Source organism: Hydra vulgaris, chromosome 02, assembly GCF_038396675.1.
Source record: "Hydra vulgaris chromosome 02, alternate assembly HydraT2T_AEP".
NCBI lineage: Eukaryota > Metazoa > Cnidaria > Hydrozoa > Anthoathecata > Hydridae > Hydra > Hydra vulgaris.
The window spans coordinates 70,639,180-70,763,088 of NC_088921.1; the positions used below are offsets into that span (position 1 = coordinate 70,639,180).

The 123,909-nt window shown below is 28.4% G+C and overlaps 4 protein-coding genes and 1 long non-coding RNA gene across 6 annotated transcripts; 2 read left to right on the plus strand and 3 right to left on the minus strand.

The window, feature by feature from the left end:
- Positions 1-17,051: 17,051 nt before the first annotated feature.
- On the minus strand, positions 17,052-57,073 carry LOC124812786 (uncharacterized). The gene is made up of 3 exons (XM_065791842.1): positions 56,854-57,073; positions 38,797-38,885; positions 17,052-18,463 (listed from the first exon to the last, which is right to left on the minus strand). The coding sequence occupies exons 2-3, from the start codon at positions 38,849-38,851 to the stop codon at positions 17,187-17,189; spliced, it is 1,332 nt and encodes a 443-aa protein (XP_065647914.1). The 5' UTR covers positions 38,852-38,885; positions 56,854-57,073; the 3' UTR covers positions 17,052-17,186.
- Positions 57,074-72,863: 15,790 nt separating this feature from the next.
- On the plus strand, positions 72,864-84,761 carry LOC105844167 (uncharacterized). Its single transcript, XM_065791843.1, has 3 exons — positions 72,864-73,079; positions 83,576-83,687; positions 83,767-84,761. Exons 1-3 carry the CDS (start codon positions 72,871-72,873, stop codon positions 84,535-84,537), a joined length of 1,092 nt encoding a protein of 363 aa, XP_065647915.1. The 5' UTR covers positions 72,864-72,870; the 3' UTR covers positions 84,538-84,761.
- On the minus strand, positions 74,345-76,340 carry LOC136076600 (uncharacterized). Its single transcript, XR_010636416.1, has 2 exons — positions 76,177-76,340; positions 74,345-74,577 (listed from the first exon to the last, which is right to left on the minus strand). It is a non-coding gene; the product is annotated as an uncharacterized LOC136076600 (long non-coding RNA).
- A 5,280-nt stretch (positions 84,762-90,041) lies between the features above and the next one.
- LOC100204600 (lysoplasmalogenase TMEM86A) lies at positions 90,042-101,048 on the minus strand. 2 transcript variants are annotated; one of them, XM_065791845.1, is made up of 3 exons: positions 101,025-101,048; positions 100,201-100,308; positions 90,042-90,982 (listed from the first exon to the last, which is right to left on the minus strand). In XM_065791845.1, exons 2-3 carry the CDS (start codon positions 100,240-100,242, stop codon positions 90,290-90,292), a joined length of 735 nt encoding a protein of 244 aa, XP_065647917.1. In that variant the 5' UTR covers positions 100,243-100,308; positions 101,025-101,048; the 3' UTR covers positions 90,042-90,289. The 2 variants fall into 2 exon arrangements, with proteins under 2 accessions (XP_065647917.1, XP_065647916.1); XM_065791844.1 differs by lacking the exon at positions 101,025-101,048 and adding an exon at positions 100,861-101,018.
- An 8,067-nt stretch (positions 101,049-109,115) lies between these two features.
- On the plus strand, positions 109,116-110,240 carry LOC136076275 (tigger transposable element-derived protein 4-like). Its single transcript, XM_065789749.1, has one exon. It carries the CDS (start codon positions 109,116-109,118, stop codon positions 110,238-110,240), a length of 1,125 nt encoding a protein of 374 aa, XP_065645821.1.
- Positions 110,241-123,909: the final 13,669 nt, after the last annotated feature.

Genomic DNA, 123,909 nt, shown 5'->3' on the forward strand with positions numbered 1-123,909 from the left:
GATAACAGTAAATGGACAACAACAACGAAGTTTTTGTGGAAGCACTTGTAGTTGACTTGATTATTTGACAACTTGATTATTGTTTCTTGATGGGTATGAATGGAATAGTGGCTCTTGGTGGGGTATTCATATCTGCAACTCGTGATATCTGTTTTATAGGAAAAAACGAATCATATTTTCTTGGACCAAGAAGTGTTATGCCAAAAGATATCAGCACTTTAAATATAATAACTCGGAATTTCACAGCTTCATTTAAGAAAAAAAATCGAGAATGGATAATTGCGTGAAAATGAATAATTATTCTCAACCTGAAACTTGTGTATAAGATTGCTGAATACAGTATCCATATTGGTATAAAACACGATTACGAAAAAAAAATTGATGGGTGGAAAGAGAAAAAATGGCTGCAAAAGTACGCTTGTTGGTTATAAAAAGATGACACAACACTTATGAATATGTCCGAACCTGATGCAGTAATTAAAGGACTAAATATGGGCCTTAACTGGAAAATGCAAACTTTGCATATCTGTACTGATTTGAAAGCGGTATTCCATTGGGTTACCGACATACTCACTGGAAGATCTAGATTGAGGACAAAAGCTTTAAACTAAATGCTGATAAGAAGAAGACTATTTAATTGGCTTAAAGAAAACATTGTACTTCGCTTGTAAAATCGACCCGTCAGTAAGCAAGAAAAAAGTAAAACAAGTGGTTGAGAAATGCATAGCCGTTCAATCAAATCAGTGCATGTGTTATTCAAGAATTAAACTTCTGGGAGCACCTAAAATAACTACAAAAAAAAAGCTGAAGATAGTTATAAGTCTTCAACTGCACCTTTAAATAAGTTATATCAATACGAAATTTGAGTAAGAGGAATTGATAACAATAAGAATGCACATAATCCTTGTAAGAAGATAACCAATAAATTTAAACTTGGCAATAAAGTATGGGTTAAACCCATGGATAACCAATGCAACTCTCAATTCAAGATTACAATTACATGGATAATCTCGGAGCAAATGGTAGAAGTGGACAAAATATGTCGACATGTACGAGACCTAAGACAAGCAAGAGTTGACAACCATTAGAATTAAGATCTTTGAAGAGTAAAGTAACAATGATTTGAATGAGGATTCAGAAGATAATGAAGAACTATACGTTGCACTGCTCGGAGATGAAACAAACAAGACGCCAATGTTGCGAATATGCATGCAGGAAAGAAGGGCCCCAAAGCGTTATTGTCCGTGAGACGAAGTGGTCGTTATCACCAAGTAGAAGTGTAAAGTGTATTATATTTAATGATTGTTTTAAAGCTAACAATCAATTAGCGTTAATTGTAAATAATTGTATATGTATAAACGTTTATAATATAAAGACATTATTTTAAATATCAAGAGAATTAGTTTGTACATAAACTATGTTAAATTGCATTAAGATACATAAAGCGAACTTTTAAATTTCTTTTTAATTTGAAACAACAATATTAATAAAAAAAAACTTTAATTTGCAATAGAGCCCCTAATATTACAAATAGGCCCCCCTAAATTCACTAAGTCCCTCCCCCTCCCCAATTAAGGTATATGGGGTTAGGGTACTCATTCGCACAAAATATTTTGAATTATTGCGCCAACTTTTAAGTTGAGGCTTAGACTAAAAAAAAAAGTAATATGTACCAAGTATTTTTAAAAAATATAAAAGTTTAAAAAAATCCTTTTTTACCGTCTTTTTTAAAGATTAAGGATTTTATTTAATAGAAATGTATGTGTCTAAATAAAAAAATTTAATCATCTTATTTGAACCAATTAATTATTTTTAAACGACACTATTAAGAAAACTTCTTTTCGCATTGTTTCTCAGCCAGCACAAACACGTCTTTTAGACGTCATTTAGCATCTAAAATGTTAACACCTTTTAGATGTCTAAATTTCAGAAAGTGGTGAACTAACAGTGCCGATAAACAACATTTTCATAGATATCATGATTGAACTTCAAGAAATTTGGAAAAGAGCTCATTTACCATTTAAGTCGAGTATTTCATTGCAGGTTTTAATGAATGCGAAAGTGTGTTGAAGAAGGAAAAGAAGTGCCCCGAAAAGAAACAAGAGCAGTTTTTTGAATCCATGAACCAACTCTTTGACATATCTCAACTTGCAACGTGGAAGAAGGACTGGGAGTTTTTACTGAACCAACGTAAGTATCCACAGATAATTTTATGCATTATTTCAACAATGTTGAATATTGCGTTTACTTAAGGTAATTCATGTCATTTAACGTTAGTATTTGACATCATGATAATTTGATGTCATTTAACGTTACTATTTGACGTCATCGTAGTTTAATGCCATATAACGTTAGTATTTGACGTCATGGTAATTTGATGTCATTTAACGTTAGTATTTGACGTTATGCTAATTTGATGTCATTTAACATATTGTTTATCTCAATAGTTGGTTCAATGATTGGTTGCAAAACAAATTTTGCGCAGCGAGAGAAGAACAAGTCTAATTTTAATGAACGCCTTGAAAACAGAGTCAACGCCCACAGCATAGTAAAAAAACAGCTCAAACTGATAAAGAAATATAAGAAAAGTTGAGCAAAGTCCAGATGAGTTCAGCAGATCAGAAGTCGAAGATTTTACTCTCTTTGTCAACTGTTGCTACTGATCCTACACCGTTAACAAAATCATTTACTGTCTCCTTTTGATTATGCCTCAGCGTAAGAAATCAAATGACTGTTGAAGCAAAAGTCAAATCACGCAATCATCACTTCACCGTAACCCAAGGGTAGAATGAGAAAAAAAGATGCCCAAATAAAGAAAAAAATTCAGGAGAAGCGCCCTCTTCATTCATGCGGACACTAGGATTTGAAACTTCTTTCGTCACTTTCTAGTAAATGAACCATTAATTTTGCTCACTGTTTTAAGTTTTTGGAAATGCAAATATAGAAAAATACTTAAATATTTGAAAATAAAATTTTTTTGTATGTGGGAAAGAACGAAGAGCATGTTGCTACTCTGGCGAGTAGTTGGGTCACAAAGAATGCAAACAAAAAAAGCATCCCTGTAATCACCAACTCTCAGCGTGGTCACGCGGAAAAAGATGCCTTCATAAAGTGTTATTTTAACTTTCACCACCATTTTTACGAACTGCATATTCGTCACGTCTTGGATGCAGTTAATGGAAATCATAACGAACTTATCGAGTCAAGTTTGAAAATTTTACAAGACGTTTGGGATTCTATTTCTCTTGAGCCGACAGATGTAATGGAATTTGAGTGGCTTGAAGACAACCTATTCATCGCTAGGCAACACTTGTCTGGAACTGGGTTGGTAAGTCACTTGAGGAGTATATCTATCCGTGGACCAATTATTGAGAAATAATTGAAGTGACAGCTCATTATCTTGAAGGTGACTAGCCAAATGGTAAAATACTTAGCTTCAAAAAACTCGGTGCGTATCATCGTGCAAGATTTATGTATAATGGGCTTTACATCTTGAAACTTGTCATGTCGGATTAACAGATTAAAACGCTTGACCATGATTTGCGTTACAAACTAAAAATAATGGCAAATCTTATTGCTAAAAGCAAAAGCATTTTTACAAAGTTGCATCTCAGTTATTTCACTAAAGTTTGATTGTCAGTACATTGCCGATAAGCAGTGGTACCGTAATACAGACAATACACCTTTTGCAACAGACACCTTTGGTATTCAACAGAAGAGTTAGTTGTATTTGCGATGTTTGATGAGGATATTTTGTCTATGAACGATCTACTATCGCATTAAAGTTGTATGACAACCAATGAAGAGAAGAAATAAAGCTTGGAAAACCGTCTTTCCCGAACTTCGTTGGCTCAGTTTGTTTCTTTAATTGATCCACGTTCCTGGCTACTATTAAACCTAATCAATCAAGGAACTGGAAAAAGATCAAAGTTTACAACTATGTGCAACTGGGCAGTACTTAATGTTGTAAATTACTGTCCAGTTGTGAATGACTGTGCCGAAAGAGGTGTAAAACTTATTTAAGGCTACGAAACCAAAGTTAAGGTTAAGCGTAGCTTCAACTATCACTTGAAATAGTGGAGAACTTTTTCAAACGGGCTTCTCCTAAAGGGCGAAAAGAAAATTTATTAAAAATTCTATTGTTCTTTATTGAACAGTGCAACTTTAATGGACCTTTAATGGATATTTAATGGACAAATTTATGGATCCAATAAACTTACAATAACAGAAATTGAATTGCTTAAAACCACTTGACTATTTAATTCGGGGAACCCTTAAATTGATTTTTTTTATGTCGAATTTTTTAAACAACTTAAATATGATAGTATATAATACTGTATGGAAATTTGAAGTCGTTGTGGAATACATTTAATAATGTTTTAAGCAAATATCTTCAAAAAAGACCGTAAAAAAGGTTTTATAAGCTTTCTGTTAAAAGAGTAACCCTAAAATTATTATACGTTTAAAAAATACTTAGTTCATTTTTTTTTTCTTAGTCTAAACCTTAATTTAAGTTGGCTTGACAATTCTAAAATTTTGCGGAAAGGGGACACCCTAGTATGGGGCAGCCTTGTATCAATTACTAGATCTTCTTGACTCTACTCATAGATTTTTGCTTTTGCCTCTTTGATAAATTCACAACTACATTTCATTTGATAAATTCACAATTCCATTTCTACAACTTATTTTTTTTTTTTTTGATTTGGAGGGAAGGATTCTTCTTTTCCTTCAATTCTTCCTTCCCTCCAAATCAAAATAGAAACAAAATATATAAATAAAAATGAAAAAAATTGCATTTTGAAATAAAAAAGGTAATTAATCTATAGTTTAAAATTTTTTGGTTAACCTACCTAGATCCAATGGCAGATTGATGTTTAGCGTCGTGGAGGAGGAGGGGGGGGGGCAATAGGGGTTAGAGAAACGAGTAGGGGACGACAAGGGTTAGGGGTGGCACATTAACCCCTAGAAACATTTTTTCCAAGAATCGTACTTGTGATAAATATATTATATTGATGCTTTTATGTGCCTTTTATTATAATTATTCAGTATGTCTAAGAAACAAATTAAATTTTACTAAGTTTACTTTGGTTAAAAACTATTGTTAAAAAAAAAAACATTTAACATTATTGCAATAGTTTAGTTATTTTAAAATATATTCATACTATAGATATTACTGACAGCAAGCGTTAAGATCGAAATTTACTTTCCTGCTAGTTAGTAGAACTTTTTTTTTTGTGCAAGATTTTATTTCCAGCGGGTACAAAACTTTTGTTAGAAGTCTTAAGAACATCATATGGACTTGTGACGTATGCATGGCGATGTATAGAGCCTGTGCCCGTTGGGTTGAAGCAAAATGATTTGTTGATAGTTCAAATTCAATGATTTCAGCAATCTCACATTCGATTAAAACTGATTTCAACCCAAAAAAATATTCTTCTTTTATTGTTGATCACAGGTAATCTTTGATCTTTAGTCTACTAAAACTTCTCTTATCTCTTTCTCTATTAAAAATGGAGCTAAAAGCATCTATTTCTCTATTCTTTTATTTTCAATGGATTTACATGTCTTTAATTTGTAATTCAGACGTCAATGCTGGAAATATTGATGCATCACATCAAAGCAAAGCCGGCGCGAGTAGGCTTTCTCCGAATGGATAGGGGGTGCCATATATTTTGCCAAAAACCTTTTTAACACATAAAAACAAATCTAAATTGCTCCACAATGTTGAAATAGTTAGTTTAAAATTTTTTGTATTTCTCCTTTAAAAAAAAAGATGTTGACCGTTTGCAAAGTCATTGTAGTTTTATGAACATCTGTCACTATACAGTTACAGTAGTTTTGATATACCAAACTATGTTAAAAATCTATTGACTGCGTACATTATGACTTTAAGAAATATTTTCTTTAAATAAAACGTCTACGCTTTGTTTTCTTCCGTAAATGATGCAAATTAGTATAGCAGGTATGTAAGCATTGGTTTGTTGTTATCTAGGTCTTTTTCCGTTTACAATAAACGCAGAACTTTGTTATGAGCAACTTATATTTTAGGAGCGCCAGTTAAACGGCTTAAGGGAGAGCGAGGAGGGGGGCAGCCAGCTCCTTCCCCCACGCTCTATGCTGAATCCACTACTGCCTTGATCAATTGGCTATTTCAAATTATTAATTTAATAAAAGTTATATTAAAATAAAAAAAGTAATTCATTGTCTAATTCTTAATTGAGTAGATTTAGGACAATGTGTTTCATTTGGCGATCTTACTTCGCATTGCTGATTATACCCGTTTACTATCTATATGGTGAAGCTGCAGTCACTTCATCTATTATAGTAATGGAGAAATAACTCTTAAAGTATTAATTATAAAAATCTTCCACTGCAACAAGTCAAACAGAAATCATGTTTATAAATTGCTTATCAATGAATAATAAATTTAATACTTATAGTAAAATATTTTAAGTAAGAGGATTTCCAAAAAACTATGTTAAACTTGCAGTTTTTAATTGTTCTGATACTCTTGTGTAAACTATGACATTTTAGTGCTCTTATGGCAAGAAAATGTTTAAACTCATTAACGTGTTGGATGAAAATTAAATAAGCATGAAAAATAACGCCTTGATACATGGGAGATACTTGAGCAATACATTGTTGTAATGTTGTATTGACAAAAAAAATAACCAAATTCTTTAAAATCACCTTCGACGACTTTATAATACACCTTACTCATAGATAAAACAAATTTTAACCGCTATTTAATCATGTTTCAAATAATTAAAAACTTTCAGACTTTAATTTTGAATTGTATGAAGTGACAACTTAGCTCATTAGGATTTTTTTAATTCACTGGATTACATATATGGTTTTTGAAATCAGCAATTACCATTAAAAGTATTTGGTCAAAGTTATATTTTGACATTAGGCTGTAGATATGAATATTTTCTTATGTCGTGGCGTCACATTCAGACTATAACCAAATAAATCAACCATTACCCCAAATATAAACTCAACAAATTATTAAACTTTTTTTTTTTTTATAAATTTATCTAAATAAGGAGATAATAAAAAGGAGATAATAAATAAGGAGAATAAAATTAATGACGAGATAATAAATAGAGCAAACATTTATAAGAATATAGACAAAACTTTAAAACTTATTTTAAAAGAACTTTTACATATATAATAAACTAATCTTTTAATTAACTGAATAAGTATTATAATTATATTTCGTAATTTCGTATTTATTTGGTTTATAGAGAAATAAATCAATATTATATATATTATATATAATATTATGTAAATGAAACTAGCAACATAATGCATAATGAGAAATTTATAAAAACTCCACATAAAATAAGATCAGTTGAACAATAAAAGCAAATTTCTAACTCAAAAAATGCTTTAAGAAGTAACTAAAAACAAGAATATTTAAAATGCTATAAGAAGTAACTAAAAACAAGTATACTTATTAACTAACTAAAGACAAGAATACGAGTATTCTTGTTTTTAATTAGTCAATACTCTTATCTACAGTAAAACTTTGTAAGTCACTTGTTTAGATGAAAATGTCACTATTCTTGATTAGAACAACAAGTTGACTTGATATATATATATTTATATATATATATATATATATATATATATATATATATATATATATATATATATATATATATATATATATATATATATATATATATATACATATATATATATATATATATATATATATATATATATATATATATATATATATATATATATATATATATATATATATATATATATATTCCCCGTCCCCGGCTAAAAATGAGACTTTTGCAAACCCGACCCCAGCAAAATTAAAAAATTTAGCAGGGCTTGATAGCCAGGCTAGAAAAATTTATAATACTTTATATATTATAACTTTACATTACTTACTTACATTTAATATTTATTAAATACTATCATATATTTATATATATTTTAAACTCTAATTTACCTTTAACAAGATTGCAAGCAACTACTATTATGTTATGAATTACTTTAAAATAGAGAATAAGTTAAAATACTAGGAAACAGTTAACTGAAGTCTTAAAAAGTTATAGATTTTATTAAAAAAACATAAAGATGGGTAAGAGTTATAAGTTTTTTTGATAAGCAAGGAAAAACATCTGGATTAATAAAGTTTTTTATAGCATGAAGGAACAGATACAGTAAAAGGATGCAACTTGTTGATCAAGAAGCCAAGGAAGAATGAGTATTGGTTTATTGTAATAGGGATGATAGGTCGTTTGAGCATTGACCAAGATAAAGATGTAGAAAAAAGAAAGAAATGCAACCTTACAACAATCGGAGAGTGGCTTAAGCTTGGCAGATAAAGCAAGTTACATTATACAATGTTCTTTTAGACTTTGTCTGAGAGTAACAGGGTTGTTATTCGTCAATATAGGAATAGCAACAATATTGAAATACTTTTTTGAAGTAAATAAAAAAGTTTTGATGTCGAACAAAAAATACGGATTTTAAGTCCAGAATTTAAATCCTTAAGCCACTGCAAGCCTTAGGCTGTTACAGAAGAGAGATCAGATTAAAAATCGGCTGCTTGTTCTAAGCAATCAAAAATGAAGATTTATTTTCAAGACAAGAGTATAAATTTGAGTTGTCAGCAAATAAAGCCACTTTAGATGTAGAACTTTCATGAAGATTGTTATTGTAGATAAAAAACAAGACAGGAGCAAAGATAGAACCTTATGGTACCCTTAAAGTTACTTAGAATAAAGAAGAGGGTAAGCATTCAAGAATAACTTTAATATTGCAGTTTGAAAGAAATAATTTAATATTCTCAAAACCTTTATATAAAGAAACTAATAACAATAACCTCAAAACCTTTATATAAAGAAACTAATAACAGAGTAAAGACTAGTTGTAGGATAGTTGGAAAGGTCAAAGTGTTTTCTAGACTCGTGAATTAGAAAATATAAATCAAATATAAAATATTAGACTTACTTTAGTTAATGTTGAATTCTAACTAAAAGTCTCTAGAACCTTACATCTGAGATAAGATACAAGATTTAGTAAACTGAGAATAACAGAGCTTAACATCTGGCAGTACCTTTTTACATTGGCTTCTTGGAAAAATGGAAGGGCAATTGTTCTTAAGGGAGATGTTCTTGTAAAAAAGGTTTAAAAAATGAATAATTTTTAATAAAGCAACTGCTCAAGATGGGGAAAAATGTAGAGTAGAATGAGGCATGACTTAAATTTGAAGGAATAAAAGAAGAGTTAAAGCTTCTAAACTTTTATTGCAGAAGGAACAAAAGATTCCAAGATGCGCTATATACATACATAATATGGATATAAACATATATGTTTGCTATTTATTTAGATGCAGGCATAAAATATCGTATCATATTTATATAAACTTTAGTATTTATATGGTATATTTTTTGCCGAAACAGAAGATGATCAGATGGATTTGTGGTATGATTCTAGCAAGACAAAAAAAAAAGGCATAATCTAAGAGAGATTAGAAAATAACATTGTATCGAACAACGTTTGTTACAAAAGATTAAAGTGATTTAGGTATCAGTATGTAGAGAGGTAGCCGCTCCAGAAGAAAGTAGTAGTGGTATAAGTAGAAAATTTGAAGAGAGTGCCTTACATATTGCATGAATGAGCTGTAGTTTAGAAATGAAAATGCTCTTGATTGTTTATATTAGAGAAACCACATAAAAAAGGAAGACTAAAGGCTAATGATGATGATAATGATAATGATGATGATCATATTCATGATGATGGTAATGATGATTATGATGATCATATTGATCATAATGATGTTTATATATGCATATGTATACAAAGTATAACATGAATTTTGAATTCTAGAGAAGATATTTATATGTATATATATATATATATATATATATATATATATATATATATATATATATATATATATATATATATATATATATATATATATATATATATATATATATATATATATATATATATATATATATACACATACATGTATATATATATATACATTAGGGATATGACAATTTTTAAAGACCCTACTCCATGTTATTTTTTGTGGAGTTTTAATGCAAAGATCAAGAATAATCCAATGGCAAGTGTCAACATTAAAAAAATGTCACCCCCTTATTCAAATTTATGAAAATATTTAAAATTATACATTGTACAAAATGGATTTTTTTAATCAGAAATACAAACATACAGGTTTTAGTGTTCATTTGTCAAAATAAATTTAATGTTAACTTTTTCAATGCTTTTGCACAATGGAAGTAAATCCTGCAAAACTTTAATTGCACGTTCAGCACAAATGTTTGACCTTTGAGTTGGGATTGGAGTCGGCTCAACCGACCAAAAAGTCCTTAAAGTCTTCATTGCTTTTGAGTGATCTTTGCAAACGGCTGCCAAATTATTGTAGTTATCCTGATTATAAACCTGACCAGAAAACCAAATGTCACTCCACGTGCCACTAATAAAGTCACATGATGACTGACCTTTGGCTGACTGTCGAAATTCTGGAAGTAAAATATAAGCTAGCAAAGCATAGATTGCTCGGCTATTCTATCTTGCATTGCTTATATTTGGAAAAGTTCTGAAATTTACTTTAGGGAAGCATCCTGTTTTCTTAAACTGTCTGTAATAAGTGATCAAGTGATGAAGGAAAGCCATATCATCTCTCCAAAAAATTTCTTCTTCTTCCTTCAGAGCATCTCCAGAATTGTCAAAAGATGCTTTCAGTTGCTGGTACTCTTCTGTTATTCTGCTAATGAACCAATAATTGAGATTAGGCGAGGTTGTTGCTGCTTCAAAATAATCATTCATCACATGTTTTAGTAATGTATCAAGAGCATGATACTGGCATCCAATATAAAGAGGTTTGTCTAATCCAAGCTTAACAAAATGCTTCTGTAATAGTGTGACTACCCCAACAGATTTTCCTGTATTTGCAGAGCTTGTATCAGAAATTATTAACTTAATTGCAGGCCATAGCTTATATTCATCAAGCACAGTTTTTATTCCATTGAATATTGTTTCACCTTTTCCATTGATCAGTGCAAGAACTGCTAGTTTAACTGCTCTATTTTCATTTTTTAGAACTACAACCTGGTACTCTGTATTCTTTATGTGCTTCCCATCAAAGTGCAAGCTCCAGTTTTTGGTTCTTAGAGTTTCAATAAAATGTTCTTTTAATTTTTCTCCTGCTTTCATTGTAGCTTTGTAAACACCACTTTGACTTGGAGTTGGAATAGAAATTCCATCTTTTGCAAGAGTTTTGCAGACTGTGTGTGCCTTTCTTGATCTCAGTTTTGCTTTTGTCACTAAATTTATTGCATAATCAGTTTTTTATCTTTTACATGTTGTTGGAGCCTCTGAATCTTGAGAACCACTGTCAGAATCTTGTTTTTCTTCTTCAGTGATAAAATGTTCTTCATCTTCACTGCTTAAATCATCCTTAGTATCTTGACTGACTTTTTGCTTACTCAACTTTAGTTTTCTAGGATGAACTTCTTGTGTATCTTAAATTGTGGTGCAGTAGCCAGCACTACCATTTGTTGACATCTGAAGATTATAGAAGGCTTTATCTTCCTGGCACAACCATTTTCCATTTTCATCAGTTACGTTGAACAAGTTGGTAAAGTCTTGCGTCCCTAGTTTTCTCCTGTCTTTTTCATACTTGTTTATTCCTTTCTCAATTTTTCTTTCCACTGTAGATTTGCCTTTTTGAATTGGAATATTCAGTTTTTTCCATAAGATTTTTACTTCTTTGACTACTATCACAACTCTCTCCTGTCTACTTTTCACATTTGCAGCCAAACACTTAAATCTGTCCATTATATGCTGTTCTGTTGGCATTTTGTTCATTTGATCAAGATTGTCACAATCTTTGCATACTTTCTTGAAATCTTGGCTGTTTCAAACCTCACCAAATTTGATTCCCATAGTTTCTTATTCAAATCTGAAGGAAGACTATTTTTAGACGTCTTGACTATAGTCTTGTCGAATTATAATTTGATTATAAATTTAATTATCTACAATCAAACAAATCTTATGAGTTTAGGTTATCAAAAGAAGTTTATAAAATATCAAAAGTCAAGTGATGGTAACAAATATAATATATAATATGAAAGATTATGTAATAAGAATGCATACATTTAGCAAAATCACACCAGCAATTAACTGAAGCTGTGATACCTTAAAATGTACTGTATCTAACAAATGATACACTATGAGTCATAAAAAAACAAGCCACTGAACTTATTGCAATAACTTTGCTCATTGTGAACCGATTTTAAAAATGGTGTCTTCTTCAAGTAGAGAACAAGAACAATACTTGACTAATATAAAATATTACTTTTTTAAGTTCTTTTTTATTGTCTCAACCTAGAATTTTTAAACTAATTTTAACTTCTGTATAAGAAATCAGACAATTTTTCTGTTGTTTAAGTTTGGAGTGTTCGTATACAGTCAGTTTTTAGAATTGGGTCGCCATCTGACGAACGTTTTTCTGCAATTCAATTCTTAACAAAACCTGAAATATTGTTAGGCATCAGACCAAATTTGACAAAGTTATGGTAGAAAGTTCAGTGGCATGTTTTTTTATGACTGATAGTGTAGATGGGAGAAAACAGTTTTCAGCTTAGGGGGGTGAACTTTTTTAAGATTTAACACTTTCAAATGGTATTTCCAGTTTTAAAAAGTAATTTCTCCACTCATAGTGGCATGGGAAACCAAAAATTGCCAAAAAAAGTTTTTAGTCATACCTTTAATATACATGCATACATATATATATATATATATATATATATATATATATATATATATATATATATATATATATATATATATATATATATATATATATATATATATATATATATATATATATATATATATAAATATATATATATATATGTATATATATATATATATATATATATATATATATATATATATATATATATATATATATATATATATATATATATATATTATTTTGAAACATCAAGTTTTAAGATACGTTGACTATCGTCAACGTATCTTAAAAATGATTTTAGATTAAGTGCAGGATTTTTTGTCAAAGCCATTTTAATTGCATTATTTTCATGGAATTGTAGAAAAGATTCTGCGAGAACAACCATGAAAGAAAGTCCGATTGGTCCTGAGTTTTCCATTACGTGAATCTCATTGTTCCAATGAAAATAACATTGATATAAGCAAAGTTCTATGAGTTGCTTTATTTCAGGTATACTTAGTTTTGTTAAGTTTTTATATGATAAATTGTTACTTAATTGTTCTAAAAGTATAACGGTGGCTTCTTTTAACGGAATTGACGGGTACAAATTTACAACATCATAAGACACTTGAATATCATTGTTGGCGACATTCCAATTTTCAGCTTTTTTTATAAAGTCAAAAGAGTTTTTTAATCGTGTCGGATTTTCATTTAAGACTGGTTGTATTAAATGAAAATCCACCAAACCACAGAATATCAGTATTCTTAACTAAGAATTCTGATATTCTGTGGTTTGGTGTGCCAATGGTAGAGATAATTATTCTCATAGGGTACGATTTTTCTGGTTTATGAGCTTTTATTACCCCATACATTCGAGGTGGGATAGGATCACTTGGATATATTTTTTCGTATTCCTCTTTAGAAAAACGCTGTTTTTTATTTAGTTTTGAAAGAAATCTTCTAATTTTTGCCGCGTAACTGGCAGTAGGGTCTTCACTAATAATTTTTGTCGGACCAATTTGTTCACGGATTTTTTCTAAAACTTTAGAATGTTCAATTCTTACAAAACCTGTTCCTTTGTCAAACGGGTATATAGCAATGGTTTGATCGTTTTTAATTTCTCTAAAAGATATCCTCTGTTCTTTTGTCAGATTGTTATTTATTTTTTTCTCCGTTTTTAGTATTCTTAAAACATTTTTCCTTAAATTTTGTGCGTTTTCTACTTTGTTGTTGTATTCTAATTTTAACGCAGAAGACTCTGTTGTTGTTATAATATCCATGTATGGTATCGACTTTAAAGATGGTACAAAATTTGGACCAAGGTTTACAAAATCATTGTGACTTATGGAAATATCGGTATCGCAAAGGTTTAAAACTGCGTCCTTTTTATATTTTGTTGTTTTTCTCGCAATATCTTTTCCATTTGCATGTTCACTTTGAAGTATGTTAAACTTTTTTATTAATCGTTCTTTTGATTTAATAAACATGCTTTCCCTTGATTTTTCAGTAATTTGTTCTAATTTAATATAGTCTTCTTCATTAAGTATACATTTAAGAAAGTTTTGAAGTTTTTTAACATCATTCATAAAATTAAAGAATCGTTTCTTTGAATCATTTTTTATGCAAATTAAGAGTTCAAATCTAAAACGAAAAATTATACCTACTGCTCTTTTACTTTTTATTGGAGAGTTTATTCGTAACGATTTTGGAATAAATTTATGTTTTTCTTGATATAACCATTACAAATAACACACTAGGAAAATATGAGTACAAAGTATTTCGAAAAGAGGCAATCACTAACATTCAAATTAAACCGCATTCAAATCACGATCCAAATATTTAAACAGCTATATTTAAAGGTTTTCTCCAAAGAGCTTACTCCATCTGTAGTAAACATCATTTGCAAAACGAAATAAATTTTTTAATTGACATGTTTATTGAAAATGGGTACGATGAAAAGCTATTGAGGAATATTACACACCAATTCCATCAAAAAAGACAAAATAAAAACAAAATTCCATCAGAATGCAACAATCTTCCTGTAGTGTCTTTACCTTGGGTACCAGGCCTTTCACCAAAACTTCGAAAAATATTCCGGAAAGCAGGGTACAGAGCAGTATTTAAATCAAACCCAAATTTAAGATCTTTATTAACATCAAAATACAAAACAAAACTACCAAGTAACAGCCAACCTGGAACGTATATAATAAAATGCAACTGCTCCAAAGTTTACATAGGTGAAACAAAAATGCAGGTAAGTACGCGGATGCATCAACATCAGAAGAGCATTAATGAAAACAAGCCTAATCAATCTGCATTAGCATTTCATAAAACCTTTTGCAAAGAAAATATTATTTGGGAAAAAACAAGAACGTTAAAGGTAGAAAAATAAAAAGTTTGAAAGAAAAATTAGAGAGGCGTTAGAAATACAAAACAACATGTGCTCTGCGCGAAACGGCGGAGTTAACCTTGATGAAGGCCAATATGTCAAAACTATGTTTTGGACGCCATTTTTAAAATTTAAAAATCAAAAGAAGCCATTCAACCGCTGACGTCAATAGTAACAATTTTATATAAACTATAACGATTAAAAATTATTGTAATATTTTACAAGCTGATGATGCTGGTATCTATAACCCAGCGAAAATTTCTTATATAATAATATTATTTGTATTGAGAGAAACTGTATTTCTTGATGTTTTAAAATAATATATAATATACTCTCATACAAGATGTCATCTTTCAAATATATATTTATATATATATATATATATATATTTATATATATATATATATATATATATATATATATATATATATATATATATATATATATATATATATATATATATATATATATATATATATATATATATATATATATATATATATATATATATATATATATCTGGAGGAGGTTTGTTTTATAATATTACATTATTTAAAAACTAAAATTCCTATTGGAACTAAACATCTCATTCTTTTCAGTGATATCAAAACAGAAATTTTTGTATAGTGAAGCTCATGATAAATATTTGTGATAGAGGAGTATTCAAAACTATTTGTTGCTTTCCAGCTCACTCATCCGTACCCAGTGATTGAGATTTTGGCTGCATTAAAAGTGTTGTTCGAAGAGTTGACAGAATTTACACACCAAATCAGTATGCTGAGATCATTCTTAAATCAAGCACGTAAAAGGCGCCTTGAGATGGTTGAAAAAATGGGAGAATTTCAAAAGATAACAGGATACCTACTAAAGCATCCAACTTCAAATAATTCTATTACAAAAAAAATGACCAACAAAAAATGGTTAGTAAGGACTTTTTTGACGGTTTTATCTCCGCTATGTTCACACTTAAAAAATATTCATCAGTTTCGGAGCTTCCAAAAATGTTGTCCACCTGTCCAGCATGTCTATCTAAAGTGTATGACGAGAAGTAGAATAAAATCTCAAACAATAGGCTTTACTCAAATGAATAAACAATCATTTCTTTATCTTGTGTGCCTTATTTGTATGATATTTCAATTTTTATTTAATTTTTAATAAATTTAAATATGAAGATACTTTTTATTTATTTACAACCAACAACTGCTTTTCAAAATCAATATTATTAATGATATTATTAATAATGTTAATAATGATATTATTAATAATACTAATAATGTTGATTTTGAAAAGCATTTGTTTGTTGTAAATAAAAAAGCATTATCTTCATATTTAAATTTATTAAAAGTTAAACAAAATATTTAAATATCAGTCAAATTAGGCAAAAAAAAGTTTTGACTATAATATTATAATATTATTTAATGCAGAAACCCTTTAAGTGCAAAAATTTTAAAAATGTTTTCGAAAAATAAAAATTTCAAATTGACGCCAAGCATTTTTTTTTTTCCCAATTCAAATTTTTTTCCCAATCCAAAACCTCTTATTTTAAAATTTGTAAGATTTCTTAGTTTTCTAAAAATTGCAAAAAGCGCATTAAACGGGTTTCTGAAATAATTCACCCATTTCTAGGAAACCATAACCATTTCTACGGTATAGTTTATATAATTAAAAAAAAGGCTTTTCTACTAAAAAACATTTTAAACAAAGTTCTTTCTGTTAAATTTAAGAAATAGAATCTAATATATAAAGTTCAAAAAAGTTTGATATATAAAAGTTTATACGTGAAAATTTATAATTATATATTTATATATATTTTTTCTATTTTATTTAAAAATATTTCTATTTTATAAAATAATATTATTTCTACATAATATGTAGTTTATTATATTTTGAAATCAGTTCAAATGTAAATACGTAAATTATATAAAAAAAATCTCACAAGCAATAATCGGAAAACATTGACGGGCTTAAGCAATAGCATCTGAAAGAGACAATATGACAGTATAACCCTTAATGTATTCATGATAATTATTGTGCTTTGATTTTTGCTTTGAAAAACTATACTTTGCTTCTTCTTCTTTTTTCTTCTTCGCTTTTTTCAAAACCAACATCTGAGTCCATTATATCATCATAAATTGGTGGGTTTTCGTATTCTGTAGCTTCTTCGTTGTTTAACATACCTAACTCACGGTTAGAATAAAACTGATCTCCTGCAATCTGGTCACCAGGGCTAATCAAATTATTAAACCTATTATTAAGCATTTCTTCTTCTTCGTCGTCTTTTTCTTGTTCGTTAAAAGAGTTAAAGAACAAGTTTTCACCAAATTTACGGCGCTTTGCAGTGACAAATCCATCTTCAATATCTTTTAGTTCATCGTTATTTTCATCTTCATCAACAACAGAAAAATCATGGTTATGAGATTCTGCGTACCTCTCAATAAGCGATAATATTGGATCGAAATCCCTTTGTTCATCATTGTCATCGTCAAGTTCAATGACAAAATCTTTACGCTGACGTTGCTTATCTAAATGACGTTGCTTTTCTATTATTTTTGAATTATTTTCCAGTTTATTTGACTTTACAGATAATAAAATTGTTTTTCGGTTTTTATCTTTGTTACTAGTTTTGATTGTTATACCCGAATTGGTGACTTTTTTATTAGTTATATATTTTGGTTTGTTAATCTTTCTCATTGGAATATTTTTTATTTCATTTAACTCTATGTCTTTTTTTGATTTTATCAAAGTTCTATTGTTTTTTAATAACCCTGATAATTTTTTTTGTAACCCAGGTGAAGTGTGTTGTTTACGCAAAACTTCTTTAAGTTTATGTCTGATTTGCTGTTCAATTTTTTGCCTGCTTAAATGAGAAATAACATTAGGATCTATTTTAGCGAATGCATTAGAGTTAACCCGTGTAAGGTTTATGACACTCTTAAAAGATTTGTTAGAGGCTTTATTTGAAATAAAACTATTTTTTGAGTACACAGATAACTTAAGCAGCTCAGCGCCTAAATCTCCTGTAACACCATTTGTTGGATAAGAGGGTGTCATCGCCTCTCGGAATATTTCTCTAGCTAATAAGTCTTTTCTTGGGTCACCTTTGGAATCAAAAATCTTGTGCAAAATAAAAGATTTTGTTGCCGAAGTCAAAGTTTTTTTTTTAAGAACATTTTTTAACTCGGCTGCAGCACGGTGTATCAAACTCATGTGAATAACATATTTATTGCGTAATTTAAACTTGTGGTTTTCTTTTTTAAAGGTGCTATTGGTATTGATTGCTGAATGTTTAATTCTATTGCTTCTTTTCAAAGGTACTTTGTGAAAGCTGCTAGCTAAAATTTAGGAAAAAAAAGATTATTTCTTTATTACATATTTGATTGCGAAACAAATCCTCACTTAACAGATGCTTTCTAATCTAATTTTTTTTCTTGTTTTTATGACGAAATAGTTATGAAATACATTTGCAATAAAAAAAATTAAGAAATTGATTTAAAAAGAATTTCAATGAACTTAAAAACTTTAAAGAATTAAAAAAACGAAGAAAATTAAAAAGATCTAGTCGACAAAAACTGTTGAAAAAACCATGACAAATAAAATACGAGCGAATCAAAAAAATATTTTTATAAAAAGACGCCAATTAAAATGATACTTTTAAATAAAAACTAATGAAAAAAAAAAATTAATTAAAATTAACATAAAACTTTTTAGACTAAAGTAACTTTTTTTTAAATTTCTTTTTTTTTTTTATCACTGGCACACATATTACAATGCTATCTTTACAGTTATATTATTACAATCTATATAAAGCTAAAAAAAGACAGCTTGTCTTAATATCATGCCTTGTTGTAAAATAAAAAAAGATAAAATAAAAATTTATACCTTCTAATATTTAAACCAAAATATGAAATTAATTATTTTAAAAAGAAAAATCTAAAAAAATGTATAACTTAAAACGTTTACAATTTGAATACGTGATAAAATAGTTTTTTTATAATTAAAAAAGAATTTTAGAAGATTAAGAACATTTAAAAGATTTTTTTTTTTTTAAAGCAAAATTTAAACAAACAAAAGCAACAACATATAATCATAAAATATTTTTTTAGATACTTACACAAAATAATCTTTTTTTAAAAAAAAAAGAGAAAGAGTGTATGCATTATTTAAATTCCGAAAGTTTCTTTTAAATAGCTTTATAATTATAGATAGATCTTGTGTTTTTCATACTTTCATCAAGAATCGAATTCCCTGACATTATTCCCTTCCCTGGCATATTTCGCGCCATTGATAAGGAAGGAGACGTAAACTTCCTTATTAAATTAGTTTGTAATTTATAATATTTCGCATAAATAAAATGTATGTGAAATAATACAAATTACAAAGTAATTAATAATTTTCTTGAGTTCGCTGCAAAATTTTCAAAATATTGTGTTGCAACTTACCCTGTTCACTGCAATTGCACTGCATCTGCAACTTGTTTAAGAGTGGTGTAAGTTGCAACATTTTAACTTTATTTTTACGATTGCGGGATAAGTTTTATATTATATCTATCAATGTTAAATTAATTAATGCCACTATGACTTATTTCATTAACTTTTAATTTTTTTTATAAACTTAGTTTTATAAAAAGTATTTCAACTAGCCCTAGTTTGCCAACTTTTTTTTTTAGATTTGCCGTTAAAGAATAGCCCCAGACTCCCCAATATACAATCCATTGCAAAGTTAGCCTTTACCAAGGTGCTAAGGCCAAGGTTGCTTCTCTTTATCGTGCTTGCTATTATCTTACTCTTGATTCCATTTTCTCCCTCTACAGATCTCTTATTTGTCCCTGTATGGAACATAGTTATCATTCCTGGGCTGGTTCTTCTAAAGATGCTCTTTCTCTTCTAGACAAGGTGCAAAAACGCATCGTAAACGTACCCAGTGAAAAATAAAACCGCGTCCCACATGGGTTCCGCGTGGGTTCCGTGTGGGATTGATGGGATTTATGTGGGACGGATTTTCCCATGTGGTATCCGTATGGAAATTTGTCACCTTAAACCCATGTGGGTAATCCCACATGGGTTACATGTGGGAAACATATGGTATTTACACACATGGGAAATCCCACGTGGGTTTCCTGTGGGATTTGCATGGGAATTAATTTAAAAGCTGGAAACTAAAAAAAAAATTTTAAATCGACATTGCATTGCGTTACGTTTATATTGTGTGAAAATATTTTATATTAATAAAGAGAATGGCAAGCAAGTGTGTAAGTACCACGAATAATTTTTATCTTTCTTTATAGAAATAAGATTAAGATTTGTGCAAATAGACGTATTATTTGGAGGATAATATAATAGTTATTTGAATATAGATCTTGAGTAAATTATTTGCAAACAATTAACTGATGTAAGTTGAAATGTTGTCAAAAAACAAATCTTGGATGCATGGGACACTGCAGTGTCCCACAAAGAAATGCAGGTTTGAAAGTCAAAGAATTCCCAATTTTCTTTATTAAAAAAAAGAAAAAAATAGGATGGAGATGGGTTTCTGTAACTTTTTTTATGCTCCAAAACTTTTAACTTTAGATAAAATAAGGTCCTTAAGACTTAAGGGACTTACGAACTACATTGAGGAACAAAAACAGGATATTTACAGAAACTTTTCAATTTTTAATCTGGAGTACCACAGTGTTATTGAGAATAAAGCCTCTGGGTCCAGTTTTCAAAGTAATATGATCTAAGTAATGTTTAAATAAAATAATATGCCTTAAAATGCATATAGTTATACATATAACTCCTGATAGTTAACTATATGTATAACTAGTTATACATATAGTTATTATTAATATATAAAATATACATAAACTTATTTTTTAAGGTTATGCTTGAACAAATTAGTACCAATTCAAATTCAAGATTTAGTGAAAGTTCAAGTTAATGTTCTTATTTATTCATTGTTTTTGTTAATTTTATATTTATTTGTTCAAATTTATCAGTTAGTACTATATTTTACTACAGTAAGAATGTTTATCATTGTTGAACGTGATTTTATTAGTAACTTAATTTTATTTTCAACATATTTTGACAACACCCTTTATATTTTAAATGATGACAGCTTTACTTTTCTATTGATGTTAAATTTATTACGTTTCAATAACTCAAATTGAATCTTAACTGAATTATTGTAAGCTTTGTAGGGGTTTGTTGTATATCAAATAGTGTTGTAAATAAAGTAAAAATAATATATATATATATATATATATATATATATATATATATATATATATATACATATATAATATATATATATATATATATATATATATATATATATATATACATATATATATATATATATATATATATATATATATATATATATATATATATATATATATATATATATATAAATATAACATTAAAACAATAAAATTGATACAAAATTTCACTTTAAAACGAATACCATTAACATTGTGATGATAACAGCATTAGGAAACTAGTATTTATGTATTATTATTACTATAAAATACTATAAAAATATATGTAATACTATAAAAAAATAGTTTTTTAATTCATTCTATAAAATGGAGACTGACAACTGATGATTAATGGAAATTATAAAAATCATGTATTATTACTAAATACTATATTAATGCTAGTCTACAAAGTTAAAATTAATTTAGAGCATTGTTATTAGTTCTTTTGCGATTCGCACTTCCACTTCTGTCTCTCAAATTTATAAAATAGGTGGTCAAAGCTTGCTCAATAGGTAGGTTCTCAGCATAACAATGCTTTTTTCTTACACTTTCTAAAGAGAAATATGGCAAATTGATTACTTATTTTACTTAAATTGTAGGGTTATCTATGCATAATGATGTCAGATGATGACCCGGTTTATTGAACAACTTCACCCTTTATCAAACTCAGTCAATTTTTTGCCATCTCCCATTGAAAATGATGTCAGTTTTTGTTATCGTATTATGATGGTATATCTGAATTGTTAATATAATATAAAAAATGCATATACCATCAATTTTTTTCTGGTTCAATTATACATTTATTCTCAACAGTACTAAAAGTAAAAAAAAAACAACATAAATTGTTCTTTCAGATAAGCAAGCTAATTTCTGAATTTAAATTGTTTTTCCTATGATCCTCTACAGTTTTAAGCAACAAAAGCAAGAAGTTTTTAGACCACATTGTTGGTGTAAATACCTCTAAAACCTGCTCATAGCTAGCATAAATTGTTTTACTTTTTTTTTAAATAAAATATTTTACTTTTTTTTTTAATTCAATTTTTTAATTGACATTATTTTGGTCTCAACATCCCCTCCCCACTGTCAATTATTGTTAAACTCACACTGCCCCTCTATCTACTGACATCATTTATGGATGATCCCATAGCCTAAATACTATATATATATATATATATATATATATATATATATATATATATTATTTTTACTTTATTTACAACACCATTTGATATACAACAAACCCTTACAAAGCTTACAATAATTCAGTTAAAATTCAATCTGAGTTATTGAAACGTAATAAATTTAACATCAATAGAAAAGTAAAGCTGTCATCATTTAAAATGTAAAGGGTGTTGTCAAAGTATGTTGATAGTAAAATTAAGTTACTAATAAAATCACGTTCAACAATGATGAATATTCTTACTGTGGTAAGAATTAGTACTAGTTAACAAATTTGAACAAATAGATTTAAAATAGTAAAAAAACAATGAACAAATAACTTGAACTTGAACTAAATCTAGAATTTGAATTAATTGGATCTAATTTGTTCAAGTATAACCTTAAAAAATAAGTTTGTATAATAAATTTTATGTATAACTAGTTATACATATAGTTAACTATCAGGAGTTATATGTATAACTGCATGCATTTTAAAGCATTTTATTTAATTTATATAATACTTTAGATCATATTACTTTAAATACTGGACCCAGAGACTTTATTCCCAAATACACTGTGGTACTCCAGATTAAAAGTTTCTGTAAATATCCTGTTTTTGTTCCTCAATGTACTTCTTTAGTCCCTTAAGTTTTATGAACCTTATTATATATAAAGTTAAAAGTTTTGGAACCTAAAAAAAGTTACAGAAACCTCTCTATCTCCCCCCTATTTTAATTTTTTTTTTTTAATAAAAAAAATTTGACTTTCAAACCTGCATTTCTTTGTGGGACATTGCAGTGTCCCATGCATGCATGCTTGGTTTTTGACAATATTAGAACTTGCAACAGTCAATTGTTTGCAGATAATATACTCAAGAACTATATTCAAATATCATATGAACATGTTAGAGAATGTTCATATGATATTTGAACATCACAAATTTAATAATATTGTTGTGATATGTTATATAAATAATTCCATAATAGATTATGATATGAAAATAAGATAGGATATGAAGGCAATGATCAAAGAATAAATTTACTTATAGAAATTTAGATGTTTGTTTATCAGTTTCAGAATATTATATTATGTGTGACCGCGGCCTTCTATAATAACAAGCCTTGACATCGCGCAACAAAGTTGTTAAACTGAAGGCCAATTCCTAATACTGTGTTTACATTTTGTTCTATTAACATTAGACGAAAGTTTGTGTTCGCGCTTTTTTAATAAATCTTTAAAATGTGATTGGTTTATAAATTAAATAGCCCAACATCAAGACGATAACGTTGAAAGGTTCAAGGCGTTAACATTGTAAGGTAATAATATTGTCAAACTAACGATAAGTTTTTTTAATAATTAAAATGCCTTAAAAATGCCTTTAAAATGCTGTGTATCTCTTTGCAAGTCGAACTATCTCAACTACAACAAAAATATCAATTTATACAACTACAATATCAATTACAACTACAACAAAAATATCAATACTCAACTACGACAAAAATATCAATTTATAAATTCCCGAAGAATCTAGAGGAGAGAAAAAGATGTAGTGAAGCTATCCCAAGAACTGGTTTTATTGTTACAGACTATACAGCATTATGTCAACTGCATTGGCCAAATGAAGCACCTTTTGAAAGCAAATATGGGAAGCAACGACCTTTAAACCCACCATCTGTTTTTAAAATATTCCGCCTAGTTGTTTAGCCACACCAGCAAGTAAAGTTAGAAAAAATGTAACTTCAAGCGGTTTTCGAAACATTTTACCAGATGAGTTAAATGATTTTCTAAAAGAGGATGAACTTATATTTGACAATATTCAATCTTTGTTAAGTGATAATAACAATGTTATTGTTTTCCAGCTTAATAAAAAAAGTTTGCACATACAATCAAAAATGTACAAACTTGGTGTTCCATTATTTATTTTAGTAATTTTCAATGATTATTCATTTGTAGCTAACCATAATGGCACAATTTGTAATATTTCATATTTAGCTGTAAACAAATTAAAGTTAATAAAAACAAAATCAGCTTTATTTGAAGCAGTTAGATTTTTGAAAAATAAAGAAAGTTCGCTTCAGTCAAATATTCTATTCGAACACCTTAATGCTATGAGAAAAGTTAATGTTGGTGAAGTTTTATATACTTCAGATATTATATGTAGAGCATATGAGTATTTTGCTATGCGATGAAGTTTATATGATTGTTTGTGTATTGACTACAAGTTGCCAAGTATAAGGACTTTAACCCTGTTGAGATATATTGATAAAACTTTTTTTTTGCTTGAATCAACTTTTGTTGGTGTTTTTTATTGTTGGTGATTTTTATTGTTACCATTTTTAGCAAAAAAAATTAAAAATACAGTTATCTTTCTAATATATAGATATATACTTTGTTATGGTTCTGCTTGTTATTGATACTATTTAATATTACATAAATATTCTTAATGAAATTTGAAATACGAAAAATATGATTATCTTTTAACAACTTTTTGGTTTTCTTTTTATATTTCCGTCTTTACTAGAGATTATTATTAGAAAACATAGACTGCCATTACACCCTACCTAATATAAAAATATATCAATATAAGTAAATGTGAAAGTTTAATCGGCCTTCAGTTTTTACGGTATTTTGCGCGATGTCAAGGCCTGTTATTATAGAAGTCTACATCATTGAAAAAGTAGGTTTTTACATTTTTGTTTTTGTTTTTTTGTTTAACTACTTATCCTTATTGATCACGTTTTTTCAGGATTCTCCTCAGGGGTTCAAGCTCATTACGCATAATATGTGTTCAATTACGCATAATACGTTAGTCATTGTAAGTAATAAATTAGGAAATAATTATTTGTGAAATATTGTAGTCATTAATGACTTCAAACTGGCTAATAATTAAAATTGCTCGACTAATAAGGTTCCTTATTAAAATTAGTTTTTAGTAAAAAAAAATTAGTTTATTTTATTTAAAAAGCAACTTTATGAAAAGCAAAGAAGTTAAATTTTTTGAGTTTTATGGTGTTGTCAAAAGTAAAATGTACTCCATGCTACTCCATGTACAGAAATTTTATAAGTTTTAGATGCTTTAATATGCATAAATGTTTGGGACGAACAAAATTGTTTGAAAACTTGTTAAAAAATTTATATTGAAAAGGCTTTAATTATTTAATAATTATTTTAACGTAATTAAAACATTTGATAAAATCAGAGAGAAGTAATGTCTTAGTAATGTCTATACACTCATCAAAATTAGTTTACTGTCCATAACTTTAGTAACATGTAACTTTTATTAAAGGAAACATGGTGTCATTTTCAGCAAGGCTGCAAGCAACCACTATTAAAGTTGGAAGTTACTGGGAGAAAAAAAAGTTTTTAATGTAAGATAACGATTTACAGACAACTTAAAAGATTGCAAATGATGTGAATCAAGAAAACAAGATAAAGGAAGCAAATTCCAAAGAACTGATGATTGAGAAAAAAAACTAGACGAATATGAATTTTTAGCAAACAAGAGCAAGTCCAACTATGGTTACAATGCATTTTTGCACATTGTCTAAAAGAGAAAGGGCATTATTTGAAGATCCGCTCCAGAAATGGCATTAAAATTCAGTGCAAGGACAAATTTGAAATTCCATACAAGAATTTGAGCAGAAGTGAGATCCTTTTCCCGCTCAAATGCTCTTACCAAGACAAGAATAAATGGTAGTATTATCAGCGAACAATGCTATATTAGGTGCAGAAATTTCTGGGAGATCGTTAATGTAAATTAAAAAACGTATAGGGCCAATGCAAGAATCTTGAGGAACTCTTGAAGTTACAGGAAAAAAAAATGGAGAAGACCAGTATGCCTCATTTTTTCAAAAGCTTTAGAAATGTGGAGAGTGATAGCCTTAGCCACTTCAAATCTACCTAACACATGATAAAACCTATCGGTTGCTACCGTTAACAAATTAGCAGCAGAACGGGAAGATCGAAATCCATATTGATGATCATAAAGTAAGTTAACTAAAGACTCAAAAACTTTGCTTATGATAGAAAGAACACTTATGGGGCAATGTTCAGATCGCTCTCCAAAATTTTAGAAAACAGGGATAACAGATGCCGCTTTCCAGCAGGCTTGAAAACGAAGCTCTGATAAGCATTTGTTAAATAGTTTTAAAAGTATAGACAACAGCTCCGGAGAACACTTCTGCAAAACTATAAAATATGTTATTTGGACCACATTAGTTTTGTCCAGTAAAAGTGAATTCTGGCCCACTGTGCGTGAGCGAGGAAAAAAAAATTGAGAATACAGAAACGAAAAAATCTCCGAAAAATTTAGCAATTATTTTGTAAATATTACCCTAAACCTAGAGTCACAAATAAGCAGTTCGAACAAATTATTTAACAACTGTTAAACTGACCGAACTAGTATATTTTGTGAAAATAAAATCAAGTTATATAAATTCTAAAAAGAAAAATAAATCAATAAAAAATGTATATGTATTAAGGCATTGATGAAAATTCCAGCAATGTAGTAATAGACATATTATCCGTTATAAAAACTTTTTAAAATTCACATACAATAAGAAGGAGTTCTACCAGACAAATTAAAAAATGAGAAAATTTAACCAATATTTAAAAGGTAGACCTCGATTATAAATATTGATTCTTCCAGAGAATCCAAGCTATATCTAACAGAAAATAAAATTTTAAAGTGAATGTCAATAACAAATAGTGAATAACAAGTCAGTCAACGGAGCATGAAATCTTAAACTTTATGAACAACATCAGCTAATATTTAGTCTTTATTGATCTTTTAAAAGCTTTCAATACTGTCAATCATAAAGTTCTATTCGAAAAAATTTAAAAAAGTTGTACAAATGACCAAACTATTAAATGGTTCACAAGTTATTTAAGTAATAGGCAATAATGTGTCATACTTGACGGTATCACTAATTCAATGCTATTAAAAAGAAAATGTGGTGTCCCACAGAGATCAATTCTTGCCTTTTTGTTATTCCTTTTAAATATTAATAATCTTTCTAAAACCAACGCTAGTCTTGATTGTATAATGTTGATGGTACTAATCTGGTTTATTTATCAACTTCTATGATGACCATTTTTTGAGTCAATTTTGGGTCAAAAAGGTCATCGATAAATAAAAGGAATAAAACAAAAAAAGATAAAAAATTTTATTTCAATCAAAGCAACAAAAACTTCTATCAATTTTTTCCTCACTAAGCATCGATTATAAAAAAGTTGAAAGAATCCAAAAAATTAAATTTTTTGGAGTGATTAACGAATAAGATGTTTCATGGTCATAAACGCCATCAACTCTCAAATATCTAAAAAAACTTATTACACTATCTTGTTAATTCTTTTGAAATAAAAGTATTATACCTTTTTATGATGGTGGTGTAAAAAAAATAGTAATTAATATGTAGTGAATATATATTTAAAAAAAAAAAAAAAACTCTAAAAAAGATCGTATTAAAAGAGTTTTTATTCGCTTTGAAAAAAATCTTTGTTTTGAATTAACTAAAAAGAACACAAGAAATGCAGTTATTTGTTAAAAGATTTAAGTTTATGGCAAATGTTTAATGATCAAATATTTGTCAAAATCAAAAAAAAATTATATTTTAAATAAACATTGTTTCGAGTGATTCAAGCTAACTTTTAGTTAGTTCTTATTCATTTTATTTATCTCTGAAGTTTTTGCAGAAAATATTTCATTCTTTATTTTAGAAAATCAATAACTTGTATTTGTAAATGACGAATATTTAGAGCATCAACCCTAACAAAGCTCATAATCGTAAAAGAGTGTTCAATATTAAAAAGATATTTCAAATAGAGCGATATATATATATATATATATATATATATATATATATATATATATATATATATATATATATATATATATATATATATATATATATATATATATATATATATATATATATATATATATATATATATATATATATATATATATATATATATATATATATATATATAGATATATACATAGATGGACAACAAATGGAAAAAATTAAAAAGCACTTTGTGAAAATTTTTAAAAATAATCATCTTCTTATACCCATCAGCTGTAATTTTAAAATTGTTAATTAACTGGACTTAACGTTAAATCTTAATGACAATTCTTTCCAACCTTACTGCAAGATTGGTAATTCCATCAGTTATATAAATGCTGACTCTAAACCACCCTCCATACTAAAAAGTCTTCCTCAATCTATCGAACTAAGATTGTCAACCAATTCTTCTAACGAAAATATTTTTAAACAATCCATTTCTCCTTATCAAGATGCATTAATTAAATCAGATTTTATCTGCAAATTTGTTTACTATTCAAATAAAAAACCAATCCCATTTAAAAATCACAAGCGAAACATAATCTGGTACAACCCTTCTTTCAGTACCAATGTTGCAACAAAAGTAGGCACTCGTTTTTTGAACATGGTAGACCTACACTAAGACATTTAATCAAAATACCATTAAAATAAGCTACTCATGTATGCCAAACATCAAGTCCATCATTAGTTCACTCAATCACAAGATATTATATAGTCAAGGTAAAGATGAGGTAAAAACATGCAACTATGTCAACATATCTATCTGCCCCATGAACAGAATGAACAGAAAAAAGAATTTGCCGATGAAAGAAAATACCGGATGAACAAACCAGAGATGCAGGCTCAAGTCTCGTTAATGAAGTTAGACAAAAACAATACGAAGTTGTGGATAGGCTGGAAGCAGAAATTGTGAACCAATCATCTAATTTGCAAAAACTTGAGAAAATTTTTTCTTTCTTAAAAACTGCAGTATGGCTGAGTGGGGAAAATAATGAACTCATCAAGCGCCAGATTGAGCATATATACAAAACTTACGATGAGCTAAATCCATCGGAAATATTAATTAAGGTGAATTGTCTTCGAGGTTATATGACAGTGTTCCAAACAAACACCAAGAATGATCCGCAAGAGTTAAAGAATTTGAGTGCTTTAGAAGTCTTGTCTTGGATTCTAAAACGGCACTTGCAAAAAAGTGTACCTAATCTTTTTGTGGCCATTAGAATCTTTTTAACAATAGCTGTATCAGTAGCTAGTTGTGAAAGAGCTTCTCAAAGCTAAAATTGATAAAAAGCTATTTTAAACTAAATTGATAAAAACCAATTAACTACAAAAGCTAACGATGAGACAAGAACCCTTATCTAACTTGGCCATTTTATCTGTTGAACATAAAATTTCTTCCAAAATTAACTTTAATAAAAGTGTTGACAATTTTGCATCACTGAAAGCTAAAAAAGGAAAAATGCGTTAACTCTTAGTCATTTCAGCGGTGCCTTACAATTTAAATAGATGTACGTCTTAAACAGTATTTTTTCATTAATTTGCAGATCAATAACTATCTTGCAAGTATGATAGCTTCGTATAATCATATGTTGAATTATTTGATAAATACCTCAATATCTGAAAGTATCTGTAAATATACAAGAGAAATATAATTACAGTAAAGCACAACATTGTATTTTCTTTTATTTACGCGTTTATATAAATATATATATATATATATATATATATATATATATATATATATATATATATATATATATATATATATATATATATATATATATATTGTAGTCTTTTTGTGAATATTTCTTGTTAAAGAGTGCTCAATACCAAAGTAGAGCAATATATAGTAAAAAAACTAAATAATTATAACACTCGATTTATTTAAAACATTACTCCGAGTTTGTTTACTCCGAGTTGTTACAAATCTGATGATCGCTATTTGCGTGAAACTCGGAGTAATGTTTTAAATAAATCGAGTGTTATAATTATTTAGTTTTTTTACTATATATATATATATATATATATATATATATATATATATATATATATATATATATATATATATATATATATATATATATATATATATTGTATGTTATATATTATTGCAAAACACAAGGCTTACTGGCACCGGATCTAAACATACAAGAAAAGCTCCCTTATGGGATTAAATGGGAGCAATGTTCATTTTTGACTCCGGGCGCGAAATTCCTCGCTACGCCACTGGGCATGAAACTTGAAGAACCATAGAAAAAGTTGTTTTTTCTTCGTTAATATACGATGAAAAAAATAGAACAATGCAGTTTGAATAAAAATAGAATATATATATATATATATATATATATATATATATATATATATATATATATATATATATATATATATATATATATATATAATGAAAAAAATAGAACAATGCAATTTGAATAAAATATAAAAAAAGTTTGATGAAAAATATGTTGACCTTTTTTAATCTCAGCAGCCGCATAAATTATCAAAAATTGTTTGATAATTTATGCGATTTATGAAACTTATCAAAAATTACATTTAGATTGTTTTTTTGAACAAAAGATACCTGCAAAAACCGTTAAAAAAAATGTCTATCGTCGGTAACAAAGCCATAAAGGATCGTCCATAAATTACGCAACGCAAAACTTTTTAAAAAAATTGAAGTTGAAGATCATTTTTTCTTTTGCGCAGCGATTTTCATTGAACTTATTGAACTAATTTGAGTTTTGGTTTAATTAAAGATCTGCGACTTTTGATCTTATTTGTTTTTGTTAATTAGTTAAATATAGCGCTGGGTAATTTATGGACAATTCCTAAGTTTAAAAATATTTTTTTAACTTTAGTTTCTAATCATTCTGAGTAATATAGGTTTTATTACCTACCGGATAAATACATTGATTATTTTTAAAGGTAATATATAAATAATAATAAATCATAAAAATAATAATTAATCCAAATAAAAACCCAATAAAGTATTTGAAAAAATTAAATTTTTCTTCTTTTGCAGATTAAAAAATTATTCATCAGAAAGATTTTAAGTAAAAGTGGTAAGAATATGAGTTAAAATGATCGGATAGAGAAATCCAAACAAATTTGCTCATCCAATCAAAATAATGGTTGTTAAAATTAACGGGTTTTTTTTTCTCTTCTATTTCTTTAATAATAATTTTAATGATGATGAGCCTGAAATTTTGGCTGCTTTGAAGTTGGAAGTTGAAAGTTCAACATCCTGACATTGTAAAAAATTTTATTTTTGAAGTTAAAAATTGACATAGCATTGTTCTACTGGGTGATTAGTCGCATAAGACCTCCGTTTTAAAAAATTAGTTAATTGAATGGATAATAGACTATATTTTTAGGAGTAAAAGATAATGCGAATGCAATACTAATTAAACTTGAAATTTCATGAAATGTTATGGGTTTACCTAAATTGTTTACCATAAAAGCATTTGTAGCATAATTATAAAATATTTTAAATGGTTTAAAATACTTTAAATGGTTGCAGTGAGGTAGTAATGTCATAATAACAACCTCTTTTTGTTTTTCTAGATCAATTGTCCTTATAAACAGGTGTGTCTCGTATAAACAGGTGTGTCTCGTATAAACAGGTGTGTCTCGTATAAACAGGTGTGTCTCGTATAAACAAGTGTGTCTCGTATAAACAGGTGTGTCTCGTATAAACAGGTGTGTCTCGTATAAACAGGTGTGTCTCGTATAAACAGGTGTGTCTCGTATAAACAGGTGTGTCTCGTATAAACAGGTGTGTCTCGTATAAACAGGTGTATCTCGTGATTGTTTAATATCAATAAGAGAGTTTGCTAATCTGAACACTTTGTTAATGTAAAAAAGTTTTGCGTAAATAAATAAAAACTATCAGATGCCATCCAACATGTCACATGGCTGTTTCAACTATTGCTAAAGAAGTACCATTGAGTCTGTAAAATGCATTCCAGAAAATAAACATTTGAAGGAATAACTTAAATATTTCCTACTTTTTATACTATACAATAACCTGTCTTATCAGATGTCATTAAAACTAAAATTTAATTTTTTAATAATTTCTTACAGATTTTTTTAAAAACTCTGCGACATTTTTTTTATTAAAACCTTTAACGTGTGAAAAACTGGATGCTTCTGATCTATGTTAAGAAAGATCTTTACATCTATTGATAAAACCGTGCAACCCATCTTCTCCAACTTTTTCCGTGATTGTGAAATAGTTTTTTTATTATGTTCAGCAAATTCAAAAGCTGATTTTTTTAACTGAGTGCGAGTAAAACCATATTGTATCCTTGAAGCCTTTACTTAAAAATCTTTTAACAATTTATCTTCTTTAAAACTTGTCGTAAAACGTAAAAGCTTGTCGACTTTAATAGTTTGGAGCTTATTTTATTTCATCAAGATTGATTAGCTTTTTTCACATACCGTCGCACAGTGACTCAAAACAACAACAAAATGGTAATAAACCCCTCACAACTTTTCTATAAATTAAGTGCCCTTTTTTAAATAATATTAAATTGCAATAATTTTTTATTTCAAAAGAATAAATAATTTTTTAATAAAACTTTTATTTTGTATTTTATAGTAAAAAGAAGTGAAAAAATTTGATATTGTTTTCAAAGAAACCTGAAAAATGTGAGATTTTTATTTAACTAAAATAGAGTAGTTTTAATTTAAATAAAAGTGTATATTTATTTTGATAATCTTTTGGCTCTATATATTTCAAATTTACTAAAAAGAAAAAAAAAGTCTGATTTCTTTGTTTAAATTTAAAGACTTTTTTAAAAAAAAGGCAGCAAGTAATTGTATTTTTTTGGTTTAGGTGTCAGCTGAAAAAATGTTCCACCAAGTTCCTAAAATATATATATTTTCTAGTTAATTAACAATTCTACTTTTAAAATATAAAGGGATTATTGCGGGCTCCCGCGGTAATGGAAGTTATTAAAGAAATACAAATGTTGTTAAACACAAAAAACGTTTTCCGCCATTTCTGATAGTATTCTGTTATAATCAAAACAAATGAAAATGGCGGGAAACTTAAATTTTAATTTTTTGCTTGTATTACTTGTTCTAATATAGTTTTTGAATCATAAATATTAAATAAAGTTTTTAAAAACGTACTTCTGTCATTATATACTATTTAAAAGTTTGTTAAAATATTTATTGACAATTTTAAAGAACGATTTATTATTCGAAAAGTACATCATGTTTAAAAAAGCTTTACTGAACAACTTTATTATTTCCTGTAATATAAAGTTAACTTAGTAATATCGTGTTTTTACAGGATGTAACAATGTGACAATTGATAAAGCCATAACAAAATAAAATTTTAAACAGTGTAAAGTACAAAAATATATTATGTAATTTAAAATGTTTCTGATATATTAGTTTTATTATATTGATGGTTCTTGAAAACAATAACAATGAAAAGATTAGATCTTATCCCAAATATACGTGAATTAGGAGTCGATAATTAAGATAATGGAAGGATTTACTTAATGAAATACAAAATACTGAAGAAATTCGCAAAGAAAACTTAAATAAAGTAAAGGTTGCTTTAGTTATATTTATTTCAAAGGTGAAGAAAAAACTAAAACAATGTGGACGAAATTACGATACATTTATACAAAAAGAAAATCGTTGGCTTCATAGAAATCTTATGAACAATAATAAATAGCCATTTTGGTTCTGGAAGGCCCCATAAACGATGGAGTGTTTTTGAAGAGCGAAGCAAAAGAAAAAAATAAAATAAAAGAACTAGTCATTGAACATCATGAAGCTCTATTTTCAGCTTCTGCAAAAAGTGAAAATGTTGCTGGAGAAAAAAAAAAGCCTCTATTTAAAAAAATAATATTTCTAATGTTTTAGAGAGTTTAGAAAAAGTTTATGAAACTTTGGATAAAACCTTTCCCATTAATATGAGTGTAGAGGAGGCTCTTGCGTCAAAAATGAACACTGATCTCAGCGATAAACAATATCAAATGGTCAAAAACTCAGCTCTTGTACACAATGTACATATTTATCCTACCTTGAACAATATTTTTGAAAATATTTGGAGTTTTATATGGCAAAATTGGTTTTGATGGAGCATCAAGCCAAAGTATTTATAAACAGAAATAAGAGACAAGCAACACAAGTATAGAACTTAAAAGTGAAGAAAATCTTTTTAGTACAGCTTTTGTGCCTCTATTGCTCAAAGTAGAAGATGACGAAATTTGGAAAAATGGAAATCCTTTAAGTTGTCACTTTTGTTGACATCTTCATCTACAATATAAAAAAGAGAGTCCAATTTTATCCAGAGAAGAAGAATCAGATCTAAAAAATCAAATAAATACTTTTGATATTGCAGGAAGAAAGATGACCTTTAATATCAGCTATTGAGTTGATCTTACAATGTTTGATAATAGTAGTAAACGCACTTACAGAGATAAAATCCACTCAATCCTACAATGTGCGCAATGCAAAACCCTGGATATAATGCTTGGAATTTATTCTTCATTTGAGTTATAAAATTGAAATTAAAAAGTATAAGCCAAAAACAATTGAGGAAAAATTATCTGTAGACTTAAAAAAAAGAGATTCAGGTACTCTTCAGAGAACGGTTAAGGCTATATGTTGACATGCCTAAAACTGGATCTGGAAATACCAATGATGGCAATACTGCAAGAAGAGCATTTAAAAATAGTTAAGTTTTTTCTGAAATTACTAAAGTTGGTTGTGATATAATTGAAAGATTGCATAATATTATCATAACCATATCTTGTGGATATCCTATTAATATCAATGAATTAGATTTATAGTGCACTGAAACAGCTAAACGTATAGTGAGTTTGTACGACTGGTATGTTATGCCTCCTACTGTACATAAACTACTACTGCATAGTTCTTCTATATCACATAAATTACCTTTGCCTATCGGGGTATATTTGGAAGATGCATCGGAGAGTTTAAATAAACAGATAAGAATTTCTAGACTTCAAATTTCTTCTAATTTTTGCCGTTTTTTGATCGTCCTGAGTCACTGTGCGTCGTAAACTTTTAAATTAGCGATTGACCGAAATTCCTTTTCGGTATCAGTTTCGGTCAAAATTTCAATTTGAATCGATAACTAATTTTTGATTTCCATACTTTTAATGAATTTAGTAAAAAGTAAATTTCGTTTGACATACCAAAACATACCGAAAACTTTGTATGATTTTGAACTTTTATGTATTTAAAAAAGTAGTTATTTTTAATGATTTCCACTAAATATTTTACTATTTCTAAATGAAATTTTAAGCCCATTGTTCACAAATTACTTAACTTTTTAATTAGCAAGTAGCGTGTTTCCTTATCTGGGTAGCTTAGTAGGATAGCTCAGCGTCAAATGAGTTGTTAAAACCCGGGCTGTTTTCGATCCGTATTCGAATTCAGTCGCCGCCAACTCAGCGCTTGAGTAGTGCTTCGGTACGCAAAAATGTCGGTCAATAATGGACGCCACTTTAGATTAGCCTTTAAGACTATTTGTGGATGTCCCAATGCTGAGCCAAAAATGTAAATAACTATATAATTGTATAATATATTGGATATAAGAGCGATGATATTGACAGTGCCGCCATATATGTAAACATTAATCTCTTTGCAGATGACACATTAGTCTATAACGTAACAATTATGAAGAATCAATGATATAATTGAATAATGAATTTTATTTTCGAACATTATACTTTGCCGTTAAAGAAATGTTATAACCTACATAAATTTACAAATAAAATTAATGGCCGGAGCAAGAAGAAGACATTATTTTTGACTTATCACCGAGTACCAAGTTTCAATATATATTTTTTACAAATTTTCTCCGAGAGGATAAAGTATAAACTAAGAAATAAGATAGTTGTTATCAAAAGTATTAACATGAAAATAAGATCGTCTTAATTATTAGGTAAATGAATAGATAAAACAAAAAATAAACAAGCAAAACAAAAAAATAATGAAGATTTATGTAATTAAATTTAAGATTAACTTAAATTAATTACAGTTTTTTAGTTGATGTAGTGTTTTAGATGATTTTATTTTATTGATCTGTTTTAAAAGAAACACTTAATTGGAAGTACTCAGTGTCTTGTTTATTGAAAATGGATTGAAACTAAATGCGAGTAAGTCAATTAGTATGTTGACTACAAGTTTCAAGGTAAAATATTTAAGTATCACTGAAAAACATCCTAAGATATGTGTCAAGCTTGAAAATGAAGTAGTTAAACTCAGTGAATGTATAAAATACCAGGGCATTAAAATTGACTGCCATTAATTTTTCTGAACACATTTGGTATAGTGCAGCCAAAATTGGCAAGATGTTCACAAATACTAATGATATGTTAACTAGATTAAACTAGCCATCTGCAAATGAAAGTTCAATTAAAAACTCAAATAAAAATCCAAATAAAAGTATTTTCAACTATACACAGTACTATTCAACTACAGAAAATGTCTTTTTTATTTTTTCATATAAAAACTATAAAGTACACAATTATTTCACAAGAAATAATTGTGTACTTTATAGTTTTTATACAAAATAATTATTACTTAAAAAACAAGTACAAGAAAAGCGGATAAAGGTCTATCTTTTACAATAGGATAAAATTGTACAACAAATTACCAACTGAATTTAAATCTCTTAACGGGAGGGAATTTAAGAACTGATTCGCGAAGCTTTTAAAAGAAAAAGAATATTGATAAAAAAGACATGAAACATTCTGAACTTCTTTTGAACGTTTAAGGGACATCTTTTTTAGGTCACGTGCCTCCTGGGCTGTAATGGAAAAACTAAAGGAAATACCAATAATCAGAATAATAAATTGAACTTTTTAAACTCTCTACCATGATCTTTATAAAAAAATTTTAGCCCACTGAAAACAAAAACTGCTCTGAAAAAGTTGGTAATTAAAATTTTTTTGTAATTTCAACTATAAATAGAGATGGCGGATATGTAAACACACAAACCTGATTACGATGAACAAATTCCTTTGAAAAAACTCATCTTTATTACTGTGGTTCTCAATTCACTGCGTCGAATTCCAGCCCAATATTATATGAGAGTTAACTAATTTCCGTATCCGCTTAGCGCATACGGAAAAAAGTAAAGTATGCATAAAAAAGTAAATATAAAAAGTATATATAGAAAAATAATATATAAACATATAAATATATAAATATATAAATATATAAATATATAAATATATAAATATATAAATATATAAATATATAAATATATAAATATATAAATATATAAATATATAAATATATAAATATATAAATATATAAATATATAAATATATAAATATATAAATATATAAATATATAAATATATAAATATATAAATATATAAATATATAAATATATAAATATATAAAATATATAAATATATAAATATATATAGAAAAAGTAAAGTATACATAAAAGTTTAATTTCTAAATAAATTTCAGTTAATTTCTTTTTATTAAAGTTAGGGTGCTAACTAATAAACTTGAAATTTAGGATGCTGACAAATAAACTTTAAATTTGTTTAATTTCATATTAATGTAAAAAAAAATATTTTTCTGTATACTTTTTCTTATACTATTACATGTTTAAGAATGTAAAAAGCAAATTATAAATATTTAAATTTTGAATAATTTTAAAAATTTTTTTTAATGAAATATATGTATTTAATCTAAGTAAATAAATCCGCCGTTTATTTTGAAAGTGGCTTAAATCACTTTGTTATTAAATAGAGATTTTTAAAGGTTTGTGTTTTCACATATTTTCACATACTTCTTTTCAAAATATCTCAATAATTTTCAACACAATTGGTTTAATTTATTTCACAAGAAATACCGTTACATTGTATTCATTGAAATCAATAACTTGATTTTTTTTTTTGAAAAGGTGCTACATATATATAAATAAACGTCTCAAATATTATTTCTTTTTTTTGTCTTAGCATATATTAGGCATCAGTGACGGATCCAGGGGGAGAGGGTTTCACATCCCCTCCCCTACCAGAATCTAAAAGTCCGAAAACTTCTTAGAAATGGAGGACCATTTTTTTTTTAGGAGTCGCAAATTTGATACATAATACAAAAATATTTAAACCCTTTTCCAAAAAAAATTCTTAGATCCGTCACTGTTAAGCTTGTATTATAATAAATACTCGCAAGATACAAAGCAAAGAAAGATTTTACTTCATCAGCTTTTTTCACAATTTTTTTATTAACTTTTTTTACAAATCAATTTTTTTAATGAAAAAATTTTTCAATAAAAATATAGTTACTATAATAGTTATGATTGCTTACTGAATGGTTAAATGAAATTTTGCCTTATCATATGTTACAACTAATTATGAATAAATAAATGTATTAATAATAAACAACAAAAAACAAAACAAAAAAAATACCTTTTGTTGTCAACATTACTATCATTATTGAAATAAGTAAAACGTTTTTCCGCATATCCGACAATTTTTTTACAAGTTGCTTGCATTATCTGTGAAACATAGATATACATTAAAACAGAGAATATACATTTGAAAAACGTTGTTCTACTGAATTATATTTTAGTTGATTATTGAACTCTCTTATTAAAAAAAATTCATTCTGTACTGAAAGCGATAGACAGATAGTTGTATCAAATATGTTTTTCAAAAACAAACACGTTGATTTATACCTACTTTAATCCTAACCATAATAGTTTTAGAGGTTAACGTCCTAAATAGCTCTAAATAAAATCTTTCGTAAAAGATCTCATTTTTCAACCGGCTATAATGTGCCCGGGAATCTAGATTTCCTAGTCAAAATGCGGGAAGTTTATTTTAAAAAGAACAATTAATTAAAAAAAAATAATTCATAAATTGAATAATTTTTTCTAAGATTTTCTTATTTACTTGCTTTAATTTTTTGATAAGTCCAAACGTGTTAGAATGTTTCATTTTATAGCATAAGAGAAAAAAAATGAGAAATGGAACTTTAAAAATAAATTACTAGTAAATTTGAAAATTTTTTTTTTTAGAAAAACAGTTGTCGTAAAAATTGTTAAACATTGTAAAAAAAATTTAATTTAAAAAATTTAAAAAAAAATATTTTAATCATAGTAATAATAATATTTTCCAAAACATAAAAAAAAATTCGAATTATTAGAAATTATAAGAAATGTCGGTGAAGCAAGTTGAAAATTGGAAAAAAATCATGGAACTTAAAGCAGTCTCAAATACTATTAAAATTTTATCTTTTGTTTCAAGGGTTACAAAAAGATATAAAAAAACAATAAATAGGTGGTAAATAAGAACTGTTGTTCTTTTGAAAAAGATCCTTGACTGTTTCCAATATTATGGTAAGAAAGTGAAGAGATTCAATTGGATTGGGGATATACGTACCTATCATTTTGTTGAGAAACCAGGCATTAATCCTTTGATCATTCTATTACATGCTTTCACATAATAGAATGATTTTCTTCACCCTTTCATCTTTCTCTTTGTACTTTATTGTTCTCCTTTTACTCAAGTCTTCACTCTTTTAGATGTAATCTCTGATCAAATTGACTTGTTATTAGTAACTTTAATACTAATCACACTGAAAAACTTGGCTTAAACAACTGACCATGCTGGCGCTAAAGCCTGTAACTTCTGAATTTCTCAAACTCATACTTAGATAGTTAACTTTGTGGCTCGTTTTCTAGACAACACTAATCACTAATAACTATTCGATTTGTGTCTAGTCTCTGACCGTAGCATGTGTTTCGTTTCTCCTTTTCTCCATTAAGTTGTTTCCGACCATGAAACGATCTCTATAAATCTTTCATCTCGTATTTCTTCTTTGGACTTACTACCCTAAAACAGACCGGGAATCTGATGTTTTTTTCTCTCCGCTGTTATTTTTTATTTCTAGTTGATGCCAAGTCAAACTTTGACAATAGTGGTTTCACCAACTATTGTCTGATCAGTCTACCTGTTATTAGCAATGTCTTTTAGTCTTGCATCCATAAATTTCTAACATCCCATCTTGCTCTACGACTGATTTATTAACTGTTGTGACTAATGTTTTCGCCTATATCGTCTATTGTGAAAGATGTTTTCGTCTATTAGATCGAGGCTAGTGAAGTAAACATAGTTTGGCATGCTGGTCTTTTCCATAAACTTAATTCTTATAGTGTATCTGGGAAAGTTCTTGAAAATATCAAGTCATTACTTTCTAACCGCTTTATTAAAGTCATTCTAGAAGACCAACACTCTTCTTCATTTCCTGTAACTTCTAGGGTACCTCAAGGTTCTATCCTGTTTTTTTTCTTAACTATATTAATGATCTTTATGACAATTTCACATCTAAAGTGGCTCTATTTGCTAATGACTTTATACTCCAGCCTCGACAAAAAATTTTCTCTTTTTTGATTGTTTAGAACAAGCTGTCGATCTTAAATCTGATCTCACCTCTGTAACAGATTATGGCTTGCAGTGGCTTGTGAATTTTAACTCCAACAAAACTCATTTATTTGCTACAAACAACTATTGCAATACTGCCGACATTAATGAAGCCTATATTAATGAATGGCAACCCTCTCACTGAGTCCTCTTCTTTACATCTTCTTGTTCAATATTGTTCGACAATGACCTTTCATGGAAACCATATATACAATTGATTGTTAAACTAGCATCTATTAAGGTTGCTTCTTTTTATCATGCTTGCCATTTTTTCACTCCTGATTCCAGTCCCTGTCTCTACAAATCTCTTATTTGCCACTGAATAGAATTCTGTTTTTATATTTGGGCTGGTTCTTCTAAAGATGCTCTTTCCTAATCTAGACAAGACCTAGATTAGGAAAGAGCATTGCTTTTCTAAAAATACTATCATGGTCGCTGCTCAAAGGAGAAATTATCTCTAGTTCCATTAACCAAGTTCATTCTTACTTGACTCGTCATTCAGCAAAGTCTTATTCTTTTACTGTATTTGTCCCTGCAATCTCAAAAAACTTTTGTCTAGTTTTTTTTCCCACACTTCGACCGTTTGGAGCTCTCTCTCATGTTAATGTTTTCTTGACTCATACAACCTACAAGTTTTCAAGTCTTTTGTCAACCATTTGCTTTCTCTTTAACTCTACTCTTTTTTTTCCTAGTAACTCCCAAATTAATAGTAATTACTTGCAACCTTATTCAGAGTAAATCAAAATAAAAATAAAAAAAATTACAAGCCTTTCTAAGCAATTAATTACTCAAATCGTTCTACCAAAAAATAAGAAGGAAAACTTTACACGTAAGTTTTGACATAATTAAATGGCTGCATTTTGACGGACAATAAGACATATAAAATATGAGTTTAGTCAACTTCTTGGTGAAATTTTAAAAGTCTTTTGACTTTTTGATTTCTTTCCAAAAATTATATTAGTCTGGTACAATTTTTTATTTCAACAAAATATTATATTCATTAAAAGCTAATCATTTTTATGTGAGGTGCATAATGATTAAAAAATAATTATTTTAACATTTTGGGACCGTCAAACATTATTTAGGGGTTGCAAATTGTAGTTTTCGCGCCTGTTTTTTAACATTTTTCAAGATTTCAATGTCAGTTTTTTAAAATTCATTTAAGAACTTTTTGTATTCTATTAAGTAAAGTATTACAGGTAGAAAATATTTTTATTAAGTAAAGTATTACAGGTAAAAAATTGGGCTGAAAGAAAAATGTTTTGGGGTTGTACAGAACACAAATTATTAATGCACAAAATTGCCAAAAAACAATGGTAAAAAGAATTATATGTTATTTAAGTTTTCCTTTTTTCCGACGAGAGACACCCATTTGCGATGATTGTCAACAATATGAAGAACGTTTTATAACTACTTTGAACCTTTGACTTTGTTTTTAAAGTCTTGGATCAGCTTGACTCCTCGTTCAACGCAGTCATTAACCACTTCTAAAATCTCGACTAATTTTTTAACATAGTTATAGTCCTTCATCTTTGTCAAATGATAAACAGGTAGTTGCAACCAATCCACCTGATTGGGTTTCATTTTGAGTAAATCAAACAGTAGCCAAGAATTTGGCCAAGAGTTTTCAAAGCTTGATTTGTTCGTTTCTTTTGATGTTAAACAACTTCAAAGCTGCGGCAGAACGTTCGATTGCAGGAATAAATTTATTAAACAAGATGAAGACAACTAACTTAGTTAAATACCAAAGATGACTGTAACACGACTGAAGGGCAGCATCTGCTACTGTACTATCAAATTCACGATACCACTGCATGTCAATAATGTACTGGCAATCAACATTTGGTGCAATGATGGGAATCTTAAGTTTATAGCGTTGGTCCTGGTTGAGCCTGTTAATTTGCTTGTCCAACATTACGTACTTAAAGATGTATAAGTCATTGTGCATGAATCTTGCACGATGATAAGAACTGGGCTTTATAAACCAAAAAGCCTTTTCATCTTGTAATTCTCCGTCAAGGTAAACAATTACCTGTTCAGTAAGTTCCCGATAATCTTCTCTTGGAAATGTTTTTTTTTGATAATTGCTTGCCCATTTTAAGACAAGTTTTGCTTGGTAATTAATTGGGTGATCTCCGTTTGCAGGAAATTCAAAGTGAATAATATCTTTTTTACGTAAAAATTTAATCCCAGTTATCCTGAAGCATTTTAAGTAGCGGTTCAATTGGCCCACTATGGTTTCCAATAACTGCTTCCCAGACGTGTTTAATGTATAACTCATAAATGTGGTGTCGACAAGCAGCCCATAAAATTGCATGGCCGATATCCTTCTCAATTAAAGCCGCATATCCTGCTTTCCAGCCAGTGTTACTAGTGGTAGTGTCAAAGCAAAATGTAATCAAATCATCAAGTAGCTTTCATAATTGAAAATGGTTGATAAATTGATCTTTTTGGACTTCACCAATAGCATTTGGGATTGAAGGAATCCCGAGAACTTTGGGATCTGAATCTTCAGCCAAACCATCCCATCCACTTGCTAGGATGGCAACATGTTTTTCTTTCTTTCGTGTAAAAAAAATTAAAAATAAAGTTACCTTTAGATTATTATTCTACGTATAAAGCAATGTCTTAATAGTTTTACCGTTAAGCGATGAAACAAGTTTGATATCCAAGTGGCCGCATGGATAAAGTTAACAGTTGCATTCATAATTATATTTTAATTGATGAACTTGACGTTCTTGTTTTTTCTTTTGTTGACAATGAACATTCGATTTTGAAATATCAAACTGTCAAGGGGAGCGTCTACAGCTTTAACTATTTTTGCTTCAATAGCGATTGTACCTCTAATGCTTAGGTGTAAGCGATCGGATACTTCGTTAAACAATATAGTTAGCGTCTTTGTCTTCAACTGAGAAATAAATTTCTTTTTTGATGACGTTTGGTAAAATTCATCATCTTCTAAGCTTATTGTGTTTTCACTATCCTCCCTAAGAATTTTTTCAGCATCTTCACTCAGAATAATATCTCATCTTCTTTTAGATAAATTATCTTGCGTTGCTCTCTGCTGTTCAAGACGTTCAGCACGATCATGTACTTTTTTTTTCTCTTTGGTGCAAAATATTATCTCGATCAAGCATGTGGCCAACCTTAAAAAAAGGCATATCAAAAATTGTACATATTGTACACCTCGAAAAAAGTAGAATTGCTAAGTAATTTTGCTTTTAAGTTGAAATTCGAGATCTCCGTAATATTTTGTAGACTTTAGATCCTGAAATATCACACAGCTGATTTATTGATGGAATGAACTTTTCACGTGTCTTCTCTGTGCACCTTTGTTTCTATTTTCTTTATAATTTTCCATTCAACAAACACTTTTAAGAAGTAGCTGTGACATTTGCTATCTGGCTTGATTGGAATTCTCGTTCTCCCCAAAATCTCTTTAAGCTCAATTAAAATTGAGTTAAAAATATCACGGGATGAAGACGATACTTTTCCACCAATATTTCCAGCTTCTCGTCGGTGCAAATATCTTCTTAATAGACCAACTTTTAGTGGAAGTTTTGAACCAACTAAAGTTTTTTTGAGACCAAATCTAATAAATTCGTCTTGATGATCTTTTCTTGTGTATAAAATTTTTTCCAACTTCAGACTTTTTCATTTTTTAACTAGTACACTTGAAAACTTGAAAAATCAAAACTGAAATAATACAATACTACTGCTAGCCGTTCTGAATTGCACGCTTGCTTCAGAATCATTAAACTCCGGTAAAAATCAATAAACTCCGGTAAAAACCAATAAACTCCGGTAAAAATCAATAAACTCCGGTAAAAATTAGCTGTTATTAGCCTTACGTTGTCATAACAGAGTACATATAGAGTAATATGTTAATAGTATTTTTGATATGCCAGGAAATTTACAGATAAATTTATGTATTTATTTTATATTTTTGATATGCCAGGAAATTTACAGATAAATTTAAGGGAAATTTACAGATAAATTTATGTATTTATTTTATATTTTTACTACATTTGCATTTTTGCTGACAGATCTACAAACTGCAGCGAGAATTTAAAAATTTAAACTATATTGGCGAAATGACCGAACTTGATACTGTGCCACCCCTAAATATTTTTCTTTCAGCCCAGTTTTTTTTACCTGTAATACTTTACTCAATTAAAAATAACAAACGAAAAGTTCTTGAATGAATTTTGAAAAATTAACAGTGAAATCTTGAAAAAAGTTGAAAAATAGGTGCGAAAACTATAACTTACTCAAATTATCCCTAAATAATGTTTGATTGCCCCAAAATGTTACAACAGTTATATTTTAATCATTATGCACCTCACATAAAAAGTTTAACTCAAAATTAAAAAAAAATGCGGAAACGGGATACCCTATAGTCAGCATCACACTAAAAATATGCATACTGCTGAGCATCACACTAAACATATGTGTATAGCTAAGTATCACAGTAAAAATATGCGTACTGCTGAAGGACGTTAGTTAAGCATTCCTTTTTATTAGATAAGGAAGAGCTTGGATATTTTATCAAAGTGTGCGCAATGATAATTTTTCAATTGATTTTGGATGTTTTCAGTATCTGAGAAAGTATTAATTTGGTTGTCTTTGCTGATAATTGATTCCCAACAAAGTATACAAATAAACCTATTTACTCCTTATTCTACAACCACAACTCTAACTACTGTGTCACGGTTGTTTATAGTTTGATATCAGATTTATTATTTATTTTGTTATTCAACAAAGTTTTGGTTACAGCTCTTTGCACTTTGACTAAAAATAAGATTTCCTATGCGCTTTTTATTTTCCTAAAATGTTGTTTTTCTATTAACATTCTTTATCTTGTTTTTCTATTGACATTCTTTGCCATCTTCATCTTGTTTTTCTACTGACATTTTTTGCCATCTTCAAACATTCTTTTTTTTTTCTATTAATTATGATTATGGTATTTTTTATGATTATGATTATGGTATTTTTTAAAAATAAATTAAACTTTTAAACGTTTTGCAAAAGGGCTGCAACATTTTTTTGTGCCAAAAATTAAAAATAAATTTTAAATTTTTTAGTACTTGCGTATATGACTCAGCTTTTTGAGCGATATTGGAGCTTTGTGGTAAACTCCGTTACTGAGCATCACTTTTCGCTTTATTTAAAAAAAAATGAATATAAGGAAAATGGTTTAAAAACTATTAAAATTATATCCCGTTAGATAAACCTGCAACTATATGATTTCAAAAGAATGAAAATAACTAAAACAACATTAAATTGAAATTTCTATAATGCTTTGCAAGACATTTTGAAACTAATGCATTTTTACAAACTCACCTTAAAAAATATTCTGTTATACTTTATATAAACTTATTTATATACAAACAATAAACTTGTTTACACAAACAGTAAACATGTTTATACAAACAATAAACTTGTTTATACAAACAATAAACTTGTTTATACAAACAATAAACTTGTTTATACCAAAACAAATTTGATTATACTTACAATCAACTTGTTTATTACTTTATATATAAAAGCTTATATATATTTACAACTTTAGTTTATTTTGCAAAGTTCTTAATGCTACTTTAAAATTTTTTTTAATTTTATTTTTATTATTAATTTTATATTTTAAAATTTTAATATTTTTTTCGGCTTGGTGAAGCCGTAGACACTTAAATTGATCAATAAAAATCCAAACACTTCATTCCTTGCAAGAAGTTCATATTTTGAGCTTATTTTTTACATTCAAAATTCTGTAATAAATGTTTTGATTAATGATGCCTTTAGATTTTTCAGGATATAGGAATTTACTATAAATATTTTTAGACATAGTAAGCGAGAACATTTACAAGTGAAGACTTATGAACAAATGATTTCCAAGTTGAAGTGTTCAAAAAAGTTTGAGTTGAAGAAAATCTCATGTTTAAATTTAACTTTTATAAATTGTTGAATAAAAAAAAAAGAATTGCGTTATTAATAAAGTAAAAATCAACCTAAAAATTTTTGGCAAAGTGCTGCATGATAATTTGATGCTCCTAAAGGTAATTTTACCTTAGACATACAGGTATAGATACTTTGCGACTGCAGTCTCCACGCTTAAACGTCTTAGAGACGTAGGCAAGATTTTTTGATGTTTCCGGTATAACACTTTCGAGCATTGTGCAAACTTCAAATTTTAATCATTTCATATTTTTTTACTTTTTTGAATTTAAGACCATCAACAGAACTCCCCTCAAAATGAAGGAGTTGTAAACTATATATTTTAAATGCTTAAACAAAATTATATAAAATTTAAAATCTTTTGATGAACATTTAGTGAAAAATAGTATTAAAAGAAAAAATATAATTAATAATTGATGTCCCCCTGTATTGGGGTAAAGATGGAAACATTTTTAAGTGTTTTTGTTTGTAGACAATGTTTATTAATTAAGTTTTTAAACATTTTATGGCTTTTTAAGTTATTCAAAAGATGGTTTGACATTCCACCTCAAAACGTTCCACGTCAAAACATTCTACGTTAAAAACATTCCATGTCAAAAACTGTTTATAATAATTTAAAGATTTTAATTTTTCTTCTTTTCTTAATTTTTCAAAGCACGAGTGTTGTGAGAACTTTGTTACAATTTGGTCCTTGGATTATTATTTTAAACTAAATTGTTTTAAAGATTTACTTCAACACTTGGGAAAAATTCTAGTTTTTTTGCATCCAGAAAAGTTAGTATTAAATCTTAATTTGATAAACATTTTTCAGAACATTGCTGCACAACATTACCTTATTCAGCCTTACCTTGAAGTAATTTTTTAGTAAAAAAGGTTAGTAGTGAAATAGTAGTGAAGCCACTTAACATTAACAAAATGAATAGCAGCTAAACGATAATGTCCATTACCGAAAGAGTGTGTTTATCATTTTGTAATATGTCCAAATGGATTAATTTTCTCATAAAAAGAGTAAAATTTTTCGTGTTATGGTTATAAGAAATTTCTTTTAACTGTCTTTTTATAAAAAAAAATAAAAAGCAATATCATGAAACTACATAAACTATAAAAATTATTATTTAAGGATTGTATGACGTTCGGTTTTAAGAAAAAGAAGCATATAACATATGCTTCTTTTTAGCAGGACTACTTGAAACCGCGTCACACACACAATTGTAAGCATATATTTTTATATATTATATAAGAATATCTGGTTACATAAGTGTATACATTTGTAAGCATATATTCTTGTATAGTATATTGGTTAGAAATATCTGCTTGCACATGTGCGCGCGTGTGCTTGTTTGTGAATGTAAGAGTGTGTGCATATTTAACCACTTCCATACCTTAAAAAAAACCATTCAATACCTTAAAAAAAAAGATATTCCTAGAAAAGCATTATTAAGTTAATGGTGTCCATAAGTTTATGTTTATGAAAATTTTTTATTATTAGTACTCCATATGTAACAGTTGATTTTGAATTAATTATTTTGAGCATTTGAATGTTTGGAATGTATCGTGTAACATTAGATTCGTATTATTCATGTTGTTTTCAAAAATGCTATTCTTAGCCATTTGACCATTTCGTACCTATTCTTCTTAGCTTGACCAGTTATGCCTTTCGTACCTAGTCTTTTTATTAATGAGCTTTACGGAGCGTTAAAAAAAAAATCATACTTTTTTGTATTTTCAAAATTTTGTTAAAATTTAAAAAAAAAAAAAAATTAAAAGAAAACATTTTAAACTTTATTAATGTAAAATAATTATGTAAATATTTTGTATTAATAAAGCAAAGTAAAATTTTTAAACAACGTTTTAAACTTTTTAAAATTCTCAGACTCCGTTAAACTTAATGTAATGAAAATACGGCCGCAAAGTTGTGTAAAGCTGTGCAAAGATGTGTAAAGTTGGCAACTGAAAATTTTCCTCTTCTAAACAAAACTGTAGTTTAAGTTTTTTTTATAATGAAAGTCTTATATAAGATTTTATGAGATGTTGATAATTTTAAGAGATGTCGCTACTCATTCTTCATTTTAAAACTATTTGATTGGAAATATTTGTGCGAGAAATTTAAAATTTTGTTACTTTTGTTACTTTTAATTAACATTTTAAAATTAGAGTTGTGATGCATGGATTCTTTAATTTTTAATGAATAGTTAAAAATTGAATCCAATTTCATGGATGCAATTTTTAATTTATTTAAAAATTGTAAACCAACATTTATGAGAATTTGAAATCACTTTACGTTGTATCAACAGCTAGCGGTACTAGAGCAGTAAGGATGTAGTAAGGATGTAGTAAGGATGTAGTAAGGATGTAGTAAGGATGTAGTAAGGATGTAGTAAGGATGTAGTAAGGATGTAGTAAGGATGTAGTAAGGATGTAGTAAGGATGTATTAAGGATGTAGTAAGCATGTAGTAAAGATGTAGTGAGGATGTAGTAAGGATAGATTTTATTTTTTTAAATATAGATGAAACTACTATAGAGTTTTTAATTGATTCAGAATTGGTTAATGATTTTAAATAATTTTAACAAATTTAAAAACGGCAAGTTATTAGTCGAATGCTATGGATAAAACCACCGAATTATTCTACAGCAAATTACGACAAGTCAATGAAATTTTCTTTTGACGATTATCCGCCGAAATATATTTTATAGCGATGTGAAACAAGAATTTGAAAAAGAAATTAGTTTAACAAAAGACACTAAATCTGGATGTAATTCTGTTGAAGCTCTCATTGAAAAATTTATCATCGTTTATCATTTATAGCTGTATAAAAATCAGTGTGATTTAATTGAATGGTTTTGACAAAATTTAAGAAAATAAATTTGAGTTCTCTAAAAGATATGTTAGCACTCTGTTTCCTTTTAAAGTTGAAGTAGCAGAAAAGATGCCACGTTACTTGCAACACTATTATCATTACTTGCAACACTATTTTCACTACTAACTCGCAACACTATTGTCATGTGTTTGATGAAAAAAATTGAACTATTGTATTGAATAAATAAAAGAAATTTTAAATTAGGTTATATTTCTGAGATGTTTTACTCATGCACATAAACTACTTAGTCAACACAAGACGTGTTTAAGACGTATTAAAACGTCTAAAACACGTCTTGTGTCCACTGGGCAGGGAAAAAATAAAGCGATGGTTTCACATTTGATGTTTCTGCATAATTTATTTTCATCAAAAGAATATAAATGGTTTTTTAAATTTTTTTGTAAGAAATTCAATTATTTATAAGTTTTAATAAATATAAATTATTTATAAGTTTTACTTGATATAACCATACGTCGAAGAACTAATGAAGCGATTTTCTTTCGGAATAAGATCTAGAGTTTCCCTTTATTTCATAAAGCTCTTCTAATTAGCAAATCAACGGAGAGAAATCGAGTATTTTCAAGATCCAGATTTATGTTGTCAAAAATTAGAACAACAATGAAGATGATGAATGTTATTGCACTTTAAAAGAGTTTTAGTTAATTTTAGTTTAATGTTATTTTTGTTTTTATTTTAGTCTGATTTATCAATAAATATCAAATAAACTGTTTTCATAAATAAAGGCAGTTTTTGAAAATTTTCAACACGTAGTCGATATATTCGAATAAGTAGATTAATTTAAAAATATCATTCTAATAATTGAATTAATTTTAAAATGTCGTAAAAATAATTAACTAAATTAAAAATGTCATTCGAATTATTAAAATAATTTAAATAATTCAAATTTTAATAATTCAAATTCAAGTTCAAGCATTGTGCAAACTAGAAGCCTGGGAAAAACTACTGTGCATTATGCAAACTATATTTAAATATTTTCATGTTGATACAAAACAAAAACTTATAGCATTACAACTGCAGTGATTGAAGCCTGGGAACAAAAGTATTCCAAAATTCTGGCACTACCCCAAATATGCCAGCAATGAACAAATTCTTATTAGTTTTTTATATTTTTTATAAATTTAAACTCATTAACAGGTTTTAAATTTTATTTATTTCTTCTTCAAATTTAGTTTTTATTAAAGAATAATTTTAATTTGGAAAATTTAAGTAAAATATTGTTCAGAGTTTCGTTTTTCAAATTACTTTTATATTTATTTTCCTTCAATAAAAAAAAAGTTTTTCAGCGATGTCTGTATTGTTGTAAAAAAGTTGTGTTTTTTTTTTTTAATTTAGTGAATATCTTCATTTTTAGATTATCGTAACAAAAATACTTATTTGTAAGTATACAGTCATGTAAAAGTTTTATTAAAGATTTCATTATGAAATATTTAAGTTAATAAAAAGTAGATCAAATTTAAATTGAGTTATCAAGTGTTTTAGAAAAAAATTTGATCATTTATTTTATTTTTGAAAATTTTATTGGTAAAAATAAAAAATAATTTGAAAAACATTGTACCAGTAGCAACTCTTGCATAGGTAAAAAAATTGGTAGTGAAACTATAGGTGGGGGAAAAATATCGCACAAATATGGCATATGCTGTATAGCACCGACTTCTAAGTAAATTCTAAAGTCAACAATTGCAACCAACTTTTCTTAAAAATCAACTCACTTGCAACCAACCTTCCTAAAAGTCAACTCATATTTAACCAATCTTCAATATTGTAATTCCAACTCATATTTAACAAATCTTCAATATAGTAACTCCGATTATTCAAATGAAAATTCAAAATGAAGTTAAAAAACAATTATAATTGATCTAGCAAATTGCTGCAGAAACAAATATTTTGCATCTAACAAGAAAAAAAAAAGAAAAAAATTGACATGTCATTATTTCAAGGAGGATTCAAGTGAAAACTTAACTCAAGCTACAGAACTTCTTAGCAACTCAATATCATTACAAAATTAATATATATACATATACATATATATATATATATATATATATATATATATATATATATATATATATATATATATATATATATATATATATATATATATATATATATATATATATATATATACACATAGGCTAAGGTGGGGTAATTCGACTCCCTTCAAAAATATGGCAAAATACAGAGAATCTATAAAACTTTAAACACCTTTGATTCATGTTTATGATTGCTACCTTCTTGTGTCTTACAATGTGTATGCTTTCTGTATCCATATTGCTTTATAAATTTTATTTACAAGACTTTATTTGGACGTCCGAAATCATCTTTAATGTAAATACCATATATGTACTTTGTAATATGCATTTTTAAAGATAACTTAGATGAGTTTATTTAATCACTTATATTTTGGATTTGTTTAGTGTGTATTTTTATTTCGTATAAAAACTGCATTTATTTTGCATTTATTTCATATAAAAACTGCATTTATTTGCATTTATTTCATATAAAAACTGCATTACAACTGATGTATTTTTAATAAATTGTTTCCAGTTTAGGATGTTGAATGCTGGATCTTCTTGACTCAATGCATGGGTTTTGTTTGTGTCTCTGTTTTTATGACTAGGCAACTCATTCTATTATCTGCCAATGAGGGTACAGCTTTAAAACTCAGTTTTATGATTCTGAGGCCGGCTGGTAATCAGGTTTCCCAAACTCTGTGGTAGCTCTCAGAGAGGCTGATTCCATTTACAGCTGAAAAATATCAAAGTATTAACAGTGCCATGTTGCGCATGGATGGTGTCTCTGTTTGTACTTTTGGTGTGCATTGCGGAGGCCGCATTTGTTACGGCTTAGGGTTTATTAATAGTAATGAGGCAATTGCTTGAGCTATTAAATAGTGTTCTGAATACTAACTATGCTTTGAGTCAAGTTCTTCAACAAATTTAAAAGGGAATAAAGTAATAAAAAACTATAAAACACAAAAAACCATCATCATTACTAAGTTCTCTAAACCTATCATTCACTAATATTTATGGTCTTTGAAGTAACTTTTCTTCTGTTGAGTTTTATCTCTTGCATAGTTCACCAGACCTACTTGCTCTTTGTGAGACTAATCTGAATTCAGCTGTCTCCTCTTGCGGTCTTAGTTTTGATGGTTATCTTCCTTTAATTCGTAAAGACTCCAATAGTCACATGCTTGGCCTGGGCATTTACATTCGTAAAAGTTCACCCATTTGTCGTGAAATTAGGTTTGAATCCACAGACTATTCTTTCATGTGCTTTTGTTTAGCACCACTTCACTCTATTACCTTTCTATTTTTTATATATCGCTCTCCTTCATCTCAAGACTGCACTCTTTTTGATGTTATTTCTAATCATATTGACCAAGCCCTCTCTCTTTATCCATCAGCTAATATAGTTATTGTCCTTGACTTTAATGCTCACCACTCCGAATGGCCTGGCTCTATTGTGAGTGGTTCTGCAGATATTAAAGCCCACAAGTTTTGACTTTCTCAATGTCTAACTCAAATAGCCAACTTTCTAACTCGCTTTCCAGACAACCCGAATCATTACCCTTCTCTACTTGACTTATGTCTTGTTTCTAATCCTAGGCAGTGCTTAGTTTCTCCACATCTACCCTTAGGTGCTTCTGATCACAGTTTGATCTCTCTAAAACTTTATCTCATTCTTCTTCACCAACTGAATCCCCCTATTATTGTACCTCTTACAACTACCTTAAAGCTGACTGGGATTCTTTCCGTGATTTTCTTCGTGATGGCCCATGAGTTGAAATCTTTCGTCTTCCTGTCGACAAATGTGCTTCTTACATAACTTTGTGGATTCAGGCTGGCATAGAGTCTTTTGTTCCCTCTCGACAATTCCAGGTTAAGCCTCCCTCTCCTCCATGGTTTTCCTCACACTGTGCAGCTGCGATTGCTAATCGAAACCCTTACTTCCATATCTATCAGCAAAACAATTCTCCAGAAAACAGACGTCTGTTTATTACTGCTAGAAACCATTGTAAAATGGTTTTGTCTAAAGCCAAAGCCCGCTATTCTCAGGTCATTAAATCTCGTATCTTATCTTAAAAATTAGGCTCTCATGACCTTTGGAGAATCTTTAACAGTATTAATAAAAAGGGAAAATCTTTAATTCCACCTCTCTTGTATGGTTCAGACTTTTTCACCTCACCTAAAGACAAAGCTGAATTGTTTGCTAAAAACTTTTCATCAATATCATCTCTGGGTTCTACTATTTGCGTTCTACCTGATATTGCCAACAAACAGGTTGATCCATTGCTTGACATTCGTATTACTTCAGTTTCTGTATCTAAAGTGATTTCTTGCTTAGACTCTTCTACAGCTTGTGGCCTGGACTTCAAAGCTGTCGTCTATACTCTCAAAGTTGATTCAGGATGTGCTTATCAAAGTTTTGTTTTCCAGCCTGTTGGAGAGCGGCATCCGTTATCCCTATCTTCAAAATTCTGGAGAGCAATCTGATTCGTCTAACTACCGTCCAATTAGTCTTCTTCCTATCATAAGCAAGGTTTTTGAATCTTTAATTAACAAATACTTTCTCATCAAGAATCTAATAACTTACTTTCTGACCATCAATATGAATTTCGATCTTCTCGTTCTACAGCTGATTTGCTAACAGTAATAACTGATAGGTTTTATTGTACATTAGATAAAGGTGGAGAAATCAAGGCCATCGCTCTTGACATTTCAAAAGCTTTTGATAAAGTTTGGCATGCTGGTCTTCTCCATAAGCTTTCTTCTTATGATGTATCTGGCAACATCTTTAAGATTATTAAATCCTTTATTTCTAATCGTAGTATAAAAGTTACTGTCGTCTATACATTCAAAACTATTTAACAAGTGCTTATCAGAGTCTTGTTTTCCAGCCTGCTCGAATTCGGCATCTGTTATCCCTATTTTCAAAAATACTGGAGAGCGATCTGATTTGTCTCATAAGTAACATCCAATAACTACCGTCTCATAATTCTTCTTCTTATCATAAGCAGAGTTTTTGAATCTTCAGTTAACAAACACTTAATCTCTCATCTTGAATCTAATAACTTACTTTCTGGTCACCAATTTGGTAATAACAGTACTAACTAATAAATTTTATCATTCATTTGATAAAGGTGGAGAGGTTAAGGCCATTGCTATTGACATCTCTATCGCTTTCGATAAAGTTTGGCATGCTGGTCTGCTCCATAAGCTTTCTTTTTACGGTGTATCGGGTAAAATCATTAATATTATTGAATCCTTCCTTTCGAATTGTAGAACAAGAGTTGTCCTCGATGGACAGCACTCTTCTGCTTATTCTGTAACTTCAGGGGTTCCGCAAGGTTCTATCCTTGGCCCTTACTCTTTTTAATTTACATTAACGATCTTCCAGATATTCTCACATCTAAGGTAGCATTGTTTGCTGATGATACTAACATTTATTCTTGTCGTGATAAGGAACCAACACTCTTTGATTGTTTGGGGGGTGGGGTGGGGTTTTGGTGGGAGAGGAGCCAATTAAGCTTAAAAAGGATTTCACTTCTGCTACAGCTTGGGGCTCACAGCGGCTGGTGAACTTCGATACAGATAAAACTCAATTTTTTCAGCCAATCGTTATCGCAATAAGTTGGATCTTCCAAATCAGTTGCAAAATTAGCATCTGCTAAGGTTGCATCTCTTTATCGAGCTCTTCACTCTCTTACTTCGGATTCTATATCTCTATAAATCTCAAATCCGGCCATTTATGGAATACTGTTGTCATATCTTTGGCGGATCTTCTAATGATGTCCTTTTTCTTTTAGACAAGGTGCAAAAACCTTTGTACCTTGTCGAAAAGAGAAAGGGCCTTTGCTTGTAAGAAACCCTAAGTAAAATGCCATTTATAAAGTATTAAAAACAATATTACTTATAATTTCATAAAATTAAGTCATGAGTCAAAGTTCTAGCAACGGCAAGGGAAAAAAGAGGAAAAAAGCACGGCTTAATGATGCCTCAGAGAAATCTGAACCAAATCTGTGTATTATTTGTGGGGTAAGTGTTTACAACCCCATAGTATGTGACCTTAGCGTCATGTGCGACGTCTGCGATGAGTAGTGTTGTCCAATAATTTGGAATTTTATTGCGTGTGATGCATTCCGGGCTTAAAACTTAACGCTATCTCAATCCTATCCTTTTGTAAAATAATTTTTTCTGTTCTTTTTTTTTGCAAAAAATTTATTATTTATTGTGTTAGTAACATTTATTGTAAATATTTGTAATATAACTACTTTTTGAAATTTTTTCAGAAAGGAGTGGAGCCGCCCCGATTCTGAACATGTTAAATTTTCAAAAAATATATATTTTTTCTTTTGCTAAAACTTGATTTTTGCTTTAAAGTTTATTTGATATTTGTAAATAGAAAAAATTGAGGAGGAGTGAAGAGGAGAAATGAATTTTTTTGTTTTTGGATTATATATAGCTATTTTTAAGTATTTAAGAAAAGCAGGGGATTGAGTTACCCCACCTCGCCCTATATATATATGCGATTTGTATATATTTTAATTCAGCTCAAAATTCTCTATAGTATAGAGAAATTTGAGCTGAATTTAAATATATACAAATTGCTTATATATTAGGCAAAGTGGGGTAATTCAAAGTGGGGTAATTCAAAGTGGGATAATTCAAAGTGGGGTAATTCCGATTTCAAAAATAAAAAAAATCAACTGAAATAGCTAAGAGTTTTAATTTTTGTTTACAAGAAGACTTCAAGCTATAGACCAGAGCTTGAAAAAAATAAAGGAAAAAAAAAAAATATATATATATATATATATATATATATATATATATATATATATATATATATATATATATATATATATATATATATATACAATCTTTTTCTTATAAAAAAAAATTAATTAACTCTTAATTATTTCAATTGATCTTAAAAATATAAAATTAAAAATATAAGGCATTACGAACATAAAACATGTACAACAAAACAATTTAAACGCAGCAATAGAGAGCAAACAACCCACCTGAAAAAACAGTTAAAGATATGCGTTAAACAAACAAGTAAACATAAAGACAGCAAACAAGCGAACCAATAAAAAAGAGTAACAAACTAATTAGCAACTAATTGATTAAATCGAATATCAATATTTTATAATAAAAGATAACTATTAAACATTCAAAAATTTTAATTAACATTTAATTAATGCACCTTATCTGTTGTATTCCCACATTGTTCTTTCGACTTTGTTTTGGAAACAAATCTCGTGCTATTTAAATTCACTAGACTTTAATTGAAGTAATTTAATTAAATAATATCTTTAATTACTTGCTTAGATTTTCTTAAATTTTGACAGTTTGGTTAACACTGTTAGACTTCGTCTTAACAAACGAAAGCACTCAGTGAATCGCAAAACCAGCGTTTTAACAACAAACGCCATAAGAGAGACTAAAATATAAAAAAAGTACACAGCAAATGAGTAACTATTTACTTAAGTAGCCGGATGCTAAAAGCTGTTAACAGTTGTGTTGTTTTCGACTAAAAAATCTTTACGTAATTAGTTTATACTTTAACTAAAAACTTCGAATTAACAGATAATAGTATAACGATAACAACGTTAATAGCGTTCATGGTTTTATTTGGAAATCATAATGGTTTCAAAAACCTATGCCTTGTTTAAAAATTTTAGTATAAAAAATATTAGTATTATTAAAAAAAATGTTAATTTTTGAATTTCCAAATGTATAATATTTTTGAAATAAAATTATTCATATGACATAAATAAAATATATCGATATGTTAATTATACAGAGTTTCCATCGACATTAAATAATTGTAAACATCAATTAATAACTAATAACAAACAATATCAATTTCTAACTAAAATGAACAATTAATTGACGATTCGCACCCCTAGAACAACAAGGTTCCAACAACCACTAACACGAAACTGGGATAACGAGTAAAATTGTTAATGTTTTGTTACAACTCATTATTTTGAACTTTTTGTAAATTTTTCATCTGAAATGTTTCATTTTAATCTTTCTTTTTTTTCTCTTCACACAAATTGATCTTTTGAGTCTGTATTTTAGATTGCATTAGACTTTTAATGTTATTGACTTTTAATGTTATTAACTTTATGTCATTCTCAAACAACATATTTTTGAATATGGGATTTTTTTATAATTAAAGATTTAATAACTAACACACGCTAAAATCTTTGAAACGATTTGGTTGCATTTGAATAATGCGAAATGGGCTTTTTTTTTGTTTGCCTCTTCTAATAACCGAATAAAAGTAATGGCTGAATAAATTTCATTTGCTTTCATATCTTATTATCTGGCTGTGAAAATACTTTTTGTATTCCTGAATGACAGGAGTCAAATATTTGATTGTAAATTTTTTACTTCTTGATTACCTTTCAAAAATTTTGACACCCATAAGATATAATGTTCCTGTTTTGCGAGACGCAAAAGTCACTCCATGTGAATAATTCTGTGAAATCATTTCCTCCAACTCTTTCGTCTAAAATTTTTCTAAAAGCGCTCACTAAGTTGTTATGGGTTCTGCTTGAAGATATTTCTTTAAGCTATTTCTGTCATGGTAAAATATGCCATTAAATTGTACATTTTTAGTTTTCTTTGATAATAGAAGAAGCCTACTTCAGCTCTTAGCCACTCTTTAACATTTTGCAAATCAAACATAGCTAAAGAAAAATTTCGATATTTTCCTTTCTTTTTTTCTCTCTCATTAAGTTTTTTTGGCAAACATGTTCCTAATACTTTGCTCAATGCTCTCAAGATTTGATTTTTCTAACAACTTGCAAGTATCAAATATATTGCTTTTCGGGATATGGAAAGTAATATTGAATTTAGATTAATGTTAGTAAAAGTACAGGTATACATGAAAAGATTTACAGGTTTTTTAAATACAGCTCAAACTTTTTTTGGATGTTCAAATTGGATTCAAAATACTCCTAGGACTTTTTACCTAGACAATAATGTAAACTGACTTGAAGAAATAAGTTGATATGCTTTCTGACAATGACTTTTTGCTCTTTTGAAACATTACTATGTTTTTTTTCTTCCTTTGACTGTCAAGTTTGAGGGTATTTGTTTCTAGATATATATATATATATATATATATATATATATATATATATATATATATATATATATATATATATATATTTTTTCCTAATATTATTTAGGTGTCTCAAGAAGTCCTTTCGGTCTCATTACAGAGCACCGCGGATGAGCATTTAATAGGAAGTTCACGCCTCCTTCCTAATGTCGCAAAACTTACCAGAAATGGGATTTGAACCACGGATCCTTTCTGAGGCAAGTGCGCTACCACTGCGCCACGGCTGCTCATATTTATATTAGAGTTCACATTATATACAAGTTATTGTTAAATCCTAAAAAAATTTTAATAAAATGGCTTGCGCACTCGTCCTTTTTTACTCTGTACATTAAAATTTCGGAAAAAGTTTAATTCCTTTTCGTGTAATTTGCATATTTTTTTAGTAACTAACTTTTCTTAGTTAATGCTGCAATAAACATATTTTTCATTCTAAGTGGTCTGAAAAGTTTCCAACCTCGACGTGAAAATGGCAGCACTCGTAAATAAAAAAGAGTGAATTTTGTTTATTCATTTTTTGCTAGTTAGTCACCAAAGTTTCAGCCATTTTGAACGCGCAATTGTTATGTAACAGTCGTTTGAGTGAGTTAATGTGAGTAATTTTGTGAAAATGGACAATCTTGAGTACCGAACTGTCATCAAATATTTGTTTTTGAAAGACAATACGCCTACACAAATCAAAGATGAGATGGATTCTGTGTAAGGGGACTCTGCACCATCATTTACCACAGTGAAATTTTGGGCAGCTGAATTCAAACGTGGTCGTCAGAGCTTGGGAGACGATGAACGTTTAGAACGTCCAAAAACTGCAACTTTCGATGAAAACATTGCCAAAGTTTACCAAACGCTGCTAAACGATCGCCAAATTAAAGTGAGAAAGATAGCAGAGGTTATGAACATATCAAAAGAACGTGTTTGTCGTATGTTACATGAAAATTTAGGCATGAGAAAGCTGTCCGCGCGTTGGGTGCCGCGTTTGCTCACGTTGGATCAAAAATGTGTTTTAATGAACATTTCCAACGCTCTGTTGACGTTGTTTAGGTGCAATAAATCCGAGTTTTGGCGACGATTAATCACTGTAGATGGAACTTGGATACACCATTATACGCCCGAAACAAAAATACAGTCCAAACAGTGGGTTGAAAATGGGGAACTGGCTCCAAAAAAAGCAAAAATTGTTCGGCTGGAATAGAGATGGTAACTGTTTTTTGGGATAGTCGTGGAGTTATTTTAATCGATTATCTTTAAAAAGGAAAAACCATTACAGGAGCATACTACGCATCATTGCTTGACAAGCTAAAGGAACAACTTGCGGAAAAACGGCTACGTTTGCAGAAAAAGTAAATCCTGTTTCACCAAGACAACGTACCGTTTCACACCTCAGCGATTGCCATAGTGAAAATTCACGAATTACGGTTTGAACTGCTTGACCATCCGCCTTACTCACAAGATCTGGCCCCAAGCGACTTCTTTTTATTTTCTCATTTAAAAATTGCGCTCGGAGGTCAAAGATTTTTATTAAATGACGAGGCAATCTCTTTCGTAAGCAAATATTTTGCAGACAAAATCGCCGAATACTATTTGGACGGGTTACAGAGATGGGAGCATCGCTAGGAAAAGTGTGTAGAGTTACAAGGAGGTTATGTTGAAAAATAGAAAATAAAATTTCAAAAAAATGTCTTTTATCTTTGTTAGGTTGGAAACTTTTCAGACCACCCCACAGTGGGCCAGGTGGTGGACAAAACCTAAAAAAATAAATGTTCATTATATTCAAAACCATATAACAAAACATAATTGTAATACTCTCGTTTAAAATTTTAAAAATTGTTTTGAGTATAATAGTATCTTTTAAAACCACAAAAATCAATTGCGGTTTCATGTATAAGGAAAAAAAAAAATTTATTTTAAAAAAAGTGTGCAATTTTTATTTTTTATGCACAGCTATAATAAACAGTAAGTTTTAAAATTTTATGAGATTACGGGATTAGTTTATATATTTAAAATATTTAACACTAAAGCTTTTAGAAAAAAATGTAAAGTAAAGATAAGTCTATATAATACACTTATAATCTGGCTTTAAAATAACGTGGTAAATTTTTAACATTTAATACTTTTATTTTGTACAAAAAGTGTCACATAATTTAGGGAACCTACGAGAACCTATATTGAATGCTTGAACTTGTAAATGTAATATGTGTACAACCTATTTAAACTATATACATTGCCCCTAACTTCCCCTTTTGGTTTTCTTTACCATTTTAAAATAATGACTTGGAGCTTATGTTATTTATTTGAAATCAACTTTTATTTCTCGTAAACAAAAATACATGTTATTTTGTTTGTTATTTTATTCAATTTAAATTGCACTGTTAACTTAACATTTTTTTTTGTTTTTTTATATAGTAATAATATAAGAGTTGGTGACATTTACGGACTTATACAACAAAATAAATTAGATTTTATGATATACCATTCTTTTCATTGAAATTAACTGTTTTAGTTTCTGCAGATATTAAACTAGAGGATTCTGAGTGAAAACTTTATAAAATTTTAATGTAAAAATTTAATAGCTGCAAACAATGATAATACTCATTTTGAGAGAAGTAATGAGAACTGGCTAGCTCAAGATTTTCAATACACCTACAGTTCATTAAATGCAACATCATCAGTTAATGAAGTTGGGAAACCATGTCGCTCTTTCGAAAAAGCTTGTAACAAAACAAAAAGAATAAGCTTAACAATGTTTTTAATATTTTATTTAGCCATAAATTACTTCAACATGCAACATGCAATATGCAACATGCAACAAAATTGAAACTAAGAAGTGAGTTTAAGTACAAAACTAGCACAAAAATTTCTGTTATTTAAAATAAATACCCATTAAACCTGCTTAGATATATTCATTTGATGAAGCTTAAGTATTCAACATACCAGCATTCAAAATCAACATACCAGCTTCTAAGAAATGGTGCTGAAAAAACGGCTGCCACAAATATCCTTTGTATAATAGTATAGGATCTTCAAAAGCTAAATGCTATTCCAAGAACATTAAAAAAGATGGCTATTCAGTACAAATACCGCTAAAAGATTTTCTAAACCACACTCTTAAAAAGCTATGTGGTGTACAAAACATAATACTAAGGAATTAACTAAACTGACGTTAAGATGCAAGGCTGGTTTTAATGGTGCTACAGGATATAGTGTTTACAAACAGGTATGTTAAAATAAAAATAGTGACGAATGAAGATTGCCTGTTGATTATTTGCATAGTACCTTTAGAACTCAGTAGACTTTATAATAATAAAAACGTTGTAATATTATTCATCATATAATAATCTACAGACTTATTCAAAACGTCGTGGGCATATAATAATATCAATAATAGAGTTTCAAATCTACATATTCATTTATATTCTCTATATATTTCTATAAATTTATCTATATATTTCAAATCTATTATACAATATCGATAAAAGAGTTTCAAATCTAGTGATAAATTTTCATTTTTTCTGAAGTACGCATTTTTATTTTTAAAGTTTGTTGCATCAATTTTTTTTTAGTTTATTCCACCAGAAGAGTTTGTTATTCAGTTCCACAATATTAAGAAGTAATAGGATTTGAAACTAAGAAATTGCAAATCCGCGTTTTTAAAGTTTTATCAAGTTTGTTAAATAATTTTTAGAATTAGCAACTATTTAACTAAAATTTATAATAAAAGTAAATGTATCTTAATACAATGTGATTCTTTGGACATATAAAGGATTTCAGTAAAAAAAAAAGATCAAGATAATTTTGTCCACCATATGTCTAATATCCGGCCCACTGTGCACCCTCGTACTTAAACAATCTTTTTTTAATCTGTTTTTTCAGATTTTTTTTACTCTGCCTTTTTTTTCCGGATATTTCTCGTGTTTCTGGCAACGCACAGTGGGTCAAAAGTGACATTTTCTAGCCAAAACCTCTAAAACCAAAATTTTTTTATTTTTTTTTATTAGAACCAGTTTATTATATTGAAAAACATAATTTGTGGAAAAAATAACATTTGTTTTTTAAAAACTTCAAATTTTATTACATAATTACGCAAATTATTAAAAAAACTAATTTATTTTCCATTTATAAAAAATTCCGTTTTTACCCAACAAAATTAACAACAAGAATATTATTTAGATTTATGTTTTACGCAGAGTATTCTATCGTTGGCTCTTGCAATAGTTCAAGTACACCAGATGGTAGACTTTTTTGTTATGTATCTTCTTTCTTAATGTGCAAATTGAAGGATCAGATGCACATAAAAGGCGATGAAAAAGGTCTAAATTGTTTTTTTTCCGATCGCATTTTCTTGTAAAATCTTAAAAACCTTATTGGTAGCCTCTTGAGCCTCTTCAGAAAACATACCTAATGGAAGAGTAAATAGTTCGATGACTTCATAGCCATGAATCAAAATCTTATGAAGTGTTTGGGTCATAGGATACCAAGGGTACAGGAATACATAGACCGAAGCAGTTTCCCAACAGAATGTTTTAAATTTGAATGAATTAATTTCATAACCACTTGATATTGTGGCCAGAATAATATGAAGCCTTTTCATAAGATCTACATCGATGTTCATTATACTAGCTGAGACATCGTATTGCTGAAAAAATCGCCTAACTGTGTTGCCATCGTTTGATTTACCTGCCCTACCTATTCTTGGTTGGTCTATGACAAGACCTATCCTTGTTCGAAATTCAGCACAGACTTCAAGCTTTCTCAGTTTAACAATATTTTTTTCGTCTTGATTTCTAGCCTGCCACTTCATAATCGGCATCTTATAAGAGATATGGAGCATACATTCTAAAAACCTTATCCAAGCATGCAAAGTTTTTTGAACAACTAAAGATAAATTGTTCATTTCGATTGGAGATGCACCACACACTGAACAGCATTGGTATGAGTTGGTTGCTGTGGAAATAATAGTTTGAATTTTTCCATCTATTATTGTTAAACGATTGTCCTGTTTGTCCTGTTGCACCATCAAAACCAGCTTTGCATATTATAAATAGTTTAGTAAAATCTTTAAGCACAGGTGAATTTAACACAACACTATAAGCTGAACATATTCTTGATGCAGTATGAAAAAGAAGAGCTTGTAATGGAACCTTTGCAGAATAGTCACTGACCTGAATGTTTTCAGGGTAGCATTTTTTTTAGTCTCTTTTACAATATGATAGGATGGGTATAGAGAGCTGTATGGAAGAACATTGTTTCTTAAATGCTGATAAGTTTCTTTGGATAAATTAGCATCTAAGACTAGCGCTAATGATTGTTCTGAAGTAAGTGATTCTGTCGATAATTCTTTGTTGTATATTTTTTTAACCACTTTTGCTTCTATCCCTTTTTAAACTTTTACTTCCTGCATATAAAAGTTTGCTTAAATTATATTTACTCAAAAGCACTTTAATTATGCGATCTTTAGTTCTCACAGACGCATCTTCAAACAAAATCGAAGGGCGTCCACCTTAAAGTATTATATTATTTTATCAATTATTAAATCGTCGTAATAATAATACAAATAAATTGTACACATTATAATAAATTTACGCATAGTTAAAGTAAACACAGCACAGGTTTTTGTTTCGATTTTTTTTTTTTTTACAGTTAAATATAGTTTGGTTTAACCAAACTTTATATCTTTTTTCAAATACTGCACTTGTTCTATTCGATTTTTTCCACTTTTTTTTAGCTTGGTAAATGAATTTCGAAATAATTGACAAGTTATCATTAGATTCTTCAAAATTGCTTTGGGAAACAAAACTCAAAATCTTTGCATGTAAATCATCATTTTTTAGTAAATTATTTTCCATTATATAATTCATAAGACATCTCCTATCCATTTTTAAGAGATTGTCTGTTCAATAAAATACTTTTTAATTGAAAGAAAGTAATTTAAAATGTTTTTAATAAAGTAATTTTTTTACGAGCAGTAACTATGAAACTCAGTTCCTTTACTTTATTTCTCATTGGTTGTTATCGTGTTTTTTATCGATTACATATAATTTTATTGTTTTCGGAAATTATAAAATAAATAATAAATATTATGTCCCAAACTTGTATTTCGTAGAAGTATATAATTCATATTTTATCACAGTCTCTGAGTTTTTATTACTTTAAAACAGTAGCATAAAAAATTAGGAATAATGGTTTCAATGCGATCTAAATGTTCATTGAGCAAATACGAGAAAGTTACTGGAAAGCAATTAAAAATACAAAAATATTTAATTTTAAACTTATGTCTTTAATAAAAATTATTATAAAGTCAAACTGTAGTTTTAAATTTCAAATCTTAAATTTTTTGTTATCGATCAAAAACGCATTAACAAGAAACGTGGACGTAGTTAATTGAATTTAAAAGTGTATTCGTTGTAATTTTCGCGCACTGAAAATTCCTTAATATGTTCCGCACAAATACCAAATTAATACTGGTTATAGACTGGCATATTTTAAGTATTTCAATACAAAAACCTAGTTTATTCCAAAATTGTGGGATAGAATCTTGCTGTTCTGATGTTGCGATATGTGTACTCTCGCTCAAGGTAGATTTGCGTCTTCAAGGTAACTATGTATAAAAAAGAAATATGCGAGTTTTAAAAAGAAATATACGAGTTATTTCGAGATAACAGAGGTCTAGCCTTATATAGTAGACATAAATTTTATGATATTTTAAGGTTTAATTTGTTTAAATAAGCTTTCCAAGAGAAACTTTCATCAATTACAACTTCTAAATACTTAGTATCCTTAGTATCTTACAATATTTACTTAATTTTTTTTTAATATTATATTTTAATATTAAAATTTTTTTTACAAGATTTCTTTGCTGCTTTGCATGAAATAAAGTGTATTTTTTTGTTTTTTTTTGTTTAATGACAACTTATATGTTTGAAATCATATATTCAGTTTTGAAATTCTTTGTTTACATTTTCATAAATATCTGTGATGTTTGTTGAAGAATATATTTGTATCATCTGTAATCATTATATCAAATTTGTTTGAAACCTTTGGAAGATTATTAATATAGATTAGGAAGATGACTAAAGGAATATCTTAACTTTTATTTTTCATTTCTCTCTAATTAAGTTTTTTTGGTAACATATTCTTGATATTTTAATTGGTCAATGCTCTCAGGATTTGATTTTTATAAAAACTTTGTGATACTTGCGAGTTGAATTTTGACAAAATATTTTCACCATTTATGGATTAGCACAGTTTTAGCAGCTAATGGATTTAACTTATACAAGTTTATTTCATGCTCATCATGATATAAAAATGTTGTTTAATTCAGTTAACATACATCTTATAAAACTTACAGAATAATTTAATTACAGAATAATGCAATTAAATTGTCAATTAGTTTAACTAAAGCAAAGTTGAAGGGGTATTTAAAAAAATACCACAGCTTTTGCACTGTTTGACAAAAAAGTTAAAATTTTTGCTGAAAAAGATAATTTAGTTATTAATTCTTTAAAAAAAGCAAAGCTCAACTATTTCGAATAAATTATAATTGCTTTTTTTTTCTTCTTAAAAATGAAGCTGCTCATTGTCCAAAACTACCCCAGAAGAAGGGGTAGTTTTGAACGACATTGGGACAGTTTTTGAAGTATAATAAAAAACAAGAAATGCCTCTTTAAATTTCATTTTTTTTTATTGTGTAATAATTATAAACAACAATAAGTAATTAAAGTAATTATAAACAAGAATTAAAAGAATTAATAACAAAAACAGAATTATTCTTATAAAAATCTAGAACTATTAAATAATTTTCTAGTATATTATATTCAAACTTCTATACTTTTTTCCATCGCTTTCATAAACAAAATTAAAAAACTCTTTAAAAAGTAAAAACATGCAGTTAGAATATTATCCAATGTAAGTCGTTTTACACACTGTGAAGAACTATTTTTAAAGCTCTTAATACTATTTATAACTATTTTTAAAACTCTTTATAAAGCAAAAACCACTACCAACTAAACATTCATCATTATTTATTTTTTTATGTTCAAATGTAATAAAAAAATAACACTTTACATTTTTAATCCGTTATTCATAATATATAAGCACAGATACCTAAGCAGATACTGAAACAACACTTATATACAGAGCAAAAAATTTTTTGAAAAAGAATTTTCAATAGAGGACCAAAAGTATGGAATAAAATTTTTTCTAATAAACTTATAACTCTTGAAACACTTGAAAACAAATTTAAAGCGAAATTGGAGTTAATGCTTCTGGTTAGTAACGGAGTGCGTGAAGTTTTTTTTTTATAAGTTATCTTCATTTTTATTCATTTTCATATTTAATGTAGAGTTTTTGTTTCTGATGATTTCCTTATTCTTCTGGTAATCGGTTATATATATTCAAGTATTTTGCTTTTATTTCTTTTTGGTGTTTCATAACTATTTTAAAATTGCAGCACGATATAGAGGACCGTTTCACATTACTTGTAATACTTTTGTATATTTCCATGATAATAACTTTATATTTATTAACACCGTAATGTTTCTAATTCATTCTTATTTCAAATAGCATGAAATAAAAAGAATTCAAGAAAAAAAAAGGATGTAAGTAAAACGTCATTGTTAAGCAAACATTTTGATACACATAAATATGTTAGTAGATAAATTGCCATATGAAAAGTTTATTTAAACGTATACGAGTTGTTCTCATACGTTAATACGATACTCGTTAATACGAGTCGTTCATATACGTTCAAATAAAACTACCCAGTGGGCACAGGACCTAAATAAGACGTCTTTTGAACGTTCAAAAGACGTCCAAAACTTTCAATAGACGTTTAAAAGACGTCTTTTTTACGTCCTGTGTCCACCGGATAAAGTCTATCAACAGCATTTTCTTATTCCTTTTTTTGCACTTCTAGATAATATCTGTATGTACAAATAACATTTTAAGTTTTCATAGTTTTAGCTTATTTTGGCTGAAGTTTGTTTCTCATAATTTTAATTTATTTTAGGTCAAGTTTATTTTAAATTCTCATAGTATTAATTTATTTTAGATGAAGTTTATTTTAAGTTCTCATAGTTTACTTTTTGAGTTAGTTTAACTTTTTTTATTTTTTAGAACATTCACAAAATTGTTTGTGTTTAAGATGAGATTTTTTCTGAGAATTCTAATTGTATGTAAATTTAATATTTTTGGGTATTAACTTGGGTTTTGTTATTTTAACATTAAAGATTTCTGTTCCATTTTTTTCTTATCTATTTTTATACTTTGGAAGAAACTTTTGAAAAAAAAAAGGAGGACATCACCATATTTAAATTTTAACATAAACATCCAATTTTAAAATATGTAAGTTGATAGACATTTTTGATTTTTAACAAAGGTAATACGAATAGTACTTTGTTTTTGGTTGGAGTGGTAAAAAATGTTTTTGGTTTTTTAAGTGTTTATCGATAATTAATTAAACGATAATTAACGATAATTAATTAGGTTCATATCATTGGCATCGTTTTCCATATTTATAGTTTTAAAAAGTTTTTCAACAAATTTGAATATATAAAATATATTCTGCAAACATTCTACCAATTCTACTACTTGTCACTTGTTAAAATAAATTTACAAATGGGTTGCTACAAGTTTTGTCAATGCCTATTTTTTGCATAGTTTTATTTTTTAATTATTTACGTGCTATAAGTTGCATACCTTGTTCACAATGGTGTTCAGCCGCTCCTCCCCGAACCTGCACATAATGTTTTGTTAGAAGCTGAGAAGTAACTGTGATTATATTACGTAAAATGCTAGGAAATTACTTGTCAAGTAGATTGTAGGATATGTGTATTTTCAATTGGTAATTGTTGTAAATATTTTTGTACGGTTTAAGTGTAACTATGTTAAGTTTACATGATTTTTTATAGCTATTTTTGAGGTTTATAAATTAATGTAAATTGTCAGTAGAATTTGTAAAACAAATTCTCATTGAGTTAAGAAAAACTTCTTCATTTCAGTGTTGTATTTATGCGAGAAAATTACAAACTAACCGGGCATGGAATCAAGTATGAATTTATTTGATATGTTCAAAACGTTTTGAAACATGATAGAACTTCAGATACTGTTGTGCGGATACAAAGAACGAAAGTGATTGCTGAAATTTTTTTTTTTTTTTAAGTTTTAGTTTAGATTATTTACATGTCGTACATATAAACTTAGAATCTGGAAGAAGATCAAAACGATCTTGTCGCCAGAACCATATAAAAAATTACAATATAAATATAATATAAAATAATACAATTAGTTTATGACAAAATAACAATTTAAAACATTTGATATAATAAATGGTTAAAATATCTCAAAAAAACTTCAATATATTATCCGTTGAAAAAATAAGATTCTTTAATTTGTTTTTAAAAACAGAAAAAGAGATAGAAGAATCAAAATTAGGCTGGACAATTTTATTCCAGAGATAGGGTGCTCGATAATCTATACAAAATTGATTAAACTTTGTTTGACAAAAGGGTTCTTTTAAATTGTTTTTATTTCGCAAACTATATTTATTCTTCACTTTAAAGGTAAATAGATCTTTAAAAACATGTAATAAAGGGTTGTTCATACAACAAAACGTAAAACATAAAGCATTACACAAGTTAAGTTCAAAAACGTTTAATACATTCATATCTTTGAATACAGGTTTTGTATTTGAAAAATGATTTTAAAAATATTTTATTTGCATTGTATGTTTCTGATGGCGGTAAAGACATTGCAATTTACTTTTACCTGTACTTCCCCAGGCAATATTTACATAGTTTATATACTATGAATAAATGAGTAGTACAGCTGTTTTAAATTATTTTTATTTAAATAATTTCTGGCCTTATAGAGGATTCCAATACTTTTTGCGACTTTTGTTGATATATAGAATATGTTGAAATGTTGAAATGAAGAATAAAAAACTGGAACTACTTGTTCCAATTCTTTGAAAAACATTCGGTTTATGACGCTTTACCGTTGAAGCAAGATGCAAGAGAGGTTAAACGAATACTGCTTGCAGTGTTCTTATAGGGTGCTTACGTTGCAATGAGCTTTTTTATATCATTAATTGCTACCATACAATTAACCTTCGTTTGAAAGTTAATGGTATTGTGGCAACAACTATAATGGAAACGGGGTGTTTGAAAACAATTCTAAATCACAAGTTTTTGTCTAAAAATTAAAATAAAAGTTTAAAGTTCTCAATACAAGATACCAATATAAACTAAGGCGAAATATGAAGATAAAATACAGAGTTTAATCAAGTGGAAATGGCTACTTAAGTATAATAAAAACGTAATGGGCACGCCTAAATAACAAATCTCTTTAATGGCTAAAGATTCAAATAAATAAAAATAATTAAGTTTGATTTTTTTTGGATGAGATAGAATCAAATAATTTATAGAGGCGTATACAAGAGATACTGGTGTGTGCGTTAAAAAGTTGAGAGAAAAGAGAAGAATGAGTAGCAAACCAACAATCATGGATCTACGCAAAATTTATTTCCAGTTAAAAACTGAGGAATAACTTAGGCTGTTCTAAACTTTTGTATTACGCAATAAGAGTTATTGTTTCACATGACTTTGTTTTGGATTGAATGTTGCGCCAATAATTATGAAATCCGTTGTGAACACCATTATTGACCAAAACGAGTTAGTGAAGAATGGAGTATCCGGTTACGTGGATGAATGGAACACCCGGTTACATAGATGACATCAATGAGAATGCAGTAATTAGCAATTATAAGATACTTAAAAAAACTTTTATATTTATGAGACATTTAAAAAACTTATATTTGGAGAACGAAGAAGATGAACAGACTGGCGATAATGGGGTCTGTGTGTTGGAATAATATGCATTGATGACAAAATGATATATTTTAGAGGGTATCAAATTAAAGAAATTCCATAAAAAATTAAACATGTGAGGAGTGTTTTCAGTCTTTGGACAATTAGTGGGTCATTTACCAGTGTTTGGCTTGTTAAAAGTTGTTTGTATTATTTTGAGAAGAAAAGTTGAAAGAACTGGTAAATCAAAATTGTAAAAAAGTCAAAAGAGACTGATGAAATGTTGATACGGAGAAGAATAAGAGCGGTGCAACTTATAATTGAAGAATACGATATTAAGTTATAAATTTTAAATTATAAAGATATAAAGTTAATTCAAATTTGTTTTTTCGAAAATTATTCTGATGCATAAGCGAAATTTCGCAGCAGATGGTTGATGGAGATGGTTGAATAAGTTGACGGTTAATGACCTATTCAAAAGTTATATAGGAGCAATAGTTATGGGTCTTGAATTCATTTTAAGTATAAATAAAAAAACTGGACATTTTAAAACAAGTTGAACGTTGACCTTTGTTTGTGAAGTGATTCCAAATGCTACTAAAAAGGAAGTTATGGTATTGAAAAATTTCTGAGTATAGTAGATTGTAGACCTTCAAGATATGCAATGTGGTGATAACCGTCAAGTTCATACGGAAGTGTTGTCTATGTCGAATTCTCAGTCTTACCTTTTATAAACGAGGAGCGCTTTCTGAAAATTTCAACAGACAATGAGGCGACATTTAAGACTGAAAAATAAGAACTTTTTTTATATTTAGGAAGTACTTATTCTTTTCCGAGCCACCTATTACCCTGAAGGAAACGGAAATGTCAAGGAGGAGTGTGGATATACTACGTGAAATGCAAGAATATTTGTTTTTTAATTGATAGTTATTGTTAATATTTTTATTCGGTTCAAGTGTAATAATATATATTTACGCGGGTTTTTTTAGTTATTTTTGAGGTTTATAGATTAGTATAAATTGTTAGTACAGTTTTGTAAGGGATAGGTTTTAATTAAGTAGGAAAAAAAAAACCTCTTAATTTTAGTGTTGTATTTATGCGAGAAAATTCAGTAACACTCTTGAAATTCTGAATTCAGAATTAACCTGAAACAATCTTGATCATATGGGAGAAGACATCTATATCCAGTACAACCGTCTTTTTTGTTAAGGGTTCAGCCTCTTCAAAGCGGCTGGCCACATCAACAACGGTTTAACGGTATGAGTGTTTAAGTGTGCCAGCCAACTTGATTGTGTGGTTGATAGAGCAAGTCTGTATGGTGTACTGCATTAGTACTGCATTTGTTATTTTTAGGTCTTTACTTTTACTAAAGAATGGTCGGTAAACGTGCCAAATAGTCTACTTCTAATATCTTTTATAGCTGTTGCTATTTTCTTAATAACAGATTACCCGCGTTAACAACAGATTACCCGCGTCAATAAACCGTTGTACTGTAGTATATCAATTATAGTTTCTTATCTAGTGATCTAAAGTTAAATTAAACTCCAACACTAGTTGCGATAAGCTATATAGTACTTGATATACTACTAGACTCAGTTCACCCAAAGTTGTGTCAAACAAACTGACAAGTAGATAAAAAAAAGTTTGCTAACCAGTTTTGTTAACACTCTTGCACTAATATAAGTCACTCAAGAGTGGCAACATACAACGCAACACAATACAGTACTTGAAAATCATAATTAGTTTTGAGTCTAGTAGCAAAAAACTTTTTCTGTTCTGGTTACACCAATGCTAGTTCTTATCTACTAGACATACTAACATATCTTTTTATCTACTAGACATACTAACATATCTTTTTATTTACTAGACATACTAACATATCTTTTTATCTACTAGACATACTAACATATCTTAAAAATTTATATAAGTGAATAGTATATACAACGATATTTTTTGACAAATATTCTTTTAATTAAAACCTTTTATTTGTAAATTTTTCTTAGATACTTTAAAGTTTGAACTGGAAAAAATGTTTATTTGTAGTTAACAAACAGACAACAAAACTTCTTTTCTAAAAATTTAAATATTAACTTTTCACTGTTTTAAAAAAATAAAAGTAATAAAAGATGGAAAGTAAAATCCGGTTTAAAAGTGAATGGAGTTATAACAATTATATTATTTAAATTAAATTAAAAAAATTCACTGCATATTTACTTAACTTTATTAATTAATTTATTTTACTTAATTCTTTTAATTTTTGATATTTATTTTTTTAGATATTTATAACATGAGCAATAAAAAGATTATTTTCACATTACGAAATATATTTGTTCATTTTATTTTTATTTTGTATTGTTCGTTATTATGGTGGAAACTAATAGAAATCGGTCTGATTTCAAATTACAAAAGTCTAAACCTTATTATAATTTGTGTCGTTTGGTCGTGTGCATTTTTAACCATCAACTTTGTTTCTGGGTATTTGGCAAATAAAGAAAGGTAAATTATCTTTAAGTTTATTCTTTAAGCTGGAAAGAAGTTATCTAAAAAAAAAGTTATTAAAAGGTAATTTATCTTTATATAAAACCTTTATATAAGTTATTTCTTTAAATCAAAAGAAATTCAAACTTTATCTTTACTTTGCAAATTTTTTCAATTTTATTAAAAACTGAAATATTTTTGTTTAAACTAAATGCAGGTTGTTGGTATAACTTAACCTTAACTTAGTTTTTCATTTATATCTTAAAAAAGTTTTATTTAACAACTTATTGTAAATACACTTAAGGTAGTCGCTACTTCGGTTCGTCTGTTAACTATATATACTTAATTATAAAATTAAATATATTTAATTTTTAATTTGTGCTATTAGCTTTTCTGATCAAAATATCATTTCGAAAAAGAACATTTTTTGTTTAAGAAATTATTATAAAAACACTAGCTAATTCAATATTACGTTTTCGGTTTACGATTCAAAATTACGGTTCAAGAGATTACACGATTACACTAATTTTTATTTTTGCTTATAATTAATATGTACAGTTAGTTTCATAGTAAGTAGAACTCAGATTAATTCGAATTTTTGTTATCTCGAACTTAGTTTTGTTGAACCCTTTGTCCTCTTTCAGCAAATTTCTTTGGTTAGCTTAAACTTTTCGTTTGGAAAATAATAAAAAAAAACTCTATTTTTTACCGCGAAACGGCCCTGACAGTGATGTATATTTAATGTTTATACTTAAGTATTGAATAAAGAAAAATTTCCTTAACTAGAACTAATATCTCATAGAAAGTTCATTTTATCGGGAAATTGCTTTCGTCGAACATTCGTTAAGTCGAACTATTTTATTTGGCCTTTTGGAATTATCGGGAATAACCTGTTTTATAATTTTTGGTTATAATTGATATATGATATTATAATTATATATGAAAATATAATTACGTGGATAATGTAGACGTTTTCAAAATGTGTTCATTTTCTATATTAGAAAATCCCAAGCTATAAAATTTATATTTGTAATAAAGTTGTAATATTCATTTTATAAGAAAATTAATACAAAAATAAAAATACACGCTCTCGATTTCTTTTTATTTACACAAATTGCAAGCATTAACAATGCTTACCACGGCGTTAATTTTTGTTCAAAAATCTCCCTATCGCAAGTTTGCGCGTGTTTTCACACTTACAATCATAGTAAGTAGAAACCATGTGAAAATAACTAAATAACTAAATACTTCTGAATAAAAATTAATTATTAAAAAACTAAAAATCAATGTAATTATTATTTTTTAAACTAAAATTTTGTAAAACATCAAAATTAAACATCTCCAAAAATAACTTAAAGAAATTATGAAATATAAGTTATCTGATTAGTAAATAAAATAAAGGGAAAATTCTCCTTAAAAAATGCTGCAATGAAAAATTTTTAAAATTGGTTTTTAGTTGAAGGTTCTTTTGATTTCGTTGCAGGAAAGTAAGTTGTCAAGTACAGCCTGCCAATACCTAAAAAACAAAAATAAAAAATTACTACCCGACCAATTTATTATACATGCTCTATTTTCATTCAATTTGTAAATTCTATTTCATAAATCTACACACACTGTAGTTTGCATAGCTTGTTGAACAGCCTAGCTTTAGATTTGTTGTGGTTTAAATTAATTTTAAACCAATATAATAACTTAACCTTAAACCAATAAAAACTATAAACTATAATAAAATAACCTTAAACCAATAGAACTACTATACACATCTACACCTTAATTTATTAAAAGAAAAAAAATCAAAAGTATAACATTAAGAAAGGTGTCATCTTATTGATATTTTTATAACAGGTAATATTTATAAAAAATAATAGAAATAAAGTATTTTCATATTTTGAATATCTTATCTTTTTTATAAAGGTTATATGAAAATATCTTGAAACGATATGAATAAAATCCAAGTCTAAAAAAATATATTAATTAATTGAACACATATAATTTGTTCAAATTATTTAAATTGAGATATAATTAAAATGCAAAAGGATTTTTAGAAATAAAATGAAACCAAAAAATTTGTTGCTTGTAAATCCTTTTTGATGTTTGCCAGCACAAATTTTTTAATAAAAAGCCATAAAACTGAGCAGCCTTGCAACTCATTACATCTGTGATACCTATTTTGAAATTCACAATACTTGAAATAATCTTTTTGTGACATACAAATCCGGAGTCCTTTTGGGACTCCACATCCCTGCTTGGATCATGGCTTTACTTAGATAACCTTAACACAAACATCAAGGTTTTTAATAATCTGATAACGTGCATCAGATTACTATAACCTCATAATAAGTATATCCGATACCTTGTATCAGATGTTTATCAACTTTGAAAAACTAACTACAAATTGTTTTTGTTTTTGAACATGCAACATATAAATGGATATTAATAAATATAAATGAGAGAAACACAGTTTTTTAAAATATACACCAAAATTTGTATGAAAAATTATTATTATAAAACATTTATATATGTAAAAATAGAAAATTTGTGAACACTTTCAGTTCATTACTTATATAATGTAACATATTCAAATAGTCGTTTGAATATACTAATTATAATTCCTAAAAGACTTTTTTTGTAGCTGTTTATACATTATATTCACAGTAGTACCAGTCTTTACATTCTTTCAATAATAAAATTGTTGTAATCAATAAAAAACTTTTTTATCAACTTAATAAGAACTTAATAATAAATTAATAATATGTAACCAAGTAAAAAATTTATCTTTCATAAAAATATTTAATAAAGTTACAATTTATTTACAAAGTATACAAAAATGTAGAATAAAATCTAGACAATTTTAAAATTTAATGAACATAACTTTTAAAGTCATGATACGAAATAAAACAGAAAACAAAACAAAAATATGAAAGTAAAAATAATAATTAATATAAACAATTATGAAGATGTAATAATAAAAAGATAAAACTTGGAACTTCAAACACTTTCAAGCATTTTTTTTTCTTACAAAGCCTACTTATCTCAGTCAAATAAAATAAAAAGTAATATTTAGTGTGTTTAAATATCCTAATAACACAATAATGAAGCATAAATATACACTTACTTCATAAAATGATCTGAATGCATTTCTCGGTTAAACACAGACAACACTGATGTGTAGCCAGTTACACGTTGCAAGTGAAGATACTTGTAAACATTTTTCATACTGTTTTAATATATATTTATACCTTCTAATAAATATTATTTTTATGAAATATGTTTTATTAACTATAAAATTTAAAATAAAAATAATTTAATTTCAAGTGACAAATAAATAAAAAATTGTATAACATTTACATTTTAACATTCAAGATAAAATCTTACAAATAATTTGTTTGTTTTTTAATCAAATAATAAAAAAAAAATTTTTTAAATGGCTGCCAGTTTTCTGAAAATTAGTCAAAAAGTCACATAGAAACATCAGAGATAAACTCATACTTATCTTTTACTTCATTTAGAAAAAAATTTCGCAAATAGTCCTTAGTGTTTTAGGTCCATATTTAGTTAGAGATTTTAAAGTTAATTCATTATTTTAGGTTTTAAGACTTTTTGAAAATCAAAAATGTCAATTTTTACAAGAAAAAATGAGATATCTCAAGATATATTCATTAACTTTCAGAATCTCTAGCTAAAAAGAAAGATATTAATGCAAGTATCATTTTCAAATATAAAACTGTGTGTATAGAAGAGGTAACATAGTGGTTTATCGAGCATCTTTAAGTAGACTTATTTATTATGATTAAAATAATACGAAGAATGTGTAAAAATACATATATTCTTCCATAAACAAAAAATCTAACTCCTATTTCAACATAATAACACATTAAAACATTCAACTTTAGACCAATTAAGCCATGATCATTGGTTACTTAACTGCATGTTTTAGTGTAGACTGAACCAAACATAAAAGTATTCCAGTCTACGCAACATTTAGTTTTAATAGTCTCGCGAATAATTTGCGCTGAAAGATTTTTGGCCAAAAATTTTCGCCGCGTTATGTTGCAAGTGCAAGATTACGTCATCATCGTTACGTCATTATCTTACGTTCATCAAACAATGTAACTGAAAGTAAAATATAAACATTAATTTTGATTTTTATAAAGAAAAATTTTTTTATTGATTAACTTCGTCGTAACGTGAGTCTTTAATAAAAACTAGTCAATTTCTTTAGGATATTTCTGTAAAAATGTTAAAAAGTCCATATGTTTTTGACAAACACACGACAAATTTGACAAATCAATCTTCTTGTTTAAATTTCAATTTTTTCTTGTTCTTAGATGCTTTAAGTTTTTATTAAAGCTGACTGGCACTGTATGCAACATGTTGTTAACAACGTACATTCAACATGTTGCATACAGTGTATTCACTTGGTATGATTTATCACGTTGTGTAAGGTTTTTCGACCTCTTTTTTTGAGAATTATGATTGGAATAAAAATATTTTTCACGAATTTATGAATTAACCGTAAAGTCTATTTTACTATTATGAGTTTGGTCAAATAACATTGTACACGCAAGTTGTCACGACGATAAATTATAGTTAGTTATTCCATAGTAATTTTTGTGCATTTTTAATTACTATTGTAATCATTAAAAGTTGTCAAAGGGAGAATTAAGAATTGGTGGGGAGACCGAGGATACTTTGGACAGTTTTTACTGTAATTGAGCTTAACTATTACATTTTTTCAAAGTAAAATATTTTTTTTGTCTCCGATGATTAAGGTATACACATGTTAACTTACTTTGTATTTCTTGCTTTTTAATGTTTAAAAACTATTTTAAAAATGCTAATCAAGTGTCATCGGATGCTTGATTGTGGACACCAAATAAATAAATACGCAATTTCTAAAGTGATAGTTTATCTTTAATTTATAAATTATTGCAATAGGCATTCATTCAAATTGCACTTAAAATATATAATGTCCTAAAAACATTACATCATGAAACATCATGGTAATCAAAAACATAAAAACATCATGGTAAATCAAAATAATCAGCATTGCTGACATTAAATCCATCGCCATCAAGGTTATATATAATATGGTGGAGTGAATTTTAGTTTTTTTTACAATTCATTTAGCCTGGGTGTGCAAAAGTTTTCTATTCATTTCAGAAATACTCTGGAAAAATATCAATGCTCTAGGAAATTATCTTGAGGTGCCTCAAGACCTTTAAAATTTTAATGGGTCCCTAATATTATGAAAAAAAAGTTTTTCAAAAGTATGTCATGTTGGGTCTCAAAAGAAGCAAAATTTTATAAAAATTTTAAAAATAAGAATTATTTAAAAAAAAAAATGTTATTTTATAGTTTATTGCAGAAAAAAATGACCTTTTAAACTAAAAATGAAAAAAGTTTATTTTTTTTAATTATAATTTCAAAAAATTCTTAAATAATAATTTTTTTATAAAATAATTGTTATTTTTGAAATTTTTATAAAATTTTGCTTCTTTTGAGACCCAACGTGACATACTTTTGAAAAAATTTTTTTTACATAATATTAGGGACCCATTAAAATTTTAAAGGTCTTGAGGCACCTTAAGATAATTTCCTAGAGCATTGATATTTTTCCAGAGTATTTCTGAAATGAATAGACAACTTTTGCACACCCAGGCTAAACGAATTGTAAAAAAAACTAAAATTCACTTCACCCTAATATATAACCAGGTAATATGCATTATTGTTAAAAATTGTTTATTCTAGTAACTACTACTTTTTAGTTTAACGCTACTAGTGGTACGGCTTTTATATACATTCACTCGAGAATTCATTCGTGCAAAATTAATTTCCAAGACAACTATGATGTTGCAATCGTTAATGATTGTGCAAAAGAAATTTACAAAACTTTAATAATTGTCAAATTTACAAAACTTTAAAAATTGTTACTTAGCAATCATTACAAAAGCATAGAACAATTTGACTTTATTTAATGTCCAAAATGCCCGAAGTTTTTTATAAAGGGTGTATTGAAAAATCAAAGGAATTGTTACAAACTAATTTATAGATCACAAATACTTACATTCCTGTTTGTTCTAAAATAAATTGAACCAACTCTGTCGGAGTTCATAACTATGATCTAAATGATTCACTTGGAATTAAAATTTTTACATCAAATAACTAAAAAATCGTTTTTTTACTCTAAAATCTGCTTTAAGCGGAAAACTGTCATTTAACTATTTTAAAGCTAAAAATGTATGTCTACCAACCATAGACAATATTTTCCTAATGTTAATAGGGTAAGAGAATTCTAAGTGTCCCCGATCTCCCCTCAACAAAATGGATTTAGCCTATTATAAAGCATGTTGCCAGTCCCTAACAAACTGCTAGGGTGATTTAGAGAGAAATGCTGTTACAGTCCTTCATAAAAAAAACATGATGAAATTACGAAATGAAAAGAAAATGACCAATTACGAAAATCAATGGCAAACTATCAAGGATGCAGCCGTGATAAGGCTGTGACGAAATCTGAATCTAGAGTGGTCAATTTGATTGTTGAGAATAATTTAGCTTTATTCTTGGTCAATAAACTGGTGCCCCTGGTGAATGTGTTATCAGCAGGCCATGCAAATGCCGTCAAGATGTCTTGGGCATGACAAAAAGTTGGTAGCCTTATAAAACAAAGTATTATTGAATTTGTACAAAATGTTTTTTCAACATATATAAAGCATTGTGCAATCTTGAACTAGTTAATTATTTTGCTCAACGGATTAAGAATTTACCGGTTACAAGAACTCGTAGCTAAGCTGAAAAATACTTATTTTCCCACTGTCATTGATGAGACAACAGACATCTTAGTAGAAAAGAAACTGGCTGCCATGATCCAGTATTAAGAGCTCAGTCTTGGTCGTCTCGTTGTTGAACTACTGGACCTGGTGGATGTTGGCAAAGGAACTACGAAATTACTGACGGATTCTACGTTGACTTTGTTATGAGATCACCGAATCGGCTTAGATATGCCTGTTGAATTTTGCGCAGACACCTTCATGTTTGGTGCACACAACTCTGTCTCCGTCCATTTGAGAGCAGTCGTCTTTCACTTGTTAATTGTGAAATGCTCTTTGTATTGTATTCACCCGATTTTTTCCAAGACCTGCTTGAAGCTCCCAAAGGAGCTGGAAGATTTAGTATGTGGGGTGTACAATTAGGTACTAATTTAATTTACCCACAGCACCAACAGAAGGGTTGAATTCAAAGATTTTTGAGAATATGCAGAATGTCCAGAAAATTTTATTTTAAAGCCAGGTCAAACAAGGTGGCTTACTATGCACAATGTAGTTCGTAGAATTCGGGACCAGTTAAATGCTCTTATGTTATATTTCAAAAAGGAATGTAAAAAATATCCGACGGCGACAAATGATTTGATTTTGTTACTTTTGCTCAATGACTAAACTTAGAATTTATAGAGTACATTCTAAGTACGTTGAAGGACCTTAACACATTATTTCATGCAGAAATTCCGTTACTTGATGAGCTTTGGAAGTCTTTCATTCGACTTGTTATAATTTGACAAACAACTTCATGGAAAATTAATATCTCCAAAATTAAAATAATGCCACAACAACAAATCCGCGTCTTTTGTCGAAGTATTTACCTTTGAGAAGTGTATACGTTGGTATATTGATTTTCCTATTAAAAATAACTTTAGTTATTAAAATGTTACTTAATTTATGACAGGACCTGATGCGTTTTATACTGTTGATGAAGACCTTTGGTCCTCGACAGTGATGTCATTGAATAAATCCATCCATTAACTAGATTGTGCCTCCACCTCAATTGAATGGTAATTTAAAATTGAGTGAGTTGAATGGTCTTCAAATGATGTAGCTTTTTTTTTTTTTTGCTGTTGTATATATTTACAATAAAGACATATTACATTTATTAGTATTGGCCGGAGCAAGTAAAAGACATTGACTGTCTTTTCACCGAGCCCCGTTTACATATTGTCCGTGTTTATAAACAAAAAATAAAATATACAAAAAACGTTAAAAATACATAACTTTTGCTAAATAATAAAATGACTTTTATATTGATTTACAAATAAAAATAAGTTTTGTATACTTATACAAAAATATTTGCTACATGTTTAACAATATCTATTTAGTGCTAATGAAAACGTTTTTTCTATTTTAAATTTACCTTTTAAAAAAATATTTAAAGTCTATTGTATAGAAATCTAATTGAAGTAAGGTTCTTTTAGAAACTGTTTTAAAATTTTCGAGTGAGTAGTGTTTTTTATTGAACTTTTTAATAAAAATTCCATAAAAAAAGGTCCTCAATATTGATTTCGATAAGAACTCATTTTTAAATTTTTTCTCGAACAATAAAGTTATTCTCTGAAGACTTTGTTGGATACTTAAGAGATATTTCACTAAAATAAGATTGAAGTACAAGTGGAGATATTCCATGTGTCATTTTAAACATGAAAAGTAGTATTTGGTACATGTTTAGTTTATAAATAGCTAAGGCCTTGAGACAATTTAATAGTGGTTCGTAATATGCAGTTCTGTTTGCCCCAAATACGATTCTACAAGCATGCTATTGTTTACTATAAAGTTTTTTGAGTTTTCAATAGTTCGTACTCTCCAATGGTTTACACTCTACATTTATTAAAAGTGTAAACCATTCATTTAACTTTTTATTTACTTTAGATAATTATTCATTAAAAATTTTAAAAAGAACTTTTATATCTTTGCGTGAATAAAACAGATTGGAATCGTCAGCAAATAATAAGATTAATTTTTTAGATGCTAAAAATAAGTCATTTATATAAACTAGAAACAATAATGGTTCTAAGATAGATCCTTGGGGAAACCCGCAACTTATAAGTTTTTTTTTGGTTTCATTTGTTTCATAGGTTATGCATTGTTTAATGTTATTCAAATAGTCATTAAACCAAATTAGGTTCAAGTTGTTTACTCCGAAGCTCTAGTTTTTTTATAAAGATTTTATGATTGACAGTGTCAAATGCTTTAGATAAATCAATAAAAATTTCTAAGGTAAAATAATCTTTATTTAAAGCATCCGATATATGGTTTACAAGTTCAATTACCGCGTGATCCGTAGAATGATTTTTTTAAACCGAAATTGTTTGTTGTACAGAATATTATTTGATACTAAATGATTATAAAGACTATTGAACACAATGCTTCGGAAACAGGTTTTTTCAGCTTTACAAACAGGTTTTTTAATTTTGAATATTATCATGAATAATGTCTAATGTTTCTTTATGTTCCATTAGCACAACAGCAAGACAGAGATCTTAAAATCGATTAGTTGTAGAATTTTTCGATGCATTTGCGTCATTGTCTGATGAAGAAAACGGTCACTCTACTTAACCGATTAAACCTGGTTCGCCTGGGTTTGTTCCAGTATTCTCTCAGCCTGAAAGTTTAGATGAGTATTTTAAAAATTATCGGGAATTTATGAGTATTGCCATTGCACTTTGGCCCAGCTGCATTGCGAGTGGAATTATCTAAGTTTGTTAGACATAGACGCATTTGGCGTGAAAACCGAATCTTCTCTAAAGGCAATGATGACGGAAAATATTTGCAGCAAAGTCGTTCCATTAAGATAGTTTTTGATGTACCAAGATTTCCTAAATTGCGAGTCTGCGTTGGTCTTTTATTTTCTCTTCCTGCAAGCAATGCTACAGCTGAAAGAGAGTTCAGCCAATTAAAACTCATAAAGACAGATAAAAAAAACCAATTAGAAGGTATAACAATACCGAGTCTATTGCAAGTTAAACATTGGGAAAAAAAAATAATTCCACAGCCCATGACATTGAATTGCCTGAGAATCTTTGGAAATGTGTTTTAAAAGTCAAATCAAATGTTTTGGTAGGGTATATACCAAATTGATTTGCAAGAGATTGTAATAATTGCAGGAGATTGCTTTATGGTTGAACCTTAACCTGGAAATATAATTTTTAAACGTTAAGCGTTGTTTTATTTTTAATATGTGTATTTTATTGTACGCTTTATATTAACATTTAGCGGCCGTGGCGCAGTGGTTAGAGCGCTTGCAGGAGATCCAGGTTCGAAACGAGCTCTGGACAAATACTCGCGTCACGGTAAGGAAGGAGGCGTGAATTTCCTGGTTAAATGCACTTCCGCGGTGCTCTTTGACCAGACCGTAAGGACTTCTTGGGGCACATTTTTATTTTATTTTTTGTAAGATATTTATGTAATGATAACCACCTTAATTTTATAAAAATTTTTTAACATAATAAGTTTGAAAATTAAATTAAATAAAATGAAAACTTCATGACTTTGATTTTTCCAACATGGAGACACTGATTGCATATATATTTTCAACTTTAATAGTTTTATAGCTGATTCAAAATTTATTTTTGAAAGAACTTTGTTTTGAAGGATAAGCAGCTTTCTTTTGTAAATAATTATTAAAATGAATAGAAAAATTTTTTTTTATAAATTATTTTTGTTATAAAAGTATTATTTTTAATTTAGACCACCTAAATACTTTTTAAAGACTTGGTTGAACATACCTATGTTAACTTTTGTTGTATTAAATCTTCCTCCATATGGCTTTACGTTAAACCATATTTATGGAACGCAAGAGGTGATTTTTTTATAATATATTAATCTGACAAAATTTAAGAAATTTTAATCAAGTTTTATTTCTCTATAAAATTTTTTAGAACGATTATGTAAACCTGCAAGACTACAGCAAAAATATAACATGCATTGAACACAAGTCCAGAATACCTGACTTTATTATTCTCCAGATGGCAATGCCTGTACTCCTTTTGACGTTTTTAATTTATCCTCTGCCACAAAGAGCGTATTCAGGAGCAGAATATTTAGCAATCGCGCTAGAGTTTATGAATGCATTTGATATTATGGATATGGTACCAGATATTTTCTACATACGAGGTTATGGTAATGGCTGGTTTGTTATATTTTATGCCTCTCTTGGCATTTCTGTTATTATGCTTTCGTTTCCCGTAAAAATTGAGACCGACGATATTTTCTGGCCTGATTTGTTAATTAAAACTTTCACTGTTGCAAAAAATGTATCAAATGAAAATAGCTTTTCCCTTTTAAACGATCCGCATACAATAGTCACAACTAATACTGCAGCAAATAAACAAAGTATTTTAAGTATGCAACAAAGTTCAACAATAGACAAAAAAGCTTTAAAATACCGAAAATCAATTTTTCTCAAAATGTTCAAATCCTTTTTTACAATAATTTTTATGGATGGGTGTTTTGCTCTAATTCGATTTAAAATAATGATAAGCGAAAATTCTGCAGAAATTGGGTTTAACATGTTTGTTAAAAATGTAATACTGGCCACACTACATCTGAATTACTTTCTTAAACATTTGCGAAATTTAATTAGTCTAAACAAACACTTAAAGCACATTTGTGAAGAAAATACATCTCGAGTAGCTAAGTGTTGTAAATAAAAGCATGTCTTGGTAAAAAACTTTTTACAAATGCCTTTGGAGTCGTCCATAATCTAAGGCACCCAATTTTTGACTGTTTTTGACCCATTCTTAACCCCTAGCCTCTTGTTACAGCATGATAACTCTATAGTAACAAGTCTTGTACAAGTTGTTTAAAAACTCCTAATACCTCCCCCTACGCCAAAGAGCATGACGTATTTTATAAACGATTCCTTTAAGAATTTAAATAAAACAAAATATAGCTTACTTATTTATTATACTATACCAATAAAGGTTGTAATCCAATAATTGATAAGTTTTAGAAACAACTTTTATTTTAAACGTTTTTTTAGGAGCCTAACGTGGCATTTAATTTAATTTATGATTTTAATATTTTACTTTTATTTTATATAAATTAAAAATCCGGTGCGCTTTTTTATTATTATAATTTTTTATTTGCGGAAGAGGTGTAGTGGTAGAGCGCTCGCTTTTTAAGCGAGTGGTTCCGAATTCTATGACCACCACATCCCTGGTAGTACCGTGCTCAACTTGTTTCACAGCGCAGCGTCCTTGTTCATCAAGGTTCGAGTTTCGGAGTTATAGAGTTATATATATATATATATATATATATATATATATATATATATATATATATATATATGCAACTTTTTTGGTTTGTTTCATTTTCTTAAGTCTGGTCCGTGTCAACGTCACGGAAGTTTTTTAATAATTAAAGGAAGTATCCAGAAGCTTCCAAAAGTTTCCGGAGGAAGCATCTGGAAGCATCCAGTAGCATCCAGAAATATCCAGAAACATTCAGAAGCATCCAGACGCATCCAGAAGCTTCCAAAAGCATCGAAAAGAAGCATCTAGAATCTTCCAGAACAGGTTCACACAGGCTCATTTTACTATATAAGAGACATGTAAATCGACATGTAATTCAGTCAGTATACGGAAGTCAATCAGTCAGTACTATCAAGACAGTTTATTGAAGTGAGTTTTATCAAAGTGTTTCATCAAAGAACATCAATACAAGAAGTGAGATACAACATGTGTTTCATTATATTAATACAGTCCACATCCAACCAAGACGTTGTGTTCCACAGAGCATTATTGTATCATCACAAGGTAAATGTAACACGGTAAGCTTTTAGAAGCGTGATTATTTATTTTTATTATTTTTATGACTTCAAGTGCAAAAATGGCTCCCGACCGTCTTGGATTGGAACTAAGAAGGAAAATTATTGGCGATTACGTAAGTGGAATGTCACAAAAAAGTATTTGTGATAAATATCGCGTGAAAAAAAGGACCGTATCAAGATTATGTTCCAAACATCGTTCTACGGGGAAGTTGGCAGCAGAAAACAAAGATGGAAGACCGCGTTCCACCACTTCTATAGAGGATTCTATAATCTTCAGATCCGTCAAGAAGGATCCCTGGATATCATCAGTCGAGATACAAAAGCAATTAGAGCTGCCTGTACCGGACCGAACAATCAGACGACGTGCTATTGAAGCCGGATTGTTTTCTCAACGCCTTGCAAAGAAACCTTTGATTTCACTAAAAAATTAGAAGAAAAGACTCCTGTTTGCTACATCTCATATTGACTGGAATGTGCAGAAATGGCGAAGTGTCCTGTTCAGTGATGAATCGAAGTTGAACATCATTGGGAGCGATGGCATTTGCCGTGTACGTTGACCGGCCGGAAAACACCTCGATTTACGTTACTGCCATAAGACCATGAAGCATGGTGGAGGCAATGTAATGGTCTGGGGGTGTTTTTCTGCTAACGGTCTAGGTCCAATACATCGAAACGATGGAATAATGGACCGTTTCATGTATAAAAATATCCTGAAAAATGTTATGTTACCTCATGCTGAATGGAATATGCCAATAAAATGGGTTTTTCAGCAAGACAACGATCCGAAACACACTGCAAACGTATTTAAGCAGTGGTTTCAAGATAACCACCTATCGGTGATGGATTGGCCGCCTCAATCTCCGGATCTCAACCCTATGGAAAACCTGTGGGAGATCGTCAACCGCAGAACTAATGGTGAAGGTGTTCGTAATAAGGATCAACTGTTTGAACAAATCCAAAAGGCCTGGGCAGCGATTCCACAAAGTTTCATTGATCACCTGATCGAATCTATACCTTGAAGATACAAGGCTGTGATCGACAACAAAGGATTCGCCACGAAATATTGATAGCGAAATACAGCTTGGTCAACATTTTGTCGAGTTGCACTTGTTTTGTCCTGAAGGAAATCAACTTTTTTTAATACTTTTAATTAATTTATTAATTTTCGTGTACAAATAATGAACTTTGTGATGAATAAAACTTGAAGAACTTTGTCTCTTAGCAGTTACATAGTTATTTCTCTAAATTGAAAAAATGCAGCTCTTTTATATAAAGAAACTAAACTAGCATTATTTGGTTGTACTCGTTTTATCTGATACTGTATATAACGATTGCAAAATAAAAATATTAAAAGTAAAGTATAAAAAATGCGTTCGCTCAACACTCACTAGTTACAACACTAATTAAAGAGTTTTTAAGAATCAAACTTAACAGCGTTACTCTAACAGCAAAGATTCAATATTGGAAAATGGTTTCAAATTCCTTTGTGAATGGTGTTACGATTTAGCAAAGAATTATTTTATAGACTTTGTAAAAATAAAAATAAAAAGGAAACAGGTCTGGAACAAAAATAAGTGTGACAAAGATCGTTTATGAACCGGTCAAAAAACGGTTTCACAAAAAAACTCACAACTTTACATTTGTCAGAGGTACTTCTTGCACCAAGAAACAATTGATAGCTTCTTTAAAGTCGTTATTTAAAAATATCAACTGCCTTTTATAATTTTCTGCTCTATTGATGTGATCAAAATAAAGCAACTGTGGTATGCTAAAAGAGTACAAAATGTGCTTCATATAATACTAGTAATAAACCATTTATGATATATAAAAAGTAAGCGGAGTCCAACTGGCACCAATTATTCAAATTTTGATTCGGTTAGATTAGGCAACACGCAGTTTTTGAATAATAGAAGGAAGTTTTCGCAAGAGAATTAAAGACATTATTTACAGAAAACTATGCGCCGAAGCAAACAGTTGTATAAAAGAACTCTTCTTTACTTGTTTGCTTCGGCGTAAAGTTTACTTTTATTTTTTAATTTATTCTAATTAAGATCTCTTTTAAATAGAGTCTTTTTCGTATGCTCTGTAACAATGTTGTCGCGCAAGATCATATAACTACGACGTTCACGCATCATTCATTCTTTACTGATAACGACCTCAGAGATCTTAATTCTGAAGCAAGCGCAAAAGCCACAGACGGAGGCTCAAATAACTGCATTTTAATAATTTAGTTCTGCTGAATACATTAGCTTATAACTCATTATACAAGTAATACATTAGTTTTTACTAATTATACAAGTAATTATTTTACAAATCGCAATTTAGTTTTAAGTTTTTGTACTCAAGTCCCAAGTCAAGTGTGTTAGCAAAAACAAAGTCAGGTCTAAAGCCAAAAACTTCAGAGTTAAGTAGTTAATAAGTCGCAGTATAATTTAATCTCATTTCAAAGTTAAAGCATGGGTTATGCTCATCTACAAAATATTAACAATTTATTTATTATTATTAAATTATTAATAAAATTTTTATTTATAAATGTTTTATTTTTATTCATAGTATTTACTCTTATACACATATAAACATTGTATTTGCAAAAGAACAGATTAGTTAACAGTTTGTCAGACATAAAAGCGCAGCTGCACTATTTTGCATTTGTGGCTCAAGATACGCTCCACTGGAGCAATAGAGGCAGACATTGTTAATTCCCTAAAGGCTACTCGTGTTATTGAAGAGTCACCTTTTTCATTGTCCAAAACAAGTGGAATTTACTTTGATTTTACGTGTCTAGATAATGACTTAGCTCTAGTGATGGAGTAATGCCAATAACTTCAAGTAAATGTTGAAAAATAAACTTTATTTTCAAAGCGGTGCTCCTCTCGATCCTTTTCCCCTTTTATAAGCACAGAATTTTCAGGCATTGCAGCATTTTTAAAAATTAGATTTTGAAAAAAGAAAACAAATGCAAAAAATTGTTATTGGAACTGTTGATACGAAATAAAATTAAATTTTTGAATTGGAAAATTTATTCCATTATCATTTTATGATATTGTATCATTAAAAACAAACTTGATATTAAACTTTTATCATTAAAACGACTCTTCCCTAACATTTAGTATGACATAAAGACACGACTTCCTCCTAGCACTAAGAACGACTCACATTAAAGAAAAATCAGTATTTTAGCGTGTTACTTTGAGGTGTTCTGAATCTAAAAACAGTTATTCCACCTTGGGCCAGGTTATTTTTATATTGATGTAGGCACCAAGAAAACGTTGATTTAAAGATTTCTAAAGAGTTTAGAATAAGTTGCTCAAAAATTGACTTTTAGTTTTTTAATTTGCCAGGTGGCGATTAAGAGAACAGAAGGATGAAAGGAAATGAACGAACACAACTTATTAAGATCTTCTCCTCATGTGTTCTCTTTGTCGCTTCTCCGAACCTTCTCCATTCTTGGTCACTCTTTTTTACTAATGTTTTGGAGGACAGTGTACATGCATTTAGATTTATGTATTATTTATTTATTATTTAGCATTATGTATTAAATTAAAAAGAAGCAAAAAAAGTTAAAATAATTCTTCAAACAAAACCGGTTAAATACATAAATAATAAATTAATAACAACAACCAATACATTGAATATATATATATATATATATATATATATATATATATATATATAAATATATATATATATATATATATATATATATATATATATATATATATATATGTATATATATATATATATATATATATATATATATATATATATATATATATATATATATATATATATATATATATATACATATATACATAACCAATAATATAAAAATATATATAACTATGGTTTTTTGATATAAACTTGAAAGAATTAAAGCATATATATTTAATACGGTAAACAAAAAAACTCAAAATTAAAAAATAAATACCATTTTATACTGTTAAAAGTAATATTTTGTTCAAAGTTTTTACGGACTATATTTTACGGACTATATTTTAACTAATTTACATGTATGAAAGCTTTTACTAAACGTGTAGACATACATCATATAGGAAGTGTACATCATATGGGAAGCCAAATGAAAAGAAACTTAATATAAAATTAAAAGATTTGAATGAAAACTCTTTCTTATTTAAAACCCTAAGAAAAAAAGGTGACATTTTTCTTTCAATCAATCAATCGTTATTCTACATTTTTTCAAAACTTTTGACCCTTTGATAAAAAATTTAGAGAATTATAAAAGCCTGACATTTTCCTTAGACTAATGAAAAAATTCTTGATTGCAACACCGGATGTATGTTACTCTAATTATGCATTAGTCTTGGAATCAAAATGTCTTAAGAAAAGGCACTTTCTTATGTTTAAAATAAAACTATATATATATATACATATATTTATATATATTTAATTTATAAAATATTTTAAATACTTGTATATTATTGACTATTATAAAATTATACTTTAAATACTTCTAATTAACATACTTTAAAAAATAGTTTGCAACCTTTTTGTCTGCTAATATCACATTTCAAAATAAACAATAAATTAACAAATGGTCAGATGTGTCCTTTTATTAGTTTACTGAGAACTGTTTAATAATAATTATTAGAAACATTATTTATAAAAAAAATCTAATTATTCTTCTTCATTCTGATTCTTATATTTGTTTTATTAACAGCAGACATTGCCATGAATAATTGTGCAATATAGTATGATGACATTGTTAATACTCTGGATATGGGAACAGGTGCCACAAACTTGTCGAATCCAATTATGAAATCTGAAAGCATAAAAAAGGTTGCACCAAGCACTCCACAAAGACTTGTCCATGACCATACATTACCAAGAATATCAATAGCTGCAAATGCACGCCAACCCATTGAGCAAATTAACCAAACATAAACACAAACACAGGGCAGTAACAAACCTTGTAGTCGAGGATAAAATAGATACAAAGAAATTAAAACCATTCCAAAAAACGGTATACCTTTTAACCAACGATAAGAGGAAAATCCAAATGCACTTATATAAGCTAAATGCGCAATAGCAAATGCTCCCATGGCTTGGAGAAAATGTGTTTCACCCCATATTAATAAAGCATCTCCAAAGCAAGAAAATAGCAGACCAATAAATACTCTTTGCCTGTAAAAATGTTCTTTTTGCAAACTAAGTCCTTGACTGATAACAAATCCCATTAAACAGCATATCGGTAAACACTTCAGCACAGCTGCAAATAAGGAAGGAGTTTCAGCAGGCAACCAAGCAACAAAATATATAACCACTGTTTTGAAGAAGGGAATGAGACGAGGTCCAACATGAGTCAACTAAAAAAATACATATCATCAATATCATCACATCACATCATCATCATCATCATCATCATTATCATCATCCACATTCCACTGCTCAAAAGTTGATAATAATTTTTCAACGATGATTAAATTGACTACCAGATTTTTCAAAGTCAACTAATTTCGGCTTTTGACTAGTCGAAATTAGTTGACTTAGTAAAATTGAATAGTCAATTTAATAAACTATGGAAATCCCACTAATCAACTAAAAGTTGATTTAGTTAAGTAGTAATTTTAACATCCTTATATCTTTTTATTAAATTTTTTTTAACTACAAGGGTGGTCTAAAAAGTTTCTGACCTCAACGTGAAGATGGCAGCACTTGTAATAAAACCTAGTGAATTTTGTTATTTATCTGTAGACAATTATCAAAATTTTAGCTCTTTTGGACATGCAGTTGTTATGTAAGGGTAATTCCATGTCAAAACAATAAGTCGAAATAACCCACCATCTCAGAAATACTTGATTTTTGGCACAAATGCAGTTAATAGTGTCGTTAGGAATAATCAAAAATAATTTGGAGCCAATTTCATTATTTTAAGAGTTAAGGGTCTTTAAAGTTTGAGGTTTTTTATATTTTATGTCTATAGCAACACTAAAATGTCAAAGTATACACAGTTACATTAACCATACGTTTACAAAATTTAATAGGTATAGAAACTTTTGAAGAAAGAAATCAAAAATCATTACTTAAAGTTATTAGATCTTATATTTGATTAAAAACTTTGAAATGTAAACCGGGTTTTTAACAATAATTTTTCAGTAAACATGTCTAGTTTAAGATTAATTGCAGAAAAGGTATTGATCTATTCATTTTAAATCTTTACAATAATAGTTTATATATAAATACCTGTAAGAGGCAAAAATTATTTCACTGTTTTTTTATGCACATATCTACTTTTTTATTGTTTTATTTTTGCAATTTTATTTTTTCATTTTTGTTTACCGTTTTGGTTATAATCTCGATATAGAGATTATAACTAAAATAATTTCTCACAAAAAAATAATAATTTCTCACATAAGTATTATTAATACTCAAATGGTAAAACCAATTGCTCCATTTAATTGATTAAACAAGAAACCAACAATTCATTTTTATTTTAAACTAAATAAGTGTAACCATAGCTATGATTACACTTATTTAGTTTAAAATAAAAATGAATTGCTGGTTTCTTCTTTGATTAATTAAATGGAGCAATTGGTTGTAACATTTAAGTATTAATAATACTCATGTGAGAAATTATTATTTATTTAATGTTGGTTTTAGAAAAATGAAATGTTGAAATTAAATATTATTATAATGGCTGGAACATCACAATGCTCAGTTACCATTTACAAACCACATTGGAAAATTTTTTTTCAAGATTTAGCTCCAGATGAGCAAAATTTAGTTTCGATTATTGACTTATGTTTTCATCATCAAAAGTTCTTGAGAAGTTCCCTGTGTTTCAGAATAAGTGCTGTGATCTGCTTTTAGTTCAGAAAAGACCGTGCAAAAGTTAGGAAAGCTTGTCATAAATTTTTTTATAAATGTTACTTTGTCATAATTTTATGTTCTTTATGTTTAATAATACTAGGCACATTTTATTTGATCAAATTATTTTTTTTAATTTAGCATCTCTCAGAGAAGTCATGTTAAAAACCATAGCTTTAAACAACAGGTTCAATATTGTACCTGGTCAAAAAATTTGTACAAATTGCTTAGTCAAATTAAAAGCTTCCACTGAAATTAATACTGATAACATTGATATTGCTGATGATTACACAAATGAAAGTATAAATAAAGAAAACATTTTTAACGTTCAACGAGAAGCTGATATAAATAAAAACTGACAAGAACTTTCTGATTGTCTCAGTATAATTGGCATGTCACCAGTCAAGCTTCATGGAAAACCATTTGCGAATCATATGAGAATTGGGAAAAAAAAAATTAAAACTATTACAACAGTTTTCAAAGAAAAGTTATCAAGTTCTTTAAAAATTCCATTGACAGAAATTGAAGTTTTTGATAATGAATATATTCTTGATTCAAAAAAAAAAGTTGTTCAGTTCAAAAAATTGTTAGTTTTGATAAAAGATAAACTTGAAAAATGCTGTTTATTTAGGGACAAAATTCAAGTATTGACTTTGTGCCCACAAGAATGGTCAATTGAAGCAGCAAATGAGTATTTTGGTGTTTTAAAGTATCTAATAATAAAATCTAGATCTTTAGCAAAGAAGGAAGGAGTTCTTGCAGCTCCACAAACTAAGCGAGGTAAAATGATGCCTAATCAAATTAATACTTTAGTGAAAAGTTTTTATGAAGATGGTGAAAACTCTCTCCAGATGCCTGGTCAAAAAGATTTTGTAAGTGTTAGTTGGAAAGTCCATATGCAAAAGCGACTACTTTTATCAAGCTTAAAAAAGTTATTTGTCTCATTTAAAATTCTATACCCACATGTAAAGTTAGGTTTTTCCAAGTTTTGTGTTTTAAGACCTAAATGGTGTGTTTTGCCAAACTCATCAGGAACCCATTCTGTGTGCGCTTGTATTTACCATCAAAACATGAAGTTAATTCTCCTACTCATTAAAATATGAACTATATAAATTTATTGTTTGTGATATGCAAAACAAAGAATGCATGTTAAATCGATGAACACAATGTCCAAAAAATACATCTAAATTAGAAGAAAACCTATTCAAACTAATAGGGCAGTTTGAGGAAGAAGACACTATCGAATTTAACCAATGGGTTACTACTGATAGATCAGATTTAGTTATACAACTTGTAAGCATACCAGATTATGTAGATATGGTGATGGAAAAACTAGTCAAGCTAACAGCCCATTCATATATTTCTAAATGTTAACCTAAATATTTAAAAAATCTTAAAGAAGAACTGCCATCAAATAGTGCAATAATTCTAGTAGATTTTGCAGAAAACTATAGTTCTGTTGTGCAGGATGAAGTACACGGTTTCCATTATAATAATCTTTAGTGCACACTTTATCCAGTAGTTGTGTACTATAAAGAAAATCAAGTTTTACATTCCACTTCATATTGCATTATATCATATGATAACAATCATGATACCAATGGTTTACAAGATACAAAAATTAATTATAAATAATCTGAAGCAAAAGATACCCAGCATTGCAAAAGTGATCTACTTTTCTGATGGTTGTTCATCTCAAAATAAAAACTGCAAAAACATTTAAAACCTATATCAGCACAAATCAGACTTTGGAATAGATGCGTTTTCTTTTCAACCAGCTACGGAAAGCAACCTTGTGATAGTATAGGTGGAAGAGTTAAACGGCTTGTAGCTAATGCTAGTTTGCAGAGAATTTCTACAAATCAAATATTGAACTCACATGATATGTTTACATATTGCACTAACAACATCAAAGGTATAAACTTTATTTTTATTTCAAGTGAAAGTTTGGTTGAAACAAGATTATTAAAATCTGAACGATTTAAAAATGTAAAAACAATACCAGGAACAAGAGACTTTCATGAATATATTCCTGTATATGAAAATGATGAAGTTAAGATGAGATACTGCAGTGATGACACTATGCCAAGTTTGACTTACATGTTTAAAAATTGTGAGATGCAAGGTGATGTGCAAAGTTGATGTGGAATTTAAATTTATGTTTCAACATGGCCCTTGAATCTTGAAAGATATTTGCTTGCTTCTTTTTATGAATTAAAATAAAAAATACTTATAAAAGTAAATTATTTTTTTGACTAGCTCTGGGTGAATATACCTGTCTTTAATATTTAAATAATTTTAATTAAGTTCATTAAATATGCATATTGTAGCTTCACACATAAGTAAGAACTCTTACTTTCTGGTTGTGCCTAAACATAAATACCAATCAATCTTCTGTCAAATCTCATTATACTTTCAATTAAATGTAAAAATTAAATTTTTTAGATTAGTAAGTCAAAAAAACAGCTCAGTTTTTTTTTTTTTTTATAGATATTTATATATACTTTAAGAATATGAAATGTTCTTGTACAAGGGCAATTATGTCAGTTGTTATACCACTGGTTGGTACCAGCCTATAATTATTTAAATGGTCTCTAATATCACTAATAAAGCTTTTTAAAAGTTGGTCAACCGGAGTTTAAAAAAAAGTGGAAAAAAATAACTCAATAGTTATTATGAAGTTTTTCAATCAATGTCCGGCTGACTTGTAGGATACGCTTTTTTAGGCAATGGCTAGGAGAAGCCAAAATACTCATCTTGGGCAAATGTTAAATGCATCCTGCTACTGTGTTGTAGAATGCCTCCTAGGCAAAGACTTATTAGGTAAACAGATTCTATCTGTTAACCAGCCCCGCACCCCCTTCTTCATCTATTAGGCTGGCACAGATGTATTTTTAATACATTGTTTCCAAATTAGGATGTTGAATGCTGGATCATCTTGACTCAATCCATGGGTTTTGCTTGTGTCTCCGTTTTTATGACTAGACAACTTACTCTTTTATTCCTAATAAGGGTACATCTCTACAACTCAGTTTTATGGTTCTGAGGCCGGCTGGTAGTCAGGTTTCTTGAACTCTGTGGTAGCTCTCAGAGAAGCTGATACAAATAAAGGCTGTAAAGTATAAGAGTACTAACAGTGCCATGTTGCATTTTGATGGTGTCCCTATACATACTTTTGGAGTGCATTGCTGAGGCCACATTTTGAACCCTTTCTTATGGTTTAGGGTTTCTTAATAATAATGAGACAATTACTTGGACTATTAATTAGTGTACTGAGTATTATATGTACTTTGGGTCAAGTTCTTTAACGAATTTAAAAATGACTAAAGTACCAAAACCTATAAAACAAAAAACCATTGCCATCACAAAGTTCTCTAAACCTATCATTCACTAATATTTGTGGCCTTTGAAGTAACTTTTCTTCTGTTGAGTCTTGCAAAGTTCACCAGACCTACATGCTCTTTGTGAAACTAATTTGAGTTTGGCTGTCTCAACTTGTGATCTTAGTGTTGATGGTTATCTTCCTTTAATTGGTAAAGGCTCCAATAGGCAAATGCTTGGCCTAGGCATATACATTCATAAAATTCACCCATTTCTCAAGAAACTAGGTTTAAATCAATTAACTATTCTTTTTTGTGTTTTTGTTTAGCACCACTTCACTATATCGTCTTTCTCTTTGTTCTATATCACTCTCCTTTATCTCAAGACAGCACTCTTTTTAATGTTATTTCTGATCAAATTAACCAAGTCCTTTCTCTTTATCCATCAGCTTACATTGTTGCTGTGGTGACTTAAATGCTCACCACACTGAATGGCTTGTCTCTAGTGTCAGTGATTCTGCAGGTGTCAAGGCCAACAATTTTTGCCTTTCTCAATCTCTAACTCAAATAGCCAACTTTTTAACTTGCTTTCCAGACAACCCGAATCATTACCCTTCTCTACTTGACTTATGTCTTGTTTCTGAACCTAGTGAGTGCTCACTTTCTCCACATTCACTCTTAGGTACTTCTGATCACGGTTTAATCTCTCTAAAACTATTATCTGATTCTTCTTCATTATCAGAATTCCCTTACAACTACCTTAAAGCTAACTGGGACTCTTTCCATGACTTTCTTTGTGATGCTCCTTGGGTAGATATCTTTCATCTTCCTGCTGATAAATGTGCTTCATACATAACTTCTTAAAATCAGGCTGGCATGGAATCTTTTATTTCCTCTCCACAATTCCAAGTCAAGCCCCACTCTTCTCTTTGGTTTACCTCACATTGTGCTGCTGCAATTCTCAGAGGAAAGCATTACTTCCATATCTATCACCAAAACATTTCTCCAGAAAACAGATGTCTCCTTACTATCACTAGAAATCATTGTAAAAAGGTTTTGTCTAATGCCAAAGCCCACTATTCTCAGGTCATGAAATTTCGTATTGCATCTCCAAAAATAGGCTCTCGTGACTTCTGGAGAATGTTTAACAGTATCTATAGCAAGGGCGAATCTGTTATTCCACTTCTCTTGTACGGTTTAGATTTTGTCACCTCACCTAAAGACAAAGCTGAATTGTTTACTAAGAACTTTTCATCAATATCATCTAGTGATTCCATGGAAAACGGCATCTGTTATCCCTATAATACTATATATAATAGTATTCCATATTATATATATAATAGTATTCTATAAACTATATATATATATAAGTATTCCATATTATATATATATATAATATAAACTATATATATAATAGTATTCCATATTATATATACAATAGTATTCTGAAAACTATATATATAATAGTATTCCATATTATATAATATATAATATGGAATACTGTTGCCTATCTGGGGCGGATCTTCGAATGATGCCTTTTCTTTTTTCAGACAAGGTGCAAAAACGCATTGTAAACATAGTTGGACCTGCTCTTGCAGCCAACCTCCAGCCATTATCGCATCGTCGTAATGTTGCTTCTCTTTCTCTTTTCTACAAATACTGTAACGGGCACTGCTCTAAAGAGCTAGCGCCTCTTGTGCCATCTATTAAAATTCATTCTCATGTTATTTGTCATTCAGTTAAGTCTCATCCTTTTTCTGTGACTATTCCTAAGTGCTTCAAAAACTCTTATTCATCTAGTTTTTTTCTTGGATCATCAATTCTTTGGAAATCACTTCCATCATCTTGCTTACCTGATTCATATAATTTGCAATCTTTGAAGTTGTCTGTCAATCGTTATCTTGCTCAACAAATTTCATCTTTTCTCTTCCAGCAACTTATAACTCTAATAGTGGTTGCTTACAGCCTTGTTTGAAGCAAAGATATTCGGAAAAAAAAAAATGGTCATCTTTTTATTTATTGCAAATTAAAAGTGCAAACCTTACCAAACCATTATTACCAAAAATAAACATTTTAAGAACCACCCTAAACCTATAAAGGTGTAAGTTCTTCCAACCATTCCAATTGAAAGGTTAACTCATTGTTAGACATTTAAATCACTCCAGCTTCCATTGCTAAAATAATATCTCAATTAAACTCTATTACAGCTTGTGGTCTAGACAACACTCCTGTCATAGTCTTGCAAAAGTGTTCTCCAGAACTCTCTTCAATACTCTCTAAACTATTTAATGAGCGCTTGACTGAGACTTTTCCTTCCTGCTGGATAGGAAGTGACAAGGGCCCGGATAAAAATGAGACAATTTGCAAACCCGCCCCTGGCCCTGGCAAAATTATAAGATTTAGCATGGCTTGATAGCTGAGGCTAGAAAAAAATTTATAATAATTTGTATATTATAATTTTATACTTACATTTACTATTTATTGAATACTGGCATATATTAATATATTTTTAAACTCTAATTTACTTTCAACAAAGTTGCAAGCAACCACTATTAAGTTATAAGTTACTTTAACATAAAAGATGGGATTAAAAAATTAGAAATGGTTAACTAAAGACTTAAAAAGTTGTAGGTTGTATATAAAAGAAAAATATAAAGATAGGTAAGAGTTATAAGGACAGATTAGAAAGAAATGAATCAAACATTTGTTAAAGAAGATTAAAGTGATTTAGGTATCAGCATGTAGAGAAGTAGCAGCTTCAGGATTAAATGGTAGAGGTAGAAGTAGGAAAACTTGAAGCGAATGCCTTACATATTGTATAAATAAGCTTTAGTTGAGGAAAGAAAATATTTTAGATTGTTTACATTAGAGAAACAGCATAAATAAAGAAGATTAAAGCTTGATGATAATGATAATGATGATAATGATGATGATGATGATGATGATGATGATGATGATGATGATGATGATGATGATGATGATGATGATGATGATGATGATGATAGCAATGATGATTATGATGATCATGTTGATCATAATGATGTATATCTATGCATATATATATATAAAAAATATAGTATGAACTTTTAATTAAAAAAATATTTTTTAGAATGTATAGATGTTTATGCAGCTCTGGCTATATATTATCAAACCCGGTCTTGGCCCCGGTCAAATTTCAACCCTGATCGCTTCCTACTGCTGGAAAATGGCATCTGTTACTTTAATTTTCAAAAACTCAGAGAACATTCTGGCCCTCTAATTATCATCCAATTAGACTTCTTTCTATTATCAGCAAGGTCTTTGAGTCTTTGATCAACAAATTTCTCACATCCCGTCTTATGTAAAATAACTTACTGTCAGACAATCAATATGGTTTTTGATCCTGTCGCTATACCACAGATTTGCTAATTCCTGTGACTAAAAGATTTTATCATTTATTAGATGGAAGCAAAAAAGGCTAGGGCTATTGCTCTTGACATATCTTAAGCATTCAACAAAGTTTGGCATACTGGTCTTCTCCATAAGCTTCTTTCATATTGTGTTTATGAGAAAGTTTTTGAGATTATCAAATAGTTTTTTTCTAACCGCTTTATAAAACTCATCCTCAAAGGCCAACACTCTTTTTTATTTTCAGTAACTTCCGGAGTACCTCAAGGTTCTATCCTTGGTCCTGTTTTGCTTTTATCTACGTTGATCTTCCCGACAACGTTACATTAAAAGTAGCTCTTTTTGCTGATGATTCACTTTATACTCCTGTCTTGACAAAAACTCTTTTCAATCGGTTAGAACATACAGCCCATCTTGAATCTGATCTCACTTCAGTAACAGATTGGAATTCGCGGTGGCTTGTAAATTTTAACTCCAACAAAACTTATTGCAGTTATTTACTGCAAACAACAATCACAATACTGTCAACATTCTTATACTAATAAATGACAACTCTCTCACTGAGTTTTCTTGACTGATACAACCTTCATCTTTTAAAGTCTTCTGTCAACCATTTTCTTGCTCTATAACTCTATTCTTTTTTTCTAGTAACTCCCAAACTAATAGTGGTTGCTAGTCTTGTTGTCTTGTTGGGAGTGAATCAGAATAAAAAAAAAAAAAAAAAAAAAGGAGAAAAATTTGGAAACTTCAATGGAAATTTTGCTGTAAAAAAAAATTTACAAATATTTAAAACCAGGTAATGTTTAATTTAATGGAATAAAAAAAAAAAAAAAAGGAGAAAAATTTGGAAACTTCACTGGAAATTTTGCTGTAAAAAAAAATTTACAAATATTTAAAACCAGGTAATGTTTAATTTAATACCAACATTTGATATTTAAAATTTACACAACTTTGATTGAAGCCACTTTTAAATATATATAATACTTTCTTTATAACTAGAATCAACCTACCACATCAAATGGGTGAAAGTGAGCAATCTCTTTACCACACATCTTTATTAAAATAAGATTACCACAATTTATTATATTCAAAGTCAGTGTAAACCAGTATTTTAATTTCTAAATTAAAAAAGTAAGACTTTAGTTTAAAAATATTATGCTACAAAAACTGCATGTCTCGTAAGCATATTTTTCAATGGTTTTTAAAAGTATGCATAGAAGACATACATTTTGAAAAGATTTTTGAAAAAAAAAATTTTATAAAGACTTTAAAAGAAAACTTATATAAAATTTAATAATACCAATTCTAATTATGAAAATATATATATTTAATTTGTAAACTACTTAGGCAAAAGTAAAAATAAAGTCACACAAGCACAAACTTTTTTTAATTACTTGTCATGAATTCAATTAAATTAATTAACTAGTTACAAATATTATTATTATTATTTAACTTATTAATTACATTTACCTTAAAAACTTAATTTACTCTGATTTTCAATAAAAGTATTTTAAAGAGAGTTTTGTTTGAAATTTATTAACGTAGCACTTTAGACAGTGACAAGGTTACTTTTTCTGACAAAATTAGAAATTTTAAAGTTTGTAAATAATTGTAAATCATTTTTTAAAACACTTAAAATACAAAGCAAAATAAATATTAAGTTTATTTACCTAATAATGGTGTAACTATTTCAGTTTTTGACTGAAACTGAGTATTTTAAAAAACAGTCTGTTGTGATACACAAAAAAATAATTTAATGCTTTAACTATGAATTAGACAGAAAATAAGAATGTTAATGATACTGCAGTGATAAAGACTATATTCAAAATAATACCTGGCTATGTTAAAAACATTACTAAACACTGTTTATATAAACGTTTATCATGTGATTTGTAAATGAATCGAATTAGTTATCGCTGACTTACTTAAACGAAAACAATAGGTTGTTATTTATAGACAAGAGTAAACGCATCGAGACATTTATTGTGTAATGTTGTTTTGTTTTTAACAGAAATAAAACGGAATTTAATAAGATCCGAATCTCTCAAGAGATTCTAACTTATCTAAATAGAATAGAAAAGTTCAGTAACTTATAAAACGAGTTTTAAAATGTTAACTTATTAAACGAGTTTAAAACTTAAAAACTCAATAAATGTTTTTATTTTGAAAGAAAATAAATTTACGATAATTGCCGTAGAAAGCTTTAAAAATTCTAGTTACAAAAAAAAATGAACATCACACTTGTCACAGAAAATCAGCTTTCTGTGCAACATTTATATTCAACAAATAGCTGGTTTTTTACAATCAGCGTCTTCTAGGGAGTAAAAGTTGCCTTAAAACCGTTATGGAAAGAAATATTTTAAATTTCAAATTTTCAGTAAAGTAAGACAAATTTTCAATACAATGTTTTCTTTTGTCTCAAAAAAGAAAAATAAGGTTTTCACAAGATGCAACATAATATTCCGTCATTTTTATTCGAACCATTGTCCCTTGAAGAACACCGATTATATTAAATCTCTAAAGATTATTTTACTTTTCTTTTAATCACTTTTAGCCCTAATGGTTATGCTTTTATCACACTCGAATGCACTATGGGAATTTTGTAACCATTTTTTTTCAAAAAATTCACATAATATAAAAATCTAACACAAGTGTCTTCGACAAAAATTTTTGACGCCAAAACTTTTGACGTAAACGGATGTGCTTTTGTAAACTAATTTAAAAATCTCTAAACTTTGTAAGATTAACGACCTATTAGATATTCATAAAAATACACTATTGAAAATATTTATTGAGAAGAAGTTTGATAAAATAATAATTAAATCATTAAATCTTCGAGAAGAAAACATAAAATTGAAAAAAAAACGGTAAGCTTAAGAAATCAGTGGAGTTTGTTAGCTAGAAATATGATTAATGATAATTAAAGAAAAAATACAATTAAAAAGATATGATCAATTGTTGCAAAACTATCTGAAATGATAAAAAAAAGCTAAATTCAACATCAAACCAGAATGATATAACAAACTTTTTTATAAATAGAATTTATATAGAAATTAAATAGAATCACTATATTTTAAAAGCATATATTTGTTTAAGTTTCTTTTGATTCGAATCGTAACACAACATTTGATTAAAAAGATAACTAAAACAATTTTTGAAAAATCAAAAATAGAAATTTTCAAAGTTACAAAAGCTTAGAGTTTCATTAGTGTGATATCATAATTCTATTCATGTTTGTAATGTGCATTCGTTTAATATGAAGTTTAAGACAAAGTTCATGTTTGCCGTTTCGTTATCGCCATTTTTAATGTTTATACTTGAATATTATTAGCTAGGGTTGCAAAATTTCCTGAAATTTTCAACTCGGGAAATTTTTCGGAAATTTTTTGAAATTTTCAAAAAAAGATAAGTTATTTTATGAATTAATGAGTAAAGTTTTATGTCTTAGTTACGCAGTTGTTACGGACAATTTTATGGTAAAATATTTTTTCAGACGTAATAGAAATATTTATTCGTCATTTATAAACATTTTACAACGATTTTGTTTTACAATTTTTATCAATAAAACTTAAATTAAAAAAAATGAATAACGACAGGAGCAAGTAGAAGACAGAAGTCTTGTCACCAAGCCCCTATAGTAAGCGTAAAATATTTTTTACAAAGTTCTCATTATACAAATTTACAAATACTCGTTATATAATACAAGTTAAAACATAATTACAACAAGAATACAACAAATTGCAAAAATTAAATAAATGCATAAAGTAAGAACTAATTACAAGATTTATTATTATTTTTTAATCTAAAAATACAAAAATATGTTAATGTCTGTTAATTCAAGTAAATATTGTTTAACTATATTTTTAAAACAATTTATTGAGGTTATACTTTTCATATTTTCATTAAGAACTATGTTTTTAATAAAAATATGGCAAAGTAATCAGATGTTTTAGGAGTTGACTTAGTTAAATTAAAATTATGGATAGAACACCTCGTTAAATATTTATGATTAATTTTTTAAAATCGGTTGTTAAAGGATTTTGGAAGCATGTCATTTTGATATTTAAATATGAGTAACAAGTTTTGGAACACGTTTAACTCATAGACATTAAGAGCTTTTATTTCCCGGAGTAACGGCTTGGAGTGGGCGTATTTATGCACATTACATATAATTCTACTGGCTTGTTTTTGCTTAATAGATATATTTTTTAATACTGAAGGGCAAGTACTTGCCCAAGCTATATTACAATAGCTTATGTAGCTATGGATAAAAGAGTAATATAAATCTATTAAACATTTTTTACTTCGCAAGTGTTTTGTTTATGCATAATGCCAATAGTTTTAGAAATTTTGTTTTCAACTATCGTAATATGATTTTTCCAATCAAGATGTTTATCAAATATTATTACTAAAATTTTAAGTGATAAAACTCTGTTTACTATATATAGTGATACTAAATATTGCGATATAAAATATTTTGAAGCAGATTATACAAATTTTAGAAAGCCCCCTTTGAAAAACACTTTTTTTGGTATTTTTTTGAGTTTTTTTTATCATAACTATTTTTTTTTTATTTTTAATTTTTAATTTTTTTTTTATTATTTATTTATTTTGCCGTTGATAAATATTACAAAAAAGAAACTACAATAAAAGAAAAATCCTGGCCGGAGCAAGAAGAAGACAGGTTGTCTTATCACCGAGCCCCGTCACACAAAAATTTACATGCACAATAAATGATAAAAGACAAAAAGACAGTATAAATACAAAAACAAAAACAAATCAAATACTTCAGCAATAAAATAATTTATTGCTAAAAACGACAGAAAATCATGAAAGTTATAAAAACACAAAAAAAAAATGCGTTGTTTAATTAAAAAAAAAAAAGAAAAGCAATATATGTAAACATAAGTATTTGGCCTGGTTATTTAATCATCAAAAATATGAATTTTATTTTCGTTATCTTTTATACTAATGGTTAGAAACCATTTTAATAAAAGCTAAAGAAAGTGATAAAGATTTAATTTATTTTCAAGCGATTCAGTCCAAACCTTTAAATTGTTTTCAAAAAAGGTATTTGAAATCTAATATATCGAATTCCATGTTCAGTAAATACCGTAACTATAAGTAGGAACTATGATCATTTGCTTTCAAAATTTTTTAAAACTATTTTATCCTGTTATTTGCTATGCATACTGATGTTCATTGCCGTGTTTGTCAATATCTATTAAATTGACCAACAAATTACTGAAAACTGTAAAATTATTTAAAAAAGATTTGATATATACATTTGCAGTATTTTACAAATTTTTCTTAAATTTAAACTATATATAGAAAAAGTTAGCAATAAAAATAAAGTACTCCACTGCTATGTTTAAATAAGTGCGTTTAAGCCAGTTAGCGCGCTTGCCTCAGAAGCTAGAAATCCGTTGTTCAACGCCACCTCTGGGCAGGTTTTACAACAGCGATAAGGAAGGGGGCGTAAACTTTCTTTCTGTATGTAACGTTAAACAGTTAGTATTAAATCCAAATTGCAGAGGGTGAGTATCTCTAATATCCGGGCAAATTAAAATTAGGTATTCTAGAACTTTTGTAAAGATTGGTATAATGCTGATACTGTGGTAGTTGCTTGGGCTAACTAAAGATTTTTAGTAAGATTTAACAAGGAGTACAATAATTGACGTCGACATTGACATTGGCGTCCATCCATAGTTTAAAGAGTAATAAAAAAATTTGACGAGCCATTTTGCTAAAGAATCACAATTTGCGGACTTCAAATGTTCTGCTGAGATACCTAAAGAATCAAGAGATTTTCTTAATTTTAGTATCGAAATAGCCCTAGTTATATTTTCTTCCGTTATTTTTACATCGTCATGTTTTGTACTTGGGGGAATTTTTTGATTTTTATTACGATTTGTTATTTTTGGAGTATTCAGTACTTTTTCGAAGTGGTTTGCGAATTCTGAAGTAATGAATTCTTTGTCTTTTTTTTATTATATAAAAATTTGGCTGAAAAATGTGCACTTTTTGCTTGTGGATATTTATTATTTTATATTTTTCGTTGAAATATTTAAAGAATACCTAAATACTACGATGATAAAGCACATATTTTTGAAACAAAGAAATGAACTTAATAAAACTATATAATAACTATGAAGTTTCTGCTATAAAAAATTTTCCGAATATTTTCAACCCTTTTATTAGCGAACCGTCAAAACAGGGACGACTGAATTAGGGCGAATTTCATATATGCAAACTGGCATAAATGCAAACTGGCATAAATGCGAACTGGCATAGCGGCATAAATATAAACTATCATTAGCGCTAATTATTATTTTTTAATTATTTTAGATACCCCAAGAAGTTCTTGCGGTCTTATCAGAAACACCGCAAAAAAGCATTTGAAAGGAAGTTCACCCCTTCTTCCTTACCGACGTTATTAAACTTGCCTAGAGGTAGCGTTGAACTACGGATCTCTTATGCCACTTTGCACTTATGAAATTTGCGCTTATTCACTCAAGACTACCAGTTTTAAAACTGTGGGAAATAAATGGTATTTTAATTTTTGCCGCATATTAACCGCTCCAATAATTTTTTCAGTTAAAACTCCTCCGTTAGCCAGCTCCGTTAACTAGTTTTTGTGCTGGTTTCTCATCGCATCTAAACGTTGCGATGCCAACAGACAATAAATTGGTAAATCGCAGCTAATGATTTTTACATGATTGCTGAGCAAATTTTCAAGTTTAATTAAAACACGCTACAATTCAAAAATTTCAAAGAGCTTGTATCTACTCAACTCTTAGACTCATTTTTTTTTAATTTTATGTGTGTACCTCCACACTTTTATGGATTAAACCATTTCTCATAAGTTATTTTCATTTTTATCGCACCAAAGTGAAGGTTTTATTCAGCCAGCGTCTAAATTATATATTAACTCCAAATTGTGTACCTTTTACTGTTTCCTTACTGTTTAAGAAATTTAAAACTAAATATCTAAAAATTATTTTACTTTTAAAATGAACTTTTCTTAGGCTGAAATGAACCTTTTGTAGAAAACATTAAAAAAATACCCTAACCCTGAAAATGCTAAAGTTACTCCTATCTTTAAAGAGGGTGACAGATCAAATATTAGCTATTAGAGGGTGACAGATCAATTATTAACTATCTTCCCATCTCTGTTCTTTCGGTATTTTCAAATATTTTAGAAAGAATAATGTCTAATAGAATATACAAACATCTCAACAAAAATAACATACTACATAACAAACAATTCGGCTTTAAAAAGGGTAACTCAACAGAACATGCAATGATCTAGTTTGTGCATGAAATCTCGAAATCTTTTGAAAAAACACAGTACTTGTTAGATATCATGTACGCAGATGATACCAATCTATTCCTCTCAAGCAGAAATACAAAATTGACAAAATAAGACAAAATTGAAATAAAAAATGATTCCGTTGCAAAATTCTTAGGCGTTTATCTCGATGAAAACATCCTGGAATCAACACATTAATTAAGTATCTACTAAAATTTCAAAAAACATTGAGATTCTATATAAAGCTCGTTAGTACCTTAATAAAACTTGTTTAAGCCAACTTTATTAGTCTTTTATCTAAAGTTACATAAATTATGCTAACACAGCTTGGTGGAGTAGTGTAAAAAGTTAAAACTTCTTTATCGTCTTCAAAAATATGCGATCCGCATAATTAACTATGATGTTTGTTTTTCACATACAAAACCTATTTTTACTGAAATGAGATTATTAAATTAATTTGAACTCAATGTATTTAAGGTTTTATGTTATGTAAACTTATGGAGAAATAATTTATCCTCTACCGCTTTTAATGATATTTTCAAACTCAAACCTAACAACAAATACGATATGAGAAACATAAATTTTTTAAATGAGCCGTTTTGTCACACAAAATTTAATCAATTTTTTATAGTTTATCGTTGACCCCACCTATGGAATAATATTGTTCTGCGGAATTTCGATCAACCAACCTCTTTTAATCATTTCAAGCTCAATCTAAAACAATTTGTTTTTTCACTTGATAATATATTCAGACACTTTAAAATTGTTATTTAATTTGGATTTTATTACTTTTTAAAATTAATTTCTACTTTATTTTATTGAATGTTAAACTTGACTTTATTTTGCTTGCTTGTATAAGGTTCTGACGACAAGATCTCGTAATCTTCATTCAGATCCTAGCTTATGTTTAATTGTTAGCAGTTGTATATGTCCACATCTATACATTTGTAAGTGTATATAGGCTTATATTTATATATGTAGGTGTTTTTCTTATTTTAATTATGCTGATATTGGAATTTTTTTAATTGTAACACCATATATACGGCATAAAATTGTACTGTGACATTTTAATGTAAACACAAAATTTAAAAAAAAAAAAAATGTAGTTCAACTTTTTAATTATTTTAATATTCTCTGAACCCCCTTCCGCCTAAAAAAAAAAAAAAAATTTAAAAACATCTAAAAATAACTCTTAAATTAAATTTAATGTAAAGTGCGACACACAAATGAACATGGATATTTTTGTAAAAAATTTTGCATAAATTCTTCTAATTTTGCTTGATATGTTTTCAACAGAGAAAGTTTTATGTAGGGTCAGGCGAAGGAAAATATATAAAATTAAATTGGTGTATTGTGAAATGAGTGAATTAGTCACGGAGCAAATCCGTCACTTAGGCTTTAAAATAATAAAAACTAAAATATCTATTTACAATGTTTTTTCAAAACTTTTTTTCAACTGATATTTGAAGAATATTATTAAATAAATGTATTATATATTTTCCTTCGATTATTTTCTAAATACTGCGAGTAAACATTGAAGTTAAAAAAATATTTTTCTGCTTAAATGCCTATTGTCGAAAAATAATCAACTTACGCAATGTTTTGACCGCAACATATATTTTCTCTGATTGATCGATGTCAGTATTTTTAAAAAAATAATTTAAATTACAGTCGACTCTCGATATCTCGAATACTTGATATCTCGAACTTTTGAGTATCTCGAACTTTTTTAGCGGTCCCATGGACATAACGTACTAGTTTAGGCTAAAATCCTCTCGATATCTCGAACCTTATTATCTCGAACTTTTTGGTATCTCGAACAATATTTTCGGTCCACAGGGCAATTTTCTCTCGTTATCTCGAACTTTTCAACATTTTTTTTTTCAATAATGTTTTAATAAAATTTAATTTTTTTAAATTCTAATTTTCGAAAAAAAAAATTTTTTAATTCGATTTTTAAATTCGATTTTTTTTAAGAATCGAATTTCTGAAAAGTTTTCCTTTAATATATAATTTATTCTTTTTGTCAAACGCAGCAACGTGCCGCTTGTTAAACGAAAACTCACGAACAAATCTATAATAGAAAAATGCAAGGCATTAAAAGACCTAGAGACTGGGATGTCTAACAAAGAGGTTGCCAAAAAGTATGGAGTCCCAAAGAACACATTATCAACCTGGATTAAAAATAAAACCAAGTTATTAACCTCACTGGAAAAAAATGGCACAAAATCTAAACGGAAGAAACTTCGTAGTGGTAATTTCAAAAATGTAGACAAGGCCATATACACGTGGTTCGTTGCAAAAAGAAGTCAACAAGTACCAATTGATGGTACCATACCATAAAAAAAGAAAAGGCACAAAAATTCGCAGAAGCATTAGGAGAGTTGGATTTTAAAGCATCTGATTGTTGGTTTCATAATTGGAAAAAAAGGTCAGTTAAATTTTGTCAAATCTTGTTCAATTTTAATATAAACAAATAACATGTATCTGTTTATATTTAATTTATTTAGTTTTTTAAACGTGTAATTAAAATTCAATTATTCTGTTCCTATTTTTAGGAACGGCATCAGCTTTAAAATAATCTCAGGCGAAAGTGCCGCCGTGACGAATAATATGACTGCTTCGTGGAATGAAACTACAATTCCAACATTGCTTTTGAATTACAAGCTTGAAAACATTTTCAATGCCGATGAGTTTGGACTATTTTACCAGTGCCTACCAAACAAAACATACCATTTATCACGAGAAAAATGTTTTGGGGAAAAAAATAGTAAAGTCAGACTAACAGGCATAGCAGCAGGGAGTGCAACGGGAGAAAAATTACCTATGTTTGTTATTGGAAAATCTAAAAACCCACGGTGTTTTAAGCACAATAAACAACTTCCTTGCACATATAAAAATCAGCTAAAAAGTTGGATGACCGGAGACCTTTTTACAGAATGGGTAATGAAACTTGACTCATTTTTTCGTGCTCAAGACAGGAAAGTAGCACTCCTGGTAAATAAATGTTCTGCCCACCCACACATTGAAGGGCTAAGCAACATCAACCTAATATTTTTCCCCCCTAACACCACATCTGTCCTTCAACCCATGGATCAAGGCGTAATACGAAGTCTTAAAGCTCATTATCGTCACAAAATTGTGCGTTTGTGTATCAAGGCTGTCGATAATAACGAACCCATGCCAAAAATTTCTATACTTCAAGCAATGAAAGATCTTATTTCTTCGTGGAATGCTGTGTCGAAGGAGACTGTCATCAACTGCTTTAAAAAAGCTGGTATCAGCAAAACAAACAAGAGTATTGAAGAAGCTGATGATGATCATTCTTTTAAATTTTTGACAGAAGAACTTAACCGTTTGCGAGAGTTAGATCCTCGTGCCGTCCAAGAAGATCTCTCAGCGGAATCTTACATTGGTTTAGATTGCGATGTAGTAACCACCGGTTCACTTGCTACTGATGCTGAAATCATTGCTCAGATTTTAGACCCTAATTTTGAAAACGACGATAATGAAGTTGAAGATAGCGTTGACGAAGCTATTGACGTCGAAGCCCCGCCACGCCCATCTGATATTCAATTAGAAATTGCTTTTGAAACAATTCAAAATGCTTCGCTATACAGCTCAAAATACGGAAATGAAATACAATCCCTAGCACTAAAACTTGAGGATTTAATGAAGATGGAAAAGATGGATAATTTAAAGGAATATCAGATAACAGATTTTTTCCAAAAGTTGTAGTTTTTGTTGTTAATGATTTTTGTCAGAAAAATAACTTGTTTTAATGAAAGTCGGGCAATTTTATTTATTTTCAACCCTTTTCTTGATATCTCGAACTTTTTTTTCGGTCCCCTTAGTGTTCGAGATATCGAGAGTCGACTGTACTATGTTTTTTATTTATAGCTTTCTATTCACTCACTGACGAGTCCGCATTTTTTTTTTTTTTTTTGTGGAGGCCAAAACTTCACAGCGCTTTTTGAAGCAGTTCTTTTGATCGTACAGCCCTGAAATTTTACAAATAATCTTTTGCCGACTAACATTAGCTATATTTGTTACATTTGATTCAATAAGTCTTTTAGATTTAGTAAAATGAATTAATTTGTTTTTTAAGAGAGCAATAAATTTGTAATGGCGAGTTAGCGTAACGGTCTTCAGAAATTCAAAATAAATTTTTATTGAATATTAATCATAATCAGTAAGTGTAATAATTCAATTTTATCAAGACTAAAAAGTAGAAAATAAAATAAATAAAAAAACTTTTTAAAAATAGCTTTTTATTCAATCGACTAAAAAGTAGAAATAACTTTTTTCTGTTTCTGGTACTCGTAATAATATTAATAATCACTTTTGTAAAGCCAATACTGGAAGACATTGAAGGCAATTCATATACGTATGTAACCAAACAAACTCATCGAAGTAAAGGAATAGAAAGTTTGGCGCCTTTACCTTTATGTACATTTAAAACGAATTTGATTTTGAAAGCATCTGACTTAAAGGCGCCAAACTTTCTATTATGCAAAGAACATATAAAAGTCTTGTAAATTTTTAAATAGTGATTGTAGTGATATAATTTTTAGTTATTGCTTTAACGTTCTATTTTGTGCGATAGCGCGGTTATACTGCTTTCATTTATGCCAAAATCATTATTTGAATTTAGAAAACTAAAACTGTCTTTCAGCAAATCTCTCTTGTTGTTATCAGTAGGCTACTTCAGTAATTCTATTTGTAGCTATCGACAGGCTATTAGTAGCTCTATCTTCATCACTTTGACGTTTTCTATTCTAGATTAAGGAATCGCTACTATTACCTCAAAAATAATGTTTTATATCAAAGTTTTTCTTCTCCTAGGTAAGTTTCTTTTACCACTTGTAAGGAAGTTCGTCTATATGTATATATATGTATATATACATATGAATATATATATGTATATACTCATATGTATATATACATATGAATATATACATATATATATATATATATGTATATATACATATAAATACATATGTATATATACATATATATACATATGCACTTATACATGTATATGCATATGAATATATACATATATATATATATATATATATATATATATATATATAAATATATATATATATATGTATATATATATATATATATATATATATATATATATATATATATATATATATATACCATCTTCTATATGCTGATGACTTTATCATGAGCACCATAACCAAAGATCTCCAAATATATAGATTTAACAATAGATTTAACTTTCAATATTTAATTTTTGGTTATTTATTTCATAACATTGACATATACAATTATTACTATTACCTAGTTTTTTGTTTACGCTTTTAAAATTTTATTTAATTCATCGCATTAAATTCATTAGCATTAATTATACTTAATTAAACGTTCGGTTATGTATTTCATTATTTTTTTTTCTTTTGTTTACTTGATGCTTGTGATTTTCATTTTATAAAGGGCCGTTCAAAGCTGGCTCGGGGCCCTGGGGCAAAATTGAGTTGTGAAGCTTCAAAACTTAAATGTCTTCTACACAATCACATTTTATATATTTTTTGATAATTAGCAAGTATTTATGGCTATTTTTAAGGCCATTTAAGTATTGGAGTCTTGGAATAAATTGTTCCGTTGTCGGAGTGGCCCTTCTCTCATATTGTTTTATTCCATTATTATTTAAATGATATTATGTTAACAAATAGAAAGCAAATATAAATTACTTTATTATTTTTATTACAATTATTTCAAAAAATAAGCTCCCATTTTATGACTTTAAAAATGTATTTAGAAAATATATTAAATGATTTAGTCGACAGTTAAATTATTTAAAAGTCGTAACAACGCTATTAGAGTTCTACTTATTAGCCAATTTGGCTAATAAGATAAACGTAATTACATGGTTATCAGTTATTATAATTTTTCCACAAATACTTGATTCATGGTCAATGTAATCCATATCAGAAAGCATTTGAGTTGAATTTAAAGTATCCATTATAAACCAGTGCTCGCAAACCATTAGTGAACAATGGCTCTTAATTGTGGTAATTCATAATTAACAATACTTCCCATTGTTATTGTTGCAGTGAAAACCTTATATTGGGTTGTCCGATAAATTCTTGTCCTTGTTTTATATTAAAAAAATCGCAATTGAAAAGAAATTTTTTAGTATAATGTTATGCGTTATTCGAAAAAAAAATTTTCTGTTTTACAAGATGGTTTTTTTTTTTTTTTGGTATTTATTTTTTTAATTTTTTTGAGCATTTAAATGGAGTGTAGAGTCAACAAAAATGAACTTTTTGACACCAATTTCTTTTTGAGTTTAAACGAGGTGCCAAAGCCACGAAAGCAGCTAGAGAGATTTGTATCGTATGCGGAGAGATTGCCGTAGATAAAAGAACTGCTCGATATTGGTTTGCGAAGTGGTAATTTTGAGCTCAAGGACGCATCTCGTTTGGGGCGACTAACTCAGTTTGATGAGGAGCGTTTTAATTGACTTTTGCAAAATGATGCAAGTTAAACAACCAGAGAAATGGCAGAGCGTATAGGATCCACTAAATTGATAGTAGCAGAACAACTCCCCTCAATGGGAAAGTTTCAATAACTCAGAGCTTGGATTCCACACGTATTGAGAAAAAACAATAAAAGCCAACAATCCGCCATTACTGTCAGTTTGCTTGCTCGTTATCACTTAACTCATGGGCATAAGAAAAGATTTCTCTATCGCACCGTCACTGGTGATAAAATATGATGCTTATATTACAACATGAAACAGCGCAAAGAATGGTTAAACTTGAAAAATCAAGTGACCCTGCAAGCGAAGCAAGATATTCATCCACGGAAGCTAATGTCTTGTGTATGGTGGGATTGGAAAGGCATTATCTACTGGGAGTTGCTTGATCGCAACCAAGCAGTCAATGCAGAACTTTATGTGCAATAGATGATATGATTAAACAACGCCATCCAGCAAAAATGATCTGATAGACAATATGGCGTTCTTCTACAACACGACAATGCCCGCCCCCATAATGTTATTATGACCAAGAAGTCTATTCCACCTCTTGGTTGGAAAGTGCTGCCACATCCTCCATACTCTCCATGACTTAGCACCATCAGATTTTTGCCTCTTCCGATCTCTTTTAAACGCTTTACACGTGTTTCGTTCAATAATGACGTTGAATTACGAGCGTGGTTAGACGAATTTTTTGAATCGATTCGGACGAGTTCTACGATTCTTAAATATACATTATATATATATATATATATATATATATATATATATATATATATATATATATATATATATATATATATATATGTATATTCATGTACTTGTCTGTTTGTGTATGAAAGTACATGCATATTTGCTTTTATACGCAAATAAAAACATAAATGTTATACAGATACGCATGTATTTAAATGCTCAAATGAATGCTAAATATTTATCATACATATATGCTCGTAACAATACCTGTATGAAAGGTAAAATACATTGTAACCAACAATATTTTTAATGTCGTTAGTTATATATATTTGTGGTTGCTTATATTTATAACTTTATAATTTCAAAATGTACTAAAAATTTTCATTTCCCCAGTAGGTAGGCAATAATTAAATCCAATCACATTGCTTTTAGTTTTATTAATCAATATTTCAATTGTTTACGTCTCTTTATTGAATTCAGAATTACTCATGCTATGTCTAACATAATAATGTAAATTTTCTTTTACATAAACGAATAAACCACAGCCGCGTTATTTATTTTCCGCCCTAATGAAATCAAATTATAGCCTGGTATTGTGAAATTATTATCTAAATTTAATTAATCAGAACTGCACCAACTTTCATTTAGGCATATTACACTAAAATATTTTTACCTCAGGCAACTGACTGTTAGTGTTTTCTGCATACACAATTTTCAAGATAATAGTTTCAAAATTTTTTGTACCATGAAAAGATTGGTGCAAAGGGATCTGATGAAGTTTGCTTCTTTTTACTAAAATATATAGAATCTTCCGACAATGATGTAGAACAGTTGCATGTGTTTTCTGATGGGTGCGGGGTCAAAACAAAAACCAGATTTTTGTTAGGCTATGTTCTGCACTAGTATCACTAAACAAGGTTAAATTAGTTTAAAATTTATAGAACAGTAGTTCATGTTCTAAAGGACACGCTGATCCATATCACATAATACATGTTCATATGTACATATATATACATATACATATATACATATATATATATATATATATATATATATATATATATATATATATATATATATATATATATATATATATATATATATATATGCACATAATCACATAATACATGTGCATATATATATATATATGTATATACCTTAAAATCGCCTAAGTTCGGTCACTAAAGCTTTGCACATTTATTTATAACGCATAAATTAAAAGGTTTTCATTTTTTTCCTAAAAAGTACAGAAAATTATATTGATAATTGATATTGGAAAAATAAAAAAATAAAAGAATTAAAACTAGTACTCAATATATAACTTAAAATGAAAATATCTACTATGACCGAACTTTCAATACCATCTCATAAGTTCGGCCGCTATATAAATACTAATAACGTATCACAAACTTTACGTCATAAATAATGAAAACTAATTTTTAAATGTTGTTTTATTGTAAAATTATGATATAAATTCAAGTAATACCAGTAACTAAGGAGGGGGTCGCCCCGGGCTTAAAAAAAAAGTATTTTTGGGGCACCAAAGAAAACAAGAAGGAACACATAAAAAAAGGCCTTTGAAATATAAGAAGTAGTATTTTTAATTTTTATTATAATTAGTCAACTATTTTATTACTTTGGCTATTATCACATTTGCTACGCCACTGGTTAATAAAATTAAAATTATATTTTTCAATTAATTTAAGGAGGTTTCAATTAACAAAAAAACACTACTTTGCTTTAAATGAGCTTTGTCTGTTTATTGGCAATTCTTGCACGTATTGTTGACCATAGTAGAACAGCAAGATTTACAGAACCAATTGTCGCAGGATTCGCAGGACATCCATGTCGTTGAGCTACAATTTTGTCTCCGAAAAAAATATCACAAGATATTTTTTAAAAATCAAAGACCCGTTACTTAATTTTAAAATTTTGAACAATTTTTTTATTCAAATAAAATACTATGGTGTGTATCTATTCAAAAATGTCAAAATTTACTAATTTGCAGATAAAGTTACCGGTATAGTTTACATTTGCAACATTTCACAATATTACAATTTACAATCAACATTTAACAATATTACTGCTAATTGTCTCCTTCGTTGTTTATCCGTGAATGACCGAAGTTAGAATATTTGAAAATTTCACTAATTTTTATAAAAAAAGTAATTAGTTTTCAAAAATTAATAATTTTGTTTTTTTGTAAATATGATTAATTTGGTGATTTTTAATAAGACTAAGATTAAATATGATCATTTATTTTAATAATTTGCTTATTTTTGATTTTAATAGTATGCATTATTTTAACGTGTTGTTCTGCTAAAGAATTATTTTAGCAGGTTGCATTTAAACATTATTTTTTTTTTATAGATTTATATTTACAAACTAATTAAAAATATTATTTGAGAAAAAAAAGTTTGTAAAATTTGAGTTTTGCATGCTTTTTTTATATATTTTTTCTTAAATGACCTAAATTACATGGTGACCGAACTTAGGCGATTTTACGGTATATATATATATATATATATATATATATATATATATATATATATATATATATATGTATATAATCTTTGAAAGTCATTTTCTTGTTATACGTTAAAATATGGGTAGAATTCAATAAATGTAATATCGAAATATCGAAATAATTATATATTATTAAAAAGTATATATATATTTTAAAAAAAAGTTTATACGCAGCCGTATTTATTGAATTCTACCCATATTTTAACGTATAACAAGAAAATGACTTTCAAAGATTATAATACTACTTTTTACGGCAAGAAGATTTTTGGTATCTTCGTAAGGTGATACCAAAAAGTTACAAGATTTGAAGATACGAAATGCGAACTCAAAAAATCAACTCGTTTTTCTTCAAAAATGCTTATCTAATAATATAACACCAAAATTGTTTAAAATAAAAACTCCAATCCATACTAAAAAAGCAAAAAACATAATGAAGGAATTCAGTAAAAAACTACTAATTCATGCTCGTAACGAAGCCAAACACAGATTATATTCAAGTAAGAAATTAATTAATGAATTAAATGTATTTCTTCAGACAAAAGTAAGATTACACGATTATGAGTTAACTAATAGTATAACCAACAAATCAAAAAAATTACCATTATATTAAGAAAAAAACGGAAATTAAAGAAAAATATAATAAATTACAAATTACACCGATTATAAAAAATACTTTTGATCCTCCCAATCAAGTTATTAAACCTGCTATACTCAATTTAATTAATGTTACTCTGGATAAATCAACAACTGAGCTACTCAATTTAGGTCCAAGTTTTGTACCACTGCAGAAAAAAATTCCTTATATGGATATTATAACTAATATCGAAACTTGCGTTTTACAACTTGAAAAACTTAAAAAACCAACACAGGCAGAAACTCTACGACAAAACTGTTCACAAATTTTAACAAATTCACTAAAATTAAAATTAAAAGATAATATAACTAAGCAACAACGTCTTTCCATAAACAAATTAAAAAACAATTCTAATATTAAGATATACCCTTTCGATAAAGGCACAGGTTTCGCATTATTAAACCAAAATGATGCATCTCTCAAATTAGAAGAACAAATAAAAAATAGCAAAATTATTGATTATGATCCAACACCCACATTGACTACTAAATTTCAAAGATAATTGTGCAAATTAAGAAAAGAAGGTAAGCTAGACACAAATACATACTTTAAAATGTATCCATCAGATTGTAACCCACCAAGGATTTACGGAATGATTAAAGCTCACAAACCAGAAAAAGGTTACCCAATGCGCCCCGTTGTATCAACAATTAACACACCACCTTATGGAACATCTGATTATCTTTATTCATCTGATTAAAATTATTCAACCGACTCTGAACAAAAATAAAAGTAGACTTATGAATTCTAATAGTTTTGTAAATGAAGCTAAGCAATGGATAATAGATCCTAACGAAGTTCAAGTTTCATTTGATATAGTCAATTTATATCCAATTTATACCCATTGACAAAGCAATTCCGGTTATTATTGATATATTGAACGCTGACATTGATGACTTAAAAACTCGAACTAAACTTACTCTTGCAGACATTCACCAATTAATTGAACTTTCATTAAGTATATGCTATTTTTTATATGAAAACAATATCCGAGTAATACCTAATTCAGGTCCTATAGATTTATCTTTAATGGTTGTTATGGTGGAAGCGTTTTTACAAAATATAGAAAGAAAGGCCCTTAACATAGCAATTGTTTATACATCCGAACCAAAAACTTACAAGAGATATGTAGATGATTGTCACGCTCGCTTCGCTTCAATAAAACAACAACAAATGTTCCTGAACATCCTTAATGAACAACATCCTGCCATAAAATACACAGTGGAACTTGAAAACAACCTAAAACAACTCAATTTCCTAGATATTAATATTACAAACACAGGCTCTGAAGTTTATGAAATTCAAATACATTAAAAAGAAGCTATTACAAATGTTCAACTTAAACCTAACTCGAACATTAATTCTAACATTATTATTGGCGTTTTCAAAGGATTTTTATGTCGTGTAAAAAGAATTTGCTCTCAAAAACACCTTCAAAAATAAATTGATTTTCTAATAGACATATTTGTTGAAAATGGCCACGACAAGAACATTCTAAATAATATTACTATAGACTATTTAAAAAACGGTTCAAAAAACACCCCGTGTCAACCATTGGATACCCAACCCTTTATAAAACTACCTTGGATACCAATTGTTGGTCCAAATCTTCGTAAAGAATTTCGAAAACAAAACATAAAGGTTATTTTCACATAAACTTCCAATTTGAAAAATGTATTTTGCAACAATAAAACTAAAATACCATTAAACAAAAACCCTGGCGTATACCAGCTAAAATGTTCATGCAGTTCGATATACATTGGTGAAACTAAAAAGAAGGTGATCTCGAGATGTATTGAACACCAGAAAAACAGCTTAAAAGAAAAATGGTCCAGTTTGGGTGCAACTGAACATTCCAAAACATGCCATGGTAAGTTTGATTGGTTGCACCCCAAAACATTATCTGTAGCCCCAGAATATCGAACTCGGAAAATCAGAGAGTCACTCGAAATAAGCAAAGCTAGGGTTCGACAAGAGTTGAGAAATGGTGATGTGGTTCTCAATCGGGTTGACGGTGATAACGTGACAACTAAAACCTGGGGGCCATTTTTTAATAAAATCTGCTGACGTCAGTTATTTAAGAAAATTTTTTGTATTATATTTTGGCATTTTAGTTTTAACGGTTTGTTTTTACTATAACGATTTCTTTGTAATTATTTTATTTATTATACCTGATGACGCTGATCACGATAGATCAGCGAAATATCGAAATAATTTTATATTATTAAAAAGTATATATATATTTAAAAAAAATGTTTATATGAAGCCGTATTTATTGAATTCTACCCATATATATATATATATATATATATATATATATATATATATATATATATATATATATATATATATATATATATATATATATATATATATATATACATAATATTTTCATATGCTATACCTAAGTTGTAAAACAAAAATTAGTTAGCCGGAAAAGTGTTTTTCAAAGTTGATTGAGTTAATTTAAATTTTGAAGCTTTTGATATTTTTGGCATTAACGACGTCAAACGGCAAGTTATTCTAATTTTTAACAACTCTGAGTGAAAAAGAGTATTAACGGACATCGAGTTTGCGCTTAAGTTTGCATAATTTAATTTTGTGACCTCTAGTGTAAATACAGTTGTTTATTAAAAATAAACCTAATATATTTAGGCAAACTAAGTTCTTCAGAAATTTTTAACGTGTAATCATGTCTTGCTAATGGCGACTAATTTTTAGTAGTTCCAAACCAAGAATTCTAAGTCTATTAAAATAGGAAAAGTTATTTAGGTTAGCTATTCTCTAGGTAAAACGTCTTTGCTCTCTTTATACTGCTTTGTTCAATTCAGTGCGGTTTGGCGACCAAACCGGAGAGCAATATTTTAAAATCGGTCTTATGTAGGTAGCGTAAGCTTTTAAGATAATACGTGGATCACGATTTTTAAAACGCTTAACGATTAAATATTCTCGAATGTTTGATGCACTGACGATATTTGCAATATGATTATTGTAATTTAAGTAAGAATCCATGGTCATACCAAGATCATTTGGGTTTGTAGACCAGGTTAAACTATGATCTCCTGATTGATAGTTGTAATTTATATCTTTACTAAGTGAAATAGGTGCTTTTCTATGACTATAACACTTATTATTGGCTACTTTTAACTGTCATTTTTCTGAACAAAGAAAAAATTTATAAATGGCAACAGCAAGATTGTGACTGTAATTGGCATCATTAAATGAACTATATAGCTTGATATTGTCGGCATATAACATTAGAGAGCAACTAAGATCTTTTACTATGGAGGGTAGATCATTATTACATGTGAAAGAGTTAGGTCTATAATAGTTAGAATCTGAAGTGGATCCTTTTATAAAAATAAAGGAAACCGAAGCTTTAATCCTAATCAAGTTTTATGCCATGCTTGTTATCAAAATGTTTTGGTAACAAGCAAAACTGAAAGTAAACTTGATTCGAATATATGCGAAACAGTAAAACTTGATTCGAATATATACGAAAGCGGAATACATACTAAATGTGCTAACTGCTTTAAAAGTATATTTGATATACCGTTAGATCCACATCATTTGCTAAGTTTTAGATTTCTTAGTTTTTGATAAACTATCTTTGCTGAAAATTTACGAAGTCCATCTTAATATATTCTCTAAAATTATTTGTTTTAGGCAAATTTCCCTCATCTACTGTAAAAACACCCCCTAAGTGTTTGTTAAACACTTCACTGATTTCAACATTGCTAGTAGTAAAGTTGCTATGGGTTTCAAGAAGATTTTTTTGGGTTTGTGTATATTTTTATTTACGTAACTAAACTTAGCCACAAAACTGAAATTAAGGGGAAAGTAATTTGCAGAAGCTATATCGATGGACTTTAGTTCCAAACATTTTCTTTGAGAAATTTCAGTCGTTCAATACTGCCTCTTCCCTCAATACTCATCCGGATGGAGTAATCTCAATCAAAACTAAGGAGATTGATGACGTTCTTAAACATACGCCGTACATTCAAGATGATGAAAATATGAAACAGTTTTATTAATAGATTCTGACTTGACCCACAGTAGACAAAGAAAGTTCAGAGTTTGAGCCACTGTACTTTAAACGTTACCTCTTTAATCTCTTTCTAGCCATTTACTTGAATGGCTAGCAAGAGATGTATGTAACTACCGATACTACTTCAACTTCAAGTCTTTTTAACTTACTAGTGCATCTCTTGCTGTTCTTGTCACTACTGTTCTATTCTGTTCTACTGCTAATGCTTTATAATTTTACTAAATGCTAATGCTTCTGTTGTCTATGTATCTACTTTTACTTCGCAAATCTTGAGTTTGCTATAATGATTTATAAAGGTCACATACTATATAAAACTTGTTTATCAAAACCTAACCTTGTTTGCTGCTTTTTATTATCTTTAACTTTCCGCGTCACAATCTTTTGAAAATATAATATTAAAAGACCATATTTTACTTCATACATATAAAAAACATATTTAAATAATAAACTACAATAAAAATCTTACTTTAAATTACAAAAAATTACGAGAAAAAATAAGAAACGATGCTACCAATCTGTTGAGTAACTTAACTTATACATAAATGTTTTAAACACTGTTTAATTTATGTTACCGTATTTATAATATTTAAGCAATGTGCACCTTATGTACAACGTACGCTTGCTAAGGGCCGTAGATAAACAGATCTCCAATAAAAAAGTTTGAATTTCCGTATTTTTAAAGTTTTTTTTACCTATTTTATTTAAAAAGAGTTTAAAATGTGCAATACAGCTATATTGCTCTATGCATATAATGTAGGTATTACAACAGAATGCTGTCAAATGTTTTATTGTTAAAATACAGGTTGTTTGCGCCCTCCTCATTATAGCCCTCCCTCCATCTCTTATTTTAAAAAAAGTTGTCTACGGTCATGCGTATTAGGTTGAACTTTTTTCTTTTTTTTTTTTTGTTATGTATTTTTTGTTCCATAGTATACATTTTCGTGATTACATAATATAGATTCGTTAAGATTGAATATACATATAAATATACAAAAAAAAAAAAAAATACCAAACATAAATAATAAACAAACTTCTGTAATACGAACTGTAAGAAGAACGCGGGAAACTTGCAGAAGACCAAATGGTCTTATCATCAAGAACCGCTTTAGATTGTCATACATATATATATATACGTATAGAAAAATTAAAATATTTACAAAATTTTTACGTTAAATTGTTACATTATAATTGTATTAAAGTGTAAGATAACAATTATACAAACATGTATCGTTACTTTTTCTTAATATTACCACGTTTATTGCAAACGCAATGTTTGAAATATATATTAAAGTATATTAAAAAATAAGAGTTTATATAAGAAGCTAGCAGTGAACAAATTTAGAAAAAATCAGTAAGTAAATTTTTATACTTTAAAATACTCTTTTTAATAGTTTTTTTAAAGCCATTTAAGTTTTCAAGGTTAATAATATTTTGATTAAGTATTAAAAACTTTTTCCAGATATGAGGTGCACGATAAGTAATTTTAAATTGCACAAGCTTAGTTTTGCATGAAGGCTCAAAAAGGGTACTATTTGTGCGCAACAGGTATTTATACTCGGGCTTTTTTTTATTAAGACTATAGAAAATTGAAGGAGTTTTTTGCATTTTACTATTATATATAAGACTTAGAACATTATATATATTTAGTTCAAACAATGTTAGTAAAGACATCTGTTCAAAAAGAGGCTTTGTGTGTTCGTTTTTATTTTTAAAATTAATTACTCGTATAGCATGCTTCTGTTTACGATAGAGAGGTTCTAGATTATTACGATAGAGAGGTTCTAGAAGGATTAGAGAGTTTATTATCTCCATAGTATATAGATTGCACACGTTTATCTAAGTAGCTTTCTATCCATTTGTTCCTTCTACCCCTTATGCCATACATGTTAAGCTTTGATAATAATGTTTAAATATTTTAAATAAAGGAACTTTAAGCTCGTTTTGGCAATTAATTATAATGTTGCTATTGATGTCGTCGACTCCGGTTGCTTTGTTTCTTTTTAGGCTTTTAAAAGCATTGTTAAATTCTAACATGGTTAGTTTTTCGTTACTCAATTCATTTTTATTACGATCTAAATATTTATCAAAAGATTTATTTGCACTAGGAACTTGGGAAGCAAGTTTAGATCCTGTATTAACAAAGAAGTTGTTAAACTCATTTGCAATGACGTTTTCATCATGAATTGTTTTGTGGTTGATTTTTATAGTTTTAGGAAAGCACGGTTTGTTAATTTTTGGTTTACCAATAATTTCATTTAATAATTGCCATGTTTTCCTAGAATCTGTTTGACACTTATCAAGTAGTTTATTATAATAATTAGCTTTAGCGGTTTTTTTAATTTTCTCAAAGAGACTTGCATAACTCTTGTATTCCGATTTTGTTTTATCGCATTTTTTTTTAAGGTACTTTATATATAATCGTTGTTTCCACTTAGATGATTTTTTAAGACCTTTACTCAACCAAGGTGAATTTATGTCTTTAAATTTAATTGTTTTTACTTCTTTGGAGAAGTGTTTATCATAAAGAAATATAAAATTATCTATAAACGTATTATACATTAAATTGGTATCATTTGAGGATTCTAAATTTGACCAATCAATATTGGCTAACTCACTTTTAAAGTTAACCTGGCTATCCAAAGAAAAATGTCGCCTTGTGATTTTTTTTTTTATTTATTTTAATTTTATTTGAGGTACTTATTGAAATAAATATCAGGAGTATGCTCTTTAATTAGTTCTATATCATCAGTTTACCTCTTCCAAATATGTCGTTTCTTTAAATGATTCTTCTACTTCCATAGCGTTGGATTGGAAAAAGCTGATTATTTTTGGAAATTTTGAAATATTTTAACATTTTTTTCTCTCAGTTTTTGTTTTGACTACATTTTAAATATTTCCTTCCGGACTTATTTAATTATATTTATAAGCCCCTAATATTCAAAATAAATTTCAAAGAAATACAAAAAAGCTTTTTTAAAAAAAAATATGGATGTACTCA

Coding starts and splice junctions, on each gene's coding strand:
- LOC100204600 (XM_065791845.1), bottom strand. CDS start 100,242: ATGTGTGGTAAAGAGATTGCTCACTTTCACCCATTTGATGTG. Junction 90,983..100,200: donor ACTTTCACCCATTTGATGTG/GTAGGTTGATTC, acceptor GTATTTTTTTAG/TTGACTCATGTTGGACCTCG.
- LOC136076275 (XM_065789749.1), top strand. CDS start 109,116: ATGACTGCTTCGTGGAATGAAACTACAATTCCAACATTGCTTTTGAAT.
- LOC124812786 (XM_065791842.1), bottom strand. CDS start 38,851: ATGCGGAAAAACGTTTTACTTATTTCAATAATGATAGTAATGTTGACA. Junction 18,464..38,796: donor AGTAATGTTGACAACAAAAG/GTATTTTTTTTG, acceptor CCTAAATTTTAG/CTAGCAGCTTTCACAAAGTA.
- LOC105844167 (XM_065791843.1), top strand. CDS start 72,871: ATGAGCAATAAAAAGATTATTTTCACATTACGAAATATATTTGTTCAT. Junction 73,080..83,575: donor TATTTGGCAAATAAAGAAAG/GTAAATTATCTT, acceptor TTTTTAATTTAG/ACCACCTAAATACTTTTTAA. Junction 83,688..83,766: donor ATATTTATGGAACGCAAGAG/GTGATTTTTTTA, acceptor AAAATTTTTTAG/AACGATTATGTAAACCTGCA.